Genomic DNA, 144179 nt, shown 5'->3' on the forward strand with positions numbered 1-144179 from the left:
AGAAAAAACGTTTTTTATGTTACATGCATATATAAAATTTGAACATACTTTTACATATATATACAAAATATTTCTATTTACATAAAATAAAAGAATGTATGCAACAATAACAACTTATATATTTGCATATTTTTTTACGAATATTGAGTTTTTCTTACATATTTTCTTAAATATTTTATGATTACTTAAAATAAAATGTCTCTATTTTCAATATATTATTAAATTGATTACATTTCTATGTTTTTACATATTTAAATTATATTTATAGAATTCTATATATTATACAAAATTATTTATTAATATTTAAATAATATTATATGATATTTTTTATATTAAATAAATAAATTTTATTGTACATAAAAATTCTATTAGAAAATTTGCTTAAATTTTAATTAAATTATTTTATATATATTTAAATATATTATTTTATATATATATATATATATATATATATATATATGCACATGAATCCCTTTTTTTATATAAATTTTATATGTACTTATATAAATTACTAAAAACATAAAATTTTATTGAATACATAATATTAAAAGATATAAATTCATTTAAGTGCATATAATATTAAATAAATATTTAAATTGTATTTAAAATAAATAAATTTTAATAAAATTTTTTTTAAATATGGAAAATTAAAACACCTGTACTATGCACCAATATAGCTACATATGTATATATATTAAATGACCAATATACATATATAATTAGTAAAATGTGATTTATGTTTTGTACTTTTGCATTTTTCCAGTCACGAAAGAGAAATTCAAAAAAAAAAGATTCCATTTAAATAAAACAATTTAAAAATTTTTATTTAAATAAACAATTTTATTATTATAACATTTAATGCCATAACACTTCTATGTTAATGTTAATGCCATAACACTTCTATGTTAATGCATAAAATTATATTACAATTATTTCGGAAAAAAGTATATTTTGGCTAAAAAACTAATTTGACAAATTATAGTTATTCCTGTTTTTCTACGAATTACTTAAAGATTGTTGAGAAATGAACGGGAAATTCGAATTTGAAAAAATATCAAAGATTTGGCACAAAAAATTACGTGCGGAAAACTCTTCTTCCAATAAATAATTTTTATTTTAATTTATATGGCTCGCCCTTCTACTTTCTCTCATTTTTGTAAAAAGAAGAATATTTTTCTTTTCGAAAATTTTCATATTCAATAATTTATGTATTAAATTTACAAAACTTTCATGTCAAAAGTTTTGACTGTATTACTTTAAAATAAAAAATTATTCAACTTCAATTTATGCAATATCTGTAGTTCATGTTTGTTACGGCAGGCTATAGTCACCTACCTAATTAAAACTGGGACATTACATAGTATATGATGTCATGCACTAGACTTATGCTTCCCCTAGGAGTTCCTTTCCAATTTTCCGGTCATTTTTATTGGTCGACTTAAAAAAAAATATTATTAAATAATGACACCACATAAGAATAAAATTCAAAAAGAATAAGTTCAAGTTTCGCTTGGACTACAAGTACATGATGGCTAAAATTTATTTTATCTTGCACATATTTTTGGTAGTTTTAATGACACAATTGTACATTAATCTGATTTATCTGATCATGAAACGATAGCTCCAAGTTACTAGTGGTATGAAAGGAAATGCTGATCGTGATGAAGCATCTTCTTACGCTGCTGCAGTGTTAGCTGCACAAGACATCGCTGAAAAATATAAATCACTAGATATCACTGCCTTACATTGAGCATTGAAAGCTTTAGCTTGTTCATCAATGAAAATTTGATGTATTGAAGATGTAACTCCAATTCCATCAAATTAAACATGTTAGAAAGAATGTTTCTTGTAGATTGTAAATTAAGATTAATTTTTTTATGTAAGGATCATAAAATTATTCTTTAATATCCGAAATTAAAATGTTGAATAAATTAGAGAAATCGAAGCAACTCAATTAATCTTTTAAATTACTTCAAACAAAATTATTATCATTTGCAACATTTTGTATGATAAACAAGAATGCATATCATACATAATGTATATGAAAAGAATTTATAAATATTTTTTATATAAAATTAATATTTTAATTAAAATCATAATAAAATTTATAGATTAATAACCTTTAAAAAAATAAATCGATTAAAAAATTTGAACAAAATGGTTAAAAAAAATTTAATTGCTTTCCGCCCGAAAAAGGAGAAAAAAACACTTAAAATACTTTTTAAATTAAATTCCATAATCACATAAGAATTTATCATTTATATATCTTAATAATGTTGTTATATTAAATTTAAAATGAGTGCAAATACATAAAATGAGAGAAGGAAATAAAAAAGAAGAAAAAAAGCAAATTTTTTTTCAAAAAATTCAAGTGAACAAAATCCTTAAAGGTTCTTCTTTCTCATTTTGTTTTTTTTTTTTTCCCAACAAACTCTTAAAGGAAAATATTTGCTCAATAAATCTCGATACCTCCGATTGAAGAAGCTAAAATCATTTCAACTTCTTTAACCTTATTATAAGATTTTCACACCTTTGAGTTATAACAGTTTTTTTTTTTTTTTTTTTGTAATGATAAAATTCACATAAAAATTATTTACATTTTCTGTTTAAATTTTTTTTTTCATTTTATAACCTCATAAATTAATGTACATATATAATAAGTTTGGATAAAAAAAAAATTTTCCTCCCCTTTTTGAAGCAAAAAAAAAACTTCAGGACCTTCAAAGAAAATTCATCATTATTCTGTGTATATTTTATGTTTTCTTTTTTGTTATACAAATTATAAGGGTTTTCACTAGCAAAAAATTTTATTCAAAATAAAAATTTTAAAACTTGGAATCGAAAATAAGAGTGAAAATCGGATCAAGTTCTGTTAATTATGAAACATAGAAATAAGCTTTTTCATACTAAAATTTCGAACATCTGTCCAATTTAAAAAACAACAGTTATAATACAGGTTATTCGCAAACTCTCTAAATCAAACAAGTTAATGGAATTTTAACACAACTAGGCAATTAATAGATAATGCCTATAGCTCTTCAAATTTTCTCATTATAGAATTTTCGAATATATTAATATATCTTTGATTTACTCTAAACTAAACTGTAATTAATTCTGTATTTGATAGTGTTATCTGTTATAATATATAACAGAAATTCATTTATAAATTAATATTATAATTCAAGAATATTACAATCATCATACCCAATATTTAAATAGCTATATGCTATATACAAAAACATAATATATCACCCTGTACAATGAAAAAAAAATTAACTTTTTTAATATTCTGCTATGCATATATAACACATATACATACATATATACCATATCCCTTAATATACAAAATTAAGTTGAATTGATTTTAATATAAAAATCACTTTTCAATGATGTCTTTATCCTAAGGCAAAAATGAAAAAATATATACATACCATCTATATATATGTACATAAATAATAACACTTAAAATATTATATAATACGCACCCAAAATTCTATATATACATATAATATAGAAGGGGTACTTTGAATAATTTCAAAGATTAAAAAAAAACACAAAATCATCAACCTTCATTTTTTAGTGATGATTTCCTTGTATAATCCAAAAAAATTGAAGTCTAGGAAAATTTTGTAGACCTTAATACAATTTTTTTTTGTTTCAATAGACAAAAATTTCTTAGACATTGGAACTTCTCAAAGTCAATTCTATTTTTATATTTTATTATTTATTATGTATATACGAGTACTATAATATTTTTTTTAATATTTTGCATTAAGAATCATCAAGGTATTAAAGTGAGGGCAATGATAATAAAAATGTAAATTTTTTTTTTATAAAACTTCAAAACATAAATGTACATACATACATGCACACGTACATAGTAAATATATGTATACATAGTAAATATATGTATACATTTTGAATAATGTCAAAATAAAAATTCAAAAAAAAAAAAAAAACAGAAAGAGAGGAAATTGTGGCGGACAAAAAAACCAAAGAGAAAAAAAATATTAAACGATAAAAATAAGAGTAAAAGAAAAAAAAAAGAAGTAAACAAGAAAATTACCATAAAATTTGTTTAACATTAAATGAAAAATATGTTAAGTAATGATAATAAATACAAAATTTATATATATGTATATGTACCATATACATATATATATGTATATGTACGAGTATGCAGTACTGCCAAATAAATTAACCCAAATATCTCCATTTTTTTAAAATAAAATCTTCATTTTGAAGATTCGATAAAAAAAAAAAATCTTCACGTATCCTTCGAGTTCTAGGAACCCAAAATATTACAAGACACTAATGACTTGCACAATGACATATGAATATATGCATATTTATTTACATGTGACATGCACAATGATAATATGAATATGCACACAATGACATAAGTCTATCAGCATTTACTTATTGTGCCAAGTCAATTAATATAGACATAATTGCATCGGAGAATATTAACAATTTTCCGTCATGGAAGTAGCATTACTATGCATTGCCTACTAAATTGACTTTTTTGTCAAAATATTTTTTTTTTGTATTCGGTAAAACTTTGGAAAATATCGAAAAAATTTAAAAAATTAGCATTAAAAGTAGCATTAAAAACATTAATTTTGAAAATAAATCTTCACTTTTGGCAAGGCTGCATATAAATAAATACTTATCCATGTATATATGTATTCGTTCATATATACTTATTAATAACAAAATATATATAAACATTTTTTATTGCATTTGACATTATTATACACTCACGGCTACGTAGCTTTAAAAATTTACATACATATATCAACGTGTATATGTTAAATTAAATGTATGTGCACTTAACATAATTTTAATCAATATAATTACATTTTTTATATTTGCATAATTACGGGCGCACATGAATATATTATATTGTATGAAAGGGATTTTTTTTTTCGTAAAAAAATGAAAAATTTGAAAACATTCACAAACCAAAAAAAAAAAAAACGATAACACGCAAATGTTTTATACCAAATGTGAATAAAATAATTTAATTTTAATTTTATTAATTTTAAAATGAAAGACAAAAAAAAAAATAAAAAAAAATTTATTATCATAATATTAATTTTTAATTGTTTTTCATATAATAAAACTTTATTGCCGGTTTTCTCCCAATTCATATACGCATGTACATACAAAAACCAAAATTAAAAAAAAAACGATAAATGTAAACATATAATTTGTTTAATTCAATTAAAACTGTAAAATACATAGAATTTTTGTTTTTTTTTAAACATTCTTATGAAAACTATTTTTGACTGCGATTAGACCGTATTTACATTTAATATTGAATATCGTATATAAAAATTATTAAATATATTACTGTTATATATCGTATAAATATCCAAATTATTAATGAAAAATTCTATTAATAATTATTTAAATTTGAAATCGAAACATTTTGAAGTTTTGAAGTTAAATTTTCTTTTTTTCCGCCATTTTTTGTATCTAAAATGGTTTCCATTAATTGACAATTGACATATGTCAAAAAATGTTCAATTTCTTTATAGCTATAGCAAATTGATTTTTTAATGAGGAACTAACAAGTATTTATATGTAAACGAACAAAATTTGTTGGGGAAAAAAATATCTAAACAGTTATCTACTTATAAAGGAATAATATGAAGGTTCTCCACATAATTATATATGTACATATTAGTCTAGCATTGGAAAATTTTTTGCAGATATTTTTGTTGTTTCATATATAAAATACAGGCACACAATATTTTCTGCTAGACTAAAATATACTAGACCGAAACACTAGTGCTATTATTTATTTGCATATATTTTTACTTATTTTGACAATTCGTTTGACATTACTTTTACCCTTTTTTCAATACCTTTTTATACACTGTATCTTCGTGAACGTTATATTCACTTTAGTGTGGAGTTTGTAACCACTTGAAGGAGTCGCCCCCGGTATAAACATATGTATGTATATATTCTTGCTCAGCGTAAAATTCTGCTTTGGTTTAGATGTGTCCGCCTGCCTGATCGCACGATAACTCAAAACCAAATAATGCAATCGACCACAAACTTTCAAAATTTGTTTCTTTTGTAATTGGACCAATTCGGACAAACGGTTCGAGTAGCTGTCATACAACTCAAAGAGATTTTTTTTTTAATATTTTAAAAACTAATAAAAATAGTAAATAAGAAATTTTGAAAAGGTGTGTCTAATTACATTTTACATAATATGTTCTGAAAATTTTAATGGAATAGCTGCACTAGTTCGGGTAGTTGCCATACAATTCTCAAAGAAAATTTTAATTATTTGGAAAAATAATAAAATTAGATTCATGAAATTTGGCAGTTTTTTGTCCAATTATATATCCGATATATCCGTGAAGTTTCTATATGAAGTAGTTTGATAGGTTCGAGTACTTGGTATACAACAATGAAAGCTAATTCTAGATATTTCAAAAATAAATTTTTAAACTCAGATTGTTAGATAGGGTGCAGGGTATAAGTCGGTCGGTTTATACTGACTGAAACGTTTTTATTCGTTTATTTATTTAATTACATCGTAAAATAATTTTTTTAAAATTCTAAAGTAAACCAATTTCCAAAAATTACATATTTTCTTTTCTCCATATTGTCTTTATTTATAAAATAATGAAGTTACCTAAGAAAATAATATTCAATTTTCAAATTATTATCCCTTAATTTACTAGAATTTTTCCTATAATTATTTTATATAAAATTATATAAAATTTAATATATGTATTTAGTTACATAAAGTATATATAGTTAAAAAAATATTAATAGATTTTTAAGTAAGAAAAAAAAATGTTATGGAACACCTTTATTCATTTTTGTTGGGGTTTTTTGTTTTGTCCTTTTATATTAAATAAAAAAAATATCAGAAATCAGTATACTTCATTCTATCCCAACAGGTTACATTAATTGACCTCATTAACAATTTAGTGACTCCATTTCAACAAAAAAAGAAGAAAAATCAAAGTATAGAATGAAAATAAAAAGCAAGCAACAAACGTATAGCATGAAGATTTTACACAATAAATAATACTTAAAAATTCGTATGTATGTGTGTTTTGAATACTGAAATAGTGTTACCACTTTTTTCTTATATGATATTTCTTATTTTAAGAAAAAGAAGTAATTGAATTTATTTAAAAAAATTATTAAAAACTATATTAATTGTATAAAATTGTATAAAACTTTACTCTTCGTTAAATTAAAGTAATTAAATATTATTCATCCTGTAAATATGCAATATTTTTTTTGAAATATAAAAAAATTTGTACTTATGTATCATTAATTTTACTGATTTTACTGATAATAGTAATTAAGAACATTAGAGGTAATTATTTTCAATCGAGTTATACACCGCAGTAGCAAATCTCGAATATTGTTCTGAGTATTGGAAAATTTAAAAATTTAAAAATCATTATCGCTAAAATAATTTGGAAATTAAAAAAAAAATTTTAAAAACACTTTCTACTTTAATTATTTATATATATATATATATATATATATATATATATACGGTGATTTAGCTCAAATCGAACAAATTTATTGAAATTTAGAATTAAAAATTTTGTATATAAAAGAATTCTCTGATTCAACAATTGTGTATTCTCATACATACATTCATTTAATATATTATGGTAACACTTTTCAAAATTGTGTATATATAAATAAAATAAATATAATGAATATTAACATTTATCGAACTAGCCCCTAACATTATCAACACATCTTTCAAATAGAATTCAGAAAAAGAGAAAAAAGAGAAATACAAAAAAAAAAAAAAATGGGATCATTTGCCTTTCGAGCTTAATATTTAATTAACGTTAAAATTTTCTATTTTTTTCTTTATTCTTTTTCTCTTTCTAGTTTTGTTATACAAATATCCCTCCTTTAACTTTACTTCATTGATTCTCATATTCGTTTCTTTATTTCAGTACTCTATAACATAAAATTGAAAAAAAAAAATACGAAAAAATCTAAAATCATTAAAATCATTTTCGTTCATTAATTCTAAAGCTCTTTTCATGCGTAAATCAACACTTGAGAACCTAGAAACCCAATACTAAAAAAAAAACAAAAAAAAAAATGTATTAAAAGAAAACCGAAGAAAAAAAAAAAAAACAATTTTTTTTTTTATATAAGAAAAATTTCTGAGATTTTCCTTCCATTCACTTTATCACAGAACGAAAAAAAAAAACAAAACCCCCACATTATCCTTTGAAAAGGTAAATTGCTATATAAGAAATCTTAAAACCTTCTGTAGGTTTTCATCTTCATTGTACTGTATAACCTCTAATACGTATACTGCAAGCATGTATCTGAATTCATAGTCACTGTATCTTCATCAAAATCTTCTTTTCACCTGACATTATTCTTCTTATATTATTCATCATCACCTCAATGATATTGATAACAAAATGATTTTTTTTCTGAATCTGATGATTCTATTGTTATTGATAATAATGATGATGATGATAATGATAATGATGATTGTGATGATTTTGGTAGAGATGATGTTAATGATGTTATTTTCTATATTTTACAAAGGTTAATAAGACATAAGGTAAAGAAAAATATACTTATATAAAAATAAAAACAAAAAAAGAGTAGCATAAAAGCAGGGGAAAAGAAAATAAAATCTTTCAAGATTGTTTCAAACAAAAGACAATTAGTATTAAATTTCAGAGTTTGCTCTGCTTTTTTTTTTTTTTAATTTTTTTTTTTACTTTCTATTTTTCTTTTTCTTTTCTTATACTTCATCCTTCATCTTTGCAGTTTTTCTGTTTTTAAGTAAGAGAAAAAAAAAATAAATAAATTATTGTAAAACACAAAAAAAAACGGGACAAAAAGAGAAAAAGATAAATTTTCTCAGTATCAAAAATAAACTTACACTCACACACAAGTGTACAAGTTGTTTCAAGATAATGTCCAAGCAATTTTATTAAACGATAGGTCAAAAAATCATTGAACGGAGAGAGAGAAAGGTGAATTTTGCATAGTACTCCCCATAAAAAAACTCACTTCAAAAAGTCATATCAAAGCTCTTCCAATCTCAGAAGAAAAAATTATAAGAGCTTATCAAGATTTGAAATTACCTGGTGGTGTGGTCATGTAGCATTGTCGCTCAATAATCAACAATGGTTATAGTAAAAAATTTCATTTCACAGTCTATTTCGAGAGTACAATAAGATGGATTTGTAGAGCATTTTTTGTCCGATTATAAGACCATTGCATGTATTAAGTTTAGATATTTGAAGAAAATTTCCTCCGCATTAATTTTTCGTATCGAAATATTGATTATTATTTTCAACGTCTTGCCGCCTAGTTGATTTTCAAAGTTATATTTGTTTAAGAAAACTTATTTATATTTCAGCTACAATTATAATATATAGCACTCTGTATCAATATATAAGATGATAGTGTATATTAAAGATCTCAATATATATATATATATATATATATATATATATATATATATATATATATATATATATATGTTATATATCATGTAAAATTATAATGTCTAAATTAAATGATTGGGTCAGAAATTGAATCAAACTGTAATAGAATATTTTTTTAAATATATATAATCTATATATATACAAGTATATTGTCTATACACTTATGTATATATTATAAAATCTAGAAACCACCTTAAATATTTTGAAATTTAATTTCTATATATAATTAGTTTGGGACAAATTTAGCAACTGTATATATATAATATATACGTATATACTTAGTTAAAATATAATCATTAAAAAACTTTTATTTTATTCCTAATAATTATTATTATATAGACACTGAGAAAAAAAAAATTTTTTTTTAATAAAATAACATTTGTACTCGTAATTTAATATTTAATTGTGTGTTGGTTAATCAATTTTAATTAAAAATCTTGAAATTTAAATCGTTTTAGACTTTGTTTTTTATTCTATATATATAGAATAAAAAACATATATATAGATATATAGAATACATATATATAGATATATGCATATATATAGATATATATAGAATACATTATATTCTATATATATTCTATATATATGCAGGTATACAAATTAATTATTAATTTAATAATTTTTAATTTTAATAAAATGAAATTAAATAAAAATTAAAATGATTCTCGGATAAAGCTATATAAAAGGCAAAAACAAAATATTTTACCAACGAGAATGAAGATCTTATTTTGTTCTTCTTAAAAATATGAAATAAGTTTACGATTGAAAATTAATTAAAATAAATGTTACCATATATAGCGAAAATCTCATATAATTTTAATTTTTTAATTTTCTACTTAAATGTTATTAATTTTATAAAATAATCGCATTTTGATAATCAAAATTTGACTATCAACTAATTTAATAACTAAGGCACTGTTTGAGATTTAAAATTTTATGATTTTTCTCTAATTCCATTTCGAATAAATATACAGGGTGTTTCGCATAAAGTGGCAAATAATTTCTGAGATAATTTTTTGATCAATTTCTACCAAAACATTGTATGGATCGGAAAGGAAAAGATTGTAAATATGTTCGACTGTAGGACTGTAGTTGTTTAAATAATAAGTAATATGCCTAATAACATTAACTTAATGGAAATTTCTTCATAAAACTGCAGAACAGATTGATAACGTAATCAAAGGAATTAATTAAAGGCAGAAAAATTAAAAAGAAAAATTTTTCTCCTCGAACTGAACTCGAACCAGTGACCTACCAATTTCTAGGCGGGCGCTCTATCAACTCAGCTTCAATAATATATATTATATTTTTAAAATATTATATAATTACATTTAACAACAAAATCGGGGGCATGTTATATAAACTATACAATAAATCAACATACAAATAAACAGATTAAATAACAGATTAAATATACAATTTTTTTTTTTTATATATTCCCACTTTTAAGCCGTTTTTTTTCATATTACAGCAAAAAAGATCACCTTAAAAGAATAATACCTACTATATTCATATATATACAAGTTTTCATGTATTGTTTACGAAATGAATTAAATTATTATTGCAAAAAGGACATTCTTCATATTGAAAATTTTAACTTTTAATATTTATTTTATTATCCTTTTTCATTTTTGCCTATTAATTTATACGAGCTACATACAAATATACTTATATATTACTATTATAATGTAAGTTTTATGTATAAATTATTGATTTTTAAAATATATATATATATATATATACTCATATATGTATATTAAAAAAAAAAAATATATGAATGTTAAATGTTCATGTTTTCAATTTGACTTTTAACTTACTGTTTGCTTTTTTGTCTGAATTTTTTACACTTTAATTTACACATAATGTTTACTTTTTGACTTTTTTTCAATATTTTTAATACAAATTGTTAAATTCAATAAAAATCCTTTATTTATTTTCATATACATTTATTTACGGAAAAAATTTAAATAAGTTCATTAAAAAATTTAATTAATTTCATTATAAAAATTTCAATTGAACATGAATTTAAAATAAAAATAACAAATTCTTTGACATTCCCAACAAATAAATGCATTAAAATTTCATAAGTAAATTTTTATTAAAACAGTAAATTAAAATTTGTTGTTTTTTTTTTATAATATTAAATTTAACTTAAATTAAATGAATTAGTGAATATTTCACAGAAAATCTATATACAATTTAATAAAATAATAAATATGTATTCTTTAATAGACTAATTACACATAGCATATTTGTATATAAACAAAATTTAATAATAATTTTGAAAAAGGATAATCCTTTAATTTTTATTAAAACAAGAAGAAATTATAAAATTAAAACTTTTAAAACGAAAATTTAATGGAATTTTTAAAAAAATATAAAAATTTAATTTTTATACAAAATACACACGCGTATAAAGAGAATTTTTTTTTTTTAATTATAATTAATTATAAACTTTTTTATTTTAATTAAAAAAATGCAGGTCAAACATTTTATATATCCATTTAATTTTATACATAAATTTCTAAAATTATAACATTTTTCAAAAATTATTAATCCTATATATGAAATTTTTGAATAAAACTAGAATTTTTCTCTTAAAATTGGTTATTATTATTCATTTTTTTGGCTGTTTCAGAAATGGCTCATTTGGCAAACATATTCGTATATGTCATGCATATTAAGATTGTTTGACATGCAAAATAACAAAGTAATGGTAAAAAATCAAAATATAACATTTTCGTTCACATTGTCAAAATGTTCACAAACTTTGACAATATGTTTTGAAATTTACGGAAACTCTGTTAACTTAGATTGTCAAGGTAGTACGTCTACTTGAATAATCTATTCGTAAATGTCAAATTTTGCCAGCAATTTCAAAATTTTTGTTATACAAATTTTTTTAATATGAAAATATCAATTAAATTTTTTATAAGTACCATAAAATATGAAATGGGTACTTTCATTTTTTCGTTATTATTGCCATATTCAAGCTAAATATGCAAACTCCAAATTTTGTATCCAAAATTATCACAAAACTTGCACACATCTTAATATTTATGAAGCCTTATTTGACAGCTAGTTGACATGCAGTATTTATTGAAGATGCGTTCGTAAAAGAAAATTGTACACATTTTCAATTTACGCAAACAGAATGATTTTCTTTAATTAAAGGTCTGAATACCGATCTCAAACCCTCCTCCGACCAAATGAAAAATTTTATTTTGTTTACTTACCAACTCAAATGAATTACCGTTAAGAATATTATAAAACAAGTTTTCCATCATCCTATATATATCAGTTTATTATTCTATTTCACTAACATGCTCTAAAATTCCCAGAATAATTTTAAATTATATTTTAAACGAAATCGTGAATTTTAAATCATATTAAGCATTTAAATATTTTATAACAATTTAATTAACTTACATATGTACATTATTATTTATATAATAATATAAAATATTATATTGTATAACACAATAAACATAACGTACATATTAAGTAGTTTATTTAATTTTGATTAAATTTTCACACTTTCAATCTAAATATTTATATTTTATATGTGTGTATAGATATTTTTGTTTTTTGCGTTAAATAAAATTTTTATAATAAAATTAAATCAATTCTTGTTTTTTTTAATTAAATTAAAATTATATGACTAGTTGGTATATTCGAATAATTTAATTTAAAATTAAAAAGTGTTATTTTAATTATTGATCTCAAGCAATGTATATAAACCTATATATGTATATATATATATACAATATACCTTTACAATATTTCATTATAGAATTCATTAACCCATATATGTGCATCTATTCACATTCGTATAATATCATTAAATTAAATTAATTTGCATGGTATAGTATTGAGTTTTTGTTGGTTAAATATTTAAGAAATTTTTATAAATTTTTTTATCTTGTATTGAATTTAATAATAATTTTCTCTTTAAGATTTTCACCCTTCTATTTTTGATATGAAAACGAAGGTCAAAGAACGACAGAACTTTAACAGTGCACAATTCTAAGAAAACGATCGTGTAAAAGAGCATATCTTCTTCATTTATTACGTATCTTCAGCTATTTCGTTAAATTGAAAAATTCTGAATTCCCAGCTATTTTTAGCCCACTTTTCCAAAAAAAAAATTAAGAAAAATTGCTAATTAATTTTCCTATATTGTGTCGGTCCGTCCATTCGTCCGTGGACATATTTACAAAACTTCTACACCCTTGATGAGAGAAAACTGAATTTTTACTAGGAACCTCATTTACTAGAAATATCATTTTTACTAGAAACCTATTTCCATAGAAGAAAATTCTTAATGCCCATATCTTAAGTAATTATTGTAGCAAAACCAGAAATATTTTTTTAAATTCTGCAATCACAGAAAAATAGTAGTTGCCTTGTTTTACCGCCGCATACCATATTTGAATTTAACAAAAAATGGCTATTAAAATTTACCGTTATCTAAAATCCGTTTTTTCCAAATTTTTTATATCTGTTTTTTTTTACACCTCAGATTGTAAGAATTGAAATTTTAGTAGCTTTAGCTAATCCTAAAGGTATGCAATTTTTGAAATATAATCGTATGTAAATGAAAGTAATTAAAAAACTGGTTTGACCCAACTTTTTTTTGCCTATAACTTAAGTTTAATATTATTTGATTTCATTTCGTTTAATTTATTAAATTAAATGTTATTTTTAAAATTCATTGCATTTATAATGAAATTTTAAATTATATTTTGGCCCACTGTTTTGACAACATTTCCTTTTTTGTGCTTATATGCAAAATCAATCTTATGCGAATCAAAACTGGGAATAAAATGAAATTCAGTTCAAAAACAGATTAAGCTTTCACTTAAACATTTTACACTTACACAATTAAATTAAATTAAAGAATATTCTTCATATTATTAAACATAAATTAATAAATTAAAAAAAAAAAAAAATTTAAGAATTTAAAATTTTCTAATTTATATGTGAAAAACGAGAAATGCAGAAAAAATGAAATTTTTTTTTTTAAAAATCGTGAAAAGAGTTTGGTTTTTTTTCTCATTTTTCGTCTCGTTTTCCTTATATAATGATCCTCATAAAATAACAATTGTTGTTGGTATAAAGTAATAAATGTTCAAGAAATGATGAATTGCATGACTTTTTAAAAAAAAAACAAAAAAAATTTATCATATACATCTATATATTCCAGTATTTACTCGAATAAGGATAATAAGTTAAGGATAATGGTATTTTTAAAATAAAATAATCTTGTATTTTAGTCCACAAAACTTCATATTATCTATATATATATATATATATATGTAGACAAAATTTATACATGCACTTTAAAAAAATTTTCCAACAAGCATTTTTCAAAAAAAAATTTTTCTTTTTACCAGAGTCTTGAAGGAATATCTTTCGTTTTACTTTTTGTTTAAGTATTCCTTTAGGAAAATCACATATAAAAATATATAGAAGACAACAAAACCATATATACATATACATATGTATAGATAGTAAATGAAATAGCCACTCCTTATTGCAGTTTTCAACTTATAGTTATAGTTTATTATCCACCTTTAAAATTTTATATATATACATATATACATATATAGAAATAGTTTGAGCACATTTACTAATGATTTCATTAAAAATTAATGCAGTAAAAATGAAAAATTTATTAAAGTATATATATATATATGTATATAAAGAATTCAACAAAAAATATCATATGAAATTGCATGAGAATTTTTATGATATAAAAAAAAAGACGAAAGTCATTGAAAAGGACATGCAACATTAATTTTAATTTTGAAATGAAAACAAGATCTTATATATATATAGCGACAAATATACAATTTAAAATATTAGACTGAATCATATCAGTCAGTCGTCTATTACAAAAATTTATAAGAAAATAAAATTATTATTAAATAAAGTTGGGTCAAACCAATGGTTTGTATTGTAGCACTTTTCTTTTCAACAAAAGAAAATACTGTTTTTAAAAACAGTCTATATATACGTCTACCACACTATTAAAAATATTTTCATTCATATGCGAAACTATTTCTACAATTGCATATATTTAGGATGAACGGTTTATGCACTCTTGAAGATGAAGCAAAATTTTACAAATTGGGTTTTAGGAAAAAAACGACATCAAAAATTTGGAAAAATCAGATTTAAGATAACGGTAAATTTTAACGTTCATTTTGTTTTTTTAAAGTTTTCAAGTATATAGTATGCCTCAATAGAAGAAGCAACCTACTAAAAAATGCATATGGTTATACTACAACAAATAGTTGAAAAATGACATTTTTACAGTTTTGGGGGTATAGCTAAAAATTTAGAGGGGGAGATGGGTAAAAATTTTATTCTACGAAAATTAGTTTATAGTAAAAATCTATGTACAAATAAAATTTCAGCTTTCTATCTTCAAGGATGTAGAAGTTTTGTAAACAGACACACGAACAGACGAACAAATGTGAAACTAATAAGCATTTTTTCAAAAAATTTTTGGAAAAGTGCTAAAAAATAATAAAAAAATAATATTATTTATTTGAGAAAAATTTTTAAAAAATCTCAAAACACTATATTTTCCAATTACTTTTATTGAAATTGTGAGGCGTGATTATATGTATTATTGCCCATAATAAGTATAGAATGCTAAGGTACTTCTGCACCAAAATTTTTACATTAATACCAAAAGAACCTTAAATCGAATCTCTTCGTTAAAAAATTAATAAAAAAATATAGATATTGCATTGGACTTACTCTGTAAACCCTAAGAATTTTGTTCTATCTCCATCAATATACTTGTAAAACCTAAATAATCTCTAAACTGTACAATAATATTAACTACTATAGCTGTTTGTGAAAAATTTAAAATAAAATATAAATTTAAATTTCCTATACTTAATAAAATATAATGTATATAAATAAAATTTATACATACATATACATCCTTACATCCGTAAATATTTATGGTGACGGTAACATACGTCGGTAATAACATGACATCATAATGGATTTTTCAATATTTTATTTTTATTTTTCTAAAAATTTGTTTTCGTGTTTTTGTTTTTTTGTTTTTCTTATAACTCTCTGACATTATTGTTAGCACATTTTTATTTTTATTATTATTCAAATTAACAAAAATAACAAATAAAATTTAATATTAACAATTACATATACATATAATGTGTACACGTACTATATTTAATATATACATATATGTACATAAGTATGTACATATATAATCCATCATAATAATGGATATGAATATAATTATAATTATGCGTTTATACATACATACATTAAAGCATATTTGAATTTTAAAAAATGTGTACATATAGCTAACTTAAATGACAACTCTGGGATACTTTTACAAAATCCATATTTTGAAGTTATTATAAATATGAGTATGTATATCAAAAATTCAAAAATATACTGTTAGAGGCTTGGTGCTGTATAAATTTCATTCAATTAGGTACATAATGTTTTGTCAGTTTAAAAACATAAACATAGTTATTTCACATTCGCTACGCTAATTTCTAGGAAACGATTTATTTTACTCTAACATTTGAATTTAGTTATAAAACCTCTTCATATTATACGAAATCTCATTATTAAGAAAAAAACTTATGAGATTTGTGATATTCGCCTTAATTATGGATCGCAATACAGTTACAAAAATTTTAACATAGTTAATTGGATAATACGAAAAACATACTTCTTATTTAAAAATTAAATTACACGTATACATATTATAGTCACTCACTTTCATCTCATCAGGTGAATAAACCACTGAGAAACTGATGTAATAATTTATATTATTAAGTGAAACTTTGATATTGTGGTACTATAAACCAAACACAAAATTTTTTATACGTTGTTATTAGTAAAAATCGAAAAGCACAGTATTACAAAAAAAAAATCGCATAACTAAAAATTCATATTGTATCGAAAATCTATGCATATGTGGGGGGTAATGTACGTAATACATATAATTATGTCATACATATTTTAGTAAAACAGTTAAGTTAAAATTTATGTAAATCATAAAATTTTTAACATATTTTGCATAATTTTATATTTAATAATATAAAAATTGAATAATATAGTATGTAATTGTATTTTGTATAAGCAAATATATTCAAATATTTGTTACCGTTAACAATAGGATAACTCTTTATCAGGGCTGTCATTTGATTTTTTGGACGGGGAGCAGAAATATTCAAAAAAGGCAGCCATTTTCAAAAAAGTGGAGCGATTTTCGTGTATTTCATAAAAAAAAATTATTTACATAACATGGACCCAGCTTTAAGGTCACAACTTGATTCCTGGCTTTTCGTATCAATATTTTTAAAGAATTCTTTTGAATTTAAAGAATAATTTTTTTGCTTACCACTTCAACATATAAAAGCAGTTTCTCAATTTAGTTTGAATCAAATTAACGGAAGGAAATGTCCTTTCAGCTATCGCACTACAGTGCGCTAATCTGATGGAGTTTTGAATTAATTTTCCAAGTTTTCAACAATATACTCGATCGACTTTAATTAAAATGTCAAAATGTCAATATTATCGTCTATTGAAAAATTTGTACGAGTATACAAGCATATTTCATCTGCTGACGTCCACGAATTTTAATAAATTTGATTATTTGACACTTTAACTAACTAATTGATTAACTTGACTACAAAAAGATAGGTGGCGGATTTTGAATTAGCAACAAATTTTTATCAACAAATTTTTAAATATTGCAAAAAAATCTTCAACTGAAAAATTTTTTCAACAATAATTATCAATATAGTTTTTCGATCTGATTGAGAAACAAAATCGGAGCCGAAATACAAAAGCAAGAGCCGAGGACACAAATTTTCATATCGGACCCAAATGAGAGCTCTGCTCTTATATACTTAATACTCGTATATGAAGAGTTAAGAGCATTTCTTCTCTTGATATGAAATTTAAGTAAATGACTTGCAAAATTTTCGAATAATTTTTTAAAAAATTATTCTTTTGCCTATATATAACTATTTATTTTGTATGGCAATAATTAATTATAACAAAAAATAACTCTAATTCATCCTTATTTTGAAGATAAATATTGCAACAATTGATTTTCATTCTATTTCAAGTTTTTTTTTAAATTGTTGGCAATCTTATTATACATTATGAAATATTTAGGTAATGTATTTATAATATTTTAAGAATTTTATTTATTTAACACCTCACTTAGCTTTCTTTTTAACAAAAAAAATCTATTATTATTTACGCACAGTTATTAACTTTTATATAAATGTATAACAAAATATTCATTCACAATATGTGTATTTACAATATATGAATATAGTATATACACTAAGTTCTCGAGATACGACATTTTTTGTTCTAGAAATTTATGTCGTAACTCGAATTGTCTTTTGAAGAGGAAAAAAATGTGTGGAAACAAAAAATTAATTAGACAAACTATTTTATAATTGACTTGTTTTTTAAAAAAAAGGTCACAAAGTTTAAAAAAAAACAACAAAATTTAATAACGACACCAAAAAAACTCAATTTTGTGACAAAAATAAATAAAATAAAATCTGATTAAGTTGATATTATATCACTTCAATTCGTATTTTTAACTACTAACTAGCATTTTTAACTAGAAAGTATTCATTATTGAAATAATGTGCTTTAGTCTTGTTTTATAACTAAATTCGGTATAGAGTTTTATTCAAAAAACAGTAAAATCTGTCAAAAAAAAAAAAAATTTTAATTTTTAATGTCGTACCAAGAATAATGTCGCAAACCGAATAAAAATTGACCAAATTTATATCATGTCGTAACTCGAAATGTCGTACTAGAAAATGTCGTATTAGAAAATGTCGTATTAGAAGATGTTATATTAGAAGATGTCGTATTAGATGATGTCGTATCTCGAGGACTTAATGTATATTAATGTACAATTTTCTTATATGTACATTTTAAGTAGAAATTCTAGGTAATATACGCTCAAATAATATTTAAAATCATCTTATGTGAGTATGTATATGTATATAAAATTAGACTCTAATATAATATTTACATACATATACACAATCCGACATTTTTTTACTATACAAATCTATTATATTTGAGAACGATAATAGCATACAGACTGCGTATGTTACATTCTACTTTTTACTCTCTTTAAATACCGTTATGTTAAATATTTTAACTTTTTTGTAATTTTTATTTTTTTTTTTTGTGTTGAATACATGAATTTTGTTTTTTTTTCTTTTTATTAAGTTTTCAATGTTAAAATCTTTTCAATACTTCCTTATTCATTATGCTTATACAGCCCATCCACCCCTAACCATCTTCCCTACAACTAAATACAATTTTTGTATTCATGTTTAGGATTTAGACTCATTTTAAACTCATACCCATAATTCCCGCACATTCATACATATTTTTAAGTAAAGAAAATATTTATTTTTTTTTTCGCACAATTTTTGATGCTTATTTCCCTATACCTTAATTTCTTCCGTTATATTTGTTTTTTTTTATTTTCTTAAAGATTTTTTCTTAATTTTTTATTTATATTTTAAGAATATATATGTATACGTATTTATACATACATATTTATATATTTTTATTATATATAGATATGTCGTATATATGGCAATTTGTTCTTTTCACAAAATTTTCTGCCGTATACAAGGAACACAAAAATAATAATGTCAATAAGCAGTGCGATGATAAAGGAGTATATAATATTGTATACAAATATACACACACACATATTTTCGAAATTATTCCAGTATTGTGATAACAAATTTTTAACAATGTCATAGATTTTTAATTTACTTTCGTTTCCCCTCCCCTCCTTTATATTTGTTAATTTATCTTTTCTTTTATTCTAAACAATTTTTATTTTACGCATCCTCGTCAAATAGAATTTTCTTATACGTAAAATGTACCCGTACCTAGCTACGTATCAGATTTTTTTAATGGAAAATGTCAGTATTTTTAATGAAATTTCTTTGCATTTACTTTAAATTTAAGTTTATAAAACTTTTTATAGAATAAGATTGTTTTTTTTTTTTTTGATATTTAATTGAAGATTTATGTCGAAAAATAATTTAAAATTTAATTTTTCCAATATTATTTTTGTTAATCTAACCGAAAATTATTAAATTTTCCCAAAATAAGTAATACGAGAATTAAAAATGTTGTTTTTATTACTTACATGACTTTGGATAATTTTTTTTTATTTTGGGATATTCGAAAGAGTGCTAGTAGCAAGACTATTCTCACTTTGATTTCAATATGAGAATATTAAATTTAAATGTTGGAAACAATAATATGAGAATAGTAAACTTCAAATTTTCTAATCTTAAAACAAATTCTTAACATGCCTTGTATTCAATATTGTAGCACTGCCCTGGTAAGTATATACTTACCAGAGCAGTGGTAAGTATATACTTACCAGGCATTATACAGCTTTTGAATTCTAATAAGCTTCGATATTAATTTGTAAATTTAGTTTACATTAAAAAATCTTATTATAAAATTATGAAACTTAAAGTTTTAACAATTTTTCTAAATTTAGATAATTAATATTTATTGAAATTAGTTAATTATAAATTTGGATACCGACAGTAGGGACTATCTACTATTTCACCGGCAGAAGGAACTATCAACTGCAGAAAAACTATCTATTTATGGTGACTAATATTATTACTAGATTCAAGATATTTTAGTTTTTTAATTACTATTTTGTTTACGTTTACCTCTTTTATCCTTCATTGAATATAGTGTGCGCCAAGTTCAATTTTTCTCAAAAAAAAAAATGCCTGAATTGAGGCTTGATTCGAAATATTCTCGATTCTCTTATATATTCTCGATTCCAAGTACTCTTAATTTTTTTAAAATTTCTTGCAAAAAAAAAAATTACATTCTCTGTACAAGTATAATTAAAATTTACTTAACATCTACTTAAGTCTGTGTTATAAATAAAATACCCTTTAAATTCAAAAATAAGCTTAAAAATACTGTCTAAATTAAAAGTAATTAAATAATAATAATTGATTTTTTTTTCACATATGAATGTACAAACATATATATATAAGAATCCTTAATATATTAATTAAGTAGGAATTTATAAATTTAATCTACTTCAAAAATAAATAAAAAAAATTTGTTTTTGAAAACTAATACTTACTCTCATTTCATTAAAATAGTCTCACTTTATGAAAAATACAACATTGTATAAAAATTAACAATATCGTATAAATATTATTTTTCAAAAACAGTAAGATATAAAAAAAAAACTGCATGTTATTATCGGTATACGGTGAAAAAATACGACATTTTTTTTTTAATTACTGTCAACTATAATACGTCAAGTTTATAGTATGCTCAACATATCTATGTATATATATATAAAAGAAATGAAAATCTTCACTAGCATATAAGAGAACATACGCATTTGTTATTTGAAGACCCACCATAAGTATTAGCTATAGTAGGAGTAATTTTATCCCGTCCCCCCCCCCCCCCCCCCCCATTTTCAACCCCATTCATATTTATTAGTATATAAAAGATTTCTTATTATATTTGTCATACTATATATTCTTATATTGTTATACGAGCATATATTATACTATATACACGTATTTATAATATAATATTAAGAACTAGCCATTATATTACATACATATAGGTATTATAATTATATTTCTTTTACCACCACAACACAGAATATTAAATTCCAATAATATACATACGTATATGGTTTAAATATCCTTTTTTTTTTAATTTTAGTTTTTTTTTTTTTAGTATAATATAAAAAGGAAGCAATAAAAAAAGAAACGTAGAAAAAGACATCAAGAAGAAAGAAAAGAATATTAAAATAAAAAGAAAACAAGAGAGACAACTTAAAATCAATTTATTTGAAATGGTTTCAGTTCATCATATCAAATATCCTTTTTCAAACACTACATACTCGTATATAATATCTACATATATATATACAAATATATGTAGATATTATATGTACATAATATTAACCGTGTATTTATATAATAAAAATGCTAATATATATATACATGATTGCATAATATAACAAAAATCCAGTCAAATGAAGAAGAATATTTTTTTTTTTTACTTATAAGTAAAATAAAATGTTATTCATATTATGGACAGAGAAGAAGTAACATATAAGTAGAGAGAACCTTTTCGACTGGAAATATTATTTATGCTTAACAGTTTTGATGGTACATACTCGTATGTATAGAATATAACTAACTTAATATATGAAACCTTTTAAGGGGGCTTTTAATAAAGAATTTGTTTTAATTTCTTGTATGTCTTCTATATTATTAATTTTTTTGTTTTTTTCTTGTGCTGTTTGCTTATACCATTCTATTTTGTATAAGATTCGTTCCTCAATACCACCAATATTGTCGTTGTTATATTGTCGCCGTCCTGCATTATTTGACAGGACAAAAATATTAAATTACACTTTATTGGAAAAAAAAAATTTTTATAAAAAATATAAAAAATAAAAAAGGAAAAAAACAAATTTATTTATTACTCGTAGTTGAGTGAATAGATTTTTTGTACATACATATAAAAATATACATATTATGTACAATATATTATAAAAATATATTTAAATAAGTCTTATACATATGTATTTATGAATTTATAAATGATAATGATTAAGAAAATGTTAAGTTGTTTGGATTTCCATTAGTTCATAAACATGTTTTATTTTTTTTTTTGTTTTGTAATACAAATAAACTATGTAGTATTTATGAGTTAGATATAGGGACCTAACTAGTATTATCTATAATTTAAAACCGTAGTACTGAATTTTGTTAAAATAATTTAAATTTAATAGAATAACTTTTTATATATATTTCCTGTTTAATTACTTAATTAATAATTAAAAAATAATTTAAGAATAATTTAATTTAAAGAAATTATTTACCAAATTCTTAATAACTATATTTAAATATTTTTTTTTGATATTCTAAATCTAAAATTTGTATAATAATTTTTTTAATTCTTGCTTTCCTTTTTATATTTCCAGGTATGTAATTTCCAGCCTTAACAAAACACTTAATGCTCGTTTACTTTAAAATAAATATTATAAGTTTTAAATTAAGTTTTAAACTATGGGTTTGTATAATTAATTATTTACATTCAAATATATATCTAAAATACAATAATATAAGGTGTTTTCCAAAACGCAATATATTGCAATATATAACGAGAACTGTGCTATATTTGTGTTCATAAACAAATGTTGCTAATCAAGTTTTTCCATAAACATTGCGTAACATATCAAAAAAAAATATTTAAATTATCATGACTAGAGCAGTTAAATCTGCTGTACTTGTGTTCTTACTAGTTTTTGCAGTTTTTTTTTTTTTTAGGAATTCACCAGTTAATTATTGTACTTAAAAATAAAAAAAATTTCTTTTTATTTCAGTTTTCTTTTTTTTTTTGTTTTTCTTAATAGAATTTTGTAATATTTGGCCCAAAATAAATAAAATTTTTTGTTCATGAACACAATACTGCAAATTCATAACAGAAAAAGTTTTTATACAACTGTTAAAAATATATTGCGTATGTATCACACATTATTGTTTTGCAATATTGTGTTTATGAAAATGCCTATAATTTATTTTGTGCCCAATTAAATTGAAAATCATATTTAATTAAAATTATGTTATTAAAGGTAAAGCACATACCAATACCATAATATATATTAAATATAATTTATTTAAATATTTTTGTTTAATTTTTTCAATATTATAATATTTAAACAAATTTATTATACGCTGCTTAAATACAATTAGTAAATTAATTGAGGCAGATATCTATACTTCCAAAGCAATTATTTCTTTCCTGTACTCAGAAATTTTTTTGACATCTAAAAAGATAAAACAAAATAAATAATAGTTAAATATTAAAATATTTTCACACTTATTACCATACAGATACTGATTTATAAACTATTGAATGCATTTGCTTTCACAAAAAATGTTTCTTTGCATCTATCATAATAAAATGAAAGTAATCCTTTTCTTTTTTTTTATTCTTACATGACACTGTAATTTTTTTTTTTAACAATCCCGAAAGTAATTCATTGTGTGGTGTAATAGAATTTGCGGCACCATACAAACAAATAAATTTTATCTTCTCAATTTGTTTGATAGATCTCGTTAGTTTTATTCGTTAGCATAGGTACACGTATCATATTCTTTCTTTATTTTAAAGAGATTTTACTCGAATTCTTTTTATTGTTAGTATTTTTTTTTTTTCAGTATAATTTTAGTCTTTGTTATTTCTATATAAAAATGAAATAACAAAAAAGGAAAATATTTTTCGTCTAGAGAATATAGAAAATTTCCTTAATATTTTTTTTTTCTCTTTTACATTATTATTTTTAATGGATCTCGTTAAAAAAAAAATTTCTATTGAAATCATGTAATAAAAAAAATATTATTATATATGTGAAATACATACAGAAATTCTATAGAGCGTTAAAATAAGAAAAATAAAAATTGAAAATTCTATAGAACACGTTTTAGAAAATCCTTTACGGAATTAACACTCCGGAAAATAAAAAAATTTAAAAGATGCAAATATAGTATTTGAATTCGTTCTATATTTAAAATGTAAATGTGATTTTTAGTATAACAGTTACAATATTTTTATTTAATATTCTCAAAAATTACAACTTTGTACTTAATTTTATAAAAAATTTTCTCTAAAAAACATTATATTACAATTTCCCATTTAAAATACTTCATTTAATAAGCTTAACAATTTAGTTCAATTTACATGAACTTTGTTATAATTTATTATTTATGAAAAAAATATGTAAATATATACACATAATTGTGATACATCATGTTAATAGACTAAAACAGATTCACGGAAATTTCAACAAAAAAAAAAAGTTGTTTGTTTTCAATTTAATTCACATTTTTGTAGATATTACGAAACCTTTATAAATTATTTATTTTTTTTTATTAAATAATTGAAAGTGATTATATTGTAACGATTTACAAAAAAGAAACCCAAAAAGCATAAAAAGCTAACGAATTAAAATTAAATTGTGTAGAAATACAAAAATCATTTCATATTATTCAAACAATTATTACAAAATAAATTTATCTAAAACTACATAGTTTAATTACGTTAAAAAGTCATGATTTTATTTATTGCAATATTCTCTATATAACATTATCTCCATTGAAATAAACCTCTTCCGAAAATGCACTTGATTTACCAGATATATGAACAGCTCGTATTTTATAATATCCAATAATACCTTTACCTTCTTGTTTATATTGAAAATATCGAAATGGTACTCTCCAACCACGACTAATTGGTATCCAACTTTTATCTTTTTTAAGATTCATATTCGTATCTAAAATATTTTCATTTTTCATTGGTTTAAATTTAATTTCAAATGTTTTTATGCAATTATTATCACCATAATATTCCCAAAATATTAATACTTCACCTTTAGTCAATTTTAAAATTCTAATATTTTTTGGTTCTGTTAATTTCTTACGATCTAGATTACAAATTCTTATTAATCCAACCCATGGAGCATTTAAATTGTATTTTATTTTTAAAATTTTTTCCTCAGATAATATTACTCTATTTTCAAAAACTTTTGGTCCTTGAATACGTCTCATCCATTCTCTTTCATTTGTATTAGGATATGATGGCATTCCATATGAATTCCATAATTCAATTGGATTAGTTTCATTGGTTTCTAAAGCTTCAACACATAATGATAATTGTTGATTTTTTTTAATATCCGGTAAATAAATTTTAAAATTTAATTCAGTTTTAGATGAATAAGTGGATTCTGTAGATGCTACAATAATTGCTAAGTAAAAATCGTCTGATGATCCAGAAGTAGTTGTCAAATATGATAAATTATTATCAAATACCGGTTCTTCCGCATATTCTCCAAGATGTCCAAGCATTCCCAAAGCCACATAAACTGGTTTTGCAACAAACTGTGAATATGGTACTCTACTGTTATTCATTTGAAATCTTGCAAATAAAGTTCTTTGATTGAACTCATATGGGTGATAACTCATAAAAGCATTATCGTGACTTATTGATTCGAGATTAACAAACTCTTTTGTTTCCAATTTCATAGCCCAATGCTCAAGAACAATTTTAACTAAATCTGCAGCATATTGAATATCACTCTGAAATTTTCTTGGAGTAGACCAACCTGCAATCGGATCAGCTTCATCATTTGATATGGGATGGTTACTTAATTTCGGATATTCAGAAAAAATTTCTGAAAGCAAATTTTTTCCACCAATTGCAACTTGACTAGGTTCACCGTTACCTTTACGGTGAAAAGTTAAAATATCAAATGGACAATTTTCTAGGTAGTCATTACAAAATTTTAATGCATCCCAACATATTGGATGTTTTGATTTATCTTTAAACAGACCAGCAGGACCTCTTAATTTTATGTTCTTATCAACATATTTCAATCCTTTATTTAAAGCCAATGCATACTGTAAATAATTATCTGAAGTAAAATTTAGTTTATTATAATTTTTTAAATCTGGTTCATTCCATGTTTCAAATTTCCAATTCAGTAACTTATTTATGCCGTATATTTCCTTGAATCTACCGGCTATTCGAATACTTAAATCTTCCCATAGCAACATTTTCATTTTGTCTGTTTTGTTATAAAACAAATTATTTGGATTTCCCATGAATTCAAACCCTAAAGAAAGTCCAGCTTCATTTACCCAACTAACTACAGTATCCAATTTAGTGAAATTATAAATTGGAGAACCATTATAATTATTATCTTCAAATTTTACATCAAGTAAATCTAAAAGCCAATGTATACGAATAGTATCTATACCATGATTTGGTAAAGCACCCACTAAATTCAAATGAATACGTGTATCATTATTTAATAGATATTTAGATACATCTCCTAACGGACAAAATCCAGTATTTGTCCAAAACCTGGGTAATTTTTTAAGCTGTTTTTGTTCAGACGAATGTTCAACTACTATTAATAAATACACATTCAAAATTATAATTAAAAAAGCACATGTTTCTACAATTATTAAAATTGAACAATAATTTTTAAATAACTCTCTAGACCACATTTCTGCTTGCGTATTAAATAACTGAATAAAAACGGAATAAAGCTGTATAATAGCTTTATTCAAAGTAAACAATAATCTGACAAATTATATAAACAAAATATGTAGTTGCCGGCATAGTCAGCTGATGAGTCAGCCGGTATACAAACATCATATTATGACATCTGTTTGATTTGTCATTTAAAAAACGTGACAAAACGAATAGAATTGCCGTTCTGATGGTAATTTAATTCTGTGGTTACAAGAGTATAGGCTTTATAATGCGACATTGCAACAATTTTATAATTTTCAAATTTAATTTGGCGTACATACATATACATATATTAAATTTTCATAATTAAAATTGCAATTAATTGAATCGATAGTTCCCAATTAACACATAACCTTAAGTAAATACTAAAATTGCTAAAAAATTTACAAATCAATATTTTTAAATGAAAGAATTTTAATTCCAATGTTCTTGCTTTTTCATTTCACTTTTGACAAGTAAAAAAAATTAATGAATGATAAAAAATTGGACAAGTTTATTTTGAAAAATTGTACATGACGATAAAGTTAATAAAGATAGAACGAGCTTTATAATTCCAGTTCATAAAAATCTATTTTTTTTTTCTTTTTTCAATAATAAATAAAATTTATTTGATTTTGCCTTTTAATAACCTTTTTTTTATTTTATTTATTTTTCTCATTTCATTCATCTCCATATTTGATTTTCTAACTAAAATTTTTATTTTCTCTTTTGTATTATTTGTTGATTCAATAGATATAGAAAAAATAAAAATTTTAAAATAAAAATTTCATTAAGAATGTTTGTTTAAGTTAACAACTCTGTAACATTTAAATTGACGCCTAGCCTGTTCTCATTTCAACATTGTTACATAACATATGTATGTATGCGTATGTATGTAGATATTGACATTTCTTGCCCATCAGAAAAGACAAACCTTTTTTTTTTTGTTGTCATATAAAACAATAATATCCTATTGATTAGTTAAAATATATACACAAAGTATAGTAAGTTTGCAAAATATAATACTTTGCAGATTAACTAAGACTTATATCGAAGCACAATTATTGAATTAAAAATCCGAGCTCAATTATTTAAAACAAAAAATTTTTTTTTTCCATTTAAATTAACAATTATAATTAAAAATTACAAAAACCCATTACCGTTACCTTTACACATATATTTTACGAAATGCAGTGCTTTTGCTTTGGTAAACGATATTTTCCTCTGGGAATCGCAATATAATTTTGAAAAAAAGCAATATTTTTATATTTGGCTAAATCTAAAAGATTCTGGCAAGGCTACATAGGCTCTTTAATTGGTATCTCTCAGGTTCAATGCACGCATTTATATGAAAACAAAAATATATGGAAACTTGCTTGAACAAAATTATATAAGCAAATAAATTTTATTTGGCTGTTAAGTTTAATACTCGTATTTTTCAAGAGTCCAAAGGAAAGAAAATTGGTTTGTTTTATTGAGCAATAATGTAAGCCTACTTAATTGTAAAATATTCTTAGGCTTACCTAAATATAATTTGCTTTATTCAGCAAATAAAATTGTTTTGCTGAATAAGTAACAGAGAAAAACTATTATTAGAGAAATGAGCCAAGACTCTTCATACCACACATAAAAATTCAACTATTAAAGGTTCGCGAGTGCTGATACATACATATAGGTACATTATTAATATATTATTGAATTCAAATGTATAAAAATGAAAAGGATACTGTCGTTTAGGGATTTTAAATTTTTATATTTTGTTGTCGTACATTATTATATAATAATATTCTACAATTTGCATATAGGTATGTACGAGTATGTATTTAAATGTATATTGATCATACATATAGAGAATATCTATGATTAATATAATTAAAGAGTACACAATATCAATGCTATAAATAAATAGTAGATGCATATTTTAACGTACATATATATACTATATGAAAATATGTAGGTACATTTAATTATAGTTTGTTTACATGTTATATTCCTGAACATAAAAATAAAATTTTATAGAATTGATAATAGAAAATAAAAAAAAAAAAATAAAAATTCTTTGCTTGCAACACAAACTACAATTTAAAATGACATAAACACATAGCTGTGCGTACAAAATGTATATGTATGTATAGATGAACAGAGGTCCTTTTTTGTTATACATATATTTTTATACCATATATAATTTTAAAGGTGGATAATGAAGTAAAAGATAATTAGGCGTTCATTGCACTCATTTCTATGTTGATTCTACCTTTATTTGTCTGTAAACACAAAATGAAAAATTTATTTTACCTTAACAAGGTGTTGCATATATACCTGTAATTAAATGGGTGTTTTTGATATTTTATTTTCTATTCGTCTTTTTGTTTTCTCTTTTTTTTTTTTAATTTTTATTTTGTTTGTTTTTTTAATTTTATTCAATTTTTTCTTCTCATTTTGTTTTTCTATTTAATATAATAAAATTAAAATTAATTAAAGTTAATTATATATTACTTGTTATATTTTTTGTAATAAAGATTGTATATATGTGTGTATGTATGAAAAAAGGTTTAGAAATATAATATTATAATTAATTTTGATTCTGTTCGGGTTTTTACTCACTCAACCTGGGTGTGATGTTTTATTAAATAAGAATCCATCACAACCTCCTTGAGTGAGCGAGAACTCAATGGATATGACAACAGCAGTAAGTTAACAATAAGGTAGTATATAATTGTATGTATGTATATTGAAAAAAAAATTTTGATATTAAAGACATTTTTTTTAATTTAATTTCATTACGTTTTAATAATTTATTAAAATAGATTTAAATTATATATATATATATATATAGTTAGAATAAAGTATTCAATTTGTATATATGTACGTTTTTTGTATTACCAAAAATCAAATGTATCGTAAGATGCTAAATCTTATAATAGATACTGGTATAACACTTTATTTAAAGTATAAGGTTAAGATTTGCATTTTCGAAGATTATTTCGAATTTAAGATTTACTTTTGAATTTTATTCGTTTAAAAGGCATTATTTTCTTTAACGTATATAGTTTATAAAATTTGCTACTCTAATTTCTTATCAAAAAATTCAACTGTAAAATATTCTTGTTTTCAAAATTTTCTTCTTAAAACTTGTATTCTCTCAAAATTTTTGAAATAATCTTGCATTATATATTATAGAAAATTGGAAACGAATCATAATAAAAAGCAAAAAATGTTAATACAGAATGTGGAAAAACGTGAAAATTACTTTAGTTTTTGATAAATAATCCTATGAATTTCAAACTTAGATTTTATAAATTTTCAATATTTAATTTTAATATAACATTATATTGTAAATTTTATATAATTTTATATTTTAATTGCAAAAATAATTGAATATGTTATACATAATAAATATATTTTTAATTTTCAGTTTGGTGAACCAAACAATGGAAAAAATTGATGGTGGGCAAGTTCGAAGAGTTTTACGTGATGCTTTAGATATTTGGGCAAAAAATTCTAAATTAACATTCCGTGAAGTTTACGATGAAAGAGCTGATATACAAGTAATGTTTGCAAAGTAAGAAAATAATTAATATCATTGACATATAACATTTTGTATAACAGTTCTAACATATAACAAGATATGTATAACAGTTTTAATTTTTTAAACAAAACAATTATTTTTTTTATGCATTTAAAGAATGATTTTAAATACAAATATAATTTTTAATATGAATTTTAATTTATAGAGGGCATCATGGTGACGGTTATGATTTTGATGGTCCTGGTTCAATATTAGCACATGCATTTTATCCTGGCACTGGACGTGGTGGTGATGCTCATTTTGATTCTGATGAAATATGGCATGTAGATAACAGAGATACAAATGATGGTAAGATCTGTATTCAAAAATTTATTAAAAGATCAAATAAAAATATATGAAACCTAAAATTAATTTATTGTTTAAATTAAATTTAAGAGAAAATTTGTTCAAAACTGATGTTTTTTTTTCTTATATATACATAATTACATTTCATTAGAGCTATTTAAATTTAACAATATTTAGAAATGCCATTTATTTAATTAAATATTTATGAAAATGATGAATGTTTTTAAACAAATTTCGTATAAAATTCTATAAAAATATTTTTATAAAAAATAATAATTCAGTTATTTCCAATTGAAATTAATAAATCTTTTTTAATATTAATCATATGAAAATTTATTGAGTAAATTTTCATTATAAATCAAACGTATGTATATATACACATTTTCCCCATATTAAAAATATTTCAATTATATGAAATATTAATATAATTTATTTTTAAAATGTCTGTGTTAAAAATCACAATATATCAAAAACAATTTACTGCCCAAGAAATTTTGAACCGAAATTAAATGTTGTGCATTTCTTTTCTGACTATTTTTTTCGTTTTTTTGCATTGGCGTATGTAGGTGCAATCAATTTCTTTCGCATTTTTAACTCAATAAATAAAAAAGCAGAATGTAGAACGTTCAAAGCGATTAAAAGAAATCAATCAAATGCATAAATGTATACGTATGTATGAATGTATGTGTTTAAAATACCATATAAAATAAATGACATACAAAAAAATTTTTGATTGATATTGATTGCTTTCCAAATAGTGTAAAAATAAAATATTTTTAAAAAAATATACTAACCGATTATAAGGCATAAATAGAGTAGCTTTAACAGATAGAATAAATTTAATGAAAATCGCGTGTACGTACCCAAAAAAAAAACTTTTTAACTACAGTTGTACAGAAAGCAATTTTTACCCAAACACAGAATGCGATTTTTTTTTGCTAAAAACTATGTTGAAAACGAAGAAAATTATTTATTTAATACAACAGAAATTTTTCTAAAATAATAAACGATGTCACGAACGGTACATTCTTATTAAAAATACTTCATTATTACTATTTCATTATAATAATAGAATATACAATATAAAAATTTATGATATTCTATTTTCTTTTTTATAATTAGGAACAAATTTAATGGGTGTCGCTGTTCATGAATTTGGTCATTCATTAGGTTTAGGACATTCGGATGTTCAAAATTCTATAATGTTTCCATGGTATCAAGGATACGATCATAATAAAGATTTACCGGATGATGATCGTTATGGTATACAAGCATTATATGGTGCAAAATATAAACAATGGGCATCTGTTAATGTACCTTACAATAGGCCAACAAGACCAATAACAACAACTACAACAACAACTATGAAATCGCTTGTATTTCATCCAGATCGTAATGATCCTAGATATAATTATAATAGAAATAATGAAGAAGAAAAACGAAAACGTGAAAGAGAAGAACGTGAAAGACAACGAGAGAGAGAACGTAAAGAACGTGAACGTAAAGAGCGAGAACGTAAAGAACGAGAACGTGAAGAACGTGAACGAATAGAACGTGAACGAAAAGAACGTGAACGAATAGAACGCGAACGTCAAAGACAACGTGAAATCGAACGAGAAAGAGAACGTGAACGAGAAAGAGAATATGAACGAGAAAGAGAAAGAGAAAAAGAACGAGAACGTGAATATGAAGCAAGACGTACATATCATAATAATCGTGGTCATCATCATCCGCATCATATAAGCACAACAAAAAGGCCATTCAATTATCCAAATACACAAGGACCAACGACACGATATCAGCACCCTAAATATCATACAACATCTATGACCCCAATTAAACCAAGAGTTGTTCACCCAAATTATTTACCTGTGAAACCAGATACTTGTAATACAGATTATGATGCAATTTCAATGATACGTGGAGAACTATTTATATTTAAAGACAAGGTAACAATAAATAAATTTTTAATAGCATAATTTTTTTTAGAAAAAATTTTAAAAATCCATGATTTGTTAAATTCATTTAAATTACCCTTATTTAAAGTTAATTTTAAAATTACTTTATTAAAATATTTAAGCATCTCAGCTTAATTTCGAACGCATTTTATAAAAATCTGTTTAATCTGTTCATAAAAATTATAATATAACTATTAAAATTTTTTTTTTTAAGTATTTATGGAGAGTGCGAAATGGTTTTCCTGAAGAAGGTTATCCATATAGAATCGATCGAATATTTAAATTTCCACAACATGAGGAATTCAGTCATGTCGACGCCGTCTATGAAAATAAACAAAAGAAAATTGTTTTCTTCATTGGTAAGAAAATTTTATTTTTATTTTGTACCAAACAAATATAAACTAAAGACAGAACTATAATCATATATACTACATACATATATCTATATATAAAGAAATTATTGATTTATTTTTAAAATTTGTTTTTTAGGTAAAAAATATTATGTTTTCAATTCTAATACATTGGAGCCTAATTATCCAAAACCATTAACAAATCTTGGATTACCGGATACTTTAGATAAAATTGATGCTGCTTTAGTTTGGGGACATAATAATAGAACATACTTTTATAGTGGAACTTTATATTGGAGATTTGATGAAGATGTAGAAAAAGTTGAATTAGATTATCCAAGAGACATGTCAATATGGGCTGGTATTGGTTATCATATCAATGCTGCTTTCCAATATACAAATGGTAATACGAGTACATATAAAATATTTGTTTATATTCAAAATTTCAAAATTAATTTATTTGATGTTAAGTGTTAATTACTTAAATGCATATAAAGTCGTCACTTTCTAACAATATAAATTTGATTGCTAAACATGTCTAATAACATTTTCATTAATCCTTATTTAAATAAGTAAAAATTTCATTCAAAATCTAAATTATTTATAATTGAACTGCCTAAATATAATAAATTGTTTTTACTAAGATCTGGCAATCCTTTTTTTGAATGAATTAACAAATTCTATGTCAAATACTTTTATGAAATATTCGAATAATTTATTATACAGAGTTTAAAATTAACAGCGATTTAATTTCAATTATTAAATTACGTACTTACATACATACACATATATATATATATATTATACATATATTAATTTTTTTTAGGTAAAACATACTTTTTCAAAGGAAAAACTTATTGGGAATTTAATGATGATAGAATGCGTGTTGCACATATTCGACCGAAACCATCTGCACATAAATGGATGCATTGTCCTCGTGAACAAGATTCTCCAAATAATAGTAAACAAAATTATGAGGAAGAACATTATTTTATTGAAAGAAATTTAGCATTAATTTCGGCTGAACACAATAATGCAAATTCATCTAAATTTAATTTAATAACATTAATTATTAGTTTATTATTAGGAATATTATTTTCAAATACAAAAATTTTATAATTATACACACATACATACATATATAATATTTTAAAACAATTTTTATATTAAACTGCCTTATTAATTATTATATAAATTATAAAATATTATTAATTACAATTACTATAAACAAATATGAACAAATTGTAAAAAAAAAAAAAGCAAATTAATAAAATATATTCATATAAATAATATTTTACATTAAAACTGCATACATAATATTATTTAAGGAATTTTATAAAAAAAATCATTATTTTAACTTTTCTAATTTGATTTTAAAATTAAAAAAAAAATACAACGCAAGCTTATACATACATAAATGAAATTATTATAATTTAGAATAATTTAGAATTATTTAAAAATTTTAATATTGAATATATTATATAAAAAGTCTAATTTTTTAACATTTTCTTATTATATACTGCTACAGAGTTTTTGTTAATTATTTACTTATATAATATAGGTATTTAAAATAAACTATTATACAAAACGCAACTCTAATTAATTTTTATTTTTTAAATAAATTTTAATGAAAGGGTACATAAATTATGTATTACACATCTGTTTAAAAAAAATTTAAGTATTTTGCAATGAAATAATAAACACAATATTTAATTAAAATAATTACTTATGAATTTTTAAACATTAAATTTATATAAAAATCAATTTAAAGATTTTATTTTTCAATAAATATAATTATTATATTGTTTGCTTTCTATTGCTATTCTATATCTAAATTAAAATTTTCAAAATATATTTAATAGTAATTTTAAAATTAAAAAACTTATAATGAATTTTAACAATAATTACTAAATTCTATTGGAATTGATTCAATTACCCTTTCAATTAAAGCAAAAAACTGTATTATTAAACGTTGTATCCTTGCATTTAATTACTAATATTGATTTTGATTATGATATACATATTATATAATTTGTAATATTATCCTGTTAGATATTTTATAAAATATTTTTTTTAAGAGAGACAAAAATAAATAGAGTCACTGTGGCAAATGAACTTTAAAAGTTGTAATATTAAGTATGAATTTTATTAAATATTAATTTGTAATTATTAAACAAAAAAAAACTAACTGCCTTTCTAACAATCATATGAGTTTATATTCACTTTTTATATGAGTTTATATTTAAGATCTGCTCACTTCTATTGATGATTTAGTATTTGATTAAAAACAAAACAAAAAAAAAAAAAACATTTTAATGATAACCTTAAAATTAATTACTATTGCAAATTCTTTTATTTTCGAATTCTTTGTAATTATGTTCATAACAAAAAGTTATTCTATTTCTAATAATAATGTAAGATCTTTTTCTTGTTAAAATTTTATGAATAAAAACAAAGATTATGTTATTAATTTTAAATTAGATCTTGTAAAAATATTGTAATTGTTTTTGCACCCTATTTTTTTTTCAGAAAATAGATTTAATAGGTTAAATTCGCTATATGAACAGACTTGGTTGAAGAAAACTATGTTTTCCATTAATAAATGTTTTCCATGTAATATTAATTTTTTTTAAATTAATATTAATTAAAATATTTATAAATATGCGTATTTTGGTGAAAATTTCGAAATTGTAGCAATATTTCTTAAATGATATAATTACAAAGTTTTTTAACAATATATTATTAATGATTATACATGCATAAAAATAATTTAAAAAAAATCTGCTATTTATCATTAATTTTTTACTAATCCATTTTCATTTCTTCTTAAGTTTTCTATATTATGTTATTTCTATTTTTTTTTTGTTTCAATTTTCTATTTAATTATTCAATGTCACAATTACATGTAAAATAATAAAATTATTTATATTAAATTAAAAATAAATAAAAAGCCGGTATAAAAACTTTCATTTTTAAGTTTAATGTAATAAAACTTTTAATTTTAATGTTATTTTAAAAAAATAAAAGTTATAAATACAAAAAATAAAGTTTTCATTTATAAAAAAAAAATTATATAAATATTTTAATGAAGGATTATAAATATATAAAATAATATTCTTAAAAAAAGTTAACGTTTATTTTAGAATTAAAAAAAAAAAAACAGAATATTGTTTTTTTTTTCTGTGATATTTGTGTTAAATACTCAAATAAAGTAATAATTTTTTTTTTTTGTAAATTTAATTTTAACCTTAAATAAATTTTTACATAATAATATCTCAATATATAATTATTAAAATATATAATTAATTATTATATTTGAAATAAATATGTATTTTACATTTTAAATTGATTGGATTTTTTATATTAATTGATAATGGATTAGTCGTTCATAATGTTATAAAACTATAAAAAATTAAAAGCAAATATATATATATATTTTTTTTGTATTTTAGATTAATATCAATTTTAATAATAAATATGCGTATATTCTTAAATTTTGTACGTTTAATAAAAAGAAATTTTTTTAAATAAATTCAAAAATATGATAAAATTATGCAGTTTTTTATTTATCATTTCAAAATTATAAATTATTTCTAGTAACCAATCGAACATTAGTTAAGCGAATATGTACATAAATATTTTCATGTAAATTTTAGAATACTAAAAACATTCGCTATTTGCAAAATGAATTTTTGGAGTAAAGCAAAAGCTGTGAAATAAACCAAATGGTAGGCAATTTTATAGACAAAAACGTATAAATACAATGGCGATAACTTTTGAATTTAAATCATTCTTAATTTTAAAAATGAATCCGCAATAGAGAAAATTTAAATAAGGGAAACATAATAAAAAATTTTAGTTATAAAGAAATCGATTAAGGGGACTTAGATAATGCTTTAAATTTAATTTATTAATTATGTATATTATGGAAATGAAGCAAACATTTAGATCCTTCTTAATTTTAAAAGTTAATAATTCAAGTTCAATTAATCAAAAAATAAATAAAAGTTTAATAGAGAAACATTTAAATTCAATATATTTTTAATCCATACGAATTGTAAGTACATAATAGAAATTTTAAATTTTTTTAAGAAGTTAGTATAATACTTAATTTTTAAATCATATTGCATATTATTATTATTATACTAATAAATTGTAAAGAGATATGAAGCGAGTATATTTGTCTTATAATAAGTGTTAACTGAAGTTGCATTTATCTCTAAACGTACTAACAGAACGGAAATTTATATTAGTCCTTTTTGAGTTCCAAAACTGCTCAAATCCTTTGGTCTTAATTATTTCGACAAATTAAAACATATTTGATTCTATAACTCACTTTTCAGTAATAGAATCGCTCAATTCAATTGCATAATTACTTGAACAGATTTAACTTGTAGTATTCCGAAAATTAATAAAATTTTTTTACTATTTAATGGAAAAATTTTTATAAAAATTCTAAATTTATAAAATAACCAACATAATATTATTATTCTAAAATGTGCAACCATAAAGTAGGTTCAATTACATGAATAGGGTCACATAAAACTAAAATTAGTGCAAAAAACTAAAATTTTAACCTTATACAAATTACACATAAATAATGTACTTAAGTATATTAACATACAATTGTCATTTTTATACATACACATGTATATATTTAAATAGTAAAGATAGTATTATATTTTATAAAATTTAAATAAGACGATTAATTGCTTTTACATTAAGAATTTTACATGGCAGGTGAACTGGAAAATTCTTTCAAGTTAATATTATATTTCATATTATTAAAATATAGGTAAGTAATATTTGTTTCCTGTTATACAATTTTTATAGTAATATTACGCGAATTGTTTGGTTTTTTATGTATTATTATTTTTCTAAGCTTTTCGATAAAATTGCTCACGTTTTATTTTCATATTTCTTTTTGTTGTATTATAAAGCGCCTCGCCGTATAGCATTTTTATCAATTTTATGATTTTAAAAGCTATTAAATTACGATTAAATTGAAAAATTCACAATTAAAAAACTGATATAAAGAAAATGAAAATTATAACAAATATGTATATAGCTACAATGAATAAACTAAATGTATGTATATATTGTATAACAATATGAATAACATCATATAACTGGCATATATCATGAATAGGTTATTTTACAAAAATATAAATATTTTTGATGCAAAAATTTGAAAATAGTTTGTGTAAGATTTATACATACATATTTATACATACATATTGTATGAATGATTCAAAATAATTTTTTTAATTACTTACATACATAAATATATGTATACCATATTTTATGACCCCTATTAAATTTGTGTTTTTTTTTTCTTTTTCACTCTTAGGAGGAGCATAGGGCTATAGGGCTAGTGGATGACATTATAGATAGTCATGCTCCAGTTTAATTGCGTCATAGAGTTTTAACTAGCCTGCCGTATCTTAATCTTTTTAATCTTAATTTCAATTTGAAATTAAGATTATTTATTATTTGTCGAAGGTTAAATATGTGTTTATAACAGATAATAATAAAATGAGTCATATAATTCCCGCTATTCCACGACACGTGTCACTGTAATCGCCATTTAGAATATCAAATTCAAGTCGTGACGACAATTGTCGCTCTACTTCGACAACTAGAATAAGGCTAAATATCAACTTCTTAAGATTATTACGTTTTTATGAATTAAACTGCACATCTACACATAATAAATAAATATACATTCATATATACATATATGCATATATATATTTAAGATTTACAAAATGCTGTATATTAGTATAACATATATGAATATGTAAGTATATTACATGCGCATAAGTAAGCATAAAGTATTCATTTATTTATTTAATTTTTTTTTCTAAATTTTAAAATAAAGTTTTTGTTTACTTTTAGGTTTTATTTTTATTAATTCAATAATCTATGAACTTATTTATATAAATGGAGTCAAAAGATTATCAAAATTTGCTATATATAATTAATTTCGCTATAGGAGAACATGTGTGGCATTATGAATTTAAATTCTTGTTTTTATTTTAAAACTTGAACTGAATTTAAATTGTTTTTTTTATTTATTTTTCAAATTTTATGAAATTGGGAGATTTTTTTCTTGTAAAGGTTTAAGAATTAAGTTTATATATAAGACGTTGTCTTCGTATTTAAATATATATAAAGCCAAAGAATAATGATGAAATTTTTGGCAAAAAATTAGGCGAATGGAAAATTTAATTAAAACGGAGAATCTAAATCGAAATTTAATTTGATACACTAAAGTTAGCGGAATCAACGTTTAAGTAAAATTATATTATATAATAAAAATTCCAAAAATCATTTGATTGAAATTTTATTTTATTTTATTAGAAATATTTCATCGTTAAATACATAAAATATATATTTTTTTTTCTAATTGACCAAATTAAATTGTTAATTATTTATTTAAAGATTATAATATTAACTTGAGTAGAATATAACTATATAATCTAATAATATGATAATTAATAAGTGTTTAAGATATTTAAATTATAAAACTAGATATTTTAAAAGTTATCAACACAATTATTTAAGTAAGGTACGTGGCAAATATGCAAACAAATTGATGAAATTTTTTTTTTTTTTGTTTTTATAAAATCACATTTATAGTATAAGTTATAAAATATGTACTTGCATTAATCACTTTTTCTGTAAAAATAGAAATGTCGATTCAGAAATAATATAAAATAATTTTATATAAAAGCTTGTAATAAAAAGTACTTATTTAACTTTCATTTTTTAAACAATTTAGTAATTACGACAGAATTGTAGTAAAAAAAAAATAATAGTATACAATCTACTTAAAATTTTTAAAATATTTGTGCACCGTACATGCACTCATTAAAGTCTTAAAGTGTTTGTAAAATTATAGACTCATACAAAAATAATAAACACAAATATAAAAGATATTTTAATCTAGATTGTTGAAAATAGAGTAAAAATAAAAAATATAATATAATAATGAATTCAAACAAAATGCAAATACAAAGTATTTTTGTGTATATATATATATATAAAAAGAGGGTTCTAGGGGACAATTATATAGTGTTTTAATATCAAAAATTTTTAGAGAAAAAAAATCATTAATTAAAAAATTTAATAATTTTTTTAATAATTAAAATATATTTTTAAAATTAGAATTTTCTACTTGGACAATTTTCTATAATCTTACTGATAACTTATTGTTACTGTTAGTTGAGATACAGTGCGCGATGTTAATTAAATTCGTAATGGAATTACATATTATAATATGTATATATGTATGTATAAAACACATTTCATAAATTATATTATAATTTACTTACCTTAATTACAACTAAATCATAGAAATCGTTTATTATTTATATGAACCTACAAAAATGTTATAATGTAGAAAATTAAGCGATTTCAAATAAAGTGTTAGAACGAATTGTATTGTAAACGAAAATATTGCAAATCTTCTTACAAAAAAATTAATATTTTAGCTTAATTAATTGGCAACGAAAAATTAAAACTAATTTATACATATTTTTTTTAATGCATTTCTTCATAATATATTATGTATAAATTATTATTGTAAATTACTTTACAATTAAGCAATTCTTATTGCAGACGCCCTAATAAGAATATGTATTTGCATTTGGATCCGGGTAGTAACATGCATGTATATGTACATAATATGAATTATGTATTTATAATAATAATAAATTTATTTTATTTTATTTTATAAACTATTTCAAAATATAATTAAAGGCATTCTACATATTATGGATAAATACAATATTTTGTAATACATTTTTTGGAAATCTTCAAGTTCTTAGTTATACTCAATCTGAATCAAATCACCCCTGTCATTGCACAGGTGATAGTTGCATTATGACACAATTAGATCCAGAACCAGATATTTGTAATACCGATTATGATACATTAGCACTAATTGATGGTGAATTATTTGTTTTCAAAAATAAGGTAATAGAAAAAATTTTCAAATTAAAATAAAATTATTTTAGCAAATAATTATATAGCAAATTTATTACTATATTTTATTTTACATATTCGAAATTTATTACTATATTACTTTTTACATATTCGAAATTCATTTTAAATACCCAGTTGTTGAAATTATGGTTTTTTATTATTTTTCAAGTACGTATGGAAATTTAAAAATCAAATGTCAAATATTAATAATCCGTTTCATATTTATGATATATGGAGATTTCCAGTCAATGAAACTTTAAGCAACATTAATGCTGTTTATCAAAATAAAGAGAAGAAAACAATTTTTTTTGTTGGTAAGATAAATCAAAATTACATATTTAAATAGGTTTACAATATTGTAGAAAAAAAAACAATAAAATATTTTGTAAACTATCTCTAAAATTAATTTTAGGTACTACATTAAATCTACTAACATTTGTAGGGCATTGAGTATTTATTAGAGCCATACAGTATAATATGAAAAGATTTAACTCGTGCTCTTTGTATATTATTAAGGCGTATATCCAAAAATTTTCTGATTCCTCTTCTTGAGTATTTTAGAAAACAATCGAATCACAATAGTTGTAATAGCATAATTTTAAATAGCACCACTAAAAAAGAAGAAAACGTTCAAAATGTAATTCTAATGTTTCATAATGACTATAATTCAACAAAAAAACTAAAACACGCTTACCTCCTCGTTTGTTGAGGTGATTAGAGTCCATGAAACTAAAATTTTGGTATCGGCAAATTTTATGAGAATGTTTATTAATATGTACATATTTATATATGTACATATTAATACATTATTCAGACGAGGGTATTCTAGAAAACACCGATCACAAAAAATTATAATATAAGTAACTTCAAAATATACACAAAGTACATTATGTGCAACAACACATTTTACTAACACTGTATACCTAAATAGTAATAATATAAAAAATAATGAGTTTTAAAAATTTTATTTTAATTTTAGGTAATAAATATTACAGTTTTGATGGAAGTTATTTAGAAGAAGGGTATCCAAAATTATTAAGCAATCTTGGACTACCAAATGAGTTAGAGAGAATTGATGCAGCTTTTATTTGGGGTCATAATAATAGTACATATCTTTACAGTGGTGTTTTATATTGGGTATTTAATGAAGATGAAAAGAAAGTGGAAATATATTATCCACGGGATATGACAGAATGGGCTGGCATTGGATATCATATTAAAGCAGCTCTTGCATATAAAAACGGTAACATAAATACTATAAGTTTATGTATGATTACAAAATATTTATATTTGTGTGTATACTGCGTACATACATAATATGTATGTACATATGTACAAATAGGAACTTTAAACAATATTAATCATCGTTATTTGATTCTTTCCATTTTAATCAGGTAAAACGTATTTCTTCAAAAACAATTATTTTTATGAGTTCAATGATAAGAGAATGCAGGTGGCACATTTACGTCCAAAAAAAACAGCATTAAGATGGTTTAAATGCCCCAAACGTAGCCCACATTGAAAATTGGAGATGAGAAGAACATTATAATATTTTTTTGGAATTTCTTCCTTATGATGCTACGATTATGTGGAATGTATACATAAAAATGTATGTATATTTTTGTAAAAAGCGGTTAGAAAATTTTTTTAAAAGTAACAGATATTAATAAAATTGTATCTCAAAAATGAATAAGGTATATTGTTTCAATTAAAGTGCATTAAGCATATTGATTTCTAACTTGACATAGCAAAAATATCAGTATTTCCAGCAGCCGTGATTTCTATACAGCAAAAAATCTAATTTTAATATATGTAAGTATTTAATAAAGTTTTAAAAATTACCAATTTCACACATGCGTACATACTTATGTAAACATCACATAAATAAGTAGATAAGGCTTATCTTATGATTTTTAGCTCTTTTCTTTCTCAAGATACCAGTAGGTGTAATACTAGTAGGTTTGTCTGTGATTCTCCGATATGTAAAAAATGTCCACTTCATTTTGTTTTTGATATTTTACTATTTATGCGAATTTATACAAACATACATATCTACGTAATTAAGATAAAGAGAAATTAATACATTCATATTTAATTGTTTACGTTATAGTTGCTTAATGTTTATTATTTTCGACTTCGACAATTTTTTATTTTGCTAAATGCAAGATATCAACTTATCAAACAGCATTGCCGCAATCATAGATTATTCCTTTGTTAAAAGTGTAAAAAATTTAGTCATTAATTTTTTCCAAATTCAAATACTTTATTTTGTTAGGGTGTGTCGTAAATTAAATCTGCTTGAAGCCCACATTATGTACAAATGTGCATAATCTTATAGGGACAATATAACTTATCAAACAGCATTGCCGCAATCACAAAAAGTTTAAGCAGAAGATTTTTTACAATGTTTTATACTCTTTAGTGAATGAACGAAATATTGTGTCATTTCAGTTTTGCATAATATTATTTTAGTAAAATTGAAATTTTTTATTAATTCAAAAAATTTTGTCCGAACGTCCCAACATTGAGTAAAAAAGCTATCTTTAGATCCGTTCTTTGCAATCTATTGCACTTCAATAATATATAGTAGACTTTACTATAACAACATATTGACAAAATCATTATTAATTTAAAAATTTTACTGAAATTACATATTTTTGTTTATTTTTTTCTTTTTCGTAAGCTTTTCGTATCACAGTCAGGGTTGCCATTAAACGCAAAAAAAAAATTACAAATTTTCTTTAAAAAAGTTACAAAACGAACAAAAATATTACCAAATGTAATTCTAAAACGTATTTCAAGTGTTTGCTTTAACCTTGTTATTCATATTTATTTTTATCCAGAATATTTATTTTTCATTGAATATTTCTACTGATGCAAGTAAAAAAGAAACTCATTTTCGTATATCTAAGTCCAACAGAGTTTTTATTAACCGTGTTTTACTTTTGAATGAGGTACATATCATTGGTATTATGGAAGAGTCACGAAACTGCTTTTTTTGTGTTTCGGGGAAAACGCATTTGAAAAGAGAAACAATAATATCAATTTGTAGATACGTGGAAAATTTAAAATGATAGTTTTCCGAAAATACTAATGTTACCGTTATGTGTTTTTTTTTGATAAAGATAGCTTAGAAAATTCTAAATTTTTCTGTATACCTTAAAACTCTTAAAAAAAATCGACGATATTATGTACTGATTTACATATAGAAAATGGTAAGAGAAATCACCTTTGCGTAATTTATTTTTCCTGAAATAAAACAATTATTTCGAAATTCATATCGGATTATTTTCAAAATTATTACAAAATTTAGTAATCATTAATTATTATCCAGTCGATATTGAAAAAATACAAAAATGCAATTCTAAAAAGTTAATGATCTTATTGAAAAAATGGAATCTCCAATTAAAAATTTCTGAATTTTTATTTAGAAAGGAATAGAAAGATGAATTGGGAAAGAGTTATGCATGCACGATTAGATTGATAGAAACAAAGAGAATCCGTGATTTATATATAAATTATATCTCTTATGTATATGCTTGTAAGGAAACTTTAGAATTATAATTTTGAAAATTTAGAATTTCATGAAAATGTTACCAAATTTGAAAAGAAAATTATTTATCAAGTTACTACTTTTGGTAAATAAATTATTAACTTGGCAACACTAATTTCAATTTAGATTTCGATTTTTAAATAATAAAAACAATTTCAATTTCAGTAATCAGTAATCATTGTTCAAATTCAAAAGTTAAAATTTTATAGTTAGTAAGCTTTGAGAAATATTCGAATTATTATTTACATATTTTATTTTTATTTTTTTTTTAGGTTTTAAATTGAAAATCTTTTTGTAAATGTAGCGTCGGTTTTTTCTTTATGTACAACAATAATTAAATTAAAACTTTGGTTAAACTGTAAATGAATAATTGTATATAAATGGATATTAAAAAATATTGCTGCAAGAAATGTAATAACATACCAACCGATGATATTCTTAAATGTATAGAGAACCATATATTTTGCTTAACTTGCGTTGGATTGCATTCAAAAAGGTGTAATATGGTTAGTAATTAAATTATTCCTTTGTTAAAAGTGTAACAAATTTAGTCATTAATTTTTTCCAAATTCAAATATTTTATTTTGATAGGGTGTTTCGTAAATTAAATATGCTTGAAGTCTATATTACATTATGTACATATGTATGTACTTATATATGTAGGTAGATACTTATATATGTACCTTACCTACATTAAATTAAAGATGGGAAATAAATTTCTGATTAAAAAGAATTTCACAAAAATAATTCATGATTGTCGGAGTACCTACATATCCAATTTTTTAATAAGCTTGAAAAGGAAATGAAGGAAAATTTCATTTTATTTGACACAGCTATTATGATAGTATATATGTTATATAAATATGTGCATATGTAAAAGACGTTTAATGCACAGTTCACACTTTTTTTAATTTTTTTCCCCATACATTTTCAGTATAAATTATTTTAAGTATCTTATACATATTTATATGGATAATAACTATCTCAAATTGAATTGTATTATTAATTGTATATATTTTATGTATCTTTCTAAAAAATTAAACTCAATTTAATGAAAACTTAGAACTTAGTCGGTTCAATTACTGAAGATAATTTGTATTATTGTGTACGTATATATATATATACGTACGCTGAAATTAATTTGTTACCCAATTATTTTCTGTAGATTCAGTTGTACTCAGAAACATTCCTGAAAAATTTATTCGTTGAAATTCGACCATACGCACCCATAATAAAATTATAATTTATTTTATGTACCCATATTTTATTTACATTTTACTTTATTCAACTTGTTGACAAAATTATAATTTAAATTATACGGAGAAACTATTAAATTATAAAATATTAAATAAAATATTTTTAGTGTGGTAACCGTCTGGCACCAGATAAGAATCAAGCATTCAAAGATTTAATTTATAATTCTGGAAAAATTACTATAAATGATCCATGTACTTTTAAAAATCGTGGTTGTACTTGGACTTTTCCATCACCCAAAGAAATAGATGCTCACATAAAAGAATGTAAATATCAGCCATACGAGTGTATTGGTCAAAAATTGGGAATTTGGAAGTAAATATGTTTTATAAAAATAAAATATGTACATATGCACATATACTATGCATTAATAATAATCATAATATAATTTGAATTATTTAAGATGCGCATGGAAATCTTCAAAGCATGAAATTGAAGATCATTTACTAAAAGCTCATAAAAATATTATAATTAAAGCGTATGAATTTCAAGAAGAATCATCGGTTTTCTTTAATGAAACCCTATTCAAAAATGGATTTAAACAAATTCGTTTAATTCGAGCCTTTAATAAGAGTTTTATTTTTTTGTATGAAATTGATAACAAACAAAAACTTATTTTTATTATCATATTTTTAATGGGAAGAAAACAAGATGCTGCAAAATACATGTACAACTTTAGTATTATATCATCAAAGGATGAATCAATGAAGGTAAAATATAAAAGCAAATATGTACATTTTACGTTTTTATTTATTTTATTACTTTTAGATAAAATTTGCTCTCCCATGTTTCTCGGATATAGATGATATCAGACAACATATGGAAAATGGCGAGTGTGTCTGCTTACCATTTAACGTTGCTGAACAGTATTCAGATATTGATAACAAAGCTCTATCATTCTTTTTTCGAATGTCGAAAAGAGAAACAACAGAATAACAAAAAATATCTTCTTAATTTATAAATTAAATAAACATAAACTCCAAAATATAAACAAATTTTTATTCAAGACAATTGTACGCAAATGAAAATTTACATATGTACATGTTTGAATTATCTAATATTTTTTAATTGTTCAAAAAGATAAACTTGTAAAAGGGTAATGTGGATGTACAAGTACATAATAAAAATTTTTAACTATACATGTACGTACGTAATATCATAACTTCCTTTCCAAATATTGAGTTTGACTATACAATTCTAGTTATATATTAGGATTAACAAAGTTCGATAAATTGTTTTATGAAAAACGTTCAAAATTTTTATTTATTTTCGATTTTGAGAAAGGCTGTAATTTGAAATAAATGTGCTATTTTAAAATATTTATTTCAAAAATAATTTTGATTACAAATTTGCAAACTAAGAGTCGATCTGAGAATTCATACCTCTCAATTTCTGACAGAATTTTTTTGTTTCATTAGATGAATTGAGATTTAGTGTATTTAAGACACACGAAGTTTTGCTTGATTTTGAAGGTAAATTCTGGAATTTTATTTACTAATTTGAGGCATTTGTTGCCTTTTGTATGAATATTAGATAAATTACAAATCTAATGGAAAGAAACCTGTCATCCAGCAATGCAAGGTACACATAAGAAATTGGTGTTTTTTTTTTTAAATTCAACGCAAATATATTTTTTTTTTTATTTTTCCATTTTATTAATCAATTATAAATATAAATGTACTTTTTTTCTCTGCATTAATCCCAAATTCGAATATATAATTTTTCATTTCTAAATGGACAAAAATAATTAATTATTTTCTTTTAAATTTTCCTTACACTACTACACTTTTGAAAAAAAAAAGCCAGATGAGAAAACTAGAATAACATAATTTTTGCTTTAAATTAATTTAAGATCTACAATTTATTTTGTATTACCTTATATAGAAATAAAATATGTAGCTATATAATTTCAATACAATTAAACAAAATGAGTCATTTAAAATAACTGTGTATATATATATATATATATCCCAGTAATTAAATTTTCAAAATATTTTTCCAATTTCAAGTTATATTTCAAATCTGTAAGCGATAGTTTCGCTATTTTTGGTAATCACGGGATGCATTTGGAGATGCTGTCTTAGCTTAGTACGTGTTAATTTTTTAAGAACTGCTAAAAATTAAATTCAAAATTTCTGTTTTATATATGTACGATCGAAATAAATATATATCAATATATATTTTTCCAAAAATCTTAATCGTATTTAATGCTTTCCAAATGATCTATTTTTACGATTTTATTATTCGCTGCTGAAAATATAAATTTATTGCTATTATTTAAATCACACATTAAATTTATTTGTTGTTCTTTAATGATGTAGTGTGGAATTACTTCAATTGACTCATTTTGTATGACGAATTAAAATTTTAAATTGTTTAATATTTTTAATTAAAATTTCAATTTGTATTTGTTTTTTTTTTTTTTTTTTGTTTTTGTTGAGTTGATTTTCGTTATTATAAAAACCTTTTTTCGTTATATTGTTTAAATTTTTTATTTAAATACTTTAATTTTTTAATTTTTATAAAATAATTAAATTTTTGTTTCTGTTAAAAATCTTAGGGTAATGTATATCTAACATAGGGAACTTCAACATCATTGCCGTCTTCATCATTGCAACATATTTCGAAAACCAACGAACGCTCATGTGGATCAATACGTTTCTTTGACACGCGCCTAACAACTTCTGTCATTGGTAATGGCAAACGTTCTGCACATTTCGGCTTTGACATGAAGAACGAATAAAGCATTGACACGCCTTGTGACAACATTGTTATTGTTAATTTATGCTCGTTTTTGAAATATTCTAAAAATTCGCACAAGGTCATTTCACCTTGCACTTCAAAGCGATCCCATAATGTCCATTCTTTTCCATAATATGTCTCTTTTTTAGCTGCTATTGGTTCTGAGAAGGCAACAAATGGTAATGCTAAATTAGTGAATCCATTCTTAAAACGATCTAAAGAACGATATCTAAATATAAATGAGGAAAATTAGTAAAAACTGGGTTAAAATAAAAAATTTTATAATTGTAATACCCATGGATCAATTTAATGATTTCCAATGTTGCAAAACCGGACACAACAGAAGTAGCTGTTGCAATAGCAGGTATAATTTTACCTGCAATCAATTTTGATTTATGGCGATCCGCTGGAGGAATTTTATAGTTGGCTGCCCTTAAATTTGAAGACGCAACTATGAAATCCATATGTAGATTATTATCATCATCCTTTTCAAAATCTAATGGTTGAACTTGGAAATTTATTTTTCCAAGATTTGTTAATTCAGTCAAAATTCTATTAACGCGATCTTGATCAATATCGTCGTTGCCATGATTATCAAATTGGTTATTAGCGCTTGCATTTTCATTTACTTCAATTTTAACACCAGAACGTGGTTTGAATTCGGGAACCTAAATGTTTTCATAAGGAACAATAATTTTCTTTTTTAAATCTAATTTGTAATAATTTTAGTTCAATAATTTTTACCTGAACTTGAGAAACAAGTTGTGCAACAATACTTTTATCTCGGATTTGGGGAATTCCATACACTTCTGCTTTTAAGTTTGCGGCTGCATATATATAATCAAGATGTAACGGATCGTTAACATCAAACACTAATGGTGTTGGGCAACGTTTTGGCCCCGACCAGAATGGCTGTCCACTTGATGTCATTTGATCTGGAGGGAAGTTAAATAAGAGCTGCCTTATTTGATTTGAGTATTGGTCCTGCCAATGGCATCGAGCCCATTTTACACAATCTGCAAAGCTTGTGGGTCTTTCATCAATAAGAGCAGACTGAAAATTTATGAAGATAAAGATTTGAGTTGTTTTATATATTGAGATCTATAAAAGATTTAAGTAGTTCTACAACTAATAAATAAAGGTCTTACTTTGACTGATTCTAAAATTTCCAAAGGTTGTACTCCAGCTAACTTCAAAACGCGCTCTATAAACGTTGGATCAGATATAAATTGAGCTGCATTTTCTGCTGATTGACGGAATAGTCCTTCGAAATTGTCCCTTGCCCATTGCAATGTATGTTCAATAGCATTTGGAAAGTTTTTTAATGTACAAATTGGTATACTTTTTTCAGGTGGGTCTTGTGATGAACTGTATGATTCCGTAAGGAATGGTACAACTACTTGTATATTTCCCATAGTACCAAGCGTGCCAGAGTCAACCATTGGTATTCTGTTGAATACACATTTTCGATCCATATAAATACGAGCATCGACATTGTCTAAAGCATTTGCTATTCCGTTTAATTTACCGAAAAATTCTTCAGAAAATACTTTTTCTGTCTCTTGTCCAACTCTTAGTTCATACGCAGTAACCTTAACATCAGGGTTCATGCGATGTATTGCTGCTGCTGCCGTATGAGATTTTGGCTTTTGTACGTCATGAGGTCTGAATAGAAATTGTCGGTTCAAGTTTGATTTTTCTATGAGATCCATATCTGTTATTAATATTTCTCCATTGGCACTAGTACCGATACCAATCATAGCGAAATTTTTTAAAAGTTCACAACCAATTGCACCAGCACCAACAATAAAATACCTTGAAAAAATAGTTTTTGTATCAAAATAGAACAGTTTTATGTCATAACTTGAATTTCATACCTTTGATCGGCAATTTTTTGTTGGAATGTCTTTCCAAATATAGCAATTTGAGCATCATACCTACAACCTAAGGGTTGGGCATCCTCTTCCGATAGCTCTTGCTCTCCCAAACATTCTATTGCATCGTAGTACATGTATTGATTTATTGGAGAAAATTTACCAGAGCAAGCTTTTAAAACTTCTTGAGCTACAAAACCACCAATAGCTGCATCCAATGGGCACAAATTACCTGCACATATTTTAGCAAAAGTCAATACTAACTGTTCGTTGACATCAGGTTTCACTGATTTCACTAATTGCAGAAAATTATTTGCATCCTCATTATTCCAAGGTCTGGGCATTCGTCCAGCTTGTTGCACATATTGATGTAATGCTGAAAATGCGATATGTAATGTTTCTGGATAATCAAATTTACCAAAATCGGTAATCAAGAAATCCGGTTCGATTTCAGCTTTCTCTAAGGGTTTGAAATGTGTTGTTTTAGGCATTTTAACTTGAGTAACGATTCCCCCTCGAATGTATTCACTGAAACTTGTAGTATCACCAATTCCAAACGTATACGGTCCAAGGACTTTAATTTTTATTGGATGACAACCATTTAGTTCAGTCATGCCTTCAACCTCCATAAATGTTACATAATCACCATCCTCAAGACCATGTCTTGTTTCATCTAAACAAGTTACCACGCCTTCTGTATCTCGAGTTATTCCAGCAATCATAGCAGACACTGGTTGTACGCCATTTGTATCATAAATAGTAAAATTCTCCCCAAAATCGCAAAATATTTTCGAAAACAGACCTCTAGTTTCAGCGATGATAATTGCAATATCATTATCATGAGCAAATTTTGCTATACGCCTTTGTTCATTTTCAGTTGAATCTGTTAAAACAATAACACGAAAATTTTTCAAAAAATCTTCTGTTAAAGGTCCCGTGTATGAAGATGTCCGAACATAACTATTTAATTCTGCAAGTTGAGCACTTGATGCTTCTGCCCGATTGCGGCCAATATCATTTTCAGTTAAGTAAAACTGCGATGAGAGATCCCTGATCTAGAAATTGTAAATTAAAAAATATTAATTTCAGAGTACCACCTATTTTGATAATTTTTGAAATTAGCAAATAAAATTTACATTCAAACTTGAAAGAAAAAATGTACATAAAAGTACAAACCCTAAAAAATATTTTTGATATTTACGACTCCAATACCTTGAAACTTAACTATTAATTGAAAATTAAAATTTGCAAAGAGAAAAATAAACAGAATTTTAAAAATTCCAATAGCAATTATATTTGATGTTCCCTATAAAAAATTAGCAAAAATAAAACATTAAGGGGAAATGTAGAGAAAGCTTTATGGTGTCTTTGTTATTTTCGTAATTGAGATTTGTTGAAAATATATCAAAAATAGCAGAATGGTTGTTTTTCATTAAGAAAATATTACAAATTATAGGGTTCCATGAAAAAAATGGCTGTTTCTTTAATTATTCTACTTTGACAATTTTACTGTCATTTAGACTAGATAGGTAAACCACTTTTATTTGTTAATTATAGTTAATATATGTACATATATACGTACCGTACAATTACTTTGATCATGTAATGTTATCGATTTTACACCACCGAGTATAATATTTTTAGCTATTTCCAATCCGAGACCACCTAGGCCAGAGACCAAGACATCGGAAGTCGCCATGCGACGCATAGCATCATGCCCCAGGACATATAATTGGCGCGAATATAGTGCCTCATCAATATCACCACCAGATTGATTTCCAACAGCACTATTATTAGCCATATTATTAGAATTAGATTCTGAATTTCTCTCTGATGAAATTTGTGTATTATTTCTTTGTTGACTGGATTTTTTTTCTGCTTCTGATCTTTCTTTTGTTTCTTTTTCTACTGAAGACAATGATGATTGTATTTTTGTTTTCTTTTTGTCGAATGAGTTATTATTTTTTCCTATTCCTGCTAATGCTTCTGCTGCTGTTGGTTCCGACAAAGATAATTTTCCTCCTTCTCTAGCTGCTGCTTCTAAAGATGACGAAGTACTTTGCAAAATGCCGATATTTTTTGTAATGTTATCAGCACTGTTTTTCCCTTCAAAATTTACTTTCGTTAAAATATTAAAAAAAAAGAGAGAAATATATCTTTGTGTGGTTTTTCACCTGAGTTAAAATTGTTTGAATATGCAAAAATTCACAATAGTTTTAAAGAGCCTTCATTAAAATGATGATTCCTTCGCAAGAGAAATATTAAAAAATAACTCAAGTTAAACTTTAAGAAATAATAAGCCTCGGGATAGTTTTAAAGTAACTCGATTAAAATATAAGATTTATTTTTTGACAACGTCAAAGTATGTTAATATTAATAACTCGCCAAAATATTCACGACGCAAAGCTTATCATTTTTTTTACTGTTAAGATTACTGAGTTAAAGTTTAATATGTCCTCGTGCAAGTGAATATGTATACATTTCTTTTAATTTTCCAAAATTACATATGAAAATTTCCAATTTAAGTTAAATTAGAATAGGAAACCAATTCGGAAAGTACTATATAATATGTATATAAAAAATCCTTTACTTTTTTATTATAAACACATTTTCCAGAAATTCGTCTAATAAATTTTTTTTAAATTTAATTATAATTTTTTTTTTTTTATATTTAAATAACTTTTTTCACTAGTTTTGAAAGTTTTTAAAAAATGCGAATGATGAATATTCGATGAAAGCCTAAAATTTGAAAAAATCTTCTTCGTTTCCCTCACAAACTTAACCAAAAAAATACGAAAAAACTATTGAACATTGTAAACAAATAATTTGCGGCGTAACCATAGTAGTTTGTAATTCATTTATACATATAAGCAAACAATAAAAAAAAAATTACATCTATTTGCATGTGAAATAAAACCAACATTTACTTAGCAGAAACATAAAATTCGAAATAAAATATTTGGAATCAAATATTCAAAAGTACAACGGGATATAAAAAACTTTTTCAATTACGTTTTCAAGATTTTAAAATTAATAATAACAACACAATTGGAAAATGTCCAATGAGTTTATACTCTAGGAAAATAAGCACCAAACAGTTAAAAATCTATAAATATTCGAAAAAAAAAATTGTTCAAACTATTGTGAATGTGCCAATACTTTCACAAATATATCATTTTAATAGACTCTAAAAACTGTGAATATTTTTAAAGAAAATACAAAATAAGCACTCGCAAAACCAATAGGGGTAAAAAGACTACCTTTTGTTGTTGATGTTGTTGAATTATTCGGTTGTTGTTGCTGTTGTTGTGGTTGTTGATGACCGGTAACGCGATTATTCTTGGGTGATGATATATCTTCCGCTTCAGCTGTTTTAAATATAAATAAAAAGGAAAGTCATAAAAAATTCTAAGTAATTTTCACAGCGCATTTTAATTTGCATGTAACATGAATGTTATGAAATCAAAAATTATACATAGGTATTTTGACATTGCACTTAATCAAAAAAATATCGTTTAGGACGAATGAATGAAATTTTTTTTAAATATTTTAGTGGTACATTGTAAACAAAAATTTAAAATACTGTTGACAAATTAAAAAAAGATCTTTGTTATTTACATTTTAAATGGATGATTAAATTTAATTTCAGAATAAAATTGTTGGTAGGTAGGCATATTTACATATACATAAAGGTAGACTAGGTAAAAACCTATATATAATTTTTAAACAACTCATCAAATATTTCCATTTGTTTGCATACATACGTATTAAAATGCTTAATATTATATCAATATCAATAATATCACGTATTTAACTTACAATTCTCTTCTTGATGATGTCGTTTTAAACTACAATTTTTTGTTGCTGTTATTGTTGCTATTTGTGTTGCTGTATCAACAGAAGATCCTTGATTTAAATTATTTTCCTCTTGCTTCTTTTCAATATATTCGTCCTCTTTATTCGTTGATAGCTGCTGCAGCTTCCGCTTTTTAGCGGGGGAGGGTTCAACCGAACTATCAAATATATCAGCACTAGACATCGGTGGCCACAAAAGGATGGCCCTTTTTCTTTTCTTTTTTTAATATATTAAATTTTCAAATTAAATTTAAAATGAAGGTTTTTTGTTTTGTGCTTTTTTTGTTTTTCACTTTTTCTTCATGAAACTATTTTCAACAAAATACAAAAAAAAAAAATTCTATGAACTTATAAATTTTAGCCAAAAATTAAATAACCTTTACTTTTTAAGCAATACACTCACAAAATTTTTAACGTCACATTAAAATATGGTTCTATTTTTAAGTTATTAAAGCACGTTGTACCTATTTTTCAATTTCTATTTTGTTCTAAGAAAAATAAACTATATTTAGTAATGCGTTTCTTTACAATGAATACAAGAGACAATTAAATGAAGTAAATATATACATATAATTGTAAAATAATCTACTCTGCAATTATGTACTTAAAAAATAAAAATGACAAAATTTTTAATATTACTTTACATATACATATATGTATGTATTTTTTGATTTCTATATAAGCACTTGCACATATGTGATTCTTAATATATAAATATATATATATATATATATATATACATATAAATTCCTCGTATAAGTAATATAGTATTATATTTTTTATTATATGCAAAAAATTTCAAACATTTGTGTAAATTATCTCCCATCTTATTAGCGATTGGGTAGGTAGAGTAATTAATATAAATAGCATTTTTTTTTTGCTATAATATAAACAAATTTCTTAAACTTGATAAAAATTTTAAATGCTTTAATATTTTGCTATTCAATCATATTGAAAACAGAAGACTCTTCCCCCATAAAATTTCAATATTAATGTACCTACTATGAAATCACTGTTGCAAAAAAACACTACATAAATATATTTGATTACTACTACCTACAATCTTCTACAAATTTGAATGATGCCATAGATAAAAATAAAATTTCACTTAATGTTTGAATATTTTTGCAAAAGTTTAATTTTTAGTTATATTCTAAACAAATGAACATTAATAAAATTTTATTCAATTTCTCACTTAAATAAAAAAGCAAATAATTCTTAGTTATAAAACTGCGATAGCAACCAACGACCAAAACCTAAATGGAATATGGATGAACGAGAACGACAGAGATTTCTTTCCAAAAGAACTGAGAAGTAAGAATCCACTTGACATTGACATTTATCAAAATTTTAAAAATGCCAAAAAATTTTAATTTCGAAATGTTGGTAGTACTGTTTTAAGTAAAGCTGCCAAAAAATTTCGAAATATTTCAATTTCGAAACATATGAGAGGAAAATGTTTATAAAAGGTTCGTTCATGAAATTAACCTTAAGATAAAAAAAAAAATTAATGAATAAGTTTTTAATCACTATTTCCATCAAAATTCACCTGTCTTTTCTTTAAAATATCTTTGGTCATAATTATATAATTTGCAAAAGTTAAGTTATAGAAAAATTAATTTAAAATTTAATGAAACATTTATTTAAATGAAAATTTTCTGGACCAAGTTAGCTACTATTATGCATTTTATGCACTGTTCAAGTTACTCCGTCAACATTTTGAAAACAGCAAATTTTTCTTTATAGCATTATATTCTGTCAAACTTTTCTGTTACTTTTCTAGTTGTCAAATACCAATTAAAAATTGAAATATTTCTAACATTTTTATCTTTAAATGAACACTTTGTATTATATACAATTAAATTTGTTAAAAATACTATACTTCAAAAGGAATTTAGTAAAATATTGAAAAGAAGTCTCCAAGTATAACACATAAAATACATTAAAAGGTCTGTTCAACTTTCTTCCAGTTCATAGCAAATTAAATAACACAATAATGTTGTATTAGGAGTCATATGGTTTTAAATTTTTTGTAAAAACATAATATTTTATTATATATAGAATTCTTGCCAGCATTTTAAATTATATTTTAAGAAGCTGAGTTGACAAAAAGTTCTCACAATTAGCGCTTAAAGTTCGTTCGCTTAAAGCGACACTGTCATACTACTTCATGTCACTATGGTAAACAGAAAAAAAAATACAAAATTGCTATTATTATTTGTTATATTTATAAATTATTTAAACACACTTTTAAACAGATTTTTTTATTTATTGAATGTAATATAACAATATTGTTGCCTTATGTGATATACTTATGAATTATAAAATATTCATACATAATGTGCTTCTTATTATTATTTAGTACTATTTAAAATTTTAATAATATTTATATGAAAATATATTTTATTCCGTACCAAATTTGTTTTTTCATACAGGTAACTTATCTTAAATATTGCTTATTCTATGTTTATCTTTTTATTATATTGTTTATATTTTAATATACATACACATATTTAAAAATTCTTATATTAAAATTATACATTTTGGTATACGCTCGACATGTAAGCGGACTTATATTAACGGGTTTACCAAAACGAGTAATTCAGTATAATAAAAACGCTCGATATAGAAATGTGATAGCAAAAACTAAATGGGATCTATTATAATAAAAATAGTTTCAAAGGGGTTTTTTTCTTCATTCTCCAACACCATACTGTGAAGCGATTTCTAAAATATTTTCACCAATCGCCTTCTTCTTAACTTCTTCTTTAGGGTTATCATTGTTGTTCTGAAATTAAAAATAAATCTTTTGGTTATAGGGAAGTTGCATAGGTATGGAATAGTTTCAATTTCAATATGTGCATTAGTTATAAAGTGATTAACTTTAACGAATCAATAACTCAAAGGTATCAGTTTCAACTTTAAATGTAACAAGTAATACCCACGGCATACATAAACATATACATATACCGTAAAAAATACCTGTGTTTAGATGACACTTTTTTGTCAATGGTTGACATAATCTTCTCAAAAACATTTCTTTACTCGTGAAGGCAATAAAACTTGTATGCAAGAGATATGAACCAACCATTGACACAAAAGTCAACGTGTAAACACAGATAATAGGGATACTCAAAGTGATCCCATTAAATTATATAATGTAAATGTCAGAAATTTGCGTTTCAAATAATTGTGTTAACGATTTTTTAATTCGTTTTAATCAAATAAATTAAAACATAAAATATTTTCTCTTGTTCATATTAAAAAAATGTTAATAAATTAACAAAATATTTTTGAAGAAAAATTTTTTTTAATTCATTATTTTATAATTAACTAAATAGTTAGATAACGTGAAAAATTAGATATGTGACTACAGAAGCGTTTAGATAACGTGAAAAATTTTGTTAAATTATCTATGATAATGATACTTACAACTATTGTAGATTCCATATTTTCAATATTGTACGGATTTGTCCAAATATCAGACAAATCATTTTTTACATCCGGTGTACTGGTGCTATTAAACTGTGATCCACTAGCTGATCCAGTAATTAAAGGTGATCGAACACATACTCTGAAAATCATTTTTTTTTTTTTTTTTTTGGAAAATTTTATTTTACATTAAATTGTTGTTTTTTTAATTTAAGGTATAAGCATTCATCAACTACATACATACATTCACAAATTTTATCAGATCATTTTGTAAATTATATAAAAATTCATGCAAGGTAGATGCTCAACTAATTTTAAATAAATTAAAAGTTTTCGAGCTATAAATATAAATAAAAATGCCCCACAATAAGCTATGAACATTCTAAAGACCAGAAAGCAAATAATAGTAAGATAAATATATAAATATTACTGGTCATATTTTTTGTTGTTTACATTCGATTTCTGGTCGGCTCTCTAACATTTTTAGCAATTCGGTTCAATAAAGGAGGGTCTACCAAAATACAGATCCAACGTCAACTTGGTTTTTTTCAGTAATACTTTTTTAATTACTGAATAAGTAAAATTGACGTTAGATCAGCATCTTAGTAGACCCCCTAACATTGCTGATTTGAAAACTTTAAAAAAAAATTTGAAAAATATTTTTAACAAATAAAAATTCAAGAAAACAAAAATTGCACGTTATTTTGTAAATGATTTTAAATATGCAAATTTATGAGCTCAACTTTATAAGTGACAATTGTAGGGCATTAAATTGGTATATCTACATACATTTTTATATACGTACGTGTTCAAGACTACGTTTCTTAGTATGTATTATATTACACATAATATTGTAATATTCTAATTTTGTGTATATTTAAATTTAAATTTATTTTATAAATATTTTTCTATATACAGTATTAATACAAAATTCAGATAATAAGCTGGATCGTTGTGATTGCTAAATTATTTAGCAATATTGTAGGTATTACAACAAGTTTGAAATTATAACATGGTTCATATTATATGTATGTATTTTTTTTGCAAGGAAATCCAATTCTAAGGATATAAAGGAATAAGTAAGGGTTCATATTCAACTTATAATTGTTTCCTTATATTGCATTCAACAATTTTAAAGCCAAGTCCAATTTTTTCAAATTGCATATTCACTAGAATGATAAAAAATAAGAATTTTATTAAACCAATATAAGTAAGTGATAAAAACTTGGAAGTTAAACAATATTTCGAACGGACTTACATGTAAATGAATATATATACATATGTACATATATACAAATGGTTAATATATTTTTACGTTATGAATATTACTAGAAGATTCAAAATATTTTTTATATAAAACAATATTACAATTCAAAAAATATTTAAGCAAAAAAAAAAAGTCAACATATTGTACAGCTCCTGATCGTCATTAAAAAATCTTGGAAGTTAGGATACCATTCCGAAGATAAATCTAAAACAAAATAATTGTTTAAATTGTACAACAATTTGAATCATATAATATAGGTACACTGTATTGGCAATTGTTGTCGACCATTTTATAACGTTGAAATTAAGCTGAGTTTTAAATAGGAAATTTTGGTTCTAAAGCATGTTTTATGAAAGATGTGTCAAGTATTTTATGTGGTTTTTGTGTTCACCTTTCTGTAGTTTGTCGGGTGTTGGTAATGTGATTTTTATACATAAATGTAGATTAAATTAAATGTTTACATCTACTGTATAAGCTCAAAAACATCGAAATAAATTTTGTAACAATTTGACCAATTTTACACAGTTTTCACGTTAATATGTTTAGGAGTGAAATTCATAATTGTTATTACAGTAAAAAATGTCAAAAATAATTCTAAAAATTTATAAAAAAAACGGGGAAAAAAATCACATAAGCACATACAGTGTGTTGTTTTTATACAATAGTGGTTTTTTGAAAAATTCAGCTCCTAAAAGTCAGAACCAAAAAGCTTTCGTTATTTGATTTTAGAATTAAACTTTTTAAGCCTTATAGCTCTAACCTTAGAAACTAATTTTTAAAAAACGGAAAAATACGAAAATATTTTAAAGCATAAACAACATTAATAAACATTAATTAGAACATAAATATTGAAAACTAAACCCTGACTTCAAAATTGCATGAATACACTATTAAAACAAAATTCAGCTTAAGAAATGTAATTGCTGAATTGTGTGGTAACATTGTATTCTTGTAATTCTGTAGTCACGGATACAAAAGAAATTATTGTTTTACAATAGAGCAATATTTCCTTTTACCTGTTAACATCCTCTAATTTTTTTAATAATCTTTCATTTTCTCTGCTTACTAACTCTTGATCTCTTAATAAAACTTCTCTCGCTGTAAATAATGTTGAATTTTCTTCTCTTAGCGCTTGATTTTCTTGCATATATAATTTAACTAATTCCGCTAATTCAGAACCTTCAAGTTGAGCCAATTTTTCTAAACTAACTTCTGGTGCTTGTGGTATTGGTTGTCTTTCATAATTTATATCAGATATAGCAGCATTTGGTGTTATAACATTAATTTCTCTTGTTTCTTCACTTAAATTTAAAGCAGTTTTTAAATGTTCATTTTCTATTTGCAAAACGTTTATATCACGTTTTAAACTTAATATTAAAGCTTCTCTTGGATCCATTATAATAATTGGTTTTGTACGAATACGTTTCGCTCGCGATGCATAACGTAGTGTATTAATAGTTTCAGAATAATTAAATTCAGATGGTGCAACACAAGCAATCTATATATTGTTATGTAAAAATATTGTAGTTACATATATTAATTTTTAGAAACTGAAAAAAAAAATACCATTAAAGTGACACCATTTCCAGCTAATGAATCTGCTAATAACTTTGTTAATTGACTATCACGATATGGTATATGACCAGATCGTTTTTTTGAATCACTTAATGAAGCAATACAATAACCCAAAACCATTAAACTTTTATTGATATTATTTGCTTCTTCTAATGTTTTTCCTTCGCTTAATGTCTTCTTTGTCATTTCACTGCCAGCTAAATCAACAAAATTTATTTTACCATGTTTGGAAAGGAAAACTCCATTTTCAGTTTGCTGTTCTGATACTATATGTACTGTTAGTATTGTATGGGATCTTGAAGAATGTTCATTCATTTGATGTGATCCAACTGATCTATTTCGCATTCCTATATATTCATTATAAAAAATTGGATAAATTTTTTGATTTTTTCAATAACAGTGTAACAATTTGAAAATTATATTATAGTTACTTATTTGTTACTAACAATATTTTGAAAATTTCTTTAACTTCATTAGTTTCTTAAATTAAACAACACATCTTAAAATATGTATATAACAGAAACCTAAAACTGTTAGAATTGTTTGAAGATTAAAAATTAAAGTATTCATAATTATAAAGAAAGAAATTTTTTGAAAAGAAAATAATCGAATTAGTTATAATGATTAAATCTAAATTATTCGTTTAGTTTAGATAATAATACGTTATAAAACGAATAGCTATCATCTTATACATTGATCCTTTTTTATGAATTTATAAATTTTTTCTTGAAATAATAATAAAGTTACAAGTTAATGCAAATATTTTGTTATTTCTCGAAGAATGTGCAATAAATACCATGTAGACGTTCTTGAACATTAAAGCTTTAAAAGTATACTGCCGAAATTTATAATGGGGTAAACATACATTACTGATTGATCTGATATTACAATTTGCTACAGATGCATATATGTATTTACATACAAATATTAATTTCAGCGAACAACTACGTTAAATTTTCCTCCAGCCATATGTGACATATGAACTTTTAAAAAAAAATTCAATTCCGAAAATTCTTTTTCGTCAATTACTTTCAGTTTTTTATTGTTGTACCTACATGTTTTTAACTACATACGAGTATATATACAATGTACTCTGATATACGGATTCGAACATTTTTAATATTATGTTCTCAATCATTAAATGAATAACTAACAAGAAACGTAATCAATACCATTAATCGATAAATTTGATTTTAATAAGCAAAAATGTATAACTTTGGTATAACTATTCAAATTTCTAAAAAATAAATATTAAAAATGTAAAAATAAAAGTTAGATAATGTTTTATCGACTGAATACACTTCTGCTCCAAATGACAAATGAGAAGTTTCTGGAAAATACAAGAAAAAGAAGTGTAAGGAGAGAAAAAGATGGCTCTATATATTGGACTTTTTGTAATTTTGCTAAAAAATTTCTATAAATTCTTACTAACTGCATTTACAACTTTAAGTATTGCATTTAAAAACTAACTAACGAAATAGAAATTACATATTTTTTAGGAATAAGTTTCAGAAATTATTTACAATTTTGAATGGTATGCAACAAAATGACAACTATTGTTTTTTTTAAAGAGGGAAAAGTTAATACATTATGCAAATCCCAAAATTTTAGCACATTAGCTTATAAAACTAAACCAATGATTGTATTTTGATTAAGTCAAAAATGTCGAAAAATAGATGTTGGTCGCCAAGTAGAATTATTGTGTGATATATTGTGCAGTTACACGTACATACACCAAGTGACTAAGCCATTCGGTATAAATGTATGGTATACGTATATGAAATACAACATTATTATTTAAGAAATCGTGGATATTTCTGAAACATGAAAAAGGTTTTCCAACATATGAATGTACAGGCTTTATCTGATCAAATAAGAAAAAAGGAACTCATGGTCACAAATTGTAAAAAGAATGTCAATTTACTTTATTGAGTATTTGAATATTGCCGAATAAAGCGTAAATATTTCGGAATATGATGGAAAATTTTTAATACTAGAATGACATTAAAGGAAGTTTTGACATTAACGGATAATTTAATCAATATTATCTTAATTTATGGTAAATCTTATTTAAACTTTAAGTATTTACGTACCACATTATTAACCCTCTAAATTACAAAATTAATGTTATAAATATTTCAAGAAATTATAATTAATATTATATTGTATAATTTTTTTTTTAATTTTAATAAATACTCGTATGATCTACTCGTAGAAATTCTATGATATATTGTAGGTAATTATGTAAAAACTTTGAAATTTCATATACCAAGCGCACGTAAAAACAATTTTGAATGACATTGAAATTAAAACTAATGACGGTTTTTTGTTATTGCTATTTATTTAATTTTATTTTAGTTTACATTTGAAAATAAATTTAGGATAATGAATTTTATGTAATTCTAATGACAATGTGCCATTAGAATTTATGAGTCTTTTATTATTATGGTTATTTTATGAGTACCTATAGGTACGTATAGGAAAAAAAACTAATTTCAGTATAAATAATTGTTGTCGGAAAACTTAATTTCTTAATGATCGTAAATACATACATACGTACATAAATGCATGTATATTTTGGAATTCGAGGATATTTTCGTTTATTTTCTAAATTTTAATTTTCATTCGAGAATGAAAAAATTAAAAGAGTTTTATGAGTAAAATAATAATTATGGTATAAATTTAAGTATAAATTAATTTATGATTATAAAAAAAATATTCAAAAAGGAAGACATAAATTGTAAATTTTAATTTTAGGTAAATTTCTTTAAGATCCTCTAAATTCTTGTTATAATATTATTAATAAAATATTATTGCACTTAGTCATTAAATATTTGTAATAAATACGAGCACGCGAATAAAAATTTGAAGCCTTTCTAAAATTCAACATGAAAATGCTGAATAAATTGACCTTGTTTGCCGGAACTAAATTTATTATTTATACATATATATGTACATAAATAGTACCATAAATTTCGTAATTTACTTAATATACTTATTATATATGCTTAAAAACCATAACCTGTACAAGTTTATTCTTTTTACACACTAAGTCTTTTCACTTTTTCCACCAGATTATAAATAGTCAATTCGTTTTTTATACATATTTACATATCTTCAAATTTTCAAATTTGTAATGAAATTGGAAAAAAATGAGAAATCCGACAATAATTAGAAATGAGATTAACAAAAAACGCTAATAAGAATATCAGAATTTTAAATTTGGAAAAAAAAAGAATAAAGAACAAAGATTAATTAAAGAAATGAAATACAAAATAAGACCCTTAATTAAAATTTTACCATTAAACACCTACCATTATCTGTGTACATATAAAATTATATAAGTATTATATAGAAACATACATAATACACATATTTTTTATAAAAAATATTAATTTTTCTTACCCTCCTCTAGAACAGCTAATAGATCATCAAGCTCTTCACAATCTACAGTAAATAGATTTTCAACAAAAAATCCACCAGATTTTTTAGACCAACGTACTGCTAAAGGTTTTCTTGCCGAACCAGGATTCAATAAATCTATAACCTTAAATATATGAAAAAGAAAACAACATATTTAAATATGTATGTATGTATGTTAAAACAGCATTTAATTGCATTTTAATAAAAAAAAAGTAGAAATTTAATATAAAAACAATGAAAAATTATTTGTAGATTGAAAAATAAAATAAAAATTTACACTTCGAAATACTTATGTCATTAGCTGTCAATTTTAAGTTTTTAATGTAAATAATATTATATACTATTTTATTGTTATGAGCATATTTCGAATTTAAAAAAAAATTACTTATTGATTTTTATTAATTTGTACGTCCTTCCTTGTATCTGTTTGTAAAACTTGTACATTTTTTAAAAATAGAAAGCTGAATTCTAGATCAAAACTTTTAGTTACTCGACATTGTAAAAATTTAGTTCTAGAATAGTACTAGCTTGTAGTACGTTCGAAAATTCACGCTATATACACTGAAAATATAGATCGTTCGGAAATTTCCGGCTGCAATAAAGAAATGTTAGAAATGTAGCGCAGACCTCTAGTATAAATTTTGTCGCTGCCTCATGAAATTTCTTTTTCTTTTTAAATTTAAAATTAAAAAAAAAATATTAAAAATTTTAAAATAGCAAATTCGGATATTGAAGGGTTATTAAAGTAAGTTTTCTTCAAGCCTTCAAATCTTGTTAAAATTTCCTTTTCCTGAAAACCCCCGAACAGGTCTTTTATAATAACAAATATATATGTAGGTAATTTTGTTGGGATAAACAAAATTTTTTCTATCCTCCATTTAGAATTTATCGCCTCGGAAAAATAATTTGAATTTTCATATTTCATTCTTTTGAAACCACCAGCTCAATTAAATTTCTATTATAAATAATAATTTTTCTTTTATTTTCAGTTTTTCTTTCCGTTAAAACTTGTACGTAGTTGTTTTGGAATATTTTCTCCTGTTTAAGAGAAATGAGCTTTTTAACAAATCACCGCATCAATCTGAATTTGTGAAAACATATATGAAAGCACAGTAAGCAAGCATTGTTGTCAATTGAAATTTTTTTATTATTTGCACTTTTATGTTATTACAAAAAAATTAATAATAACTTGAAAAATTGAGAATTAAATGATGAAAAAAAAAACCGAAAGTCAAATATTTAATTTGAAAAGAGAAATTTAAAATCAAATATCGAATCGATTAAAAATTAATTTGTTGTCCTTGTCAAGTTATATTTGACATTTACCTACGTAAGTATATATGTATAAAGTATGACAGCCATGCATATGTACATAACTTGCATATTATTATATTTGTATACACAATCAATATTGTAAAGTCGTGTATAATTTCATTTTTATTAGATTAAAAGTAGAAATTAAATTTGCTTTACAGATTTGTAAATATCTTATAAATTTATGCATACACACATGCATTCATGTACATTATATACTGAGGAGTTAGGTAGAAGTAAAGATAATGAAGAAAGTAAATTAATTAATTTAATTGTTAAACATATATATGTGTGTACATATGTATGTAGATTATGTATGTTTTGACCAAAATTTTGTAGTATGTATTTGAGTTTGTGCTTTTTCCAAATTAAAAACTGCCTGAACAATTTGGTAATTGATTTAAACTTTTAGTAAAATTCGATTTACGATTTTTTTTTACTATAAATAGAAAACTCTATGGTTTACTTTTACTTGATTAGCGACAATAATGATCGAAAATGGTATCTAATAATGACCAACGGGCAACGACATATCACTGTTGATCATAAGGGTCACTGAGTTCAACGATAAATTTATAAATGCAAATGTCAGTTTGGATCATAAGTTTATTGCCAAATATGTCAAATAGATGGTAAATCTCAATTTAAAATAATTATATGTAGAACGTAGACCTTAGACGAATAATAAATTAGTTCGCGAATAGCATTATACTTCGTAATTTTAATACCTAAAATTGATTTTAATAAAACTTTCTAATAAATCTTTACCTTTTCGTTATATATTTCTAAAAATGAAGCTTTCAATATAAAATTTGTTTCGGAACGATCCTTTAACATTTGGAAGAGATATAGAAATGAACGGAAGATTAAACCATGCCTAGAATCAGCTGGATCCGGTTTACCAATAAACTAAATTAAAAACCAAAAAAAAAACATAAATGATTAACATTAGACTAATATTAGAATATAATTACATAATTCAAAAATAAGCAAAAAAATAAAAAAAAATATTTCCATTACCAATTCTGGTGGTCCTGTTAAAGTATGAGTTTTACCGGATCCTGTTTGACCATAACAAAATGCTGTACAGCTAAAACCTTCTACCGCCATTTCAACAATTTTTTTTATACCAGAATATTCTAAGATATCTTCTTGTGTTGCCCCAGGTTCAAAAACAACATTATATGTAAATAGTTTAACACTTTGACTACCACGATTCCCAGATCCTCTTCCTTCAACCTTTATAAAAAAAATAATATAGATAAATATATATGTATGTACATATTATTACATATATTAATAGTAAAATATTTATTATTAATTTTTTTGTTTACCATAATTTGACCGTTCCCGGGAAATTGTAATACCATAGTTTCATTTCTTTCTTTATCATTCAGAGGTCTTACACGTACGACAACATTTATATTATCTTCTGGTGTTGAAGGTTCATCACTTCCATTTGATTTTGTTGCAACAATTTCTAAAGTGTCGGCACTTCCAATTCTTGTTTAAAAAAAAATATAATAAAAAAAAGGAGAGTATATTTTGAATTGCAAGCTTTCAAATGATTCATTTCTAAATTTTTATATTTGAGTACAAAATACGTTAAATATTAAAGTGTTACCAAAGATTTTAATTACATAATCACCGCTTTAATCCTAGGTTCTGTTCTCTAGAGTAGGCAACATCAAATATTTTGTGGTCAACATGCACTTTTCATGTACTATATATGCAAATTAAATTATAAGTTTTTACTTTACACAAAAAAAATATTTTAAGATTTATAAAAGTTCTTTTTATTTCATTTATTAATTAATTACACTTTAATTTCCAATTCCAAACTTATTAAATTAAACTATAAGTTTTTACTTTACACAAAAAATATTTTAAGATTTATAAAAGTTCTTTTTATTTCATTTATTAATTAATTACACTTTAATTTCTAATTAACTTTATTTTTAAATCTTTATTTTCTAAACGGCAAAACGATTTAATAACTAACGAGCTACTGAATTACCAACCAAGCCAAGTTGCTATTGAATTTACTCTATTTATAAGAAATAACTGTTTAGTAAGCAAAAAATTGTTTAGAATAATTCTCATGGGAAAGTTTTAATATTGTAATTTGAATATTTGGAACTTTGCTTTAGTTTTGTCTGTAAAAGTTCAATCACGTTGCAATTAAATGATTTCATATAGGAGTTTAATTGCAACGTTGAATTTTAATTTTAATTTAAAATAAATATTTTGTTTTTGTCAAATCACGTTGCGATTAAATGATTTAGAATAGGTTTAAGTAATAAAGTATGGAAATTTGATCGCAACGTTCGATTTAATTTTAGTTATAGTTAAATTTTATTTTTTGGTGTTCCGGGCGTAAGCGAATATATAACTCCCCCCTCGTTAAGCTGGAAGCTCTCCTGAGCTCCAGAGATTATATTTCCTTTACTATTATTTTCATTTGTATCGTTTGGCCGTTTTTTACATTTATAAAATTTTTTCATATAGTATTTTGTAATAAAAATTATTAAAAGCAATATAATAGAGATATTTGACAGTATTAAAATATAATGGTTTTTAATTTCAAATTTTACAAATTCTATTTCATTGTAATTTTCAATTTGCTTCAAATTAATATTTTCTAAATTTGGTATATAACTAACATTATAAGGTTCTAAATAGTTTGGTATTATTATGTGGTTGTTAATTTTTCTCTCTATGTTTTTGAATATTACGTCATCTATTTTTATAGTGCAATTATAATATGTAATTAAGTTAGTTTTAATTAGTTTGTATTGTATGTTATTACAAGTATTTTCTAACATTACATTATTTGCATTTTTTACTAAGATAATATTAGATGAAACTTCCACAATCTCAAAATTAATATTTTTTCTTTTTGTACAATTCTTAAAATTATTATTCATTAAATTTTTTATACAACCATTTATTACTTTTAGTTTATTTTCACAATTCTGTTTATTATTAAAGTAAATTTCATTTTTAAATTTCAATATATTAGTAGATTCAATGTTTATTTCCTCGAAATTTTTGTTAGGTACTGGAATAATTTTATATCCAACTGCAAGTTCCCTTGCAACGTTAGGAATCAAAATGGCAAAAATAATATTATTATCTAGACTAATAAGTGAACTTTTTATTTCTTTATATTTAAAAACATCGATTTCAAATTCATCAATTTCTTCATTGGATAAAATGGAGTGAGTCATGATACCATGTTTAGCGAAAAGAATGTTTTGTTGGACTTTGTCTATTTCTGAATTTAGTAAGTTAATATTTGTGTAACTAGAAAGAAACTGTAAACTTTTTATGCTTTTGCTAAAGGTGTTGTTTTGTTCTCTCAGTGTAATATTTAAAATTTCTTGGTTTTCGTTAATTCGTTTCTGTAGAATATTTAGGTTTTTCTGAAATTGGTCGTTTATTTTAATCTGTTTATTTATGGTCTGAATGGAGTTGTAATTTCCCTGTTCAATAAGTTTTATGTTTTCTACAATTTCAGTTTTGTCATCATCGTCTAAGTTTCCAAATAACCATTTTAAAACTTTGCCACCTAAATTAATGAGTCCTCGTTTTTGTCTGTGTGGTAGTAATGTTTTAATGTTATGTCGAGTTTTTTCGATTTGAATTTGTAATTGTTTTAATGTGGTATTGTCTTGGTTAAAAGTGTTGTAAATATTATTTTCAATTTGTGCTAAAGTATTTTCTAGTTCGCTAATATTTATAAAGTGAAGAATTTTAGAATAGTTTTGAATTATAGGAATTTCTTCCCGTTTGATTAGTTGGAATCCACCTTGATTTTCCAATACCCGAACGTCAATATTTGCAGAACAAGTATTTGAAGTGAGGAGTAAAATTAGTAGTGCTAATTTAAGTTTGTTGTGGTAGTGGTTGAGTGGAGTTTGTTTCTGGGTTACCTGAGGAAAATTTAAAATTTCTTTTTAATCTACTTGGGTGAATATTTCTATTCTGGTTATCTTTTAATTTACCGTTAATTAATTTAGATTTAATATACGTATATTTCTTTTTATGTTTATATCTTAGAGCTTCGGGATTTTTTACAAGAACTTTATCTCCTTCTTTATAGTCAGGGTCTATCCTATCTTTGTTTAGTTTTTCAATCGTTTTAAGTTTATTTTCATCAATTAATTTTCTAATTTTTTCAATATCGGTTATTTCGTTATTTACAAAGTTTATAGGCTTAACTTTAGTTACAGAGTGAATGGAATTATTATATTTTTCGACTGCGAATAATATTTTTTCATACGGTGTTAAATGTGATTTTTGTGTATCTAAGATACGAAGGTGTTCGCTTAAAGTTCCGTGAGCTCGTTCGATTGTAGAATTTCCGGTATGGCTTCTGGGTGACGTAAAGTGAGCGTTTATATTTTCTGTTCTAAAGAAGTTTTTGATATTAAGACTATCGAACTCATTGTCGACAACGATTTTATCTGGCCTACCGAATAGTGCAAACCTGTTGCGAAGTGCTTGTATAATAGTAGTTGCATTTCGGTCATTAAGACGTTGGACCATTAAATGCTTTGAGAATTTGTCAATTATTGTAAGAAATATTTCCTTATAACAGAAAAATAAATCGACGTGTATTATTTCATTAGGAGAGCTCGGGGTTTCGGAAATTTCGAATCTATATTTATTTGGTTTGCGATCATATTTTGATTGATTACATATGTCGCAACCGTTTATATACTTATGAAATAGTTCCTTAAGTTTAGGGAAGAAAAACTCATCTTTCACTTCTGTATAATTTTCAACGATACCTCGATGGTTTGATTCTTTATGAATTTTTTCTATTAATTTTAAGGCCTCTTCTTCATTTTCTATGTCTATTGCTTTTTTAGTACATTTTATGAATTTCATTTTATTATTATTAGAAAAGAGTTCCGTGAGTTTCTGTTTTACTATATCAAATTTTTCATCATTTAATTCGGAATAGATAGCAGTTATTCCATTTCTAATGAATCGTCTAAGTATGTCATTCAAATAATGGCTATTATTGATTTCATTTTCACTAATAAAGATTTGTCTAAATTTTTTATATTTTATAATTATTTCCCTTTCTTTTTCTTTTGTCAAATAAAGCTGCGTCAAATATTTATTAATTATTATATCGGATGTTGGGAATTGATTTTCATGGCGACTATGGTTTGTTGTTATAACTGAATTATTAGAAGGTGTTTCGTTAGGGTCATCTATATGATTAATTTCATTATTTGTAGAATCCATTCTACTTAAAAAATCAGCAACACGATTTTCTTTTCCTTTTACATAGTCTATTTCGAAGTCGTATTCGTTTAATCTGATTCGCCATCTTTGTAGTTTGGCGTTTGGTTCTTTTAGTGAATGCAACCATTTTAAGGGTTGGTGGTCTGTTCTTATTAAAAATTTTGTACCATATAAGTATGGCCGAAAATATTTAGTGGCCCATACTATGGCAAGAAGTTCCTTCTCTATAGTAGAGTAATTGCATTCATGATTATTAAGGGTTCTGCTAGCGAAGCAGACCGGGTGGTTTTCTTGTGATAGGACTGCTCCAACTGCAAAGTTGGACGCGTCCGTCGTTAATACAAATTTCTTTTTAAAATCAGGGTAACGAAGTATAGGATAAGTTGTAATCAATTCTTTTAATTTTTGAAAGGAGTCTTTATATTGGCTTTATTCCCTCTGGTGTTAATATGTGTCCTAAATACTCTGTCTCTTTAGAGAAAAATTTGCACTTATCCACTTGGATTTCTAGATTGAACTCTCTTAATTTTGAAAATATTTTATTAATAGCTGAGAGGTGTTCTTGTAGTGATGTAGAGAAAATAAGGATGTCGTCTAGATAGACAACGCAAATTCGCCCGATAAAGTCCTTTAAAACGTAATTGATCATCCTTTGAAAAGTTGCCGGAGCATTCTTTAGTCCGAATGGCATCCGTACAAACTCAAAGTGACCCTGCGGTGTAGAAAACGCGGTCTTTAGACGATCTTTTTCATCCACTAATATCTGGTGAAACCCCTTTGCGAGGTCCAGAGTGGTGAAATATTGAGCGCGACCCAATTTATCAAATATAGAATCTATATTCGGTATCGGGAATTTGTCATCAACCGTAATTTCATTTAATTTACGGTAGTCGATGACAATGCGCCATTTTTGTTTCCCCGAGTAGTCCAATTTTTTGGGTACTACCCATATAGGGCTATTATAAGGGCTACTGGATGGTTGAATAATATTTTGCTCTAACATTTCCTGAACTTGCTTATTTACTTCCCCTTCATGTATTTTTGGAAACCGATATATTTTACTATAAATCGGTTGGGAAGTAGTTGTAATTATTTGATGTTTTACACTTTTGACACATGTTAATCGATCTCCTTCTTTATAGAAAAGATCCTTATTAGAGTTTAAAATATATTTTAATGATTTAGTTTCTTCTCTATTCATATTTTTATTTAATAATTTTTCAAATAATTCATTATGGTTGATTTGTAAAGGTTCTATTTGACAAGTGTTTTCAAAAGGACAAGCTGAATTAAATTTAATATTACGGTTGTTAATTTCTAACCGCTCCTTTGAAAGATTAATATTTGCTCCTATTGGTTTTAAAATATTTTGGCCTAAGAGAGCGTCAAAGTTTTTATTGCTAAGATCCATTACTTTCCAGGACATAGTTGAATTTTCATTGAACTCGTCAGGTACTTTTGTAGTTATTTCGTATTTAATGGCTTGGTTTCCTGCGAGTGTTTTTAATTGAATTGGATTTTCTAATTTGTTTTGTTTAGATCGATCAAAAATATTGCCGTTTATAATTGAAGTAACTGATCCTGTGTCGATCAGACAGGTCAGCTTTTTGCCTTCTATTGTTAAGTCTACTAAGGGTAATGTCGGATAGGGGGACCACAGTGAAAATTTTCTGTGGAACCTGAATCTACATCCATTGGAACTGGACTTGACCGATTTTCGTTATAAGATGGTCCTGGTAGATTATTACCTGTACCACCAAATTGTTGGTTGGGCCTAAAATTCCTAAACTTTTCGTTAGTAGTGTAGTTTCTGTCCATTGGTCTATTTGTGTAAGTGTTTCTTATGTTGTTATTGTAATTGTTATTGTTGAAAGTTCTATTTGCGTTTCTATAGTTATTTCTGGAATTTGTATTATTACTACTATGTCTAGAATTTATGTTATGGTTATTTCTGTAATTTGTATGATTATTGTTCCTATACTGAGAGTTGGTGTTTGGAACCTTGCTGTCGGATATATTGGTTTCTAATAAGCTTCTATAAGCGTCTTCTAATGTTGTTACATTTTTAGTTCTAAGGTACATTGAGTCTACTCTATTTAATTTATTCAAAAATTTTTCTAATATTGAATTTTCATTATTAATTGGATTAAATTCTGAAGATTTATTGTCATCCAAATCATATTTTAAATTTAACAAATTTAATATGGAATTTAATTTAACATAAAGATCACTTACATTTCTAAAAATTATACAGTCTGCTTCTTCTTTTAATTTCAAATAAGATTTCTGTACTCCGAAGGTAGCTTTCAGTTGTTGTTTTACTTCGTCCCAAGTTTTTTCCTGAATTCTCCGGATTGCTGCCGCTGCAGGACCCTGGATCTTGCTGTACAAAATTCTGTATAGATAGTTTTTTGCATCGGCATCCGCTGCTAAGGCAATTAAACTTTCGACTTCTTCGATGAAGGATTTTAGACTGTAGGCGTCTTGTCCAGTAAAAATTGGTACTGAACGAGCTTCGCCTATCAAGTCTTTTAATGTAATTGCAGCAAGTGACATGTTAAAATTTTTTTGTATATTTTTTAGATTATCAAAGTATTTTTCTTTTTCACTTTTCTTCATAAATGTTAAAAAAAAATATTTTGGTTTTTTTTTTTTTTCTCTTTTTATAATTTTTGTTTTATCAATTTAATTAGTTGTAAAATTTGATTTGATTAAAGATCTTTTAATAGATATTTTATTTGTGTTTTACTTATAATTTTTGTTCGTTTATTTACCGAATTAACTTTTTGAAAAAAGTTCTCCGCCTTTACACAACTAAACTTTTATCACTCAGTTCACCACAAAATTTTTTTTTTTTATTATTATTATTTAATTTTGCTTAATGGTTTGAGCATTACACTATTTTATTTTCTAGTTTTTTGTTCATTTAAATTGACTTAAGAAAAATATTAGTGTTTTCTTTTTTTTTGTTTAGATTTTTTTTTGTTTTTATAGACGGAGTCGGTATCCTACCGACTGCGCCAATTAAATTATAAGTTTTTACTTTACACAAAAAAAATATTTTAAGATTTATAAAAGTTCTTTTTATTTCATTTATTAATTAATTACACTTTAATTTCCAATTCCAAACTTATTAAATTAAACTATAAGTTTTTACTTTACACAAAAAATATTTTAAGATTTATAAAAGTTCTTTTTATTTCATTTATTAATTAATTACACTTTAATTTCTAATTAACTTTATTTTTAAATCTTTATTTTCTAAACGGCAAAACGATTTAATAACTAACGAGCTACTGAATTACCAACCAAGCCAAGTTGCTATTGAATTTACTCTATTTATAAGAAATAACTGTTTAGTAAGCAAAAAATTGTTTAGAATAATTCTCATGGGAAAGTTTTAATATTGTAATTTGAATATTTGGAACTTTGCTTTAGTTTTGTCTGTAAAAGTTCAATCACGTTGCAATTAAATGATTTCATATAGGAGTTTAATTGCAACGTTGAATTTTAATTTTAATTTAAAATAAATATTTTGTTTTTGTCAAATCACGTTGCGATTAAATGATTTAGAATAGGTTTAAGTAATAAAGTATGGAAATTTGATCGCAACGTTCGATTTAATTTTAGTTATAGTTAAATTTTATTTTTTGGTGTTCCGGGCGTAAGCGAATATATAACTTGCACATTTATGCATATGCTAACAGAATAACTTACTTAATGTTTAATTATTTCTTATAGATTTCTGGGGTTTTTGAAGTCAAGTAACGATCAATGTTATAACCGAAAAGAAAAGTAAGGGTATTAATAAGAACACGTATGAATGTAACATATATGTAAAAAATATTTAATGGTGTCCAAGTTAAAAATTATCAATTAAATGCCTTCTTACTAATAAATTTTTTTTTTTTTTTCCTTCTTCACTCCTAGGAGGAGTATAGGGCTAGTGCATGATATCTATCATGCCCTAGTTTCTATAGTCATAGAGAGTTAGCTAGGTAGGTGACTAGCCTACCGTACTTTCTAATAAAATAGAGGGAGGCAATGCATAGATCATCATCACCCTTTTTGATACAGTAAGACGACTCGTACATTATAATATAATATTGTAATATAAAAATATATTATGTACAAACCGATATCCAAAGAGTTGGGTATAACTTTAGTTATGAAGTTAATAAACACAGAAACCCACCCTAATAATTAATATAACGGAAAATAAAGTCAGACAGATAATGTGTAACGTCAATCATTTAATTTGGTGTTGATTTAAAAATAACGTGTAAGATTAATAAAAATTTATAAACATGCATACATACATACATATTTTTTATTTTGTTGAATAAATAAAAATGTCGTGCATCTAATTTTCTAAAAAAATACAGAAAAGAACAACAATAAAAGAAATATTTTTTTTTTGTAATAAAAATCGATTGACCTCCGGAAATTGCGGGTATAATTTTCATATTTTATTTTAATATTCTTGTAAAATCGAAAGTTTTACTTCAACAACTTGTAATTTTAAAACAAATAATTAATACATTTTTATTATTTTTTTAATTATAAAACGATTATGAGTTTATTTATGACTTGAACTTCATGAACTTCTTCAACATTTTGCGTCTTTTATTATTTTAATCTTCCTCCATTTCACGAGTAAATTGTAGATTGTATTTATGTGTAATGGGAAAAAAATGCTTAAAATTTTAAACTAAATGTTTATTAAAATGACGTATAAAAGAAAAATTTGTAAAGTGTTTAGGTATGAGGCTTAATTGATATTGTATCGATTTAAGACAGAAAAAATTAGTCATTGAGAATTTTAAATTTTTAATAAAGAGTTTTTGTTTTTTTGTTTTTATTTTCAAGTTTAAAATTTATGTATTTCAAAAGCATGTGTAACATAGCAGCCGTGTATTTTAATTTTAAGTAATAATTATTCTGCGTATTAAACGCCATCTGTCAGTTAAATGTGATTTCGATTTATAATTAATAGATTTGTATTCTCCCTAATTTCTGTTTATATTTTTCGTATGCATGAGTTGCAATTATTAGAGAAACACCGTGACTTCAATAAAGCGCTCACGACGTGAATTTTACAAAGTATCAAGTTCCAAAAAGTTTAGTAAAAGCTCTTGACATTGTACACTTTTCCTAAATTCGTTTTATACGTAGTGGAGACGTAAAATAAAAGTAAATCGGATATCGAAAAAATCGAGCACGCTTTTTTCATACCTTGTCATATAAATGTTGCCAGAAATAACCGATAAAATAAACTAGCATATATTTTTAGCAATAAAGTTCTAGTTATCAATTTTTTTTTCTAAAAATGCAGCATAAAAATGCTATGTTTTTAATGATGTAACGTTTTATAAAAATGAACATTTGAACAGAACTTTAAATTGAAATTTTCAAATAAACGTCAAAGTTGTATTGATATGGTAAAAATTGTATTCCAAAATGTACGAAAAGCTTTAGTAGTTTTTTTTTTTGCAATGTAAAGGTATTGAAAGCTCTGAGACGGTACTACAACCGTATTAATACCGTACTTAAATCTTTTTTAAAGCATTATTGAAGTCACGGGCAAGTCAGAAAGTATGCATTAGACTGAAATAATTAACTGGAAAATAAGTTAAGAGACTGGTTTATACTAACAGTACCAAGAACATTATATGTAAAATAATAAAATTATTTATAAATTTTTACAACTGTTTCCACATAATTTGCAAAATGATTCGATTACTATGCTAGGGCTATTTTTTCATAATTCATATGTACTAAGGGGCAAGTATATGTATGCAATGTTCAAAGGTGTTTCAAAAACCATTTAACTAGAAAAAATATTTAATTTTTGATTTAGGACAATTTTCTTTTCGATGAATAATATTATTTTCGTATTTCTATTTTCAGTTCGTAATTATTTTCTTTTCATTAATTAAATTAACCGTTATTTCCAACAAAATAACGGTTAAGTTATTAACGACCTTCCAATACTCAATTATTGTAATAGGCAATTAACACAATACAAACTTGTATGCTAAAAAAAATGTTATGTTTACTTAATTGTTTTTATATACAATAATTTGTTTTTTTATAAAAGCTTTTATTTTTAAAATTTATATAGAAATTTAATTCATTAAAAACTCCTAGTCTCCTGGCTGTATAAAAGACATGGTTCCAATTTTAAAAAATTAGTCAAATATAAGTTAACCTTAAAAATACAAGCATATGTATATAATCTTCAATTTCATTATTGGATAATATCTAAATACCTAATTAAAAAAAAAAATAAAAAATTCAATTATTACTACAAAAATAAATTGTATAAGCACAAAACTTATTTAAAAATTAATTCATTTAACTTAATTAATTTTTAAATGTTTGTATAAAAACTAAATGAAATCAATTTCATTTTACTATTTCCACGATTTTTGTACAAAATTAATATAATTAATAATCCCATATATATATATTAAAAAACTGACGTCAAGATGTGATATATTTTTCTAGAACTATCTCATGAATAGTCGGAGAAATGCCAATAAGCAATCTGTTAGTTTCATAGATCATTCGGCAAATCCAATTAGGTATATTTCTAAATCAAGATATTATTGACATTATTATAACCTCAAAAAGCAGTTTGTTTACATTTTTGACTTTGTTTTACAATTGCTTTTCATATACTTAGATTTTTAATTCGACAGTTTTAAATATGTAGGTAGCTTAAAATTTAGGCGAGTTCGCAAATCATACATGTAATGCTAAAAATTCACATTCGCTATACTTCTATAAAATTTTCTTATGTTGAACAAATTTTTACCTGGAAATGTAGTTTAATAATTTTCAAAATTCGTCATATAATAGAACATTGTGTCATTTTGGGGGCATTTCGGCTACTTTAAGATTTCTACTTATAAGATTTGAAGTAATTTGTACATATGTATGTATATGACTCGCATAAATACTATACAACTTTTCGTCATTCTAAGGTTCTAGAAATACTAAATTTGGCATCATATTTACTGTTCGATTATAGTTTCGGTTGTATTTTTTCGGTTTTTAATTTTCGTAAAAACTGATTTTCACGGAACGTTTGTATAAAAGAAATAACTCAGAATGTGGGGTGCATATACACACATGATTACATATAAATGCATGTATGTATATGTAACAAATGATTGATAGATTTATTTTCATAAGCTATATTCAATTACGCCCAAATTCAATGATTTATTAAATGATAGATATAATTTACTGTTATTCAAACATACATGTATAGTATAAAACAATATTGGAATATATGTATGTATATTCCAATAATATTTTTCTATATAAAAAATTGAAATTAATTTTTAATAATTTATAGAAATAAGTGTATTGTCATTTAAAAAAAAACAACCCACACTTTATTTATAATCCGAAATTTACCTTATAATTTTAAAAATTATTTATACAAACAAGACAGATACAAACTGTTATATAATATTATAATTAAATAATTTTATACAAGTTTTATCATTTAAATCATTCATCCTTGTTAATTCTATTTACGTTTACCCAAAAGCAAAATCGAATTTATTAAAAAAGCAATGAACTTAAAGTTCAAAACAATTATCAATGGTATGGAGAAGAAAAATGAGTCCTCACTAGACATTTTTATTAAATAATTCTATGTTTAATATCCTAATTAATATATTAATTTATTTATAATAAAATTTAAATGTAATCCTGCTCTTAAAATACAAGTTCATTATGTACACATCACGAGAAAATTTTTGAATGGTCAGAATTTGAGTGGGAATTTTAAATTACGTAATGTGGTTTTTGACCTCACAAAACTGTTTTTTTTTTTCTTTTTACATCATTTTTTAACAGTAATTTTAACCAGATTAATAGAATTTTTTGCGTGACTCGTAATTTAAAATCGTTGTATTTTTATTAGCAAAGTGGCATTTTCCTTTATTTAGTGGTATACACATGTATGTATGAACGGTATATATTTATATAATATATATTATATATTATATAAATATAGGTATACCGTTCATATTTATTTTAGTTAAATATATTATTTGTATTATATACAAAATATACGAAAATCTTTTTTATATTTGTGCGTATGCATTACTTAACATTTATGGCGTTCTATTTAAAAGTATATAACACTCTAATGTTATATTATTCTTGAATGTATAACAAAATACACCCACCAATATAAAGAAACAGTTGAGAGGAGTAATAAAATTCCGGGAGATAACTGAGACCAATATAACATGATGAATATGCAATACAATTTTAACTATATTCTATTTTAAATAGTTCATATGATTTTTAAGTACGCTACTCATATTGATTTCGTTATACAGCGAAAAATTAGACATGTTTGTGAACAAATTAAGTTGGCAATATTTGTTTATATAAACACAAATTTAGTGCATTTTTCGCTATATACTGCAATATACGGCGTTTATGAAAGTCTTATATAAATTTTATAAATTTAGAGATTACTCTTTACTAATAAATATAACAGAATATAAATTCAAAACTGCATTTACTGAAAAGTCTTCTACTGTGAAGTAGCCAGGAGAAAAATACATTTTTTTAAAAGGAACGCATATTCAACTACACGCCTTACGTTTGTATAAATTTTTATATTTCGAATAAAAAGTGTTGTAGAAACGGAAATTTCAAATTCGCATAGTTTTTTTTTTGTTTTTCTCTATTATTATGAGTATTTGTAATTTTGAAATTTGGACATGGTCTACTATACATTTTTACACTCATTTTGCCATTACATCAAAATAGGTGTATAGTGTTTTTTGTGTACATGAGGGCAGGATTAACATGGAAAATTATAAATATATAATATAGTTTTAAGAATGGTATACTAATATTATAATTTATATAGGCACCCTATATAATTATTTATACATATATATATATACATATACTATAATAGTAGATTTTAATAGATTAAATTAGTAAAACTCTAAACACTATACATATCTACATATTTAGATATGTATGTAGCAGTGTGTCTGCATTAATTTTTATGGCAAATACAAAGATTGTACAGACATTATAGCTTATAGCTATACAAATAATGTAGGTAAATGTTTACATATCTAGTTAATAAGGGCAGGTATATTATTAAAAAAAAAAATTGGGACCTTGGACTTGATTTTGATTTAATTTAGAATTGAACTTTTTGAAGTTTATATTATATTATGTATTTAATAATATTAATACATATATAACAATATACTTAGTGTTAAATGAATTAATTATTAATGTAATAGAATAAAAATTAATTATGCAACATGACAACATTTAAGGTGTTTTGAAAGCATTAGGAAATTTGCTTTTATATTTTATTGTTATTGTAATACGTATGTATATATGCACGTCTATATATGTGTTTAAGATTATTAAAAATATACATACATATTTATAATTATATTCAAAAAAACAAATGAATAATGTTGTGTGTACTAAAATATTTACCACAAATTTACAACTGGGAATTCCAAAAATTATTAATAATCTAAACAAACAAATTTTGAAATTAGTTACACCATTTAATTGTTTGAAATTGATTTGATACTAAATTGATCACAGTTTCTACAAAATTTAAATTAATCAAAAATTGGCGATAGAAATTGAGTTTTAAAAGGAGAGCAATTATGAAAATTTTATTCCCATCTCTTCGTAAAATCCCATCTCATTATAAATTTGGATTACTTGCAACTTTGTTTAGTTACATTTTACTATATACAATTATTGTAGAATTCTAATGCAAAATGTACGTGTGGGGTGGTTAATTTAAATTCAAATTCAGCTAACTAATTGCTGAATAAAGTACATTGCAAAATTATTATGATGTACCTAAGTACATAATCTAAAAGCTTTTAAAATAAGTATGTACATATATACATATTACATGTACTACATATGTACATATTATATTAGAACAATAATTTATAAGAGCCAACAAGTTATTTTAAATGACAATGATCATACATACATATATACATTGCTTCTGCAATTTTGCAATAAAATTTTGTTCTTAATAAAATATTTTCTTGCCAGGAATTCCAATACATAACATCAATATAACAATAAACAAATTATTGATGTATACACAAACATGAAACATAAATTAATAATTTTAATTTAAGAATCATTCCAAAACAAGATATTTTCCTCCTTTTTGAAAACTTTATATAGAATGAAAAAACAAAAATTATAAAATTTTTTTAAACGTCCTTGACATTTAAAAATATCATACATACATACATAATTTTTTTTAAATAATAAATAAGTCGAACCCTTCCAAAAAATTAAAAGAAAAAATTGATATTTTGTTGCCTCATAAGTCATAATCGTCATTTGAGAAGTAAAACGACGTAATTCAAAAAACTTGAAATTCAGAGATTGAAATTGTTTTTATTTAAGGCACTTTAAATAAAAACCAAATTTGAAAAGAAACCTTAGCGAAACAAACTTGCCATTTTGTAATTATTTTTGCTAAGAGACTCACAAAGTTTTGTGTCGAAATATGTATGTACTATAAGAAATTTCTCATTCGTCTAATAATATTAAACTCAAAAATTTAATTTTTTGACTTATAAAATGTTATTATTTTCGCATATTATAAGGAATGAGTTATTTATGAATGTGTATACAGTTGTCAACATAGTGTATAACGTGTATGAATTTAAAATTCAAAATAATAATGTAGCCATTCAAATTTTTATTTTTATATACAATAAAATTGTTATACTTGAAAACAGTTGTTCGGTTTCACTGTTGCATAATCATTCATCCTTTTAAAATTTCCATATGTTTTTATACATATACACATACATATATACTTAAAGAACAATAAGATACTAATTTATTTTTAAAAATTTAATATTTAATATGTTTTGTTATTATTTTAAGAAAAAACAGCACACGGAACATTTAAATTTAATCGTATTGATTTATTTGTATTAGTAATGACCAGTTGACATTTTCAATAAAATCTAACAATTTACGTAAAATATAATTATTAATAATATATTTTATTATTGACTAAAATTTATTACTTATATTTAAGGACTACAATTAATTAATTACAAATAAAATCTACTATAAATATGAAAAATTAAACGGTAATTTTTGGTAATTAAATGTGAAACTGACAAGAGCTTGTATTAAGAATTATTCTCGCTCTCTTCTCTCCGTGTTGATTTTCATTTAACAAAATTGTCAAAAAAAATATAAACGCGCATTTTAACTTCGGTATGATTTATTGAAATAAATTTATAAATTAAATTTGAATAAAGTATTAATTAATTAATCAAATATTTACTCTTATATTTACTCGGCGTATATTGGGAGTAAGTAATTCTATATAATACCAGACCTCAATCTGTGAACTATGTTCACTTCCCACTCTGTGTGTATCAGAAATATTTTTCTTTTTGAAAAGATATTTTTTCATTATAACATTTTAAATCAAATCAATCAAATATGGATTTTGTAGCAAAAATCTCTATTCCTAAATTTAAAAGTTTTGATTTTGAAAAAAATCATATAAGGTTCATAACAATTTTATCCAAATAATACTTTCGAATTTTTTTTATACTATTATTATGAGAATATTATTTTTAACAACGTTATATTTATGAATTTTAATAAAAATAATGTGGCTGTTTTATTAAAATCATGATTTTAATATTTTCATGGAAAATGAACGAATATTTACTAATTGTATTGCATATAATAAGGAAGGTATTGCAATCACATTAAATTTCACATATCGAAATAACGGAAATGAAATTTCTCTATGGGAGAGAAATTTAACAAAACTATTTTCGGGAAAATGTTGGTTTGCATAATACGCACCCTTCTTTGTTCCAATTTCGGTTGAATTGATGAAATCACAATATTTATTATAGTTTATTTTGTGAATTTAAAGCAATTAAACAGATCAAGTATAAGTAAACTATGGCCTAGTTGACTTTTACTAACAACCATTTCTATACTTTTCATTGTATATGTTCTCAGAATTTTTTTTTATTCATAAAACAAGCCGAATGACTTTTTGTAAAAAAAACGGACCGTACCCTTTTCTAACAGCGAATTTTAAGCAATATAATCAAATAAATTTTGTTAAAATTTGACAAGTTAGCTCTATACGTTAACGGAAGTTGGATTACAGAAACCTAATACTCGTACCTCTATATAATGGACATTGTTCTGTATTTTCGTCGTCTTCCTATTTTAAATAATACAATTATCAAATTTAAAATAATTTTATATAAAAATTGTTTTCACTTTCTCGTGCATCTGTTTAGCTACACTTGCATAAGTGTAATAACACTTTATAGATAAATATTCAAATACCATTCGGGAAATGTATAGTAATGGTGGTCATGTATTGGCCACATCAGGTTTTTTTTTATATTTAATTTCGTGTTAAAGAAAGATAATAATTATTTTATCTGTTATTAAAATCGAAATATGCAATATCCTTTCCCCTTTTATACCTTTTGTAAGTCTTGTTTTATAAGGTAAGAGGGGAATAAACGTATTTGTATTAATAAATATACGAATTTTTTATTTGTTTCTCTTAATTATATTATAAACTGCAATAAAAGAATAGTAACAATAGAAATATTAATTTATATGTATGCTTGCGTGTAAGTGTTTATGCTTGTATGCATGATATGGTCACGTAAAATTTTATTCTTAAATTATTTATTAATATAATAATGGCTTAATAAATTTGTTATACTTATTCGCTTTTCTAGCTTAATTTATATATTGATTATAATATTATAAAATTGCATAATATGTTCATTATCATAAAGTTGTGCCTATATATATGCAAAATAAATTTATAATTTTTTTTTTTGAATCAAGAATTGATTGCCGTTCCGCCCCCTGCTTAAAAAATACAATCAATTTAAGAGTTTTTTTGTTTCTGAGTGAAATTTTAATTTTTTTTTAATTTTATTATAATTATTGAAAATTAATAGCGTTATTATTTTGTATATAACATTTAAAAAGTTAAGGTTCAATTATTAAATTAATATACAATATAGGTTCTATTGTGAATTTGAAGCAATGAAACATCATATTATCATATTAAACGTGATCATAAAACGTGGTTAGATCGTTGAGAGTTCAAAAACCACTAATACGACTTTAAACTCAAGATTTTATTTTTTATTATATTTGGTATATTTATATATTACTGCGCAAATTTTGTAGTCAAGGTTCGCAGTTACATGAAACAAAGATATAAAGAGTAAAATTTGTAATTGATCAATTAAAATCTATATTAAATTTTAAAATTAACACTAAAATAATAAAAAGACCTTTTAAAATTTGTAATATATAAGAAAATATCTATAAATGTGGATCTAACATCAATATATGACATCACAGTTCATACTAGTTGTATTTTACAATTTGATTTAATCAAGTTGATAGTAAATCTTAATTAAGATACTAGCTCTGTATAATTATTCGTATTTTGTTCGAAAACTTTATTTTCCATAATAATTACAATATAAAATATTATACATTGCAGCTATATAAATATAACAACAATATAATCTATTAAACTGTTGTTATATAACAGTCATGTACCTTTATATTATGTAAAATTAAATAATAATTTTTATTACATGCAAAAACATTAACTTTTAACAAAAATTTATTACTTACTCATTTCCTCTAGATCTAACAACAATTGGTGCATTACGTTTATCTTGTGTCCTTTGACCATTATTAATATGACCTTTTAAATTTGGGCTTGGACTTGGTTTTCTTATACCATTTGTTAAACTTCTTGATCTTGGTACAGTTTTTTTATTTTTCAGATTTCCACTATTATTACTACTTCGACCGCGATTATTTCTATTATTTTTTGAATTAGGAACTGGTACAGTTGATTGATTTGTTTTATTCGATGTACGTTCCAATCTTTCACCAGTTTTATTAATTGAATTTGGAACACTTGATGCTCTTGTAACCATGTTTTATAATTTTTTATAAAATAAAGCTTTTACTAATTTTTAATTTTTTTTAAGGGTTTTTTTTTTTTTTGATAATTAATATTTTAAATATAAAAACATCATTTCTTTCTATTCATTATAAATTTTGATTCAGTTGTTTTGTACCTACAATTATGTTTACTTTTAATTTCTATATATAATATATAAATTTATCTATTTCCATAATAAATATTTACACAAATACAAAGAAAATAATTCGATTATTGGTAAATTTTATTAATTTCTAAAATTATATTGATTTTTTTTTATTTTATTTTAATTGAATATAGCTAATATGCTGCGTGGGAATTCACGTAATTTATTAAAAATATTAAATTTCGAATTTAATAATTTTTATAATTTAATTGAATATTTACTTAATATTAGATAATTTTTTTTTAAATTACATAAATTTTATTGTTATGTTTTTGTAAAGACAACAATTATCATTAAATTTCATAATGAATATTTATTATTTAAAAAAAAAAATTTAAATGTAACATCATTAAATGTAAAAATTTTAATATAACACAATAAAAGAAAATGTTATATTTCTATATATATGCATATAACATAATTATATTCATATAATTATAACGGCAAATGTAAAAACTTAAAATTACGCTAAAAATTAGAATTAAAAATCAAAACGAATTTTATTTTCAATTTTAACAAAACAAAAAATTTGAATAATCCTTTGAAAGCGAGATATAAATATTAAAACCTTACTGAACGAATAAATCAATTCAACTAAGCTTCAAGTTCAAATTTCAATGTCCTTATATCCTTTGAGTAAAAATTAAACTAAAAAAAAAAAAATTATACCTAAACGGTACACCTATACAATGTTATTATAGTGGACAGTTTATTAAACAACCATTCATCAACCATCATGTACATAACTTTTATGAATAATAGTTATCGCATTTTGTTCACTTACACTCTATATTCAAATAAGCATACACATACATAATATATGTATTTAAATTTGATATTATGCAAATGTATTAGTCAAAAATTATATTAATAATATATTAGAATACATAAGAGAGGAAAATAGAAAAAAGGATATTAAAAAAAATTCCGTTTACATTAATAAAATGAATTTATTTCTGTATTTTCAAAAAAAAAATTAAGCTTATTTTAAATTTATTAAAATGAAGTTGCATTTAAGTTTGATTAAAATTAAAAATAAATTGAAATTTAATAAGATTTAATAAAAAATTTACGTCAGTAAAATGTAATAAATGTAAATAAATATTAATAAATAAAAAAATAATTTTTTTTTGTAAATTATACCTTATATGAATCTCAAATTTAAAAATGAATTAAAAAAATAATATTTTTATTCACATTTTATATTCAGCAAATACTATTTAAAAAGTATAGTATTTAAATAGTATAGGATAGTAAATACTATTGGAATTTATCAGAAATATGGGATCTTTCTTATTATTTTGTATTAACGCAAAAATTACTTGAATTATTTATGAAAAGAGTATAAAAATATTACCGCAAAATATTAAAAAACTTCTATTTGTTAAATTGCAGTCGAGTTATTTGACTTGTTGGGGAGAAGAATATCGGTTCGGTAAATCATATTGAAAGGAAGAGAGGAGTTTGAAAGATTTTTCAAAAATTTATTTAGATAATATTCCTAATACTAGTAAAAAATTTTAACTATTTTCAATTGCATTGAAAATCGTCTCAATTAAATTTGTCTTAGCGTTACCAAAAGAGTTTTCATCTAGTCTGATACTTAAACCGCATGTGTATTAATCTTCTTTTATATAGAAAAAATTATAAGTGGTAATGAAAAATTTGAAATATTAATAGAACTGTATTTATACCGTAATAAAATTTATTATAAAGTATTTACGTAAAGTTGACTTCCAATTTGCAGTAAATTGTAATTGTATATTAATAAAGTATTAATGCAAGTTTGCAGTCAAGAAAAATTAATTGTTTTGCAAAGTGGCATAAGTTCGCTTTTAAAAAAATTAGCTAACTAACAGTAATTTTATTGAGAAGAGAGACGATTTCCTCTTTCAATCCTTAAATATTTCGAAATGTACATTTAAAAAAAAAAAAAAGAATAGCTCAAATGTTAATATCAAGCAATTCAAATGGTATATAGATTAAACTTGTAGGAAAAGCTTTCAAGGTATGAATGTATTCTACGAAATCAGCGAAACTTTAATTGTCGAATAATAACTTATTGGGTGAATTTAAATAGAACAATAATCAAGAATAAAGCTCAAAATAAGAAAAAATTTCTAATATAAATTTCTATAATCACATATATTTCTTCAATATACAGTTTTTTTTTTGTTTTATTTTAATTATTGTATGTTTGTTATATTTTAATTAAATTTTTAAATACTAAATTTTTAAATTAAGTTTTATATCATATTAATTTATATGTAATATTATTTTATTCAGAAAGTTTTTATATTTTTTTCGGTAATTATGTTTTTTTTTTATTTGAAATTTTTACTTTTTTTTTAATTTAAAGATAATAAGCGTATTAACTTGTATTTTTAGTTTAAATTAATAATAATTTTAAATAATTTTATCCTTCGTTTTTAAATATTACTTTTAAATGGAATATTTACATAGCATATTTTCATTGTCGTTTCTTGATTTTTTTATTTTAATTAAGATTTTCAAATATTATTTACAATGTAGAAATAATCATAATTCATGAAAAATTGAGAAATTTCGTATAAAATATTTTTGTATATTGGATTTTTTTTTCACATTTCTATTTAATTTTGATTTTTCTCTTTTTTTTTGTGAAAATGTTTTCTGCTTTTACAAATGAAAAACTAATAAAAATTTAACTTAAAATTTCTTAATTAAAATTTTTAATTAAAATCTCATTTTGCTTTTGAAATTTTCAAATACATTTTACATAATATTTATTTATTGATAAGTTATTGATCTTGAACTTGTGCTTAATGCAGCATTGCTATTATTGATCAAATGACCATTAAACCCGCTTAAATTATTTATTGATGAATTACCATAATTTGATATATTAGCAATATCCGAAGTGTTTTGTGATTGATATATTTGCGTTTGTAATTGTGTAATATTTTGTGACGATGAGTAAATTTGTTGATTGGGTTTACACTCTGCGCAAAACCATTTACCTTGTGGTGCAACCAGTATACCAACACATTCAAAATGAAACCATTCTATCATACAATCGTCACCATCACAAGCAATCATTTCAGAAACTTCATCATATGGACATCTACAATAACAATAAACACTTTCTCCTTCCCGGGGTGGTCTAGCACCAGCTGGTGGACGTATTGGATATCGTATATTGTTTCGTTTAAAATATTGCAGTGTAGCTAAATCCGGATTCGGTAGTAGTGCTAGTGGAATTTTCTTTTCCTTTGGCGGAGGTGGTGTTTTTTCTTTAATTTCTGAAGGTATATTTTGTAAGGAATTGTTGATCTGTACTGGTGCTAGTGTATTATATGTCGTTCGTGTACCGCTGTTATTTTTTGCTTTGCTTTTATTAGACTTATTTTGGTTGTTTTTCGTTACTTTAGGTGTTGATGATTTTTTACCTGCTTTGGTTTGAGAAACTGGTTTACTTTCAGTATTAAATATTTGAAGTGGAATTGTTAATTTATCTTCATCACTTTCAGAATCACTATCAATACTTTCTTTACTTGATGGATAAAATTGTGGTGGGTCAATATGATGAACTTGTACTGGAGGTAAACTATTAATTGGCTCGACCACTGGAGGAGGTTGGGGCATTCTTTGAAAACTGTTTATTTCTTGTAGTTGATGATCTAGTATGGATGGAGGAATTTGTGGGAGGATATCCATTGGCTTGATCTTTAAAGTTGGTATTTTTGGTGTCGAAATACTGGAAGGATTTCCTACCTTACTTATTTTTGACACAAACGATTGTGCTTTCTTAACAGAATCGTCCTTCTTTTTGGAAAACAATTTCATTTTTTTACTTCCTGATAATAAAGATGATTTTATTCCGCTGGGTTTTATATTTTTTCCGGAAGAACTTCGAGGTGGTGTTGGTAGATCTTCCTTTCTCCATGTTAAATTTGGAGGAGGAATAGGTTTAAAAACCCCAGATGTTCCCAGCAGTGCTGCATTGTGAGTTGCTTCGTCATCACTTGAATAACCATAGAAACGATTAGGTCGACGAGCACGTTTTGATCGTTTTAGAGCTATATCAGTATTGGAAAGCATATTAGCACTAGCGTCTGAACTACTTTCTGTACTATGGCGAACAAAATTGGGATCGATGCGGGCAGGTAATACCGCAGAAAATACTGTCTGAGTAGGATGAATTGGCGGTCTTATCAATGAAGGATTTAATATTGCAGATGGTGAAATTGGTGATTGATAATTTTCAGAAATTGCTTCAACTGATTGCGTTGACGTTAATGCAGATAACGCCGTGGACAGAACATTTGAATTGACAAAGTTATGATAATTCACTGGAGTTGTGGCATTTGAAATGGTTGAACTATTAAAAATAGAAGATATTTCCGGGGTTTCAGAAACTTTAGATGCAACTGCATTTATTGCCAAAACATCTGCATCATCTGAAAAAAATTAAGGAAAAAGGTATATATACATAAAGTAATTAAAACAAACCTTAAAAATTTTAACACTAACCTGAAGGAATAAATGATTCAATTTTATTTCCTAACGTAGCTGAAATTGATTCATTAGTATTTGTTTGAATGGGAGTAACTGGGGGTACGAATGGAGATTCTAATCCCTCTTCATCTGTGCATGGTTTATTTAAGGCTAACTTGAATGGTGGTATTAAATTTTTATTTGATGTTTTTCTTTCACGTTTCTTCTTTTTGACCTTCACTTTTTTTTCTCTGTTGTTTATTGAACCATAAACATCTTCTGGCAAACTAGGTGTCGACGGTCGACTATTTTCAACTATATCATAGTTGTGAGAAGGGCTTAGACAGGTTTGCTTCATTAACTGGCGGCGTTTTTCAGCCAACATTTCACTTGCAAGTTTTTGTGGATGCTCGTCATAGAAATCTTCATCCGTATCGGACTCTTCAGTTTCCAAATCATCTTCATAGATGACAGGCTCAAGAAGTTTCGGCTCTGGTTTCAAATCAGTCGTGACAACATCGATCACATCTGAATTATTGGCTTTGGATGAATTTTCACTTTGTAAACGATTACGTCGTCGTTCTTCCTTTGCAGCACGTTTAGCTGCAACTCGTCTTTTGCCTTCAGATGAAGAACTATCAGTATCGGACGAAGACGATGAATCACTTGAACTGTCTGTTGTGCTGCTGCAACTGCAATTTGAACCACAAGTACATGATGAATCAGAACTACTGGAAGAGCCTTCATCACTTGATGACGAGTCCGATCCAGATTTTGTGTGTGAAGACTTTTTCGCTGATTTCATTTTTTTTTTAGATGGAGAAATCGCTAAGAGCAATGATCTCTCACTCTTATCTTTTTTTTGCGAAACATCCAAATTTTCACTGTTTTCCTTTGAAATATTCTTTTTATCACTACCATTTTCTACTACAATTTTTTCACTTGCAATTTTGTACATTTTACAATAGTCATGATCTGATTGAACAACATGTAAGATTGGCGCAGGAGGATCTATGTTATTATCTTCAATTTCGTTATCTTCAATTTTATTATGAGCTGCTTGAAATGTCTTGAAATTATTCCAAATATCGATGATTTTTTCAGGACTAGCTTCCTTTTTTCCTTCTTCTTCTTCTTCCTGTTCTGATGGTGGAGATAAAATTACATTTGGTACTAAGGAATTTTGATTTGCAGACGCTTCTGTGTCAGAGTCGTCACTACTTCCGCTTTCCGATAAGTTAGGTGCTTGCAAATTAAGATCTTCCAAAGTTTCTTTTGTTTCAGAAGAACGTTTTGTTTTCTTTTTCTTCTTTTTGCTAACATGTCCATCTGTTTCTTCGGTATTTTCCTTGTCATCAGTTTTACTCTTCGACAACTCTTCATCTTTTTGAGCTTGCTGAACTTCTGGCTTGTCTTCAGTACTGCTCTCATTCTTAATCGTTTTTTCGGGTTCAACAATGTTTGGTAATTTGTCTTCATTATGAAATTGTTCATGTTCATCAACATGTTTCAAAAGTAATTTTCTTGAAATAAATTTTTTATCGCAATTATCTTCTGTACATGGGTATGGTGCATCTCCGGTATGTATCCTTTTGTGAACCTTTAGATACATTGCGCGTGTAAAAGCTAAATTACAGACTTCACACACAAAACTTGTTGGAGGTATACAGAAATGATATACATGAGGCCACCTTTTTTGCAGACATCGTTTACATAAAACTGATTCTGTACCATGTTTCCAAAATAAGTGCTTTGTAATATCTGGTTTGTTACGATAAGCAATACCACAACGATAACATAAATGGTGCAATTTATGCTTCCAGACATGACTAGACAACCTAGAATAATAGTTTTTAAATTTAAGTTATTGGTAAGGAAAGTAGTAAAAAAAAAAGGTTTACCTGCTTTGATCAAAACAATTCTCTAAACAAACATCACATGCGAAATGAGCTTTTCTTAGATGAACCATTAATCTAAATGCTGACGATATTTGGTCTAGATCGCATATACAACAACGAAATTTTATGTCAAATAAAACAACTTTGTACTGAGCACCAGGACAAATATGACACAATATTTCGCTGTAACTATAAAAGTTTGAACGACACATGAAACACAAAATAGCCGTTCTCAGATGCATTTTTCTATTATGTAAATAAAGTTCTTTATGTATTCTTGTTGAAAAACGACAGGAAAAACACTCAAATATTTTTTCATCAATTGTGGGGAAGACTGCGTTCAAATGCTTGTCGATATTACAATATGTTTCCATATTAAAATAGTATTCATTAAGATCTTTCAAATAACTTTTTAATTTTGATATTATTGTTCCTGGAAGTAGTTCTTCAGCTGTAATACTGTCAACAGTAGCTGAAAATCGATGTGATGATAGCATATGTAAAGCTAAACTATTTCCATTGACGGCAATACGTCGAGCATGATTGCAATACAAGCATATTGGATAGGTTTCTTTTAACATAATTCGTAATAATGATACCATCGGAATTTTATCTAATGGTGCATCTAGGTTAAGCTCTGAAATTTGAACATCGTCATTAGCTAGTTCTATACCATCCGTAGAAATCTTTTTAATAGGTGCCACAGGGTTTTCAATTGATGCTGAGGAAGAAGCGTTATTTTGACTTTCACTGTTTGTACCATAATTGATCGAGGTTTCAGAGTCTTTCATTTGGGACAATGTTTCTGCAATTCTGACATCAGGCTGGGAAAGTTCAATAGTATTTGACAAGTGATCATTATTCTTAATTTTTTCATTTAAAACTGAAGTAGGGGGGGTTTTATCAACTTGCATAGCGTCAGTTGAACTTTCATTGGATTGTACAGAAGAAGCCAATATTTGTGATTGTGATTGCAAACCAAGCCCAAGTGAAACCGGTGCAACGTCTCCGCCTAAAAATTATTTAAATAAATTAAATTCAAGTAAAAGACCAAAAATTATAGCTATACCTTGATTACATGTAACATCAATATCCATATCAGAATCACTTTTGCTTTCATCCAGAAAAGCGATACTTTTATTTTCAATACTTTGGGAAACACTTTCAATATTTTCTTTATTTTGAACTTCCGAACTTACTTCCAAAATGTTATTTAATAATTTTTGATCTTCTAAACTCTTTCGTTTTACATCTTCTTTTTCTTTTCTCATGTCAGCATTTTCATCGGTAGAATTTATATTTGATTGATTTTCTCGAATATTTTCCAAATTACTTTTTATGCCTGTATTTTGTTTTGTGTCATCTTCAATTTCTACTTCGTTATCTTCAGCATCAGAACTTTCATTTGAAGATAGTTCATCAGAGTCTTCTGCCAAGTCTTGGGCGCGATTAAACATTTCTTTCGAAATTTTTAAAGTCAGTTTTGGCATTAGCATTTTGTTCGAGTTTTCTGAATTATGTTTATAATCTTTACTAAATACCTCTTTGCTTTTCTCTGTTTCTATATTTGACAATTGGTTTTCTGGATTCTGATTTACTAAAGACTTAGTCTTAGCTTCTGCTTCTTCTTTTTCTTTTTGTTTTGCTAAGTTTGCTAGGCGATTGGATTTATATAAGTTTATCAGGTCATTGTCATTATAATTGAAATGCTCTAAATATCCATTATATCTGTTATTCGAATCACTATCTGATCCATTATTTGAATCTGAATTACGTTCATCGTTCATTGTGTTTGTTAACAAATCTCCAATATTGCTTTTGTTTTGAAATTCCTTAAATTGGGTATTTTTCTGGTTGTTTGCAGTTATATCACAGTTGTTACTTTGTCCAGTCATAGGCTGATCTGGGTTTGTTAATGTTAATATTTCGTTTGTATTGTTAGTGACTTGTTTGGTTTGTATTATTTCTTCTGAACTTGGCAGATCTATTTTTGTTTCATTATGGTTGTTTAAAATTGGCATATTTTGTTGCAATTTCGAATTCACTTGCTTTTTACCACGTTTACTTCTTTTATGCTCATTTGCGGCGTACCTACAATTTAACGCATGTTTACCTAATAAGCCACACAAATTGCAAGGTTTTAAATAGTTTGCGCAAATATGTTGATAAAAATCGTCATGCTCCGTAAATATATGCTCGCATGTACAGCACATTAAATAACATGAATCTCTAGAGGAGCGTATTAACTTTTCTTGCGACTCAAAATGATTTTGCTCAATATCATGTTTCATTTCTAAATGAACTGTTAATTGTTCCGCTGTAGGAAACATTCTGAGACATAATAAACAAATATGACGTTTATGCATCTCTCGCATATGTAAAAATAAATTCCAGTTCTCGTGATATGATCCACAGCTGCTACATAGAAATAATTTTTTTGTTTTCTTATTATTTTTATTTTCCGTTAGATTAACTAAAGATTTTGGATCTTCTTTGCTATTTTGCTGAGTTTTTTCATTTAAATTTGAAATAATATGAGTTGTTGTTGAAATTTGAGTTGATCCCTTACTTTTCAAATCCTTGACAATAGTTCTGTTTTGAATACTCTCATTATTTTGAATTTCTATAGGAATTTTTCTTTTTGTGTTTTCTGTGTTTATGGAACTTTCTTCTGTCACACTTGTGTTGAAAATTAATGAATCTTGGAGAGACGAAGATGTAGAAGATAATGAAGTTGACAAAGATGTAGATGTTGACAATTTATTTAGCAGTTGTTCTGGCGGCAAAATTGGAGAAAACTGATTTTGTTTTACTTTAAGCATAATTGGCTCTAATGAATCTGTTTTTTGTTGTAAGTTAGAAGAATACTGAGTATTATCCAATTGGTTTTTATTTAACACTGTTAAAGTATTTGAACTAAAAAAGAAAAAACAAAATGATTTACTACAGGTTAAACTAAATATAAATATTAAGCATTTACCTTATATCGATATTAGAACCAAAAACTCCAGAATTACTAAATCTACGTAAACCCTTTGCAATACCAACATTTGCGGATTTTTGCAATCCAGAAGGATTAAAACTTAATGGGCCGTCATTTATTTCGAAAATATTAGATGAATCTTGTATTATAGGATAGTCTAAGATATTTCCATTATCCAAAAAAGATGCTGGTATCTGTTGTTGTTGAAGATGTAATTTCTTTTTATTTTGAAACCCTGAAGTTAACAAGCTACTAAATCTATTATTATAATTATCCGCATTTAACTTTTGCTCATTTGCTGTTACAAGATTTTGTTGTCTAGCATCGTTTTGTAAAAAACTGCGTTTAATTGTTTCATCCAAAGAGTGAGAGAATAAATTCTGATTGTGACTGAGATGATGATGGTGCTGTAGTAGGTTTTTATGCTTTTGTTCAACTTGGTTTAGATAATGATTTAAATTTGGTGTTATTTCTATTGGTTTATCATTAATGTTAAAAAGTGGGGATTGTTGTTTATGTAATAAATTTCGAATATTTGATTCTTTAGGAATATTCAGCATAACATCCTCAACATTGTGAATTAAATTATTAATTCCAGATGAAAATTGTGTTAATCTAGAGCTATTGCTATTGTTACCACTATTTATGTTACTATTTTTATTATTATTGCTATGGTTGATTGAAGATAAACCTAATTGTTGATGTTGATTAGAATTCATAAAAATTACTTCATTTGAATTTGTTGATCCATATAGACAAAACTTATGATGGTTTTCTAATTCTCTAATATTTTTAAAATTTGAATTTAAACACTTGGAACATTTATACTCCGTGTGGCGATTTAAAGTATGTGATAATTCATAAACTGGTGGTATAATTGGCGGATTCAATTTGTTAGGTAAATTAAACTGAGGAGAATTAATAATACTACCTGACTGAGAATTTGTCGACGGTATCGCTATTGAATTCTTTACTTTTTTTGTTGAATTAATTTGACGATGATTTTTATTGTTCTGATGCAGGTTTTTCGATGACTTTTTCATAGATTTATTTGATATTCTTCCAATATTTTTATTTGGTTTTTTATATTTAAGTGCGAATTTCCAAGACGGGCTATTTAAAAGCTTTGAATTATTCGTATAATTTATTACAGCATCTAACCTATTTGTAATTAAAGGTTCTAATTGCTTGTTGAGGGATGCACCATCAAGGCGCCTCATATCCGATGTGGATTGTTTCGTTAGATCTTGTGATAGTGAAGATTGATTTAAAGAAAGCGGCAAAGAGTTCGTTTTGTTCCATTCCTGAAGAATTTTTTCTTTAGGTATATTTCCGACGGTTTGACTTTGAGTAGCGCTTGTATTATATGCAGAGGCTTCGGCTATATCATTAGTCAAATCTATTAATGTGTCATTAGTTACATTTTGTTCTTCAGAAAAACTATTGAAATTTGTATTTAAAGATGTTTCCGATTCATTTTTATATTTACCTTGAACACCAAAGTTATCTTTATTTTTCATATGCGTACTCGATTCTTGATTATTTAAAATTAAATTGTTGGAGAAATCTTTCATAGCTTTTGAAGATACCTCTATTATTTCCTTTGTATTTTCTACGTTTTCATCCGTTTTCACAATTTCATGTGGTTCCTCATTTTTATCTGAATTGATTTTAGTCAGATTTCCTGTAGAATTTAATGCGATCAATTTGTCGCTTTTTTCATATAAGTAGTTGTTACCAAAATTAGATAATGGTACACTAAATCTTAAATTTCTATTATCGTTTTGAATTTGTTGCTCAAGTCTTGTACTGTCAGGTAGTTCTATTTGATTTTTATCGATAATGCTACTCGAAATATTCTCAATATTCTCAGGACTATGTTGGGGTGTTCCTCCTGGGTCATTTTCCTCAATTTTTATCACTAACTGGTTTCTTAAAATTGAATTTGTCATATCTAAATTTGAACTTGAACTTTTGTTATGCAATGCATTTTCGTCTTCGATAATTGGAAATTTTTCTGTCAATTGCAACTTTTCGAAGTTTTCGCCTTGTTCGGACCCTTCTGAAATTTCATTTGCCACCGTGACTTTAACATTTTGGGATGGTGATTTTTTGTTGTTTAAATAACCTTCATCCAGATGAAGAATTTTATGTTGCGGAGATTGGCAAATGCCACTACTATTGTCACTTCCGTGTGAATTATCATTATCTTTACAAAAGCTAATTTTACGTTTTAAATTTTTTTCTTTAATTAATTTTTCGTCACTTAAATTATCTGTTTTTATATTCGTTAAAAAAATTTCCTTTGAGCATTCTAATTTATTTAAATTATTTTTAAAACTATCGCAATCATTTATATTTTTATTTTGTAAATTTTCTTCTAAATTAATTTTTAAACTTTCGCTCAAATTGTGATTAATTTCTTCAATTTCATTTTTATCGCGTTCTGTAATTTGAGAAGCAATTGGGTTGGCAACTGGAAAATCCGGTTGTTGATCTATTACTAAACCAACAGAAGATGAAGATGAGCTACAACTATTGTCATTTACCGTAAAATTTTCTTTAAAATTTTCCTCGATTTCGACTGTATTTTCGCTGCATCCTTCTTTTTCACTTTCTACCAACTGATTTGAACCGTTAATTTTCGTTTTATATAAATGCTTTTCATTTTCATTCGCATTTTCAAAATTGCTATCAGAACATTCTTCATTTGTGGCGTTAGTTTTTGCTGTAAGTTCTAAACCATTTTCGGAATTATCTAAACTACTTTCTATTGAATTAGGTAAAGATTTGTTTTTGTATGACAAATCTACTGAAGGTTCACATTTGTTGTCAACTTCAATTTCTACGGGTAAATATTTGTTTCTACAGAGTAGGTCTAAAGAAGATTCACATTCTTTTTCATTTTCATCATCTCTAGAGTCCAAAGTACTTGATAAATTTGTAGCTTCTGATTCAAATTCTGATCTAGCTGATGATAAGTTAACATAATCTTCTTGCTTTTCTGTACATTCACTTGTTTCTTCTTTTTGAAGCAAGTTAAGGTTATTTGTGCAATTTTCTGTGGGAATTTTCTTTAATTCTTCATAATCTATTGAGGCCACTTCTTTTTCCTTTGATTCTTGAAGAGAATTCACTTCCTGATGAGTTTTTTCTTCAAGTTCAATATCCATCATAATTTTTCAGCTAAAAATTATTATACGAATATTATTTTTAAACAGATTAAGTATAACATCAATGTCTACTTACATTAAGGGCATATGTAATTGAAGGAACTTTTTATAGGATTATCATTTGAAAATTTTTTTGTTGTATATTTTCTACTGATATTGTATTTCTGTCTTTATCTGTAAAAATAAAACAAATTAAATTAATATTTATTTTAATTTAAAAAAAAATGTATAAAATTAATTCCGTGATGTTACTTCCAAACACGTGTTCAAAATGCATAGATCTTGAAAAAGAAGCAATATTTGCAAATATTTTTAAACCGCCAAAATAATTTCATAAAAAAATCTTAATTTTTTATTTTTGAAATTTCAACTAGGAGAGATTAGGCAAATGCTTACTTAAATGTATGATTATATCTTGTATTTGAATATACTTTGATAGGATATTTACATAAATAGTCCAATTTAAATTTCTTTTGTTTACAAAATAGATACCTTAGTTTCCCCTTAAATAAAACATAATCTAATTATACTTTTAAATACACACTACGCAAAATTCCAGATAATGAACACTCTAGCTGAGCTTAAATAATGATTATACTGGAACGGAATTAATTTATTGTGATTTTAATTCATAGCGATAAGATGGCGTCATTTACTTTATAAAACATGTAGGTATTTGAAAATAACAAAAATAAAATAAACTTAAATTTTCGTGCCTTTCAAAGGTTCAATTAGCTTTTTAAAATAAACTTATATTAAATTTGCGTTCATATATACTACTGCCACAATTTTTCTATTTATATTTGTCTTTTATTAGCTTGTATTTTACTTTTTAGGAAACTTTTTTTTTATACTTTAATTTCTGCACTAGGCTGCACAAAAGCAAATTTTTTTCCTGAGATTCCTATCTTCTACCAATGCTTTTTTCAAAATAAAAAATTCACTTGATTAACTTGAATATTTCACAATCAAATTATAAAATTTTTATAAATTAATTATTACTTCGCATAAATTTTATTAAATAATAATTGTAGAAGTATATTTGTGAGTATATCGCACGTTTATTTTCCAACTTTTCATCATTTAAAGAATACTCAATATGGCGTAATATATATGGCGTGGTGTCAAAAATAAGGGTTGGATAAAATAATAACAAACAGCAATCAATTTTACACAACCTTACTTATAAGCAAAAAAGCGCTATCTGTTGACATGCTTTTAAAATATAGCAGCTGCTTTACAGCGAAAATTTATAGAGTCAAGAAAAATTTAGATTTAGTTATATTGCTGGCAGACACAATATCAATATTATAGTACTCCCAATATTATAATATTAAAAATGAGGACAAACACAAATAATTAGTATTTTAATTTTGTTATTATAAGTTTTTCAAACAAAACTTTGAAAAAATTTATTTTCTTTTGATTTTTGTTTATTTTCTTTTGTTTCTTTTGATTTTTGATTTTGATTTTGCATTAAATATATAAAAATTCTCAATTTTAAAAAGCTTAAATTGAAAAAATTGTTAATATATTTATTACCAGAGTGCTCTGGTGGGTAAAATTGTTATTACGAATTACAATATTAAGCTATGAAACATAATACTAATATTGAGTTTTTTTTACTAGATTATGATCAAAGTATTATGATCAAAGTATATCTATCTAAGAAGTAATTCGACTCGTTCCATTCCGTTATTTTTCATTTGCTTGCCGCTTACAAAATCTTAAAATATTCTATTTTTATTCAAAAATAGATGGTAATAAGAGTTGTATAGGCAAGAAAGAAACAAAATATTATAAACAAACGAGTGTATCAAAAACATCGAACTGAAATAAAATTAAATTAAGTTAGGTAAAAATTTTGTTATTTTTATTTTGAAAACAACAAAATTTATTTTCCATTTTATAAAAGTTAGGTAAAAACATTCGAATATATGAAAGGCATAATTATAAATTTAAAATTTCATACTTTGTTACCAGTACATAACTGTTCAAGGCAGATATACGATATGATGTATATGTACCTCCGTTTATATGGCTGATACAAGTTTATTATTATGTCTATATTAACGTTATTCTACTTGTTAACTTATATCAACGTTATTTGACTTCACTCAAGTCGCTTACAATTTCAAATGTTAATAATGATTTGAAATTTTCTAGCATAGTAAAAAGGCAGCTTGAGTTTCGAGCTGATTTCACGCAGAGTACTCTTTCACGTCAAGTTGCAATGTAGATGAAGCATGGAAATCAAGCAATTTATAAAAATCAAAAAATTGAAAATTTTTAAAATTTTGCACGACCCCCTACCTTGGCAGAAAATTGAAAATTTTTTTAAATTTTGCACGACCCCCTACCTCGGCAAAAAATTGAAAATTTTTTAAAATTTTGCACGACCCCCTACCTTGGCAAAAAATTGAAAATTTTTAAAATTTTGCACGACCCCCTACCTTGGAAAAAAATTGAAAGTTTTTTAAAATTTTGCACGACCCCCTACCTTGGCAAAAAATTGAAAATTTTTTAAAATTTTGCACGACCCCCTACCTTGGCAAAAAATTAAAAATTTTTTAAAATTTTGCACGACCCCCTACCTTGTCAAAAAATTGAAAATTTTTTAAAAAACCTTGGCAAAAAATTGAAAATTTTTAAAATTTTGCACGACGCCCTACCTTGGCAAAAAATTGAAAATTTTTTAAAATTTTGCACGACCCCCAACCTTGGGAAAAAATTAAAAATTTTTTAAAATTTTGCACGACCCCCTACCTCGGCAAAAAATTGAAAATGTTTAAAATTTTGCGCGACCCCCTACCTTGGCAAAAAATTGAAAATTTTTAAAATTTTGCACGACTCTCTACCTTGGCGAAAAATTGAAAATTTTTAAAATTATGCACGACCCCCTACCTTGGCAAAAAATTGAAAATTTTTAAAATTTTGCACGGCCTCCTACCTTGGCGAAAAATTGAAAATTTTTTAAAATTTTGCACGACTCCCTACCTTGGCAAAAAATTGAAAATTTTTAAAATTTTGCACGACCCCCTACCTTGGCAAAAAATTGAAAGTTTTTTAAAATTTTGCACGACCCCCTACCTTGGCAAAAAATAGAAAATTTTTTAAAATTTTGCACGACCCCTTACCTTGGCAAAAAATTGATCATAAAAAATACGTAGAATCGCTCTATCTCTTCTAGTTTAGCCAGAAAACGCATTTAAAGTTTTGCAAAAGATTTTTTCAAATATCTCCAAAAATATTTTTGCTACAACCTATTATCATATATCGGCAGAATCTGTGCATTTCCAGTGATCACAAAAAACACGTAGAATCGCTCTATCTCTTCTAGTTTAGCCAGAAACAACGTTTAAAGTTTTGCAAAAGATTTTTTCAAATATCTCCAAAAATATTTTTGCTACAACCTATTATCATATATCGGCAGAATCTGTGCATTCCCAGTAATCACAAAAACACGTAGAATCGCTCTATCTCTTCTAGTTTAGCCAGAAAACGCATTTAAAGTTTTGCAAAAGATTTTTTCAAATATATCCAAAAATATTTTTGCTACAACCTATTATCATATACCGGCAGAATCTGTGCATTCCCAGTGATCACAAAAAACACGTAGAATCGCTCTATCTCTTTTAGTTTAGCCAGAAAATGCGTTTAAAGTTTTGCAAAAGATTTTTTCAAATATCTCCAAAAATATTTTTGCTACAACCTATTATCATATATCGGCAGAATCTGTGCATTCCCAGTAATCACAAAAAACACGTAGAATTGCTCTATCTCTTCTAGTTTAGCCAGAAAACGCATTTAAAGTTTTGCAAAAGATTTTTTCAAATATCTCCAAAAATATTTTTGCCACAACCTATTATCATATATCGGCAGAATCTGTGCATTCCCAGTGAGCACCAAAAACACGTAGAATCGCTCTATCTCTTCTAGTTTAGCCAGAAAATGCGTTTAAAGTTTTGCAAAAGATTTTTTCAAATATCTCAAAAAATATTTTTGCTACAACCTATTATCATATATCGGCAAAATCTGTGCATTCCCAGTGATCGTAAAAAACACGTAGAATCGCTCTATCTCTTTTAGTTTAGCCAGAAAATGCGTTTAAAGTTTTGCAAAAGATTTTTTCAAATATCTCCAAAAATATTTTTGCTACAACCTATTACCATATATCGGCAGAATCTGTGCATTCCCAGTGATCATAAAAAACACATAGAATCGCTCTATCTCTTCTAGTTTAGCCAGAAAACGCATTTAAAGCTTTGCAAATGATTTTTTCAAATATCTCCCAAAATATTTTTGCTACAACCTATTATCATATATCGGCAGAATCTGTGCATTCCCAGTGATCATAAAAAACACGTAGAATCGCTCTATCTCTTCTAGTTTAGCCAGAAAATGCGTTTAAAGTTTTGCAAAAGATTTTTTCAAATATCTCCAAAAATATCTTTGCTACAACCTATTATCATATATCGGCAGAATCTGTGCATTCCCAGTAATCACAAAAAACACGTAGAATTGCTCTATCTCTTCTAGTTTAGCCAGAAAACGCATTTCAAGTTTTGCAAAAGATTTTTTCAAATGTCTCCAAAAATATCTTTGCTACAACCTATTATCATATATCGGCAAAATCTGTGCATTCCCAGTGATCGTAAAAAACACGTAGAATCGCTCTATCTCTTTTAGTTTAGCCAGAAAATGCGTTTAAAATTTTGCCAGAAAATGCGTTTTAACCAGAAAATGCGTTTAAAGTTTTGCAAAAGATTTTTTCAAATATCTCCAAAAATATTTTTGCTACAACCTATTATCATATATCGGCAGAATCTGTGCATTTCCAGTGATCATAAAAAACACGTAGAATCGCTCTATCTCTTCTAGTTTAGCCAGAAAACGCATTTAAAGTTTTGCAAAAGATTTTTTCAAATATCTCCAAAATAATTTTAGCTATAACCTATTATCATATATCGGCAGAATCTGTGCATTCCCAGTAATCACAAAAAACACGTAGAATTGCTCTATCTCTTCTAGTTTAGCCAGAAAACGCATTTCAAGTTTTGCAAAAGATTTTTTCAAATGTCTCCAAAAATATCTTTGCTACAACCTATTATCATATATCGGCAAAATCTGTGCATTCCCAGTGATCGTAAAAAACACGTAAAATCGCTCTATCTCTTTTAGTTTAGCCAGAAAATGCGTTTAAAATTTTGCCAGAAAATGCGTTTTAACCAGAAAATGCGTTTAAAGTTTTGCAAAAGATTTTTTCAAATATCTCCAAAAATATTTTTGCTACAACCTATTACCATATATCGGCAAAATCTGTGCATTCCCAGTGATCGTAAAAAACACGTAGAATCGCTCTATCTCTTTTAGTTTAGCCAGAAAATGCGTTTAAAATTTTGCCAGAAAATGCGTTTTAACCAGAAAATGCGTTTAAAGTTTTGCAAAAGATTTTTTCAAATATCTCCAAAAATATCTTTGCTACAACCTATTATCATATATCGGCAGAATCTGTGCATTCCCAGTAATCACAAAAAACACGTAGAATTGCTCTATCTCTTCTAGTTTAGCCAGAAAACGCATTTCAAGTTTTGCAAAAGATTTTTTCAAATGTCTCCAAAAATATCTTTGCTACAACCTATTATCATATATCGGCAAAATCTGTGCATTCCCAGTGATCGTAAAAAACACGTAGAATCGCTCTATCTCTTTTAGTTTAGCCAGAAAATGCGTTTAAAATTTTGCCAGAAAATGCGTTTTAACCAGAAAATGCGTTTAAAGTTTTGCAAAAGATTTTTTCAAATACCTCCAAAAATATTTTTGCTACAACCTATTATCATATATCGGCAGAATCTGTGCATTTCCAGTGATCACAAAAAACACGTAGAATCGCTCTATCTCTTCTAGTTTAGCCAGAAACAACGTTTAAAGTTTTGCAAAAGATTTTTTCAAATATCTCCAAAAATATTTTTGCTACAACCTATTATCATATATCGGCAGAATCTGTGCATTCCCAGTAATCACAAAAACACGTAGAATCGCTCTATCTCTTCTAGTTTAGCCAGAAAACGCATTTAAAGTTTTGCAAAAGATTTTTTCAAATATATCCAAAAATATTTTTGCTACAACCTATTATCATATACCGGCAGAATCTGTGCATTCCCAGTGATCACAAAAAACACGTAGAATCGCTCTATCTCTTTTAGTTTAGCCAGAAAATGCGTTTAAAGTTTTGCAAAAGATTTTTTCAAATATCTCCAAAAATATTTTTGCTACAACCTATTATCATATATCGGCAGAATCTGTGCATTCCCAGTAATCACAAAAAACACGTAGAATTGCTCTATCTCTTCTAGTTTAGCCAGAAAACGCATTTAAAGTTTTGCAAAAGATTTTTTCAAATATCTCCAAAAATATTTTTGCCACAACCTATTATCATATATCGGCAGAATCTGTGCATTCCCAGTGAGCACCAAAAACACGTAGAATCGCTCTATCTCTTCTAGTTTAGCCAGAAAACGCATTTAAAGTTTTGCAAAAGATTTTTTCAAATATCTCAAAAAATATTTTTGCTACAACCTATTATCATATATCGGCAAAATCTGTGCATTCCCAGTGATCGTAAAAAACACGTAGAATCGCTCTATCTCTTTTAGTTTAGCCAGAAAATGCGTTTAAAGTTTTGCAAAAGATTTTTTCAAATATCTCCAAAAATATTTTTGCTACAACCTATTACCATATATCGGCAGAATCTGTGCATTCCCAGTGATCATAAAAAACACATAGAATCGCTCTATCTCTTCTAGTTTAGCCAGAAAACGCATTTAAAGTTTTGCAAATGATTTTTTCAAATATCTCCCAAAATATTTTTGCTACAACCTATTATCATATATCGGCAGAATCTGTGCATTCCCAGTGATCATAAAAAACACGTAGAATCGCTCTATCTCTTCTAGTTTAGCCAGAAAATGCGTTTAAAGTTTTGCAAAAGATTTTTTCAAATATCTCCAAAAATATCTTTGCTACAACCTATTATCATATATCGGCAGAATCTGTGCATTCCCAGTAATCACAAAAAACACGTAGAATTGCTCTATCTCTTCTAGTTTAGCCAGAAAACGCATTTCAAGTTTTGCAAAAGATTTTTTCAAATGTCTCCAAAAATATCTTTGCTACAACCTATTATCATATATCGGCAAAATCTGTGCATTCCCAGTGATCGTAAAAAACACGTAGAATCGCTCTATCTCTTTTAGTTTAGCCAGAAAATGCGTTTAAAGTTTTGCAAAAGATTTTTTCAAATATCTCCAAAAATATTTTTGCTACAACCTATTACCATATATCGGCAGAATCTGTGCATTCCCAGTGATCATAAAAAACACATAGAATCGCTCTATCTCTTCTAGTTTAGCCAGAAAACGCATTTAAAGTTTTGCAAATGATTTTTTCAAATATCTCCCAAAATATTTTTGCTACAACCTATTATCATATATCGGCAGAATCTGTGCATTCCCAGTGATCATAAAAAACACGTAGAATCGCTCTATCTCTTCTAGTTTAGCCAGAAAATGCGTTTAAAGTTTTGCAAAAGATTTTTTCAAATATCTCCAAAAATATCTTTGCTACAACCTATTATCATATATCGGCAGAATCTGTGCATTCCCAGTAATCACAAAAAACACGTAGAATTGCTCTATCTCTTCTAGTTTAGCCAGAAAACGCATTTCAAGTTTTGCAAAAGATTTTTTCAAATGTCTCCAAAAATATCTTTGCTACAACCTATTATCATATATCGGCAGAATCTGTGCATTCCCAGTGATCATAAAAAACACGTAGAATCGCTCTATCTCTTCTAGTTTAGCCAGAAAATGCGTTTAAAGTTTTGCAAAAGATTTTTTCAAATATCTCCAAAAATATCTTTGCTACAACCTATTATCATATATCGGCAGAATCTGTGCATTCCCAGTAATCACAAAAAACACGTAGAATTGCTCTATCTCTTCTAGTTTAGCCAGAAAACGCATTTCAAGTTTTGCAAAAGATTTTTTCAAATGTCTCCAAAAATATCTTTGCTACAACCTATTATCATATATCGGCAAAATCTGTGCATTCCCAGTGATCGTAAAAAACACGTAGAATCGCTCTATCTCTTCTAGTTTAGCCAGAAAATGCGTTTAAAGTTTTGCAAAAGATTTTTTCAAATATCTCCAAAAATATCTTTGCTACAACCTATTATCATATATCGGCAGAATCTGTGCATTCCCAGTGATCATAAAAAACACGTAGAATCGCTCTATCTCTTCTAGTTTAGCCAGAAAATGCGTTTAAAGTTTTGCAAAAGATTTTTTCAAATATCTCCAAAAATATCTTTGCTACAACCTATTATCATATATCGGCAGAATCTGTGCATTCCCAGTAATCACAAAAAACACGTACAATTGCTCTATCTCTTCTAGTTTAGCCAGAAAACGCATTTCAAGTTTTGCAAAAGATTTTTTCAAATGTCTCCCAAAATATTTTTGCTACAACCTATTATCATATATCGGCAGAATCTGTGCATTCCCAGTGATCATAAAAAACACGTAGAATCGCTCTATCTCTTCTAGTTTAGCCAGAAAATGCGTTTAAAGTTTTGCAAAAGATTTTTTCAAATATCTCCAAAAATATCTTTGCTACAACCTATTATCATATATCGGCAGAATCTGTGCATTCCCAGTAATCACAAAAAACACGTAGAATTGCTCTATCTCTTCTAGTTTAGCCAGAAAACGCATTTCAAGTTTTGCAAAAGATTTTTTCAAATGTCTCCAAAAATATCTTTGCTACAACCTATTACCATATATCGGCAGAATCTGTGCATTCCCAGTGATCATAAAAAACACATAGAATCGCTCTATCTCTTCTAGTTTAGCCAGAAAACGCATTTAAAGTTTTGCAAATGATTTTTTCAAATATCTCCCAAAATATTTTTGCTACAACCTATTATCATATATCGGCAGAATCTGTGCATTCCCAGTGATCATAAAAAACACGTAGAATCGCTCTATCTCTTCTAGTTTAGCCAGAAAATGCGTTTAAAGTTTTGCAAAAGATTTTTTCAAATATCTCCAAAAATATCTTTGCTACAACCTATTATCATATATCGGCAGAATCTGTGCATTCCCAGTAATCACAAAAAACACGTAGAATTGCTCTATCTCTTCTAGTTTAGCCAGAAAACGCATTTAAAGTTTTGCAAAAGATTTTTTCAAATATCTCAAAAAATATTTTTGCTACAACCTATTATCATATATCGGCAAAACCTGTGCATTCCCAGTGATCACAAAAAACACGTAGAATCGCTCTATCTCTTTTAGTTTAGCCAGAAAATGCATTAAAGTTTTGCAAAAGATTTTTTCAAATATCTCCAAAAATATTTTTGCTACAACCTATTATCATATATCGGCAGAATCTGTGCATTTCCAGTGATCATAAAAAACACGTAGAATCGCTCTATCTCTTCTAGTTTAGCCAGAAAACGCATTTAAAGTTTTGCAAAAGATTTTTTCAAATATCTCCAAAATAATTTTAGCTATAACCTATTATCATATATCGGCAGAATCTGTGCATTCCCAGTGATCACAAAAAACACGTAGAATCGCTCTATCTCTTTTAGTTTAGCCAGAAAATGCATTAAAGTTTTGCAAAAGATTTTTTCAAATATCTCCAAAAATATTTTTGCTACAACCTATTATCATATATTGGCAGAATCTGTGCATTCCCAGTGATCACAAAAAACACGTAGAATTGCTCTATCTCTTCTAGTTTAGCCAGAAAACGCATTTAAAGTTTTGCAAAAGATTTTTTCAAATATCTCCAAAAATATTTTTGCCACAACCTATTATCATATATCGGCAGAATCTGTGCATTCCCAGTAATCACAAAAACACGTAGAATCGCTCTATCTCTTCTAGTTTAGCCAGAAAACGCATTTAAAGTTTTGCAAAAGATTTTTTCAAATATATCCAAAAATATTTTTGCTACAACCTAATATCATATACCGGCAGAATCTGTGCATTCCCAGTGATCACAAAAAACACGTAGAATCGCTCTATCTCTTTTAGTTTAGCCAGAAAATGCGTTTAAAGTTTTGCAAAAGATTTTTTCAAATATCTCCAAAAATATTTTTGCTACAACCTATTATCATATATCGGCAGAATCTGTGCATTCCCAGTAATCACAAAAAACACGTAGAATTGCTCTATCTCTTCTAGTTTAGCCAGAAAACGCATTTAAAGTTTTGCAAAAGATTTTTTCAAATATCTCCAAAAATATTTTTGCCACAACCTATTATCATATATCGGCAGAATCTGTGCATTCCCAGTGAGCACCAAAAACACGTAGAATCGCTCTATCTCTTCTAGTTTAGCCAGAAAACGCATTTAAAGTTTTGCAAAAGATTTTTTCAAATATCTCAAAAAATATTTTTGCTACAACCTATTATCATATATCGGCAAAATCTGTGCATTCCCAGTGATCGTAAAAAACACGTAGAATCGCTCTATCTCTTCTAGTTTAGCCAGAAAACGCATTTAAAGTTTTGCAAATGATTTTTTCAAATATCTCCCAAAATATTTTTGCTACAACCTATTATCATATATCGGCAGAATCTGTGCATTCCCAGTGATCATAAAAAACACGTAGAATCGCTCTATCTCTTCTAGTTTAGCCAGAAAATGCGTTTAAAGTTTTGCAAAAGATTTTTTCAAATATCTCCAAAAATATTTTTGCTACAACCTATTACCATATATCGGCAGAATCTGTGCATTCCCAGTGATCATAAAAAACACATAGAATCGCTCTATCTCTTCTAGTTTAGCCAGAAAACGCATTTAAAGTTTTGCAAATGATTTTTTCAAATATCTCCCAAAATATTTTTGCTACAACCTATTTTCATATATCGGCAGAATCTGTGCATTCCCAGTGATCATAAAAAACACGTAGAATCGCTCTATCTCTTCTAGTTTAGCCAGAAAATGCGTTTAAAGTTTTGCAAAAGATTTTTTCAAATATCTCCAAAAATATTTTTGCTACAACCTATTACCATATATCGGCAGAATCTGTGCATTCCCAGTGATCATAAAAAACACATAGAATCGCTCTATCTCTTCTAGTTTAGCCAGAAAACGCATTTAAAGTTTTGCAAATGATTTTTTCAAATATCTCCCAAAATATTTTTGCTACAACCTATTATCATATATCGGCAGAATCTGTGCATTCCCAGTGATCACAAAAAACACGTAGAATCGCTCTATCTCTTCTAGTTTAGCCAGAAAACGCGTTTAAAGTTTTGCAAAAGATTTTTTCAAATATCTCCAAAAATATTTTTGCTACAACCTATTATCATATATTGGCAGAATCTGTGCGTTCCCAGTGATCATTAAAAACACGTAGAATCGCTCTATCTCTTCTAGTTTAGCCAGAAAACGCATTTAAAGTTTTGCAAATGATTTTTTCAAATATCTCCCAAAATATTTTTGCTACAACCTATTATCATATATCGGCAGAATCTGTGCATTCCCAGTGATCACAAAAAACACGTAGAATCGCTCTATCTCTTTTAGTTTAGCCAGAAAATGCATTAAAGTTTTGCAAAAGATTTTTTCAAATATCTCCAAAAATATTTTTGCTACAACCTATTATCATATATTGGCAGAATCTGTGCATTCCCAGTGATCACAAAAAACACGTAGAATCGCTCTATCTCTTCTAGTTTAGCCAGAAAACGCGTTTAAAGTTTTGCAAAAGATATTTTCAAATATCTCCAAAAATATTTTTGCTACAACCTATTATCATATATCGGCAGAATCTGTGCATTCCCAGTGATCACAAAAAACACGTAGAATCGCTCTATCTCTTCTAGTTTAGCCAGAAAATGCGTTTAAAGTTTTGCAAAAGATTTTTTCAAATATCTCCAAAAATATTTTTGCTACAACCTATTACCATATATCGGCAGAATCTGTGCATTCCCAGTGTCATAAAAAACCCGTAGAATCGCTCTATCTCTTCTAGTTTAGCCAGAAACAACGTTTAAAGTTTTGCAAAAGATTTTTTCAAATATCTCCCAAAATATTTTTGCTACAACCTATTATCATATATCGGCAGAATCTGTGCATTTCCAGTGATCACAAAAAACACGTAGAATCGCTCTATCTCTTCTAGTTTAGCCAGAAAACGCGTTTAAAGTTTTGCAAAAGATTTTTTCAAATATCTCCAAAAATATTTTTGCTACAACCTATTATCATATATCGGCAGAATCTGTGCGTTCCCAGTGATTATAAAAAACACGTAGAATCTCTTCTAGTTTAGCCAGAAAACGTATTTAAAGTTTTGCAAAAGATTTTTTCAAATATCTCCAAAAATATTTTTGCTACAACCTATTATCATATATCGGCAGAATCTGTGCATTCCCAGTGATCACCAAAAACACGTAGAATCGCTCTATCTGTTCTAGTTTATCCAGAAAGCGTATTTAAAGTTTTGCAAAAGATTTTTTCAAATATCTCCAAAAATATTTTTGCTACAACCTATTATCATATATCGGCAGAATCTGTGTATTCCCAGTGATCACAAAAAACACGTAGAATCGCTCTATCTCTTTTAGTTTAGCCAGAAAATGCGTTTAAAGTTTTGCAAAAGATTTTTTCAAATATCTCCAAAAATATTTTTGCTACAACCTATTATCATATATCAGCAGAATCTGTGCATTCCCAGTGATCATAAAAAACCCGTAGAATCGCTCTACCTCTTATAGTTTAGCCAGAAAACGCGTTTAAAGTTTTGCAAAAGATTTTTTCAAATATCTCCAAAAATATTTTTGCTACAACCTATTATCATATATCGGCAGAATCTGTGCATTCCCAGTGATCACAAAAAACACGTAGAATCGCTCTATCTCTTCTAGTTTAGCCAGAAAACGCGTTTAAAGTTTTGCAAAAGATTTTTTCAAATATCTCCAAAAATATTTTTGCTACAACCTATTATCATATATCGGCAGAATCTGTGCATTCCCAGTGATCACCAAAAACACGTAGAATCGCTCTATCTGTTCTAGGTTATCCAGAAAGCGTATTTAAAGTTTTGCAAAAGATTTTTTCAAATATCTCCAAAAATATTTTTGCTACAACCTATTATCATATATCGGCAGAATCTGTGCACTCCCAGTGATCACAAAAAACACGTAGAATCGCTCTATCTCTTTTAGTTTAGCCAGAAAATGCGTTTAAAGTTTTGCAAAAGATTTTTTCAAATATCTCCAAAAATATTTTTGCTACAACCTATTATCATATATCGGCAGAATCTGTGCATTCCCAGTGATCATAAAAAACACGTAGAATCGCTCTATCTCTTCTAGTTTAGCCAGAAAATGCGTTTAAAGTTTTGCAAAAGATTTTTTCAAATATCTCCAAAAATATTTTTGCTACAACCTATTACCATATATCGGCAGAATCTGTGCATTCCCAGTGATCATAAAAAACACATAGAATCGCTCTATCTCTTCTAGTTTAGCCAGAAAACGCATTTAAAGTTTTGCAAATGATTTTTTCAAATATCTCCCAAAATATTTTTGCTACAACCTATTTTCATATATCGGCAGAATCTGTGCATTCCCAGTGATCATAAAAAACACGTAGAATCGCTCTATCTCTTCTAGTTTAGCCAGAAAATGCGTTTAAAGTTTTGCAAAAGATTTTTTCAAATATCTCCAAAAATATTTTTGCTACAACCTATTACCATATATCGGCAGAATCTGTGCATTCCCAGTGATCATAAAAAACACATAGAATCGCTCTATCTCTTCTAGTTTAGCCAGAAAACGCATTTAAAGTTTTGCAAATGATTTTTTCAAATATCTCCCAAAATATTTTTGCTACAACCTATTATCATATATCGGCAGAATCTGTGCATTCCCAGTGATCACAAAAAACACGTAGAATCGCTCTATCTTTTCTAGTTTAGCCAGAAAACGCGTTTAAAGTTTTGCAAAAGATTTTTTCAAATATCTCCAAAAATATTTTTGCTACAACCTATTATCATATATTGGCAGAATCTGTGCGTTCCCAGTGATCATTAAAAACACGTAGAATCGCTCTATCTCTTCTAGTTTAGCCAGAAAACGCATTTAAAGTTTTGCAAAAGATTTTTTCAAATATCTCCAAAAATATTTTAGCTATAACCTATTATCATATATCGGCAGAATCTGTGCATTCCCAGTGATCACAAAAAACACGTAGAATCGCTCTATCTCTTTTAGTTTAACCAGAAAATGCGTTTAAAGTTTTGCAAAAGATTTTTTCAAATATCTCCAAAAATATTTTTGCTACAACCTATTACCATATATCGGCAGAATCTGTGCATTTCCAGTGATCATAAAAAACACGTAGAATCGCTCTATCTCTTCTAGTTTAGCCAGAAAATGCGTTTAAAGTTTTGCAAAAGATTTTTTCAAATATCTCCAAAAATATTTTTGCTACAACCTATTACCATATATCGGCAGAATCTGTGCATTCCCAGTGTCATAAAAAACCCGTAGAATCGCTCTATCTCTTCTAGTTTAGCCAGAAACAACGTTTAAAGTTTTGCAAAAGATTTTTTCAAATATCTCCCAAAATATTTTTGCTACAACCTATTATCATATATCGGCAGAATCTGTGCATTTCCAGTGATCACAAAAAACACGTAGAATCGCTCTATCTCTTCTAGTTTAGCCAGAAAACGCGTTTAAAGTTTTGCAAAAGATTTTTTCAAATATCTACAAAAATATTTTTGCTACAACCTATTATCATATATCGGCAGAATCTGTGCGTTCCCAGTGATTATAAAAAAAACGTAGAATCTCTTCTAGCTTAGCCAGAAAACGTATTTAAAGTTTTGCAAAAGATTTTTTCAAATATCTCCAAAAATATTTTTGCTACAACCTATTATCATATATCGGCAGAATCTGTGCATTCCCAGTGATCACCAAAAACACGTAGAATCGCTCTATCTGTTCTAGTTTATCCAGAAAGCGTATTTAAAGTTTTGCAAAAGATTTTTTCAAATATCTCCAAAAATATTTTTGCTACAACCTATTATCATATATCGGCAGAATCTGTGTATTCCCAGTGATCACAAAAAACACGTAGAATCGCTCTATCTCTTTTAGTTTAGCCAGAAAATGCGTTTAAAGTTTTGCAAAAGATTTTTTCAAATATCTCCAAAAATATTTTTGCTACAACCTATTATCATATATCGGCAGAATCTGTGCATTCCCAGTGATCACAAAAAACACGTAGAATCGCTCTATCTCTTCTAGTTTAGCCAGAAAACGCGTTTAAAGTTTTGCAAAAGATTTTTTCAAATATCTCCAAAAATATTTTTGCTACAACCTATTATCATATATCGGCAGAATCTGTGCATTCCCAGTGATCACCAAAAACACGTAGAATCGCTCTATCTGTTCTAGGTTATCCAGAAAGCGTATTTAAAGTTTTGCAAAAGATTTTTTCAAATATCTCCAAAAATATTTTTGCTACAACCTATTATCATATATCGGCAGAATCTGTGCACTCCCAGTGATCACAAAAAACACGTAGAATCGCTCTATCTCTTTTAGTTTAGCCAGAAAATGCGTTTAAAGTTTTGCAAAAGATTTTTTCAAATATCTCCAAAAATATTTTTGCTACAACCTATTATCATATATCGGCAGAATCTGTGCATTCCCAGTGATCACAAAAAACACGTAGAATCGCTCTATCTGTTCTAGTTTAGCCAGAAAACGTATTTAAAGTTTTGCAAAAGATTTTTTCAAATATCTCCAAAAATATTTTTGCTACAACCTATTATCATATATCGGCAGAATCTGTGCATTCCCAGTGATCACAAAAAACACGTAGAATCGCTCTATCTCTTTTAGTTTAGCCGGAAAATGCGTTTAAAGTTTTGCAAAAGATTTTTTCAAATATCTCCAAAAATATTTTTGCTACAACCTATTATCATATATCGGCAGAATCTGTGCATTTCCAGTGATCACAAAAAACACGTAGAATCGCTCTATCTCTTCTAGTTTAGCCAGAAACAACGTTTAAAGTTTTGCAAAAGATTTTTTCAAATATCTCCAAAAATATTTTTGCTACAACCTATTATCATATATCGGCAGAATCTGTGCATTCCCAGTAATCACAAAAACACGAAGAATCGCTCTATCTCTTCTAGTTTAGCCAGAAAACGCATTTAAAGTTTTGCAAAAGATTTTTTCAAATATATCCAAAAATATTTTTGCTACAACCTATTATAATATATCGGCAGAATCTGTGCATTCCCAGTGATCACAAAAAACACGTAGAATCGCTCTATCTCTTTTAGTTTAGCCAGAAAATGCATTTAAAGTTTTGCAAAAGATTTTTTCAAATATCTCCAAAAATATTTTTGCTACAACCTATTATCATATATCGGCAGAATCTGTGCATTCCCAGTGATCACAAAAAACACGTAGAATCGCTATATCTCTTCTAGTTTAGCCAGAAAACGCGTTTAAAGTTTTGCAAAAGATATTTTCAAATATCTCCAAAAATATTTTTGCTACAACCTATTATCATATATCGGCAGAATCTGTGCATTCCCAGTGATCACAAAAAACACGTAGAATCGCTCTATCTCTTTTAGTTTAGCCGGAAAATGCGTTTAAAGTTTTGCAAAAGATTTTTTCAAATATCTCCAAAAATATTTTTGCTACAACCTATTACCATATATCGGCAGAATCTGTGCATTCCCAGTGATCATAAAAAACCCGTAGAATCGCTCTATCTCTTCTAGTTTAGCCAGAAACAACGTTTAAAGTTTTGCAAAAGATTTTTTCAAATATCTCCCAAAATATTTTTGTTACAACGTATTATCATATATCGGCAGAATCTGTGCATTTCCAGTGATCACAAAAAACACGTAGAATCGCTCTATCTCTTTTAGTTTAGCCAGAAAATGCGTTTAAAGTTTTGCAAAAGATTTTTTCAAATATCTCCAAAAATATTTTTGCTACAACCTATTACCATATATCGGCAGAATCTGTGCATTCCCAGTGATCATAAAAAACACGTAGAATCGCTCTATCTCTTCTAGTTTAGCCAGAAAATGCATTTAAAGTTTTGCAAAAGATTTTTTCAAATATCTCCAAAATAATTTTAGCTATAACCTATTATCATATATCGGCAGAATCTGTGCATTCCCAGTGATCACAAAAAACACGTAGAATCGCTCTATCTCTTTTAGTTTAGCCAGAAAATGCATTTAAAGTTTTGCAAAAGATTTTTTCAAATATCTCCAAAAATATTTTTGCTACAACCTATTATCATATATCGGCAGAATCTGTGCATTCCCAGTGATCACAAAAAACACGTAGAATCGCTCTATCTCTTCTAGTTTAGCCAGAAAACGCGTTTAAAGTTTTGCAAAAGATATTTTCAAATATCTTTAAAAATATTTTTGCTACAACCTATTATCATATATCGGCAGAATCTGTGCATTCCCAGTGATCACAAAAAACACGTAGAATCGCTCTATCTCTTTTAGTTTAGCCGGAAAATGCGTTTAAAGTTTTGCAAAAGATTTTTTCAAATATCTCCAAAAATATTTTTGCTACAACCTATTACCATATATCGGCAGAATCTGTGCATTCCCAGTGATCATAAAAACCCGTAGAATCGCTCTATCTCTTCTAGTTTAGCCAGAAACAACGTTTAAAGTTTTGCAAAAGATTTTTTCAAATATCTCCAAAAATATTTTTGCTACAACCTATTATCATATATCGGCAGAATCTGTGCATTCCCAGTGATCATAAAAAACACGTAGAATCGCTCTATCTGTTCTAGTTTAGCCAGAAAACGTATTTAAAGTTTTGCAAAAGATTTTTTCAAATATCTCCAAAAATATTTTTGCTACAACCTATTATCATATATCGGCAGAATCTGTGCATTCCCAGTGATCATAAAAAACACGTAGAATCGCTCTATCTCTTCTAGTTTAGCCAGAAAACGTATTTAAAGTTTTGCAAAAGATTTTTTCAAATATCTCCAAAAATATTTTTGCTACAACCTATTTTCATATATCGGCAGAATCTGTGCATTCCCAGTGATCACAAAAAACACGTAGAATCGCTCTATCTCTTCTAGTTTAGCCAGAAAACGCGTTTAAAGTTTTGCAAAAGATTTTTTCAAATATCTCCAAAAATATTTTTGCTACAACCTATTATCATATATCGGCAGAATCTGTGCATTCCCAGTGATCACAAAAAACACGTAGAATCGCTCTATCTCTTCTAGTTTAGCCAGAAAACGCGTTTAAAGTTTTGCAAAAGATTTTTTCAAATATCTCCAAAAATATTTTTGCTACAACCTATTATCATATATCGGCAGAATCTGTGCATTCCCAGTGATCACAAAAAACACGTAGAATCGCTCTATCTCTTCTAGTTTAGCCAGAAAATGCGTTTAAAGTTTTGCAAAAGATTTTTTCAAATATCTACAAAAATATATTTGCTACAACCTATTATCATATATCGGCAAAATCTGTGCATTCCCAGTGATCACAAAAAACACGTAGAATCGCTCTATCTCTTCTAGTTTAGCCAGAAAACGCGTTTAAAGTTTTGCAAAAGATTTTTTCAAATATCTACAAAAATATTTTTGCTACAACCTATTATCATATATCGGCAGAATCTGTGCATTCCCAGTGATCACAAAAAACACGTAGAATCGCTCTATCTCTTTTAGTTTAGCCAGAAAATGCGTTTAAAGTTTTGCAAAAGATTTTTTCAAATATCTCCAAAAATATTTTTGCTACAACCTATTATCATATATCGGCAAAATCTGTGCATTCCCAGTGATCACAAAAAACACGTAGAATCGCTCTATCTCTTCTAGTTTAGCCAGAAAACGCGTTTAAAGTTTTGCAAAAGATTTTTTCAAATATCTACAAAAATATTTTTGCTACAACCTATTATCATATATCGGCAGAATCTGTGCGTTCCCAGTGATTATAAAAAACACGTAGAATCGCTCTATCTCTTCTAGTTTAGCCAGAAAACGTATTTAAAGTTTTGCAAAAGATTTTTTCAAATATCTCCAAAAATATTTTTGCTACAACCTATTATCATATATCGGCAGAATCTGTGCATTCCCAGTGATCACAAAAAACACGTACAATCGCTCTATCTCTTCTAGTTTAGCCAGAAAACGCGTTTAAAGTTTTGCAAAAGATTTTTTCAAATATCTCCAAAAATATTTTTGCTACAACCTATTATCATATATCGGCAGAATCTGTGCATTCCCAGTGATCACCAAAAACACGTAGAATCGCTCTATCTCTTCTAGTTTAGCCAGAAAACGTATTTAAAGTTTTGCGAAAGATTTTTTCAAATATCTCCAAAAATATTTTTGCTACAACCTATTATCATATATCGGCAGAATCTGTGCATTCCCAGTGATCATAAAAAACACGTAGAATCGCTCTATCTCTTCTAGTTTAGCCAGAAAACGCGTTTAAAGTTTTGCAAAAGATATTTTCAAATATCTCCAAAAATATTTTAGCTATAACCTATTATCATATATCGGCAGAATCTGTGCATTCCCAGTGATCACAAAAAACACGTAGAATCGCTCTATCTCTTTTAGTTTAGCCAGAAAATGCATTTAAAGTTTTGTAAAAGATTTTTTCAAATATCTCCAAAAATATTTTTGCTACAACCTATTATCATATATCGGCAGAATCTGTGCATTCCCAGTGATCACAAAAAACCCGTAGAATCGCTCTATCTCTTCTAGTTTAGCCAGAAACAACGTTTAAAGTTTTGCAAAAGATTTTTTCAAATATCTCCCAAAATATTTTTGCTACAACCTATTATCATATATCGGCAGAATCTGTGCATTTCCAGTGATCACAAAAAACACGTAGAATCGCTCTATCTCTTCTAGTTTAGCCAGAAAACGCATTTAAAGTTTTGCAAAAGATTTTTTCAAATATCTCCAAAAATATTTTTGCTACAACCTATTATCATATATCGGCAGAATCTGTGCATTCTCAGTGATCACAAAAAACACGTAGAATCGCTCTATCTCTTCTAGTTTAGCCAGAAAATGCGTTTAAAGTTTTGCAAAAGATTTTTTCAAATATCTACAAAAATATTTTTGCTACAACCTATTATCATATATCGGCAAAATCTGTGCATTCCCAGTGATCACAAAAAACACGTAGAATCGCTCTATCTCTTCTAGTTTAGCCAGAAAACGCGTTTAAAGTTTTGCAAAAGATTTTTTCAAATATCTACAAAAATATTTTTGCTACAACCTATTATCATATATCGGCAGAATCTGTGCATTCCCAGTGATCACAAAAAACACGTAGGATCGCTCTATCTCTTTTAGTTTAGCCAGAAAATGCGTTTAAAGTTTTGCAAAAGATTTTTTCAAATATCTCCAAAAATATTTTTGCTACAACCTATTACCATATATCGGCAGAATCTGTGCATTCCCAGTGATCATAAAAAACCCGTAGAATCGCTCTATCTCTTCTAGTTTAGCCAGAAAACGTATTTAAAGTTTTGCAAAAGATTTTTTCAAATATCTCCAAAAATATTTTTGCTACAACCTATTATCATATATCGGCAGAATCTGTGCATTCCCAGTGATCACAAAAAACACGTACAATCGCTCTATCTCTTCTAGTTTAGCCAGAAAACGCGTTTAAAGTTTTGCAAAAGATTTTTTCAAATATCTCCAAAAATATTTTTGCTACAACCTATTATCATATATCGGCAGAATCTGTGCATTCCCAGTGATCACCAAAAACACGTAGAATCGCTCTATCTGTTCTAGTTTAGCCAGAAAACGTATTTAAAGTTTTGCAAAAGATTTTTTCAAATATCTCCAAAAATATTTTTGCTACAACCTATTATCATATATCGGCAGAATCTGTGCATTCCCAGTGATCACAAAAAACACGTAGAGTCGCTCTATCTCTTCTAGTTTAGCCAGAAAACGCGTTTAAAGTTTTGCAAAAGATTTTTTCAAATATCTCCAAAAATATTTTTGCTACAACCTATTATCATATATCGGCAGAAACTGCGCATTTCCAGTGATCACAAAAAACATGTAGAATCGCTCTATATATTCTAGTTTAGCCAGAAAACGCGTTTAAAGTTTTGCAAAAGATTTTTTCAAATATCTCCAAAAATATTTTTGCTACAACCTATTATCATATATCGGCAAAATCTGTGCATTCCCAGTGATCACAAAAAACACGTAAAATCGCTCTATCTCTTCTAGTTTAGCCAGAAAACGCGTTTAAAGTTTTGCAAAAGATTTTTTCAAATATCTACAAAAATATTTTTGCTACAACCTATTATCATATATCGGCAGAATCTGTGCGTTCCCAGTGATCATAAAAAACACGTAGAATCGCTCTATCTCTTTTAGTTTAGCCAGAAAACGCGTTTAAAGTTTTGTAAAAGATTTTTTCAAATATCTCCAAAAATATTTTTGCTACAACCTATTATCATATATCGGCAGAATCTGTGCATTTCCAGTGATCACAAAAAACACGTAGAATCGCTCTATCTGTTCTAGTTTAGCCAGAAAACGTATTTAAAGTTTTGCAAAAGATTTTTTCAAATATCTCCAAAAATATTTTTGCTACAACCTATTATCATATATCGGCAGAATCTGTGCATTCCCAGTGATCACAAAAAACACGTAGAATCGCTCTATCTCTTCTAGTTCAGCCAGAAAACGCGTTTAAAGTTTTGCAAAAGATTTTTTCAAATATCTACAAAAATATTTTTGCTACAACCTATTATCATATATCGGCAGAATCTGTGCGTTCCCAGTGATTATAAAAAACACGTAGAATCGCTCTATCTCTTCTAGTTTAGCCAGAAAACGTATTTAAAGTTTTGCAAAAGATTTTTTCAAATATCTCCAAAAATATTTTTGTTACAACCTATTATCATATATCGGCAGAATCTGTGCATTCCCAGTGATCACAAAAAACACGTAGAATCGCTCTATCTCTTCTAGTTTAGCCAGAAAACGCGTTTAAAGTTTTGCAAAAGATTTTTTCTAATATCTCCAAAAATATGTTTGCTACAACCTATTATCATATATCGGCAGAATCTGTGCATTCCCAGTGATCACAAAAAACGCGCAGAATCGCTCTATCTCTTCTAGTTTAGCCAGAAAACGCGTTTAAAGTTTTGCAAAAGATTTTTTCAAATATCTCCAAAAATATTTTTGCTACAACCTATTATCATATATCGGCAGAATCTGTGCATTCCCAGTGATCACAAAAAACACGTAGAGTCGCTCTATCTCTTCTAGTTTAGCCAGAAAACGCGTTTAAAGTTTTGCAAAAGATTTTTTCAAATATCTCCAAAAATATTTTTGCTACAACCTATTATCATATATCGGCAGAATCTGTGCGTTCCCAGTGATCATAAAAAACACGTAGAATCGCTCTATCCCTTCTAGTTTAGCCAGAAAACGTATTTAAAGTTTTGCAAAAGATTTTTTCAAATATCACCAAAAATATTTTTGCTACAACCTATTATCATATATCGGCAGAATCTGTGCATTTCCAGTGATCACAAAAAACACGTACAATCGCTCTATCTCTTCTAGTTTAGCCAGAAAACGCGTTTAAAGTTTTGCAAAAGATTTTTTCAAATATCTCCAAAAATATTTTTGCTACAACCTATTATCATATATCGGCAGAATCTGTGCATTCCCAGTGATCACAAAAAACACGTAGAATCGCTCTATCTCTTCTAGTTTAGCCAGAAAACGCGTTTAAAGTTTTGCAAAAGATTTTTTCAAATATCTCCAAAAATATTTTTGCTACAACCTATTATCATATATCGGCAGAATCTGTGCATTCCCAGTGATCACAAAAAACACGTAGAATCGCTCTATCTCTTCTAGTTTAGCCAGAAAACGCGTTTAAAGTTTTGCAAAAGATTTTTTCAAATATCTCCAAAAATATTTTTGCTACAACCTATTATCATATATCGGCAGAATCTGTGCATTCCCAGTGATCACAAAAAACACGTAGAATCGCTTTATCTCTTCCTGTTTAGCCAGAAAACGCGTTTAAAGTTTTGCAAAAGATTTTTTCAAATATCTCCAAAAATATTTTTTCTACAACCTATTATCATATATCGGCAGAATCTGTGCATTCCCAGTGATCACCAAAAACACGTGGAATCGCTCTATCTCTTCTAGTTTAGCCAGAAAACGTATTTAAAGTTTTGCAAAAGATTTTTTCAAATATCTCCAAATAAATTTTTGCTACAACCTATTATCATATATCGGCAGAATCTGTGCATTCCGAGTGATCACACAAAACACGTAGAGTCGTTCTATCTCTTCTAGTTTAGCCAGAAAACGCGTTTAAAGTTTTGTAAAAGATTTTTTCAAATATCTATAAAAATATTTTTGCTACAACCTATTATCATATATCGGCAGAATCTGTGCGTTCCCAGTGATCATAAAAAACACGTAGAATCGCTCTAGCTCTTCAGTTTAGCCAGAAAACGTATTTAAAGTTTTGCGAAAGATTTTTTAAAATATCTCCAAAAATATTTTTGCTACAACCTATTATCATATATTGGCAGAATCTGTGCATTTCCAGTGATCACAAAAAACACGTAGAATCGCTCTATCTCTTCTAGTTTAGCCAGAAAACGCGTTTAAAGTTTTGCAAAAGATTTTTTCAAATATCTCCAAAAATATTTTTGCTACAACCTATTATCATATATCGGCAGAATCTGTGCATTTCCAGTGATCACAAAAAACACGTAGAATCGCTCTATCTCTTCTAGTTTAGCCAGAAAACGCGTTTAAAGTTTTGCAAAAGATTTTTTCAAATATCTCCAAAAATATTTTTGCTACAACCTATTATCATATATCGGCAGAATCTGTGCATTCCCAGTGATCACAAAAAACACGTAGAATCGCTTTATCTCTTCCAGTTTAGCCAGAAAACGCGTTTAAAGTTTTGCAAAAGATTTTTTCAAATATCTCCAAAAATATTTTTGCTACTACCTATTATCATATATCGGCAGAATCTGGCATTCCCAGTGATCACCAAAAACACGTGGAATCGCTCTATCTCTTCTAGTTTAGCCAGAAAACGTATTTAAAGTTTTGCAAAAGATTTTTTCAAATATCTCCAAAAATATTTTTGCTACAACCTATTATCATATATCGGCAGAATCTGTGCATTCCGAGTGATCACACAAAACACGTAGAGTCGTTCTATCTCTTCTAGTTTAGCCAGAAAACGCGTTTAAAGTTTTGCAAAAGATTTTTTCAAATATCTCCAAAAATATTTTTGCTACAACCTATTATCATATATCGGCAGAATCTGTGCATTTCCAGTGATCACAAAAAACACGTAGAATCGCTCTATCTCTTCTAGTTTAGCCAGAAAACGCGTTTAAAGTTTTGCAAAAGATTTTTTCAAATATCTCCAAAAATATTTTTGCTACAACCTATTATCATATATCGGCAGAATCTGTGCATTTCCAGTGATCACAAAAAACATGTAGAATCGCTCTATCTCTTCTAGTTTAGCCAGAAAACGCGTTTAAAGTTTTGCAAAAGATTTTTTCAAATATCTCCAAAAATATTTTTGCTACAACCTATTATCATATATCGGCATAATCTGTGCTTTATCTCTTCCAGTTTAGCCAGAAAACGCGTTTAAAGTTTTGCAAAAGATTTTTTCAAATATCTCCAAAAATATTTTTGCTACTACCTATTATCATATATCGGCAGAATCTGTGCATTCCCAGTGATCACCAAAAACACGTGGAATCGCTCTATCTCTTCTAGTTTAGCCAGAAAACGTATTTAAAGTTTTGCAAAAGATTTTTTCAAATATCTCCAAAAATATTTTTGCTACAACCTATTATCATATATCGGCAGAATCTGTGCATTCCGAGTGATCACACAAAACACGTAGAGTCGTTCTGTCTCTTCTAGTTTAGCCAGAAAACGCGTTTAAAGTTTTGCAAAAGATTTTTTCAAATATCTCCAAAAATATTTTTGCTACAACCTATTATCATATATCGGCAGAATCTGTGCATTTCCAGTGATCACAAAAAACACGTAGAATCGCTCTATCTCTTCTAGTTTAGCCAGAAAACGCGTTTAAAGTTTTGCAAAAGATTTTTTCAAATATCTCCAAAAATATTTTTGCTACAACCTATTATCATATATCGGCAGAATCTGTGCATTTCCAGTGATCACAAAAAACACGTAGAATCGATCTATCTCTTCTAGTTTAGCCAGAAAACGAATTTAAAGTTTTGCAAAAGATTTTTTCAAATATCTCCAAAAATATTTTTGCTACAACCTATTATCATATATCGGCAGAATCTGTGCATTCCGAGTGATCACACAAAACACGTAGAGTCGTTCTATCTCTTCTAGTTTAGCCAGAAAACGCGTTTAAAGTTTTGTAAAAGATTTTTTCAAATATCTCCAAAAATATTTTTGCTACAACCTATTATCATATATCGGCAGAATCTGTGCATTTCCAGTGATCACAAAAAACACGTAGAATCGCTCTATCTCTTCTAGTTTAGCCAGAAAACGCGTTTAAAGTTTTGCAAAAGATTTTTTCAAATATTTCAAAAAATATTTTTGCTACAACCTATTATCATATATCGACAGAATCTATGCATTCCCAGTGATCATAAAAAACACGTAGAATCGCTCTATCTCTTCTAGTTTAGCCAGAAAACGTATTTAAAGTTTTGCAAAAGATTTTTTCAAATATCTCCAAAAATATTTTTGCTACAACCTATTATCATATATCGGCAGAATCTGTGCATTTCCAGTGATCACAAAAAACGCGTAGAATCGCTCTATCTCTTCTAGTTTAGCCAGAAAACGCGTTTAAAGTTTTGCAAAAGATTTTTTCAAATATCTCCAAAAATATTTTTGCTACAACCTATTATCATATATCGGCAGAATCTGTGCATTCCCAGTGATCACCAAAAACACGTAGAATCGCTCTATCTCTTCTAGTTTAGCCAGAAAACGTATTTAAAGTTTTGCAAAAGATTTTTTCAAATATCTCCAAAAATATTTTTGCTACAACCTATTATCATATACCGGCAGAATGTGTGCATTCCCAGTGATCACAAAAAACACGTAGAATCGCTCTATCTCTTCTAGTTTAGCCAGAAAACGCGTTTAAAGTTTTGCAAAAGATTTTTTCAAATATCTCCAAAAATATTTTTGCTACAACCTATTATCATATATCGGCAGAATCTGTGCATTCCCAGTGATCACAAAAAACACGTAGAATCGTTCTATCTCTTCTAGTTTAGCCAGAAAACGCGTTTAAAGTTTTGCAAAAGATTTTTTCAAATATCTCCAAAAATATTTTTGCTACAATCTATTATCATATATCGGCAGAATCTGTGCATTCCCAGTGATCACAAAAAACACGTAGAATCGCTCTATCTCTTCCAGTTTAGCCAGAAAACGCGTTTAAAGTTTTGCAAAAGATTTTTTCAAATATCTCCAAAAATATTTTTGCTACAACCTATTATCATATATCGGCAGAATCTGTGCATTCCCAGTGATCACCAAAAACACGTAGAATCGCTCTATCTCTTCTAGTTTAGCCAGAAAACGCATTTAAAGTTTTGCAAAAGATTTTTTCAAATATCTCCAAAAATATTTTTGCTACAACCTATTATCATATATCGACAAATCTGTGCATTTCCAGTGATCACAAAAAATACGTAGAATCGCTCTATCTCTTCTAGTTTAGCCAGAAAACGCGTTTAAAGTTTTGCAAAAGATTTTTTCAAATATCTCCAAAAATATTTTTGCTACAACCTATTATCATATATCGGCAGAATCTGTGCATTCCCAGTGATCACAAAAAACACGTAGAATCGCTCTATCTCTTCTAGTTTAGCCAGAAAACGCGTTAAAGTTTTGCAAAAGATTTTTTCAAATATCTCCAAAAATATTTTTGCTACAACCTATTATCATATATCGGCAGAATCTGTGCGTTCCCAGTGATCATAAAAAACACGTAGAATCGCTCTATCTCTTCTAGTTTAGCCAGAAAACGTATTTAAAGTTTTGCAAAAGATTTTTTCAAATATCTCCAAAAATATTTTTGCTACAACCTATTATCATATATCGGCAGAATCTGTGCATTCCCAGTGATAATAAAAAACACGTAGAATCGCTCTATCTCTTCTAGTTTAGCCAGAAAACGCGTTTAAAGTTTTGCAAAAGATTTTTTCAAATATCTCCAAAAATATTTTTGCCACAACCTATTATCATATATCGGCAGAATCTGTGCATTCCCAGTGATCACCAAAAACACGTAGAATCGCTCTATCTCTTCTAGTTTAGCCAGAAAACGTATTTAAAGTTTTGCAAAAGATTTTTTCAAATATCTCCAAAAATATTTTTGCTACAAACTATTATCATATATCGGCAGAATCTGTGCATTTCCAGTGATCACAAAAAACATGTAGAATCGCTCTATCTCTTCTAGTTTAGCCAGAAAACGCGTTTAAAGTTTTGCAAAAGATTTTTTCAAATATCTCCAAAAATATTTTTGCTACAACCTATTATCATATATCGGCAGAATCTGTGCATTTCCAGTGATCACCAAAAACACGTAGAATCGCTCTATCTCTTCTAGTTTAGCCAGAAAACGCGTTTAAAGTTTTGCAAAAGATTTTTTCCAATATCTCCAAAAATATTTTTGCTACAACCTATTATCATATATCGGCAGAATCTGTGCATTTCCAGTGATCACAAAAAACATGTAGAATCGCTCTATCTCTTCTAGTTTAGCCAGAAAACGCGTTTAAAGTTTTGCAAAAGATTTTTTCAAATATCTCCAAAAATATTTTTGCTACAACCTATTATCATATATCGGCAGAATCTGTGCATTTCCAGTGATCACCAAAAACACGTAGAATCGCTCTATCTCTTCTAGTTTAGCCAGAAAACGCGTTTAAAGTTTTGCAAAAGATTTTTTCAAATATCTCCAAAAATATTTTTGCTACAACCTATTATCATATATCGGCAGAATCTATGCATTCCCAGTGATCACAAAAAACACGTAGAATCGCTCTATCTCTTCTAGTTTAGCCAGAAAACGCGTTTAAAGTTTTGCAGAAGATTTTTTCAAATATCTCCAAAAATATTTTTGCTACAACCTATTATCATATATCGGCAGAATCTGTGCATTCCCAGTGATCACCAAAAACACGTAGAATCGCTCTATCTCTTCTAGTTTAGCCAGAAAACGCGTTTAAAGTTTTGCAAAAGATTTTTTCAAATATCTCCAAAAATATTTTTGCTACAACCTATTATCATATATCGGCAGAATCTGTGCATTCCCAGTGATCACAAAAAACACGTAGAATCGCTCTATCTCTTCTAGTTTAGCCAGAAAACGCGTTTAAAGTTTTGCAAAAGATTTTTTCAAATATCTCCAAAAATATTTTTGCTACAATCTATTATCATATATCGGCAGAATCTGTGCATTCCCAGTGATCACAAAAAACACGTAGAATCGCTCTATCTCTTCTAGTTTAGCCAGAAAACGCATTTAAAGTTTTGCAAAAGATTTTTTCAAATATCTCCAAAAATATTTTTGCTACAACCTATTATCATATATCGGCAGAATCTGTGCATTCCCAGTGATCACCAAAAACACGTAGAATCGCTCTATCTCTTCTAGTTTAGCCAGAAAACGCGTTTAAAGTTTTGCAAAAGATTTTTTCAAATATCTCCAAAAATATTTTTGTTACAACCTATTATCATATATCGGCAGAATCTGTGCGTTCCCAGTGATCATAAAAAACACGTAGAATCGCTCTATCTCTTCTAGTTTAGCCAGAAAACGTATTTAAAGTTTTGCAAAAGATTTTTTCAAATATCTCCAAAAATATTTTTGCTACAACCTATTATCATATATCGGCAGAATCTGTGCATTTCCAGTGATCACAAAAAAACACGTAGAATCGCTCTATCTCTTCTAGTTTAGCCAGAAAACGCATTTAAAGTTTTGCAAAAGATTTCTTCAAATATCTCCAAAAATATTTTTGCTACAACCTATTATCATATATCGGCAGAATCTGTGCATTCCCAGTGATCACAAAAAACACGTAGAATCGCTCTATCTCTTCTAGTTTAGCCAGAAAACGCGTTTAAAGTTTTGCAAAAGATTTTTTCAAATATCTCCAAAAATATTTTTGCTACAACCTATTATCATATATCGGCAGAATCTGTGCATTCCCAGTGATCACAAAAAACACGTAGAATCGTTCTATCTCTTCTAGTTTAGCCAGAAAACGCGTTTAAAGTTTTGCAAAAGATTTTTTCAAATATCTCCAAAAATATTTTTGCTACAATCTATTATCATATATCGGCAGAATCTGTGCATTCCCAGTGATCACAAAAAACACGTAGAATCGCTCTATCTCTTCCAGTTTAGCCAGAAAACGCGTTTAAAGTTTTGCAAAAGATTTTTTCAAATATCTCCAAAAATATTTTTGCTACAACCTATTATCATATATCGGCAGAATCTGTGCATTCCCAGTGATCACCAAAAACACGTAGAATCGCTCTATCTCTTCTAGTTTAGCCAGAAAACGCATTTAAAGTTTTGCAAAAGATTTTTTCAAATATCTCCAAAAATATTTTTGCTACAACCTATTATCATATATCGACAAATCTGTGCATTTCCAGTGATCACAAAAAATACGTAGAATCGCTCTATCTCTTCTAGTTTAGCCAGAAAACGCGTTTAAAGTTTTGCAAAAGATTTTTTCAAATATCTCCAAAAATATTTTTGCTACAACCTATTATCATATATCGGCAGAATCTGTGCATTCCCAGTGATCACAAAAAACACGTAGAATCGCTCTATCTCTTCTAGTTTAGCCAGAAAACGCGTTAAAGTTTTGCAAAAGATTTTTTCAAATATCTCCAAAAATATTTTTGCTACAACCTATTATCATATATCGGCAGAATCTGTGCGTTCCCAGTGATCATAAAAAACACGTAGAATCGCTCTATCTCTTCTAGTTTAGCCAGAAAACGTATTTAAAGTTTTGCAAAAGATTTTTTCAAATATCTCCAAAAATATTTTTGCTACAACCTATTATCATATATCGGCAGAATCTGTGCATTCCCAGTGATAATAAAAAACACGTAGAATCGCTCTATCTCTTCTAGTTTAGCCAGAAAACGCGTTTAAAGTTTTGCAAAAGATTTTTTCAAATATCTCCAAAAATATTTTTGCCACAACCTATTATCATATATCGGCAGAATCTGTGCATTCCCAGTGATCACCAAAAACACGTAGAATCGCTCTATCTCTTCTAGTTTAGCCAGAAAACGTATTTAAAGTTTTGCAAAAGATTTTTTCAAATATCTCCAAAAATATTTTTGCTACAAACTATTATCATATATCGGCAGAATCTGTGCATTTCCAGTGATCACAAAAAACATGTAGAATCGCTCTATCTCTTCTAGTTTAGCCAGAAAACGCGTTTAAAGTTTTGCAAAAGATTTTTTCAAATATCTCCAAAAATATTTTTGCTACAACCTATTATCATATATCGGCAGAATCTGTGCATTTCCAGTGATCACCAAAAACACGTAGAATCGCTCTATCTCTTCTAGTTTAGCCAGAAAACGCGTTTAAAGTTTTGCAAAAGATTTTTTCCAATATCTCCAAAAATATTTTTGCTACAACCTATTATCATATATCGGCAGAATCTGTGCATTTCCAGTGATCACAAAAAACATGTAGAATCGCTCTATCTCTTCTAGTTTAGCCAGAAAACGCGTTTAAAGTTTTGCAAAAGATTTTTTCAAATATCTCCAAAAATATTTTTGCTACAACCTATTATCATATATCGGCAGAATCTGTGCATTTCCAGTGATCACCAAAAACACGTAGAATCGCTCTATCTCTTCTAGTTTAGCCAGAAAACGCGTTTAAAGTTTTGCAAAAGATTTTTTCAAATATCTCCAAAAATATTTTTGCTACAACCTATTATCATATATCGGCAGAATCTATGCATTCCCAGTGATCACAAAAAACACGTAGAATCGCTCTATCTCTTCTAGTTTAGCCAGAAAACGCGTTTAAAGTTTTGCAGAAGATTTTTTCAAATATCTCCAAAAATATTTTTGCTACAACCTATTATCATATATCGGCAGAATCTGTGCATTCCCAGTGATCACCAAAAACACGTAGAATCGCTCTATCTCTTCTAGTTTAGCCAGAAAACGCGTTTAAAGTTTTGCAAAAGATTTTTTCAAATATCTCCAAAAATATTTTTGCTACAACCTATTATCATATATCGGCAGAATCTGTGCATTCCCAGTGATCACAAAAAACACGTAGAATCGCTCTATCTCTTCTAGTTTAGCCAGAAAACGCGTTTAAAGTTTTGCAAAAGATTTTTTCAAATATCTCCAAAAATATTTTTGCTACAATCTATTATCATATATCGGCAGAATCTGTGCATTCCCAGTGATCACAAAAAACACGTAGAATCGCTCTATCTCTTCTAGTTTAGCCAGAAAACGCATTTAAAGTTTTGCAAAAGATTTTTTCAAATATCTCCAAAAATATTTTTGCTACAACCTATTATCATATATCGGCAGAATCTGTGCATTCCCAGTGATCACCAAAAACACGTAGAATCGCTCTATCTCTTCTAGTTTAGCCAGAAAACGCGTTTAAAGTTTTGCAAAAGATTTTTTCAAATATCTCCAAAAATATTTTTGTTACAACCTATTATCATATATCGGCAGAATCTGTGCGTTCCCAGTGATCATAAAAAACACGTAGAATCGCTCTATCTCTTCTAGTTTAGCCAGAAAACGTATTTAAAGTTTTGCAAAAGATTTTTTCAAATATCTCCAAAAATATTTTTGCTACAACCTATTATCATATATCGGCAGAATCTGTGCATTTCCAGTGATCACAAAAAAACACGTAGAATCGCTCTATCTCTTCTAGTTTAGCCAGAAAACGCATTTAAAGTTTTGCAAAAGATTTCTTCAAATATCTCCAAAAATATTTTTGCTACAACCTATTATCATATATCGGCAGAATCTGTGCATTCCCGGTGATCACCAAAAACACGTAGAATCGCTCTATCTCTTCTAGTTTAGCCAGAAAACGCGTTTAAAGTTTTGCAAAAGATTTTTTCAAATATCTCCAAAAATATTTTTGCTACAATCTATTATCATATATCGGCAGAATCTGTGCATTCCCAGTGATCACAAAAAACACGTAGAATCGCTCTATCTCTTCCAGTTTAGCCAGAAAACGCGTTTAAAGTTTTGCAAAAGATTTTTTCAAATATCTCCAAAAATATTTTTGCTACAACCTATTATCATATATCGGCAGAATCTGTGCATTCCCAGTGATCACCAAAAACACGTAGAATCGCTCTATCTCTTCTAGTTTAGCCAGAAAACGCATTTAAAGTTTTGCAAAAGATTTTTTCAAATATCTCCAAAAATATTTTTGCTACAACCTATTATCATATATCGACAAATCTGTGCATTTCCAGTGATCACAAAAAATACGTAGAATCGCTCTATCTCTTCTAGTTTAGCCAGAAAACGCGTTTAAAGTTTTGCAAAAGATTTTTTCAAATATCTCCAAAAATATTTTTGCTACAACCTATTATCATATATCGGCAGAATCTGTGCATTCCCAGTGATCACAAAAAACACGTAGAATCGCTCTATCTCTTCTAGTTTAGCCAGAAAACGCGTTTAAAGTTTTGCAAAAGATTTTTTCAAATATATCCAAAAATATTTTTGCTACAACCTATTATCATATATCGGCAGAATCTGTGCGTTCCCAGTGATCATAAAAAACACGTAGAATCGCTCTATCTCTTCTAGTTTAGCCAGAAAACGTATTTAAAGTTTTGCAAAAGATTTTTTCAAATATCTCCAAAAATATTTTTGCTACAACCTATTATCATATATCGGCAGAATCTGTGCATTCCCAGTGATCATAAAAAACACGTAGAATCGCTCTATCTCTTCTAGTTTAGCCAGAAAACGCGTTTAAAGTTTTGCAAAAGATTTTTTCAAATATCTCCAAAAATATTTTTGCCACAACCTATTATCATATATCGGCAGAATCTGTGCATTCCCAGTGATCACCAAAAACACGTAGAAACGCTCTATCTCTTCTAGTTTAGCCAGAAAACGCGTTTAAAGTTTTGCAAAAGATTTTTTCAAATATCTCCAAAAATATTTTTGCTACAAACTATTATCATATATCGGCAGAATCTGTGCATTTCCAGTGATCACAAAAAACATGTAGAATCGCTCTATCTCTTCTAGTTTAGCCAGAAAACGCGTTTAAAGTTTTGCAAAAGATTTTTTCAAATATCTCCAAAAATATTTTTGCTACAACCTATTATCATATATCGGCAGAATCTGTGCATTTCCAGTGATCACCAAAAACACGTAGAATCGCTCTATCTCTTCTAGTTTAGCCAGAAAACGCGTTTAAAGTTTTGCAAAAGATTTTTTCAAATATCTCCAAAAATATTTTTGCTACAACCTATTATCATATATCGGCAGAATCTGTGCATTTCCAGTGATCACAAAAAACATGTAGAATCGCTCTATCTCTTCTAGTTTAGCCAGAAAACGCGTTTAAAGTTTTGCAAAAGATTTTTTCAAATATCTCCAAAAATATTTTTGCTACAACCTATTATCATATATCGGCAGAATCTGTGCATTTCCAGTGATCACCAAAAACACGTAGAATCGCTCTATCTCTTCTAGTTTAGCCAGAAAACGCGTTTAAAGTTTTGCAAAAGATTTTTTCAAATATCTCCAAAAATATTTTTGCTACAACCTATTATCATATATCGGCAGAATCTGTGCATTCCCAGTGATCACCAAAAACACGTAGAATCGCTCTATCTCTTCTAGTTTAGCCAGAAAACGCGTTTAAAGTTTTGCAAAAGATTTTTTCAAATATCTCCAAAAATATTTTTGCTACAACCTATTATCATATATCGGCAGAATCTGTGCATTCCCAGTGATCACAAAAAACACGTAGAATCGCTCTATCTCTTCTAGTTTAGCCAGAAAACGCGTTTAAAGTTTTGCAAAAGATTTTTTCAAATATCTCCAAAAATATTTTTGCTACAATCTATTATCATATATCGGCAGAATCTGTGCATTCCCAGTGATCACAAAAAACACGTAGAATCGCTCTATCTCTTCTAGTTTAGCCAGAAAACGCATTTAAAGTTTTGCAAAAGATTTTTTCAAATATCTCCAAAAATATTTTTGCTACAACCTATTATCATATATCGGCAGAATCTGTGCATTCCCAGTGATCACCAAAAACACGTAGAATCGCTCTATCTCTTCTAGTTTAGCCAGAAAACGCGTTTAAAGTTTTGCAAAAGATTTTTTCAAATATCTCCAAAAATATTTTTGTTACAACCTATTATCATATATCGGCAGAATCTGTGCGTTCCCAGTGATCATAAAAAACACGTAGAATCGCTCTATCTCTTCTAGTTTAGCCAGAAAACGTATTTAAAGTTTTGCAAAAGATTTTTTCAAATATCTCCAAAAATATTTTTGCTACAACCTATTATCATATATCGGCAGAATCTGTGCATTTCCAGTGATCACAAAAAACACGTAGAATCGCTCTATCTCTTCTAGTTTAGCCAGAAAACGCATTTAAAGTTTTGCAAAAGATTTCTTCAAATATCTCCAAAAATATTTTTGCTACAACCTATTATCATATATCGGCAGAATCTGTGCATTCCCGGTGATCACCAAAAACACGTAGAATCGCTCTATCTCTTCTAGTTTAGCCAGAAAACGCATTTAAAGTTTTGCAAAAGATTTTTTCAAATATCTCCAAAAATATTTTTGCTACAACCTATTATCATATATCGACAAATCTGTGCATTTCCAGTGATCACAAAAAATACGTAGAATCGCTCTATCTCTTCTAGTTTAGCCAGAAAACGCGTTTAAAGTTTTGCAAAAGATTTTTTCAAATATCTCCAAAAATATTTTTGCTACAACCTATTATCATACATCGGCAGAATCTGTGCATTCCCAGTGATCACCAAAAACACGTAGAATCGCTCTATCTCTTCTAGTTTAGCCACAAAACGCATTTAAAGTTTTGCAAAAGATTTTTCAAATATCTCCAAAAATATTTTTGCTACAACCTATTATCATATACCGGCAGAATCTGTGCATTTCCAGTGATCACAAAAAACATGTAGAATCGCTCTATCTCTTCTAGTTTAGCCAGAAAACGCGTTTAAAGTTTTGCAAAAAATTTTTTTAAATATCTCCAAAAATATTTTTGCTACAACCTATTATCATATATCGGCAGAATCTGTGCATTTCCAGTGATCACCAAAAACACGTAGAATCGCTCTATCTCTTCTAGTTTAGCCAGAAAACGCGTTTAAAGTTTTGCAAAAGATTTTTTCAAATATCTCCAAAAATATTTTTGCTACAACCTATTATCATATATCGGCAGAATCTGTGCATTCCCGGTGATCACCAAAAACACGTAGAATCGCTCTATCTCTTCTAGTTTAGCCAGAAAACGCATTTAAAGTTTTGCAAAAGATTTTTTCAAATATCTCCAAAAATATTTTTGCTACAACCTATTATCATATATCGGCAGAATCTGTGCATTTCCAGTGATCACAAAAAACACGTAGAATCGCTCTATCTCTTCTAGTTTAGCCAGAAAACGCATTTAAAGTTTTGCAAAAGATTTCTTCAAATATCTCCAAAAATATTTTTGCTACAACCTATTATCATATATCGGCAGAATCTGTGCATTCCCGGTGATCACCAAAAACACGTAGAATCGCTCTATCTCTTCTAGTTTAGCCAGAAAACGCATTTAAAGTTTTGCAAAAGATTTTTTCAAATATCTCCAAAAATATTTTTGCTACAACCTATTATCATATATCGACAAATCTGTGCATTTCCAGTGATCACAAAAAATACGTAGAATCGCTCTATCTCTTCTAGTTTAGCCAGAAAACGCGTTTAAAGTTTTGCAAAAGATTTTTCAAATATCTCCAAAAATATTTTTGCTACAACCTATTATCATATATCGGCAGAATCTGTGCATTCCCAGTGATCACAAAAAACACGTAGAATCGCTCTAGTTTATCCAGAAAACGCGTTTAAAGTTTTGCAAAAGATTTTTTCAAATATCTCCAAAAATATTTTTGCTACAACCTATTATCATATATCGGCAGAATCTGTGCGTTCCCGGTGATCACCAAAAACACGTAGAATCGCTCTATCTCTTCTAGTTTAGCCAGAAAACGCATTTAAAGTTTTGCAAAAGATTTCTTCAAATATCTCCAAAAATATTTTTGCTACAACCTATTATCATATATCGGCAGAATCTGTGCATTCCCGGTGATCACCAAAAACACGTAGAATCGCTCTATCTCTTCTAGTTGAGCCAGAAAACGCATTTAAAGTTTTGCAAAAGATTTTTTCAAATATCTCCAAAAATATTTTTGCTACAACCTATTATCATATATCGACAAATCTGTGCATTTCCAGTGATCACAAAAAATACGTAGAATCGCTCTATCTCTTCTAGTTTAGCCAGAAAACGCGTTTAAAGTTTTGCAAAAGATTTTTTCAAATATCTCCAAAAATATTTTTGCTACAACCTATTATCATATATCGGCAGAATCTGTGCATTCCCAGTGATCACAAAAAACACGTAGAATCGCTCTATCTCTTCCAGTTTAGCCAGAAAACGCGTTTAAAGTTTTGCAAAAGATTTTTTCAAATATCTCCAAAAATATTTTTGCTACAACCTATTATCATATATCGGCAGAATCTGTGCATTCCCAGTGATCACCAAAAACACGTAGAATCGCTCTATCTCTTCTAGTTTAGCCAGAAAACGCATTTAAAGTTTTGCAAAAGATTTTTTCAAATATCTCCAAAAATATTTTTGCTACAACCTATTATCATATATCGGCAGAATCTGTGCATTCCCACTGATCACAAAAAACACGTAGAATTGCTCTATCTCTTCTAGTTTAGCCAGAAAACGCGTTTAAAGTTTTGCAAAAGATTTTTTCAAATATCTCCAAAAATATTTTTGCTACAACCTATTATCATATATCGGCAGAATCTGTGCATTCCCAGTGATCACAAAAAACACGTAGAATCGCTCTATCTCTTCTAGTTTAGCCAGAAAACGCGTTTCAAGTTTTGCAAAAGATTTTTTCAAATATCTCCAAAAATATTTTTGCTACAATCTATTATCATATATCGGCAGAATCTGTGCATTCCCAGTGATCACAAAAAACACGTAGAATCGCTCTATCTCTTCCAGTTTAGCCAGAAAACGCGTTTAAAGTTTTGCAAAAGATTTTTTCAAATATCTCCAAAAATATTTTTGCTACAACCTATTATCATATATCGGCAGAATCTGTGCATTCCCAGTGATCACCAAAAACACGTAGAATCGCTCTATCTCTTCTAGTTTAGCCAGAAAACGCATTTAAAGTTTTGCAAAAGATTTTTTCAAATATCTCCAAAAATATTTTTGCTACAACCTATTATCATATATCGGCAGAATCTGTGCATTCCCACTGATCACAAAAAACACGTAGAATTGCTCTATCTCTTCTAGTTTAGCCAGAAAACGCGTTTAAAGTTTTGCAAAAGATTTTTTCAAATATCTCCAAAAATATTTTTGCTACAACCTATTATCATACATCGGCAGAATCTGTGCATTCCCAGTGATCACCAAAAACACGTAGAATCGCTCTATCTCTTCTAGTTTAGCCACAAAACGCATTTAAAGTTTTGCAAAAGATTTTTCAAATATCTCCAAAAATATTTTTGCTACAACCTATTATCATATACCGGCAGAATCTGTGCATTTCCAGTGATCACAAAAAACATGTAGAATCGCTCTATCTCTTCTAGTTTAGCCAGAAAACGCGTTTAAAGTTTTGCAAAAGATTTTTTTAAATATCTCCAAAAATATTTTTGCTACAACCTATTATCATATATCGGCAGAATCTGTGCATTTCCAGTGATCACCAAAAACACGTAGAATCGCTCTATCTCTTCTAGTTTAGCCAGAAAACGCGTTTAAAGTTTTGCAAAAGATTTTTTCAAATATCTCCAAAAATATTTTTGCTACAACCTATTATCATATATCGGCAGAATCTGTGCATTCCCGGTGATCACCAAAAACACGTAGAATCGCTCTATCTCTTCTAGTTTAGCCAGAAAACGCATTTAAAGTTTTGCAAAAGATTTTTTCAAATATCTCCAAAAATATTTTTGCTACAACCTATTATCATATATCGACAAATCTGTGCATTTCCAGTGATCACAAAAAATACGTAGAATCGCTCTATCTCTTCTAGTTTAGCCAGAAAACGCGTTTAAAGTTTTGCAAAAGATTTTTTCAAATATCTCCAAAAATATTTTTGCTACAACCTATTATCATATATCGGCAGAATCTGTGCATTCCCAGTGATCACAAAAAACACGTAGAATCGCTCTATCTCTTCTAGTTTAGCCAGAAAACGCGTTTAAAGTTTTGCAAAAGATTTTTTCAAATATCTCCAAAAATATTTTTGCTACAATCTATTATCATATATCGGCAGAATCTGTGCATTCCCAGTGATCACAAAAAACACGTAGAATCGCTCTATCTCTTCCAGTTTAGCCAGAAAATGCGTTTAAAGTTTTGCAAAAGATTTTTTCAAATATCTCCAAAAATATTTTTGCTACAATCTATTATCATATATCGGCAGAATCTGTGCATTCCCAGTGATCACAAAAAACACGTAGAATCGCTCTATCTCTTCCAGTTTAGCCAGAAAACGCGTTTAAAGTTTTGCAAAAGATTTTTTCAAATATCTCCAAAAATATTTTTGCTACAACCTATTATCATATATCGACAAATCTGTGCATTTCCAGTGATCACAAAAAATACGTAGAATCGCTCTATCTCTTCTAGTTTAGCCAGAAAACGCGTTTAAAGTTTTGCAAAAGATTTTTTCAAATATCTCCAAAAATATTTTTGCTACAACCTATTATCATATATCGGCAGAATCTGTGCATTCCCAGTGATCACAAAAAACACGTAGAATCGCTCTATCTCTTCTAGTTTAGCCAGAAAACGTGTTTAAAGTTTTGCAAAAGATTTTTTCAAATATCTCCAAAAATATTTTTGCTACAACCTATTATCATATATCGGCAGAATCTGTGCATTCCCAGTGATCACAAAAAACACGTAGAATCGCTCTATCTCTTCTAGTTTAGCCAGAAAACGCGTTTAAAGTTTTGCAAAAGATTTTTCAAATATCTCCAAAAATATTTTTGCTACAATCTATTATCATATATCGGCAGAATCTGTGCATTCCCAGTGATCACAAAAAACACGTAGAATCGCTCTATCTCTTCCAGTTTAGCCAGAAAACGCGTTTAAAGTTTTGCAAAAGATTTTTTCAAATATCTCCAAAAATATTTTTGCTACAACCTATTATCATATATCGGCAGAATCTGTGCATTCCCAGTGATCACCAAAAACACGTAGAATCGCTCTATCTCTTCTAGTTTAGCCAGAAAACGCGTTTAAAGTTTTGCAAAAGATTTTTTCAAATATCTCCAAAAATATTTTTGCTACAACCTATTATCATATATCGGCAGAATCTGTGCATTCCCACTGATCACAAAAAACACGTAGAATTGCTCTATCTCTTCTAGTTTAGCCAGAAAACGCGTTTAAAGTTTTGCAAAATTTTTTTCAAATATCTCCAAAAATATTTTTGCTACAACCTATTATCATATATCGACAAATCTGTGCATTTCCAGTGATCACAAAAAATACGTAGAATCGCTCTATCTCTTCTAGTTTAGCCAGAAAACGCGTTTAAAGTTTTGCAAAAGATTTTTTCAAATATCTCCAAAAATATTTTTGCTACAACCTATTATCTTATATCGGCAGAATCTGTGCATTCCCAGTGATCACAAAAAACACGTAGAATCGCTCTATCTCTTCTAGTTTAGCCAGAAAACGCGTTTAAAGTTTTGCAAAAGATTTTTTCAAATATCTCCAAAAATATTTTTGCTACAACCTATTATCATATATCGGCAGAATCTGTGCATTCCCAGTGATCACAAAAAACACGTAGAATCGCTCTATCTCTTCTAGTTTAGCCAGAAAACGCGTTTAAAGTTTTGCAAAAGATTTTTTCAATTATCTCCAAAAATATTTTTGCTACAACCTATTATCATATATCGGCAGAATCTGTGCATTCCCAGTGATCACAAAAAACACGTAGAATCGCTCTATCTCTTCTAGTTTAGCCAGAAAACGCGTTTAAAGTTTTGCAAAAGATTTTTTCAAATATCTCCAAAAATATTTTTGCTACAATCTATTATCATATATCGGCAGAATCTGTGCATTCCCAGTGATCACAAAAAACACGTAGAATCGCTCTATCTCATCCAGTTTAGCCAGAAAACGCGTTTAAAGTTTTGCAAAAGATTTTTTCAAATATCTCCAAAAATATTTTTGCTACAACCTATTATCATATATCGGCAGAATCTGTGCATTCCCAGTGATCACCAAAAACACGTAGAATCGCTCTATCTCTTCTAGTTTAGCCAGAAAACGCGTTTAAAGTTTTGCAAAAGATTTTTTCAAATATCTCCAAAAATATTTTTGCTACAACCTATTATCATATATCGGCAGAATCTGTGCATTCCCACTGATCACAAAAAACACGTAGAATTGCTCTATCTCTTCTAGTTTAGCCAGAAAACGCGTTTAAAGTTTTGCAAAATTTTTTTCAAATATCTCCAAAAATATTTTTGCTACAACCTATTATCATACATCGGCAGAATCTGTGCATTCCCAGTGATCACCAAAAACACGTAGAATCGCTCTATCTCTTCTAGTTTAGCCAGAAAACGCATTTAAAGTTTTGCAAAAGATTTTTTCAAATATCTCCAAAAATATTTTTGCTACGACCTATTATCATATACCGGCAGAATCTGTGCATTTCCAGTGATCACAAAAAACACGTAGAATCGCTCTATCTCTTCTAGTTTAGCCAGAAAAAGCATTTAAAATTTTGCAAAAGATTTTTTCAAATATCTCCAAAAATATTTTTGCTACAACCTATTATCATATACCGGCAGAATCTGTGCATTTCCAGTGATCACAAAAACACGTAGAATCGCTCTATCTCTTCTAGTTTAGCCAGAAAACGCGTTTAAAGTTTTGCAAAAGATTTTTTCAAATATCTCCAAAAATATTTTTGCTACAACCTATTATCATATATCGGCAGAATCTGTGCATTTCCAGTGATCACCAAAAACACGTAGAATCGCTCTATCTCTTCTAGTTTAGCCAGAAAACGCGTTTAAAGTTTTGCAAAAGATTTTTTCAAATATCTCCAAAAATATTTTTGCTACAACCTATTATCATATATCGGCAGAATCTGTGCGTTCCCAGTGATCACAAAAAACACGTAGAATCGCTCTATCTCTTCTAGTTTAGCCAGAAAACGCGTTTAAAGTTTTGCAAAAAATTTTTTCAAATATCTCCAAAAATATTTTTGCTACAACCTATTATCATATATCGCCAGAATCTGTGCATTCCCAGTGATCACCAAAAACACGTAGAATCGCTCTATCTCTTCTAGTTTAGCCAGAAAACGCATTTAAAGTTTGGCAAAAGATTTTTTCAAATATCTCCAAAAATATTTTTGCTACAACCTATTATCATATATCGGCAGAATCTGTGCATTCCCAGTGATCATAAAAAACACGTAAAATCGCTCTATCTCTTCTAGTTTAGCCAGAAAACGCGTTTAAAGTTTTGCAAAAGATTTTTTCAAATATCTCCAAAAATATTTTTGCTACAACCTATTATCATATATCGGCAGAATCTGTGCATTCCCAGTGATCACCAAAAACACGTAGAATCGCTCTATCTCTTCTAGTTTAGCCAGAAAACGCATTTAAAGTTTTGCAAAAGATTTTTTCAAATATCTCCAAAAATATTTTTGCTACAACCTATTATCATATATCGGCAGAATCTGTGCATTCCCAGTGATCACCAAAAACACGTAGAATCGCTCTATCTCTTCTAGTTTAGCCAGAAAACGCATTTAAAGTTTGGCAAAAGATTTTTTCAAATATCTCCAAAAATATTTTTGCTACAACCTATTATCATATATCGGCAGAATCTGTGCGTTCCCAGTGATCACAAAAAACACGTAGAATCGCTCTATCTCTTCTAGTTTAGCCAGAAAACGCGTTTAAAGTTTTGCAAAAGATTTTTTCAAATATCTCCAAAAATATTTTTGCTACAACCTATTATAATATACCGGCAGAATCTGTGCATTTCCAGTGATCACAAAAAACACGTAGAATCGCTCTATCTCTTCTAGTTTAGCCAGAAAACGCGTTTAAAGTTTTGCAAAAGATTTTTTCAAATATCTCCAAAAATATTTTTGCTACAACCTATTATCATATACCGGCAGAATCTGTGCATTTCCAGTGATCACAAAAACACGTAGAATCGCTCTATCTCTTCTAGTTTAGCCAGAAAACGCGTTTAAGGTTTTGCAAAAGATTTTTTCAAATATCTCCAAAAATATTTTTGCTACAACCTATTATCATATATCGGCAGAATCTGTGCATTCCCAGTGATCACCAAAAACACGTAGAATCGCTCTATCTCTTCTAGTTTAGCCAGAAAACGCATTTAAAGTTTTGCAAAAGATTTTTTCAAATATCTCCAAAAATATTTTTGCTACAACCTATTATCATATATCGGCAGAATCTGTGCGTTCCCAGTGATCACAAAAAACACGTAGAATCGCTCTATCTCTTCTAGTTTAGCCAGAAAACGCATTTAAAGTTTGGCAAAAGATTTTTTCAAATATCTCCAAAAATATTTTTGCTACAACCTATTATCATATATCGGCAGAATCTGTGCATTCCCAGTGATCATAAAAAACACGTAAAATCGCTCTATCTCTTCTAGTTTAGCCAGAAAACGCGTTTAAAGTTTTGCAAAAGATTTTTTCAAATATCTCCAAAAATATTTTTGCTACAACCTATTATCATATATCGGCAGAATCTGTGCATTCCCAGTGATCACAAAAAACACGTAGAATCGCTCTATCTCTTCTAGTTTAGCCAGAAAACGCGTTTAAAGTTTTGCAAAAGATTTTTTCAAATATCTCCAAAAATATTTTTGCTACAATCTATTATCATATATCGGCAGAATCTGTGCATTCCCAGTGATCACAAAAAACACGTAGAATCGCTCTATCTCTTCCAGTTTAGCCAGAAAACGCGTTTAAAGTTTTGCAAAAGATTTTTTCAAATATCTCCAAAAATATTTTTGCTACAACCTATTATCATATATCGGCAGAATCTGTGCATTCCCAGTGATCACCAAAAGCACGTAGAATCGCTCTATCTCTTCTAGTTTAGCCAGAAAACGCGTTTAAAGTTTTGCAAAAGATTTTTTCAAATATCTCCAAAAATATTTTTGCTACAATCTATTATCATATATCGGCAGAATCTGTGCATTCCCAGTGATCACAAAAAACACGTAGAATCGCTCTATCTCTTCCAGTTTAGCCAGAAAACGCGTTTAAAGTTTTGCAAAAGATTTTTTCAAATATCTCCAAAAATATTTTTGCTACAACCTATTATCATATATCGGCAGAATCTGTGCATTCCCACTGATCACAAAAAACACGTAGAATCGCTCTATCTCTTCTAGTTTAGCCAGAAAACGCATTTAAAGTTTGGCAAAAGATTTTTTCAAATATCTCCAAAAATATTTTTGCTACAACCTATTATCATATATCGGCAGAATCTGTGCATTCCCAGTGATCATAAAAAACACGTAAAATCGCTCTATCTCTTCTAGTTTAGCCAGAAAACGCGTTTAAAGTTTTGCAAAAGATTTTTTCAAATATCTCCAAAAATATTTTTGCTACAACCTATTATCATATACCGGCAGAATCTGTGCATTTCCAGTGATCACAAAAAACATGTAGAATCGCTCTATCTCTTCTAGTTTAGCCAGAAAACGCGTTTAAAGTTTTGCAAAAGATTTTTTTAAATATCTCCAAAAATATTTTTGCTACAACCTATTATCATATATCGGCAGAATCTGTGCATTTCCAGTGATCACAAAAAACATGTAGAATCGCTCTATCTCTTCTAGTTTAGCCAGAAAACGCGTTTAAAGTTTTGCAAAAGATTTTTTCAAATATCTCCAAAAATATTTTTGCTACAACCTATTATCATATACCGGCAGAATCTGTGCATTTCCAGTGATCACAAAAAACATGTAGAATCGCTCTATCTCTTCTAGTTTAGCCAGAAAACGCGTTTAAAGTTTTGCAAAAGATTTTTTTAAATATCTCCAAAAATATTTTTGCTACAATCTATTATCATATATCGGCAGAATCTGTGCATTCCCAGTGATCACAAAAAACACGTAGAATCGCTCTATCTCTTCTAGTTTAGCCAGAAAACGCATTTAAAGTTTTGCAAAAGATTTTTCAAATATCTCCAAAAATATTTTTGCTACAACCTATTATCATATACCGGCAGAATCTGTGCATTTCCAGTGATCACAAAAAACATGTAGAATCGCTCTATCTCTTCTAGTTTAGCCAGAAAACGCGTTTAAAGTTTTGCAAAAGATTTTTTTAAATATCTCCAAAAATATTTTTGCTACAACCTATTATCATATATCGGCAGAATCTGTGCATTTCCAGTGATCACCAAAAACACGTAGAATCGCTCTATCTCTTCTAGTTTAGCCAGAAAACGCGTTTAAAGTTTTGCAAAAGATTTTTTCAAATATCTCCAAAAATATTTTTGCTACAACCTATTATCATATATCGACAAATCTGTGCATTCCCGGTGATCACCAAAAACACGTAGAATCGCTCTATCTCTTCTTGTTTAGCCACAAAACGCATTTAAAGTTTTGCAAAAGATTTTTTCAAATATCTCCAAAAATATTTTTGCTACAACCTATTATCATATATCGACAAATCTGTGCATTTCCAGTGATCACAAAAAACACGTAGAATCGCTCTATCTCATCCAGTTTAGCCAGAAAACGCGTTTAAAGTTTTGCAAAAGATTTTTTCAAATATCTCCAAAAATATTTTTGCTACAACCTATTATCATATATCGGCAGAATCTGTGCATTCCCAGTGATCACCAAAAACACGTAGAATCGCTCTATCTCTTCTAGTTTAGCCAGAAAACGCGTTTAAAGTTTTGCAAAAGATTTTTTCAAATATCTCCAAAAATATTTTTGCTACAACCTATTATCATATATCGGCAGAATCTGTGCATTCCCACTGATCACAAAAAACACGTAGAATTGCTCTATCTCTTCTAGTTTAGCCAGAAAACGCGTTTAAAGTTTTGCAAAATTTTTTTCAAATATCTCCAAAAATATTTTTGCTACAACCTATTATCATACATCGGCAGAATCTGTGCATTCCCAGTGATCACCAAAAACACGTAGAATCGCTCTATCTCTTCTAGTTTAGCCAGAAAACGCATTTAAAGTTTTGCAAAAGATTTTTTCAAATATCTCCAAAAATATTTTTGCTACGACCTATTATCATATACCGGCAGAATCTGTGCATTTCCAGTGATCACAAAAAACACGTAGAATCGCTCTATCTCTTCTAGTTTAGCCAGAAAAAGCATTTAAAATTTTGCAAAAGATTTTTTCAAATATCTCCAAAAATATTTTTGCTACAACCTATTATCATATACCGGCAGAATCTGTGCATTTCCAGTGATCACAAAAACACGTAGAATCGCTCTATCTCTTCTAGTTTAGCCAGAAAACGCGTTTAAAGTTTTGCAAAAGATTTTTTCAAATATCTC

The 144179-nt window shown here is 26.9% G+C and overlaps 7 protein-coding genes and 1 pseudogene across 14 annotated transcripts; 4 read left to right on the forward strand and 4 right to left on the reverse strand.

Moving 5' to 3' along the window:
• Window positions 1-1461: 1461 nt before the first annotated feature.
• On the forward strand, window positions 1462-1825 carry LOC129614204 (40S ribosomal protein S14a-like; annotated as a pseudogene).
• A 23644-nt stretch (window positions 1826-25469) lies between these two features.
• Window positions 25470-28009, reverse strand: LOC129614172 (alpha-L-iduronidase). The gene has a single exon (XM_055528590.1). It carries the CDS (start codon window positions 27644-27646, stop codon window positions 25715-25717), a length of 1932 nt encoding a protein of 643 aa, XP_055384565.1. The 5' UTR covers window positions 27647-28009; the 3' UTR covers window positions 25470-25714.
• A 3028-nt stretch (window positions 28010-31037) lies between these two features.
• LOC129614173 (matrix metalloproteinase-2-like) lies at window positions 31038-35096 on the forward strand. The gene is made up of 6 exons (XM_055528591.1): window positions 31038-31215; window positions 31388-31530; window positions 32650-33476; window positions 33700-33844; window positions 33975-34238; window positions 34662-35096. Exons 1-6 carry the CDS (start codon window positions 31085-31087, stop codon window positions 34952-34954), a joined length of 1803 nt encoding a protein of 600 aa, XP_055384566.1. The 5' UTR covers window positions 31038-31084; the 3' UTR covers window positions 34955-35096.
• Window positions 35097-41603: 6507 nt separating this feature from the next.
• LOC129614219 (matrix metalloproteinase-2-like) lies at window positions 41604-43493 on the forward strand. Its single transcript, XM_055528681.1, has 4 exons — window positions 41604-41815; window positions 41994-42138; window positions 42804-43067; window positions 43219-43493. Exons 1-4 carry the CDS (start codon window positions 41723-41725, stop codon window positions 43344-43346), a joined length of 630 nt encoding a protein of 209 aa, XP_055384656.1. The 5' UTR covers window positions 41604-41722; the 3' UTR covers window positions 43347-43493.
• A 2076-nt stretch (window positions 43494-45569) lies between these two features.
• LOC129614215 (E3 ubiquitin-protein ligase Siah2-like) lies at window positions 45570-47652 on the forward strand. 3 transcript variants are annotated; one of them, XM_055528666.1, is made up of 5 exons: window positions 45570-45585; window positions 45650-45883; window positions 46741-46946; window positions 47035-47341; window positions 47400-47652. In XM_055528666.1, exons 2-5 carry the CDS (start codon window positions 45758-45760, stop codon window positions 47565-47567), a joined length of 807 nt encoding a protein of 268 aa, XP_055384641.1. In that variant the 5' UTR covers window positions 45570-45585; window positions 45650-45757; the 3' UTR covers window positions 47568-47652. The 3 variants fall into 3 exon arrangements, with proteins under 3 accessions (XP_055384641.1, XP_055384640.1, XP_055384639.1); XM_055528665.1 differs by having other exon boundaries at window positions 45573-45589; XM_055528664.1 differs by having other exon boundaries at window positions 45576-45883.
• A 704-nt stretch (window positions 47653-48356) lies between these two features.
• Window positions 48357-56415, reverse strand: LOC129614227 (ubiquitin-like modifier-activating enzyme 1). 3 transcript variants are annotated; one of them, XM_055528707.1, is made up of 9 exons: window positions 56298-56415; window positions 55067-55590; window positions 54508-54615; window positions 52830-53353; window positions 51251-52302; window positions 50522-51188; window positions 50118-50426; window positions 49668-50041; window positions 48357-49602 (listed from the first exon to the last, which is right to left on the reverse strand). In XM_055528707.1, the coding sequence occupies exons 2-9, from the start codon at window positions 55284-55286 to the stop codon at window positions 49188-49190; spliced, it is 3669 nt and encodes a 1222-aa protein (XP_055384682.1). In that variant the 5' UTR covers window positions 55287-55590; window positions 56298-56415; the 3' UTR covers window positions 48357-49187. The 3 variants fall into 3 exon arrangements, with proteins under 3 accessions (XP_055384682.1, XP_055384680.1, XP_055384681.1); XM_055528705.1 differs by having other exon boundaries at window positions 52830-53365; XM_055528706.1 differs by having other exon boundaries at window positions 52830-53365; window positions 55067-55410; window positions 56298-56405.
• A 1063-nt stretch (window positions 56416-57478) lies between these two features.
• Window positions 57479-85498, reverse strand: LOC129614228 (kinesin-like protein KIF12). 2 transcript variants are annotated; one of them, XM_055528708.1, is made up of 9 exons: window positions 85098-85498; window positions 67448-67616; window positions 67134-67352; window positions 66882-67022; window positions 64782-64923; window positions 61368-61723; window positions 60818-61299; window positions 58535-58676; window positions 57479-57890 (listed from the first exon to the last, which is right to left on the reverse strand). In XM_055528708.1, the coding sequence occupies exons 1-9, from the start codon at window positions 85406-85408 to the stop codon at window positions 57798-57800; spliced, it is 2055 nt and encodes a 684-aa protein (XP_055384683.1). In that variant the 5' UTR covers window positions 85409-85498; the 3' UTR covers window positions 57479-57797. The 2 variants fall into 2 exon arrangements, with proteins under 2 accessions (XP_055384683.1, XP_055384684.1); XM_055528709.1 differs by lacking the exons at window positions 57479-57890; window positions 58535-58676 and adding an exon at window positions 59596-59703.
• Window positions 85499-87708: 2210 nt separating this feature from the next.
• LOC129614229 (uncharacterized) lies at window positions 87709-99182 on the reverse strand. 3 transcript variants are annotated; one of them, XM_055528711.1, is made up of 7 exons: window positions 98967-99182; window positions 98189-98286; window positions 94937-98125; window positions 93026-94872; window positions 91960-92968; window positions 90095-91896; window positions 87709-90021 (listed from the first exon to the last, which is right to left on the reverse strand). In XM_055528711.1, the coding sequence occupies exons 3-7, from the start codon at window positions 98113-98115 to the stop codon at window positions 88352-88354; spliced, it is 9507 nt and encodes a 3168-aa protein (XP_055384686.1). In that variant the 5' UTR covers window positions 98116-98125; window positions 98189-98286; window positions 98967-99182; the 3' UTR covers window positions 87709-88351. The 3 variants fall into 3 exon arrangements, with proteins under 3 accessions (XP_055384686.1, XP_055384685.1, XP_055384688.1); XM_055528710.1 differs by having other exon boundaries at window positions 98829-99182; XM_055528713.1 differs by having other exon boundaries at window positions 99115-99143.
• Between the last annotated feature and the right edge of the window lie 44997 nt (window positions 99183-144179).

This window comes from Condylostylus longicornis, unplaced genomic scaffold, assembly GCF_029603195.1.
Source record: "Condylostylus longicornis isolate FDR11 unplaced genomic scaffold, ASM2960319v2 ptg000106l, whole genome shotgun sequence".
NCBI lineage: Eukaryota > Metazoa > Arthropoda > Insecta > Diptera > Dolichopodidae > Condylostylus > Condylostylus longicornis.

Excerpts from the sequence above, each read along its gene's own strand:
- LOC129614173 (XM_055528591.1), top strand. The coding sequence starts at position 31,085 with ATGGAAAAAATTGATGGTGGGCAAGTTCGAAGAGTTTTACGTGATGCT. Across the intron at positions 31,216-31,387 it reads ATACAAGTAATGTTTGCAAA|AGGGCATCATGGTGACGGTT; the intron begins GTAAGAAAATAA and ends TTTAATTTATAG. Across the intron at positions 34,239-34,661 it reads TGCTTTCCAATATACAAATG|GTAAAACATACTTTTTCAAA; the intron begins GTAATACGAGTA and ends AATTTTTTTTAG.
- LOC129614228 (XM_055528708.1), bottom strand. The coding sequence starts at position 85,408 with ATGGTTACAAGAGCATCAAGTGTTCCAAATTCAATTAATAAAACTGGT. Across the intron at positions 61,724-64,781 it reads ATTAGCTGTTCTAGAGGAGG|GAATGCGAAATAGATCAGTT; the intron begins GTAAGAAAAATT and ends ATGAATATATAG. Across the intron at positions 57,891-58,534 it reads ATATGGAATCTACAATAGTT|AACAACAATGATAACCCTAA; the intron begins GTAAGTATCATT and ends TTTTAATTTCAG.
- LOC129614172 (XM_055528590.1), bottom strand. The coding sequence starts at position 27,646 with ATGTGGTCTAGAGAGTTATTTAAAAATTATTGTTCAATTTTAATAATT.
- LOC129614227 (XM_055528705.1), bottom strand. The coding sequence starts at position 55,286 with ATGTCTAGTGCTGATATATTTGATAGTTCGGTTGAACCCTCCCCCGCT. Across the intron at positions 50,042-50,117 it reads AACTTGTTTCTCAAGTTCAG|GTTCCCGAATTCAAACCACG; the intron begins GTAAAAATTATT and ends GAAAACATTTAG. Across the intron at positions 49,603-49,667 it reads ATCATTAAATTGATCCATGG|ATATCGTTCTTTAGATCGTT; the intron begins GTATTACAATTA and ends ATTTATATTTAG.
- LOC129614219 (XM_055528681.1), top strand. The coding sequence starts at position 41,723 with ATGACACAATTAGATCCAGAACCAGATATTTGTAATACCGATTATGAT. Across the intron at positions 42,139-42,803 it reads GAAAACAATTTTTTTTGTTG|GTAATAAATATTACAGTTTT; the intron begins GTAAGATAAATC and ends TTTTAATTTTAG. Across the intron at positions 43,068-43,218 it reads AGCTCTTGCATATAAAAACG|GTAAAACGTATTTCTTCAAA; the intron begins GTAACATAAATA and ends CATTTTAATCAG.
- LOC129614215 (XM_055528666.1), top strand. The coding sequence starts at position 45,758 with ATGGATATTAAAAAATATTGCTGCAAGAAATGTAATAACATACCAACC. Across the intron at positions 45,884-46,740 it reads ATTCAAAAAGGTGTAATATG|TGTGGTAACCGTCTGGCACC; the intron begins GTTAGTAATTAA and ends AAATATTTTTAG. Across the intron at positions 47,342-47,399 it reads CAAAGGATGAATCAATGAAG|ATAAAATTTGCTCTCCCATG; the intron begins GTAAAATATAAA and ends TATTACTTTTAG.
- LOC129614229 (XM_055528711.1), bottom strand. The coding sequence starts at position 98,115 with ATGATGGATATTGAACTTGAAGAAAAAACTCATCAGGAAGTGAATTCT. Across the intron at positions 94,873-94,936 it reads GGTTCTAATATCGATATAAG|TTCAAATACTTTAACAGTGT; the intron begins GTAAATGCTTAA and ends TTTCTTTTTTAG. Across the intron at positions 90,022-90,094 it reads TGAATCATTTATTCCTTCAG|ATGATGCAGATGTTTTGGCA; the intron begins GTTAGTGTTAAA and ends AATTTTTTTCAG.